The 144,179-nt window shown below is 34.3% G+C and overlaps 1 protein-coding gene across 1 annotated transcript; it reads right to left on the reverse strand.

The window, feature by feature from the left end:
* Window positions 1-19,130: 19,130 nt before the first annotated feature.
* Window positions 19,131-90,798, reverse strand: LOC124368765 (probable malonyl-CoA-acyl carrier protein transacylase, mitochondrial). Its single transcript, XM_046826158.1, has 4 exons — window positions 90,628-90,798; window positions 28,848-29,376; window positions 25,241-25,458; window positions 19,131-19,596 (listed from the first exon to the last, which is right to left on the reverse strand). The coding sequence occupies exons 1-4, from the start codon at window positions 90,796-90,798 to the stop codon at window positions 19,204-19,206; spliced, it is 1,311 nt and encodes a 436-aa protein (XP_046682114.1). The 3' UTR covers window positions 19,131-19,203.
* Window positions 90,799-144,179: the final 53,381 nt, after the last annotated feature.

Raw genomic sequence — 144,179 nt, forward strand, 5'->3', positions numbered from 1 at the left:
CTTTATACAATCAAAATAAACCCTTTACTTTCAAACATAACATTTTTATGTTTAAGCTACGAATAATATTTTAATCTTCAATAGTGCATAATAAAATGAGTTAACAGAAACTAAACAAGGTTTATTAGTTGCTTGTATACTGCGACTAAAGCTAATTTTGCCCATAAGCTCACGCGCTAACTACTAATGGGTGCAATTAGGACTCCAAGATAATTATAACAAGATAACAGGCTTGCAGAGCTGTTGCGTCAGTTTACATCTAATAACGAACAACTTTGATATCATTTTCTTACTTTTATGTTTATAAGTGGCATTTCATCTCTACAATTAAGACGTCAGATCTATCTAATGATGTATTTTTATTAAAAATATTATCTCTTGAATCTTAATTTTTTTTACCTTCACTATTATTATCATACATTTGTTTTTGTTAATTTAAATATATTTCTTATGTCATATATAAAGGTTTAACATATATAATTAAAAGAGGAACAATTATTGTATTACACTACTATTTGTTTCTATCATTGGAATAACAAAAATATAGTTACTAATGTGTTGAAAGTATTTTAAAACCAGAAATGTTTTAATTTATGGTTTTTTCTTTGTAAAAATGTGTTACCATGGGTAGATAAATGAATAGAGACTGCTGTATTAAAAATAGAAAAATTAATTAAGAAGTTGATATTGAATTCATTCATATAATCCAACATTAACATCATTCTATTTATTATTACATTTTCAGGTTATTATTACTACTGTGATCAATCCCAAAAATAATCAGTGGTAAATAATAGGGATGTATTTATACACCCACCACCATTTTGTGTGCGTGTATGTGTGTGTAATTATAAGCACTAGGGGTAATAATTTTAACAACATTTATTTAAGTTTTCATATAACAGTCTAATAGCCTAAAACTTTAACAAAAATATACCATAATGTAAACTAAGATTGGTACCATTAAACACTCGGATTTCTTACTTGCCGGGCAAGAATGCTATCTTGCAATATAAAGATATAAAACTCTTACCTTTTTCTCCATTAATTATTTTGTATTTGGTCGTTTCTGCCACCATGTGATGTTATGGTAGCACTCACGCCCGGCAAGTTAGAGATATAGTCTTGGTGGAGAAGGTATTTTTTGTACATCAATCTTTGTTAATATTAAATTAGCCTGTTGACACGTACACAATAGCCTCACATATTCTGGAGCGTGACGTATGTATAATATTAGTCTTACGAGAAGGCTGTAGTAAACTACCTGGAGTTATAAGAACAATGTTAAACCTCAACCACTTTTACACCCTTTTTTTATTCGTAGCGTTATGAAGATATCTTATTATCTTTTTACAGTTTATACTATTTTTAGTATTTAAATAGTAAGACACAAAAAGTTTGAGATATTTTCCGAAAAATCCAAATAAAATATCGAATAAATTTTAAAGATATTAGGATGCGTATCAATTATCTTTAGTATTCCTATCATAAGTATACGACTAAAAATAAGGTTGTAAAACAGAATGAAGTTTAACATTGTTCGTTCAGGGCTAAAATCAAGATGGCCACCACTACAACTAGCTCTCGGCCTATAGTTTAGCACTCAGTAGAATTAGCATAGATTGCTTTGTATTAACAACCAAACCAGACTGGTATACATTTTTCTAAGATCATTATAAAATATGCCACTGACAAAACGAATTCTTCTTACGGTTGTTAAAGAGATCCAAGAAATTCTAGCTACAATTTAAATCTCAGCAATATAAACCTACCATTACGGACCCTTTAGCTAATGATGTTGTAAAAGGGTTAACTGAACAAATTATTCAATTTTTATCTTGCATTAAAGTTCAGCTGCAAGAAATCTAACCTAGGTATGATCACAAGGAACTCCTGGAGCGGACTATCATTTTCCTAGGAGGAATGCTTAAAAAACAATTGTCATTGAAAGCACCAGCTGGTGTATAAAGAGCTTGTTGGATGGCTATGGTCAATTATGTATTTAACATTTCCCTCTTTGCCAGTCAACTTTAAGTGACTAAAATAGAGCTCACTGGTATTCGAGACATTTCTTTTTATCTGCAGCTATATACATTAAGAACTGAATCCAAGCGCTTTATCCTGCTTACGCTTAATTGGATGATCTGTAACACTTAAAAGATTTGTTAGCTTTCAAAGCTGTTAATAACACTGAAACACTTGTGATACTCATTGCTTGATAATCGAGTCACAAACAAAACTAAAAAAGAAAATCGTGACAGCTCTACAAAATGACGGTTCTGGTCATCCACTAGTAAATGGCTAAGATGTAAAACAACTTTTAAAAACATAAACAAGTTAAAAAATATTGTGATTTATGTATAAATGTTGATACTAAATAAAGATGCGTTCTTTCAAAAATGTGTGTTTGTTTTAAAGTATTATAAGACCTGTAGAGATGGGATTATTTAAAATAGATCGAAACTTTGCTTTTAAACAAATTCTGGGTTTTAAATATTTTATCTGAAAATATTATTATTAAGTCATGCTAGCAATCCCTAAAACTGTGGTTAAAATTATAAAAAAAATACTGGAGGCATATTTTCGGAAGCAAAACAAAATAAAAGGGTGCCCCGTACAAATATACAAAAAAATCATCCTACTTTACGTATGCAGTTTATCAAATAATATGAGCCGGTTTAGAGTAGCTGGAAGTATTCCTGGGGAAAGTTCATTCTGAAAGGTATGAGCTTCAAATCGCGTGGTTGTGGTAAAGACTGGGAGGATACTATTTTCCATTCACGGTCGCTCTGAATTCGTGGTAACGAGTTGCACAAGCCAATGGGGTATTCCTGGGAAAACGTTCATTTTGAAAGCTATAAGCTTCAAACAGTGAGGTTATGGTTACGAATGACAGGATAGTATCTTTTATTAACCATTGCTCTGAGAGTTCATGGTTACAAGTAGTAGAAGGGTTGAAAATTACAAATAATGCATATTTTACAGGTCATGTATATTAACCTAGAAACCATTATAATTAAACTTGAGAAACGTTAAATCAGCCAGTGAAATGTAAACTAAAAGCCAAAATTTTCAACGTGTTATCTTTTTGTCTGACTTTTATAAGTTTATTATGTGGCTTGCTAATGGTCTGTGGTATGCGTGTTATTGAAAATATATTTTTTACACTGGATTTAATTTTTTCCAATGTTACAAAGCATCTCTTTCGTACTCCTTCTATCTTTTTGCCTCTAGAAGTATAAACACAGTCATAAATAAGATAAATACCCCTTTGTTCATTCGTAAAATAGTTTAAATAGACAACACGCAAATAAAATATACTGATAAGCAATAATTATATTGTCTATTACACACCAATCATCGTATACAGATTTTATTATTTTGTTAGGCAGATATTACCTAACCGTTGACTTAGCTCTTAGAACTTGGATTACCAACTGTTCAGAATATTGGTTCCTGATATTGCAAATTAATATCAAAGGCCGAGACATGAACAAACACACGGTGAAGTTGTGTGGCTTCCCGTAACTTTCACAACGCAATCCTGGTTAACAGTTACCTACTTCAAAGTGTCCTTTGCTTTTAGGTGATTTGGAAAGGACGAGAGAACAGTCTGTTATAAGAGTTCTCAACTCCTGTCAGTCAGATACGACCTCAAACAGATCCTTGTTTTTGTAAACATCACATTCGCACTATCTGGCTCTGTTTCCACATTCTCTTAGGAGTTAAGAATTAACCAATACTGATTTATGATTAATATTAGGTAAAAAAATATTCGACAACAATTATAGATTGTGTGCAACATTCAAAATAATTACATAATAGGCTATTACACATTTCAATTACAAAAACAGAATGAATATATTCTCTACATAGACATAAATTAATTTTAAATTAATCAAATTAGTTCGAATGTGGTGTATAATGTTTTATACATTTCTATTTATGGCTTAGAACTTTAATTACACTAATTTTAATAAAATAGTGTTTAAATGTGTTTTTTATCAACAATGGGGTTTTTAAAATGTTATATGGAATTTTATTTTTTATTATTTCCTTTTTATTTAATTTTCTATTGCGATTGATAATTTTTCCTGAAAAAGTGTATTGTTACGTCACTTGCAGAAATATTTATTCTAAGATATAATAAATTGTGTGATTCATCTGTGTTTGTGATTCAAAGTGGTTGAGAAACGTTACATTTTAAATATTTCTTTGACATTCCCATACATAAACTATTCTTTTTTTTTATAATTAATGACTTTTTAAACGTTAGTGTGTTCTATATTTTACTAAATTTGGTTAATACTATAATTTAATTAATAACGTAGGCTCAATATGAATAATTTTCGTATGATTTTGACGTGACAACGTCTTAAATTAGGTTGCGGCTCGGAGTCACTCATGAAAAAGTGTAACGCCCGGTAACGTTACGATGCCCGTCCAGTGGGTCCGCCGCACGGGATCCGTACGGGATAAAGCAGATAACTGTGGGTCCGCCGCACGGGATAAAGCAGATAACTGTGTTTATTCGTGAAAATGTGGAGTGCTTAGATTCGTCATTTACAACAACTACAACAATAAAGGTAAATAATTGTACACTGATATTTCATTATCGTAAACTATGATTGATTGATTACTTGTTAGATTGACACAAAAGTTGAGAAACTGAGTTTATAGGTTATGTCATACTATTGACAAATGTTGATAGTGTTAAGTAAATTATTAGTTTAAATCACTCTGCAATCAATCGTAATTCAGTCGATTGAGAAGAAACAGCGCGTATTGCTAGTCAAACATTTAAAATAACAAATTATAACCTCTAACCTGTCATAACAGTGCGACCAAACAAACGAACTAAACCGACCAATCACCACGCGCGGAGTTAGAATTTAACTGTGTTTAGCAAGAATTTCAAATTCCAAATTTAGTAAATGTTTTATTCAACTTTACCATTTACAATAACAAATTTTAATTAATTTCAAATTATGTATAATGTTTTAGTAAACAAAATATATTTCTATAGTTAAAATTTGTGCAATTCTTATTTTCATTCAATTCCTTGTTCCTATTGTGCAATTTAATAATATTCATATCAATAAATATTCTACCGAGAAAAAGACGTTGTCACGTAAAATCTTCGCCCGTAAAACCGACTTTACAGGCAACCATAATTTTTTTTTTTACAAACATGACAAAATTAAGTAATAAAAACTCACACTATATATTAATACTAAAGATATTTCGTTCTCTATAAAAGTTAAAGGTCTACAGTACAAGATTCAATAAGTACGTAGAAACTACTAATCACACAGATCAATACTCGCATCTTAACAGCGTTCTGAGCGTTAGCGAAGCATACCTCTCGAGGGGCGGGCAACATTTAATTTCTAGTGTTTCTATATGTCTGTTCATACGTACCATACTTGAAAACGGACTAACTTTGAATCACGAAGCTTAATTTCTATAACGTGTACAAAACAGTTCATTAATAGGGAGGGAGATTATTAATTCATTATGAAAATTGTAAAAAAGTGTAAAACCATATACTATTAAAATTCCCATTCATAAATAGCTTTCAAATACTACAAATTTTACATTTAATCTTTTCATAATTTGTACAATATCCCAGTATACATGATACTTTTAATGTTTTGTTTTATTAAAATGCATAAAGTTCGAGTAGGTAAGTATATTTAGAAACAGTGTGCAAAAATATAGCAATGACAACAATCCTTAGACAGTTATTAAAGTTTACAGCATCATTAAAACATTAATCTTATTTGCTTCTACGACTGTTCTAATTTGCTTTCAAATGACACTTGCTTCAGTATACGACAATTTTCTTAGTCGTAATGTTATTGAGATTATATGTCAACATCAGTGGCCCTCTTATAAAGGCTTTGCTTTAGTTTACTCATCACAAAATAAGTTAAACTGTGCCGAATATAACAGTGGAAGAAAGTTTCGAAGCTTTGTAGAAGTTGGTTCAATTTCAATAACTGAGTTTAAAAGACTTTATTGGAAAAGTTTCTGTTTAAGTACATTTAGGCGACTTCATATTTTTTAATAATTTTAACAGAATATTTTATTTCATTTTCAGCTTGGACCTACTACTAATTTATCGAGTTCTCTTACGATTGACTTCTTTGGTATTCAGCAAGCTGTAATCCTGATCAATCAAGCTGATCATTGTATTTATTGGTTGTGCGATTAATCTCTGGCTGGAGTTTTGAAATTTCTATAAAAGCAATAGGTACTCCAAGAGGTTGAAAATTAGAATTCCGAGTGTATTCACAAGATATCCAGGGTATAGCAATAACAGTAAGTTGTGTTATCACTGGTCTTGGGGCGTCTAAAGCTCCTTTGAGTTGGTGGATTACCTAATTACCTCCGTGTTACGTTTCGTGTCTCTTGCATGATTCTGTTACACAACGGTAAACTCTCAGCATCTTGTGCAATACCTTTTAATTGGCTGAGCGTTGGCGAAGCATACCTCTCGAGGGGCTGACAACATTTAATTTCTAGTGTTTCTATCTGTCTGTTCATACGTACCATACTTGAAAACGGATTAACTTTGAAGCATGAAGCTTAATTTCTATATAAGCAACATCGAGTTCGATTGTGGTGCTTATACCTCCATGGGACTCGAGACTTCTCGTAACTGCTCTTATGTATAATAATAACGAGTAAACAAATTGAGAACGTAACACATGTAGCTTAATAAAATGAGCTATGGACTCGACATTTTGCATGTAATTTTAGCGAATCATGTTACGCAACACGCGGTGTAGCGTATTCCTATCTTGCAAAACTTTTTTTAATTAAGTAATTAAAAATGTAATATCAACATTTTGCTTCTTGAATTCTACAAATTTTTAAAATCTTAAATATTTATGTTGATTTGCGGTCTGTTATTACAAATATTAAGAAAATAACCAAAATAAATGTAACTCGTATTCATTTCTGAATAATGTCGAAGCCTTTGAATAACAATATGATTTCAAGATTGCGATAGTTGTCAAATTATAAGACGAAGTTGTCAATAAAATGATCTAAACTCAGATTGGCGTTGTACGAAAAGCAAAAACCAAAAAGTATTAATACTTTAATATAATTTCTACAAAAGCATTTATATTTCATGGAAAGGTAACAAATTGTTAATGAGCAAGAAAAATATTATCTTGGACGTTCAATATAAATGTTCTTCACCAATGAACTAAAACATTTACAATAAAAGACGCTATAAACCGTATAATACAATCGACTCTTTTGAACCCTACTTGCTGGGTAACTCATGTAGATTGGTTGATATAGAGAACGGTTCTGTCTTTTTACACGAGGCCAACACTAATCAATTTATATAATTGCTCCTGTAATTTTAAAATTTTTAGAACAAAATTGTTCATACAAACTTATTTGGAATAAACTTATAATAATCTATACGCGAAATTATATTTGAACTTATTAAATTATGCATTCGCATATATTGTATAATGTTTGAAGTAGAAAATTACTTAAATCTACGTATTCTGGATTATTGGTAGTGTCCGCCGTTCGGAATCGGAATGCAATATGTGTTCAGATTTTAAAACTAAACATTTTGTCAGAGGTTGTGAAAAAATTAATTGTTTCAAAAACTAAACATGACTTTGTGCTACTTCAAGTGACAAGGATGCACGACGTTATTTTTGTGTTACGTCAGTTTTATTTCAGACTAAAAAAGAACTGGCAGAAAATTTTACTGTTCGAATGATGAAAGAATTGTAAACTCAGATCTAAGATTGATCTGTCAAATGATAATAAACATCTTAATGAATATTAAGGTATTGTCAAATCAACGTATAATATATTGAAACCTTAGCCCTTCAATGTACCTTTTCTGGAGGCTAGAAAGCCAGTCTCGCCTCACTGTGCCGGACTTACCCGTAAATAGCGGGTAAGTTTATTGTATCCAAGAGTTAATTATTTTTATATTTGAGTATGTGTTTTTGATATGTCCTTGTATGCTTTCAGTCAGGTCTGGAGGAGATTCCTATCCTGTATGTGGAAAATTCTCATCCACTCAATCGTTTCCATCAATTACATTACGGATCCACTGACTAAGCGTTAGCTAAGCGTATAATTAGGAGCCTGGAAAAATATATCTTCTGCTTAAATGTTTACAGGATATATCGAAAACGAACACTGCGTCATGTCTCATTTATTTATAGGAAACATCGAGTTCTATTGTTTACTATTATTTATGTTCACTACCAAACATCCATGATATGCTTACCACTCTCTGTTTTTAAAATAAGTTTCTTTTTCCCAATTCATTCTTCTAAACGCAGTTATTTTGAAACTACAATAAGGAAATTACTTTATTAAAAAATATATATATATATATATTACTTCTAACACACCATTTTGAATCTACAGTACTTTAATTAGTTTAAAATCTTTTTTTATCATATTCCGAGTACAGTGAAACCCTGTTATACGACAAGAGGCCTGGCATACTCTTGTAATATTTATAGTGGCTAGTTTGCATGTAACTGTATAGCAAAGTGAAACAAAAATCACATTGAAGTAGAAAAGTATTACATTTTGTTTTATCAAGTCTGGATGGTACGTAAATCAAATAAAGTATAAATTAAAACTGCAATAGCGGAAAAGGTCCAGCAGGACTAAAGGATTAGTTACAGGTTGTTTAATTATTCATAATCCCTTAAGCGATTACTGCACAAATGTTGTTTAAAACAGAGTGGTTTATGTTTTCGTGAGAATACTAGCATTATATGAAGTGAAGCGTACACGGTTAATCCCGCACCTTGTAGCACATTGCTTGGTTGTGACCACAACACCTCAGGTACTTTAAACTTTGGTTGTAACATGCAAACTGCATCGCCTATTACATAATTCTCTAACTGAAGCCATTCAACTGTCGGTGGGTTTCATATTAACTGAGGAATGACTTCAATCTCAAAATATCCGGGAAAATGTCATTGAAGATAAGGCTGTACAGTTCATAATTTATAAATGTACCATAGTTTGGAACATAAATTCTACATTTAGGGATGAAAAGTGTTTTTAATTTATTAAATATTTACCCTGTATTTTTAGTATATTTTGTACGACATAAATCCAGAATTATTTGTTGATACCTGTAGTGACACACCCAAATCTAACTCTATAATAAAGAAGAAGAAACATAAATTACACTAACCTGTACACTGTGTAGGAATAAAAGTATAATAACTACAATATAAGGTCGTTTCGCTCTATAAGATGTGGTGTTCATCCTCATAATTTGTATGTAATTATTGATGAGCATGTGTTGATGAGCATTTAACATGACAAAGAAATATTCTGCTTACCGGTAAACCAATTGGCGAAGTGCTCCTTGAACCCATGATCTACTCTCCTCGGGCCCTCACACTTCCTGTCCCGTATATTGCGTAATGTATCAAACATTCTAATATATAACTATGGTTAATATGGCAACTGCCGAATAACTCATATTCTTCTTCTTCTAAGGTGTCTATTACCACGCTCTCAGGCCTCAAGGACCTTTGTACACCTCGGAAATATACCATGAGGCCAGCCAATTTACCATTTCAGCAGTACCCGCCATGGCTACCTTCTTGACTTTCGAAAAGTCAGGCATGAAGTCGGGAGGAAAAGTTTTTCGTATTTTCGGCCCTAAATTGTACAATGACCTCCCCCTTAGCCTTAAGCAATACAGTTTGCAATTCTTTTAAATTAAAGCTTAAGGACTACATATATATGTGTTGATAAATAACGTATTTAAGTTGTTAGTGTATAAGTTTTAGTATTTAGTATAATCCAATGTTGTTCCTTTTAGTTTTAATCACAAGTCTTAGTGTTATTTAGTATTTAAGGCCATTAAATGACTTGAGTTGTTCTGCAAAACAGTGTATGTACTGAGAAACGCTTGTAAATAAAGGCATTTTGATTTGATTTGATTTGATTCTACAAACCCCGGAAAACAACCTATCAGGTCCTGCTGAGGAAATTCACTACCCTTGGCCAGACTACCAAAGATGGCGTAGCTCTCCTTTGCTATTGCGGGATAATAAAAAAAAAACAGGTGTTCAGCAATTTCCGCCTTCCTGTCACACAATCTATAGAGCGGATCCTCCCTGAAAATGCTGACTCTGTAAAAATGCTTCCTCAGGTGACCATATCCCATGACTAAACCCACAACTGGAGAAAAACAAAGATCTACCTAAGAAGAGAATATCATACGTCACCCTGGGAGAAGGCGACTACAGGACTAGTCGACTCATCCTCAGACCCGGATGCAATCTCCACCTTTTCTCATGTTCAGTGTACCCACTTCCAGACAACCCTAAAGGATTCAGACGTATAAATACCACAGAACGGTTGAAGCCCCTTCATATTGGAAGCTAAGCCCAAGTTGGCCGGGGCATCAGGTCTTTTATTTCCAGAAACCCTCTCACGGCCGGGAAGAAAACAGTCACATTGTTGATTCTACCAAGGGAAGAAAACATTTGATATTGTTGTATTCCAGACAAGTTTGGAGTTAAACACACAAGCATCCAATATCTTCAATGCTGTCTGGCAAAGTCTATTAACTATTAATTTTTTTTTTTTTTTTTTTTTTTTTTTTTTTTTTTTTTTTGTCACAAAGATGCTGGACTAGATCTAAATCTAGTATAAATAAATTTTGTCTTCAACAAAACGACTTTACTGCAGAAGAAACGACGCAATATATTCCTTTGACTATCTTACATCCATGGTGGGACTTAGTAACATACATTTTATTCGGTAAAGCGTTTTTATTTGTTGGTACAACGTAAACTTTAAAATACTAGTAATATCTTCATATTTAATAATTCAATGTAAAATGTTAGGTATTTTTATTATTGTCAGACTTTACATAATATAACATCGGATTTCTTTGATATACTTATCTTCACTGCTTCTTTTGCTTGTATCTAGGCGGTGCGCAAACACAATGTTTCAAGTGGCAACACATGTTTGTACTGGGTGCAAAAAATGCCCTATCATAGACTGCTTGGTAACCAAAGATTCAAAACATTAACGGCATATAGTCTACAATTATTGTTTACCAATTTAAATGAATAATAAAGACTCACAGAGGTTTCAACGTTTTAGGGTTTAAAATTTGTTCTCCATTTTAATAGAACTCTTAAAGTAAACATTTGTTACAACTGAAAACAATTTGTAAGAGTAGCAATTTTTATAAATAAAAATTGTCAAATCACCTCCCCTATTAGCCACAAAATCTTATAAGATTCATTCATAAAGGAAAGTGGGGGTACATAGTACATAGTCATGCAATCCCTGAGGGTTACAGCAATATCACTGATTTGACTTACATGAATGATTCACTTCGATTGGTCTGTTTAAGTAACATATATTTTCCTAACATGCAAGACCATCCTAACATATGTGAGTGAATTTTTATTATTAAGGTAAACTGTTCCTTGGCAAGAATGAGAGTTGTCGGACAGTGATGGTTGGTAGTGTTGATTTCCAAATCAGGATTACATGTTTCTAAAACACATAAATGATATACATACTCATACATGAAATACGTACTGGTACATGTCTCATACTCGAATGGAAATAATCATGGTCAACTAGTGCTTCGTAGAAAGATCATTGCATTTCTCTTAACCTGCCTCGTTCTCTGCTATTAACTGGATGTATTTAAAACACGCGCAACCCACCACACGCTCCGAGGTGCGCGGGGGGTGGGTTATATTTGTGTGTGGATTTACATTATCAATTGCCACTTTGTATGTGTCTATACTTGCCGCCAAGATTTTCTCTTCAAAGAGACATAGAAGACAACCAATTTATGGCCAATAAACCATCAAAATACGCAGGTTACCTTCTTCCTCGGTTCGGTTGACGTAGACAATGCTGACGTGACTAGTGACATCCACTGTGACCCTCTCACTCGGCCTTGCATAAACGCTTGAATTTTTATAGCCAACATGTAGTAATAAACACATTCTGTAAAACAATTATTATAATAATAAGTTCAGCTAGGAACTTAAACTTACGTAAGAATGTTGTATACATCATAAAATAGGTAATAATAGTTTAGTGAGAAATTACAAGTTGTCGGGAACCAGGCATTATAGACAAATAATGTTAAATGTTTCAAAGAGTTGTGCCATAAGTTTTATTAAAATGGAAGTTCTAAGTACCTTATAGGTCCGATGTGCAGATGTAAAAGTTTTATTATGGCAAAAAACATTTACATGAACGTTTTTTTAATACAGTGAAAATGTTCCCATTTTAAGAAAAGTCTTAGTCACTTTTTAAAGATTTGAAAACAAAAGCACTAAGTCTTGTGGTCAAAAAACTGATCTTGGAGTTGTGTCAATTAAAGAACTACAGCAAAATAATATTCGGGTTTGGCTGAAATATTGTACACTAGGTCTATATCCAAGCAGAAATAAACGTAGATTAGCATAAATAAACCAAATTAATAATGTTGATCATTTACATCAAATCATTTATTAATGTTGGACCTTTACATCAAGTCTGTGGAAAAAGGGAAGAGAACCAGGGCTGGAAAAAAATGTTCAAAATACAATTAAATAGTTTAATACATTTAATAAAAAGGAAATTAATTTATAAATTAATTGATCTTTTGCTTCGTAATTAAAATTTTAAATATTGTTTTTCGCCAACTAACTAAAATTTGAAATTTATGGAAATTGCTGTCCCTGGTTCAGTTACGGTCGAGTGGTAAACTGACGTTTTCGGTCAACATAATGACATTTGGGATAATAAACAAAATGGCAATGAAAGCAGCTCAGTAAGCGTTTTATACAGTGCTTTAAGATAAATGTAAACTTTTTAGATTTAAATAAATTCTCAAATAACTAAAACCTTTGAAGCATTATAAGTTTACAGTTAACACGCATACTTGTTACACAATCTACTTCACGAAGTAGGTTTACAAGTTGAGATTGCTCCCTTTTAACATTCAGAGAAACTCTTGATTCAGACACTTTGATGTCGAGGATTCAGTATCGAAAGTGGCTGAGCCTGAAACTACCGCAGATGTCCAGTGAACTCTCTCGACTCGTCTAAAGCAATGAACCGACACTAACACGATCTGTGGAGAGTCTGCCATATTACAACCGCTTCTGTAAATGTCACCGAACATTGCTGATTTAGCTCTACAGCAGTCGTTCGTGTGGTAAAATAAATAACGTCTATTTATCATCTTAGGCCACTCGTTGATATTTGACACATTCTCCTTTTTCATAAATAAACTAAGTTTCTTTCAAAATTTGCCTTGTTCTGGAAGTTAATGTAAAAACCGGATAAGGCTTTAATTTTACGTCTTAAATAAATAAAATGATAATAAATAATAAATTTATATATTTGTGCATTGTGAGAGTCTGGTCCAGTACGGATTCTAGTTCATTTTATAGTAACATAATTGAATCTTTAAAGAATAATGTGCAAATTTTATGTAAATTGTTACTATCATAAATGGTAGGAATTTATTCAATACTAAAGTATTTTAAAAAAACTTCGTTGATTTTAGTTAAAACCGTTTTTATTAATATAATGATTTATTACTTTCAATTATATTCAAACATTACAAAATAAATGTAAATGTAAAAAGTATTAAAAACAAAATGGTTATCAGGATATACTGGTAAAATTATGTGTCCATGGACACTGGTAAAATTATGTGTCCATCTAATGAAAATATTAAAATCGTTATAACGATTTAAAAATTTGTATTTTTTATAAAAATATAAAGTAAAAAAAAAAGTAAAAAGTAAAGAATGTCTTATTTTACCAGGCGAAGTTAGGGCTAAGAAGCCCTCTCTAACACTTAACCTGGGGACCAACGGTGACTTCCGAATCACCACCAATGGCCGGGCAGGCGGGCCGCTTGCAAGTACAGCATCCCTCAGCGGTCAACTAACTATCCAAGCAGCGGCCACGCTCGGCGTTGCTTGATCTGGTTATCTTGCGATAACCGCCGTACCCGCTACACTGCGCCATTGGCGAGAGTAAAAACATATTTTACTCAAAATATGTTTTTGAGTAAAACATATTTTTAGTATATACACTAATAAGAGCAGGTTGTATGAAACAATCTGGACTATTCATTTGTTAATGGCTGATTCACGTGCTTTGCCTTGCGCTCTTCATATGCGTATTGACAAAGGTAAAATGCCCAATACTTATGAGAAATATGTATAATTGTTTTATAAAATAATACATTTTTAACAAGTAATTAAAATATCCCTTCCGCCAGAGCAAAAATAAATGTGTATTTCATATCTCTGGAAATAATATTGGAAATATAGTCAAACTGCTGTAATTACTGGTCATTTAACTTTTTTTATTGAATGTTTCCGGGCATTAAAAGATATGTAAAATTCTAAATTTAAGCCTCTAATTTGGCCCTCTGTGTTATGTTTACATACAATTATTCTTGAACTGTTACGTTGATCCAAACAGGGCTTGGAAAGCTAGACAGAGGAAATCTTCAAAAGCTACCGACGTCTCGGTTATGTACCGATATAGGTGGTTCTTATTCACTAAACCACTTGCTGCTAAGTCCTTTCGTGACCGTATATCACCTGGACCTCTTGTTGAAACATATACTTATACATAGAAAAATAAGAAATCTATGAATGCAAACTGTGAAAGCTAAATAAAAATAAAGAAAGTTGTGGATTTTTGATTAGTTTTTCACATAAAAAACCTTGTTATATTGATCACCAAAATATTTATTTAAATAAATTAAACATGAGTTTCTCCACAATTTTTGTTTTTAGGCTCATGCGGCCGGTGTCATGACTAGCATCAAACCGAAACATTGTAAATTATTTTGAAATACGAGTATTTCGGCTACATTGTGTAGAGCCGTCGTTTCGCCATAAACTTGCTATAATCTGAAGGGCCAGCAACGCCCAACATAAATTGGTTTATATGGACCTAGCAGACGAAACTACTGATACAAGCTCGTGGTAGACAGTCCCCTCTGGAGTATTGTTCCGCCAACAGTGTGGCGACGTGCCTCATGGGTTGCGCGACCAATTGGGAAGATAATCCAAGGATTTTAATATTGTTTTAAACTCTTTTACTACCAACTGAATTCAAGTTATATAGAAATTACTCACAATTATTTTTAAATAATTTTCTTGCTGATTGGGGAACATTTACCTTAAAGAAGTTATCAATAACTTTACAAAATGTGATTTGATGGAAGTATACACTACATAAATATTCAGTGATGTTTCACAGCGATGAATGACGATATAAAACAAAATTATAGCAACAGTAACGAAATGTCTACCAGAAAAGGCTTAATATATAAAGTAACTCAAACATTGTGTGTGTGCATGTGTGTTTGAGTTGATTTATATATCCTATTGAGAAGACAAGTACTCGTATTTACTGTCTATTTTAAGTACATCTGTAATTTACATTAAGTTATACTTTATACATACAGACATAAAATAACATAATGAACTACTAGATTTCGCTGTGGAATACATTCATAGAAGCTAAGGTTGGGCCATACTATACCAGCCAATGTGCCGCCGCTCAGCCGTAGTGTTGGAGTGACGTCAGCAGCCGCAGCGTATGATCGCTACCGTGAAGTGAATATCCGTGAGACTACGTACGTTTATAATCGTAATGTTCGATCACGTGACATACTACCTACCTGTCACTGCGTGTGACCTAGCCTACTAATGCTTCGCAATGAATACAATAGATGTTCTAATAATAAAATTATATCCAGAGAAATAGCTAGTAGATCTTTACATGAATGTTAGTTACATTTCAAGTTACACGAAATGAGCAACTGAAACAGTAGACAAGTTTCTAGTTTCTTGAAATTTGTAAGGGTAGAACCACTTTGAAGTTTAGAGAGCCACAAAATCCAGCCACAGTCGATCATCCACTTTTTTGAACCCATATTAAAATCAATAATTCTTCCAACGGGGGACCGTATCTACTGGGTGGATTTGCAATTACTAACTCAATCCCGACTATAAAGCAAAGCCGAACAATGCAATTTACATTTTTATGTTAAGGTCATCGCGGTACTATTTTCGAACCGAAAATACTAAATAAATCTGTATTTTTTCACTTAATATCAACAAACATAAAGTTAACATTTAAAACAATTTCCAATTAGTTTGAGCGGCATTTATTGGTAATTATTGACAACTTTACTTATTAACTATTAACGTTTTCGTAATTTTTCTCACTCAACCAATGGGCAGATCAAGGTTACCATGGCCTTGTCTCTCATCTGCGCATACCTATGAGTTAGATTTCTTGCTATAGTAATTATTATCGAATCATGGAGAACTAATAAGACGACGCTATAAATAAACCACCTAACTACACCTTGCTCATTGATGGTACTTATTCTACAGTGTGACATGTTTATTAAAGTACTAACAAACAGGTAGTGAGGCTCATCCAGGTTGTCTACTCGCACGTAGCCACACCCACATCCACGAACTCAGAGGGTTGGGGTCAACCCAGCACCGGCCATTTTCCGTCCCGACAAGCAATGCCACAGAGAAACAAACATATGCATTGTTTGTCTGTGGCAACGCCTCGTGACAGCATGAGCATTTGAATATTCCAATTGGGTAACCTTTCTATACGAGAAATTAATTAAACTCACTCACAAAGTTGCGTTGATGAAGTTGTAGAAACAAAGTTGTATTGATAAAGTTATATTGTTTCTATAACATAGTTCAAAATATGTTTAGTGTTTGCTGTGGTATTACAGTTTACAAATTCAATTTACTTTGAAAGTACTCTTACCAAATACTGCATAAAAGATTTCACCACATATGCATTATGGTATTGACAATTTGAGAGTCTCACAAACAGATTCACATACACACTAAAGTTTAGCTGGACATGCAAAATAAATTTAGGACTTCTTAATTTTATTAGCTCTGGAAGGATAAAACAATTACGTGTTAATGCATGATAGGTAGATAGAGCCGTAAACAGGAATTTCGTTCGGGAGTCCAAAACCAGGGGATAGAAAAACTCTTTTTCTTTCAAAGAAATCTTTTATAAATTGATGATTTTTAACTTTTTTCATATAGTAATTGTGTTTTATTCAAATAAACATAAATGTAGTCCAGAGGTTTAAACTCTTTCAAATAGATGAGGAAAGGCTATAAAAACAACAATGTAGAGCATTAGTTAAAATATATTTATAACATTTTAATACTATTTAAATGAATAGTTACCAAAACAATGCTCTACGTTACTTTAATAACTAACTTTAATATTTCGCAAAATCAAATAACTAATAGTAAAGTAGAAGAGTAATAGTCAAAATCGATAGAAAAGAATTTAAAATGATTAAACTGTGGATGAATAATGATATCTGAAATCAAATTTTTAAAAAGAAACAATTTAATTAAACTAGTCGAGAAACGTCCTGAAAATGAAACTTTCAAGAATGATTACAGTACATTAACTTTATAAATAAGCTTAGTAATCAAATAAAATTGATGAAGGATAGTTATTATAAGCTAAAGTTTCAGCAGTGTAATAATAATTCAAAATAACATGAAAATTTTGAAATGGACTAACAGGATAACGGAAGAAAAGTAACATTTTAAACAAGTTAGAAATAAACAGAAGCATTGTTAGTGATAGTGAACTTGTGGCAAATAAATTAAACGCATATTTTTTAATGTTGCAAATAATATTAACTGAATACAAAATTGCCTAACAACTTTGATAGTTTGCACTATAAAAATTATTTCTCAAGGAAAAATGAGGCTACATCAATGTCTCTTGATCCAGTTTTATCTTGTAAATTAGAATCAGTTATAAAATTGCTGAAAAACAATATTTTTCCTGGACTTAACACAATTAACAAATGCTTGATAAAAAAGATTTAATGTCAAGTAATGTACGTTTTATTATACACGTATATCATTATATATACTATGTACAAATATATATATACTAAAAATACAATTGCAGTACCTAATTTCAAAGGTGGCTCAGACTGAAAATGTAATAATTATCGTCCGATATCTTTGGCATCATGTTTTTGTAAAATAATTAATAAGCTAATGAAGCACAAATTATTAAATTTCTTAGAAAACTCCTATTTTTTTTAGTAGCAAGCAGTATGGTTTTAGAGCTGGTATGAATACCGAAAGCACCCTGTTGAAATTCATGACAAAACCAATTCATGGACTAAACTCCTATTTTTTTAGTAGCAAGCAGTATGGTTTTAGAGCTGGTATGAATACCGAAAGCACCCTGTCGAAATTCATGACAAAACCAATTCATGGACTAAATTAAAACAATAGTGTTTTTTGTCTTTTTATATATAAAAAAAACTGTCACTCATACACTGTCAATCATAGCACATTTTTTAGAACATTTATATGACTATAGAATAAGAGGAGTGGTGTATAAGTTATTTGTTAGACAGGAAACAATGTGTTATGGTTGGTTCAGTCTTATGAGAAAACAACGAATTATAAATAATACTTAATGTATGTAAAAAAATATTTTTCCAAATTATTTATTTTTGGATGAGGCCTTTCGAAACCAAAGGTTTCATCATCAGACGACTCTACAATTTGGGCATCCAGCATCCAAATGATGGCTTGCCTTGCTATCACTTGTGCCTTTCTGAGTGCACTCTTAAGAAGAAGAACATTCTCTGAATGTGACATATTGTTTAAAGGACCACCTTTTTTTAATAATCTTCCAGCTGAAATAAAACAGTTATAAATTTTTAAAGTTTGAACAGCCGCCATAATGAAACAAAATAGTGTACCAAGCTAGCCAATGAACTTTATTCAAAATATCAATTTTTGTGCCAAGCTTCAGCTTTTTTGGGACAGTTATCATTTCCACAAAGACAGTTATTTAAAATAGACACTTTTGAATAGGGGTTGATTTTGTGCCCTGCAGATCATTTTCAGTGAAGGTGTGCAGAGATTTTTAAAGTGCTACCATGAGGACAATTAATTGCAATAGGCTGAATTTATATTTTAAATCTACCTAAAAGTAAAGTATAGTACAGATAGCAGTACAAGGCAAAACAAAATGGAGATACTCAAGAAAAATATAACTCCTTTAAGAAAGCTATTTATTGTCAATTTGTAACAGAGTAATAATATATACAATGTTTATAGAGAAAAGTACTCAAAAAACAGTTTCACAAACATCATATGCTTTAGAATTGACCATTTTCATTATAGTTTTGAGTGTATTTCCGGGTCCACATTCGAATGTGTAGGGAAAGTGCTGTCCAACTGGCCTCTCATAGAGAACATGCATCAACTGTTCCCATTTGACAGGCTTCATTATCAGTTTAGGGAGCTTGTTCACAACATCTCCCTTATCTTTATAACATTTGCCATCCAGCCCCGAGTGTACAGCTATCACTGGGTCTTGCAGCGTAGACCTTGCCAGGTACTTGCGGAATGTGTATGCAGCCGGCTCCATCAGTTGTGTGTGGGGAGCCCCTTGCAGAGGCAGTCTTCTTACCCTTTCTAGATCAAGGTCCCTCCAGTTCTTCTCGATGAAATCCAAACACTAGAACAATTTATTTTTTGAATCATACTATAGGAAGTAACAATATTTATAAGCAAGTATAAGCATTAGTAGTAGGAGTAGTACAGTTATATTCAAATGCTATAGCAAATATTTTATATCTTTACTACAGTAAAAGTTCATAAAATTTCAAGTATTTTACGAACTATAGGTTACTAATTATAGGTAACACCAAAAACGAAAGACACAAATTGTTTGCAGGAAAAGAATTAATTACTTGCATGGTTCAGCTTTTATTACTATACACCTAGTAATATCAATCTAGTAAAGAACATCTCTTTTTGGTAATTGCATTCCTAGTTATCTGACTAGTAAACATAAACTCACTTATTTGTCATAATGTGAAATATAAAATTATTAATAAGACTGAAGAACCATTAAAAACATTAGTATATAAGGCTATTACAAGGAAAATATTTCTTTTATGTTTACATCCAATGCATCAAAACTTTATGAGATTGACATGAAATATCAGAGTTTTACTTCATCAGCTTGATACTGCATTGATACAAATGTACAAACGATTAAGATTACAGAGAATGTTACACCTGTTACTATCACATGTTTTTCTAGGACAATAAATAACTGTATTTATCCACAGATCTGCTGAGAAATTGTCATTGTGCAATCCACAAACAAATATTATGTTTAAGTGTTATGTTTGTGAGTAAAACTATTCATATTGATAGATATATCACTTAATTCATAAACTACATGCATTCCACTTTCTTAAGTATCCCCTCAAAAACAAACAATATAAAGACATCTCATGGTGCTCACATTTCTTTCCTAACACTTACAAGAATGAAACAAATATATATTTTTATTGTAAAATATTGAAATAAAATTAAAACTTTTTCTTTATGTTAGCAAAACATCACTCGTCGGAGGGGGGTGGAATTTCCTTTACTATCTGTTTGTCTTTCTCTGTCTATTTCTCTGTGTCTTGTGCAGGATATCTGTTCACAAGATTTGACTTGAGACAGTGAAGCCTTACTGTTTGCAGGATATCCTGAGAGATATCCGTCTTAGCACAGAAGTTTTGTGTTAAAAGTCAAAATTTATAATAAAAACTATCTATTTTTAAAGCTTTATTACAACATAAAATGATTACCAAAGCTAAATTTGCTCCCACTTTACATTTTAGATTTTATTATTATTCCTATTTGGCAATGTTTAGGCAAGAAATTTCATAAACTTACATATAGTTTTACATATTGACAGCAGAATATACCTTACTGCACAGAATAGTAGGGAGTAGTTGGTCTCACTCATTATAGAGCAGCAGAGGTGTTAACTACATGTATTACAGCTTGACAGTTATTGTACAGTAGTTTTACTCATTGACTGCAACATATACCTTACTGCACAGAATAATAGGGAGTAGTTGGTCTCACTCATTATAGAGCAGCAGAGGTGTTAACTACATGTATTACAGCTTGACAGTTATTGTACAGTAGTTTTACTCATTGACTGCAACATATACCTTACTGCACAGAATAGTAGGGAGTAGTTGGTCTCACTCATTATAGAGCAGCAGAGGTGTTAACTACATGTATTACAGCTCGGCAGTTATTGTACAGTAGTTTTACATATTGACAGCAGAATATACCTTACTGCACAGAATAGTAGGGAGTAGTTGGTCTTACTCATTATAGAGCAGCAGAGGTGTTAACTACATGTATTATACCTCTGCAGTTATTGTACAGTAGTTTTACATATTGACAGCAGAATATACCTTACTGCACAGAATAGTAGGGAATAGTTGGTCTTACTCATTATAGAGCAGCAGAGGTGTTAACTACATGTATTACAGCTCGGCAGTTATTGTACAGTAGTTTTACATATTGACAGCAGAATATACCTTACTGCACAGAATAGTAGGGAATAGTTGGTCTTACTCATTATAGAGCAGCAGAGGTGTTAACTACATGTATTATAGCTCTGCAGTTATTGTACAGTAGTTTTACATATTGACAGCAGAATATACCTTACTGCACAGAATAGTAGGGAATAGTTGGTCTTACTCATTATAGAGCAGCAGAGGTGTTAACTACATGTATTATAGCTCTGCAGTTATTGTACAGTAGTTTTACATATTGACAGCAGAATATACCTTACTGCACAGAATAGTAGGGAATAGTTGGTCTTACTCATTATAGAGCAGCAGAGGTGTTAACTACATGTATTACAGCTCGGCAGTTATTGTACAGTAGTTTTACTCATTGACTGCAACATATACCTTACTGCACAGAATGGTAGGGAGTAGTTGGTCTCACTCATTATAGAGCAGCAGAGGTGTTAACTACATGTATTACAGCTCGGCAGTTAGTTATTGTACAGTAGTTTCACATATTGACAGCAGAATATACCTTACTGCACAGAATAGTAGGGAGTAGTTGGTCTCACTCATTATAGAGCAGCAGAGGTGTTAACTACATGTATTACAGCTTGACAGTTATTGTACAGTAGTTTTACTCATTGACTGCAACATATACCTTACTGCACAGAATAATAGGGAGTAGTTGGTCTCACTCATTATAGAGCAGCAGAGGTGTTAACCACATGTATTACAGCTCGGCAGTTATTGTACAGTAGTTTTACATGTTGACCAGCTGATGCCTCACTGCACAGAATAGTAGGGAGTAGTTGGTCTTACTCATTATAGAGCAGCAGAGGTGTTAACTACATGTATTATAGCTCTGCAGTTATTGTACAGTAGTTTTACATATTGACAGCAGAATATACCTTACTGCACAGAATAGTAGGGAATAGTTGGTCTTACTCATTATAGAGCAGCAGAGGTGTTAACTACATGTATTATAGCTCTGCAGTTATTGTACAGTAGTTTTACATATTGACAGCAGAATATACCTTACTGAACAGAATAGTAGGGAATAGTTGGTCTTACTCATTATAGAGCAGCAGAGGTGTTAACTACATGTATTATAGCTCTGCAGTTATTGTACAGTAGTTTTACATATTGACAGCAGAATATACCTTACTGCACAGAATAGTAGGGAATAGATGGTCTTACTCATTGTAGAGCAGCAGAGGTGTTATCTACATGTATTACAGCTCGGCAGTTAGTTATTGTACAGTAGTTTTACATATTGACAGCAGAATATACCTTACTGCACAGAATAGTAGGGAGTAGTTGGTCTCACTCATTATAGAGCAGCAGAGGTGTTAACTACATGTATTACAGCTCGGCAGTTAGTTATTGTACAGTAGTTTTACATATTGACAGCAGAATATACCTTACTGCACAGAATAGTAGGGAATAGTTGGTCTTACTCATTGTAGAGCAGCAGAGGTGTTAACTACATGTATTACAGCTCGGCAGTTAGTTATTGTACAGTAGTTTTACATATTGACAGCAGAATATACCTTACTGCACAGAATAGTAGGGAGTAGTTGGTCTCACTCATTATAGAGCAGCAGAGGTGTTAACTACATGTATTACAGCTCGGCAGTTAGTTATTGTACAGTAGTTTTACATATTGACAGCAGAATATACCTTACTGCACAGAATAGTAGGGAGTAGTTGGTCTCACTCATTATAGAGCAGCAGAGGTGTTAACTACATGTATTACAGCTCGGCAGTTAGTTATTGTACAGTAGTTTTACATGTTGACCAGCTGATGCCTTACTGCACAGAATAGTAGGGAGTAGTTGGTCTTACTCATTATAGAGCAGCAGAGGTGTTAACTACATGTATTACAGCTCGGCAGTTAGTTATTGTACAGTAGTTTTACAAATTGACAGCAGAATATACCTTACTGCACAGAATAGTAGGGAGTAGTTGGTCTCACTCATTATAGAGCAGCAGAGGTGTTAACTACATGTATTACAGCTCGGCAGTTAGTTATTGTACAGTAGTTTTACATATTGACAGCAGAATATACCTTACTGCACAGAATAGTAGGGAGTATTTTGGTCTCACTCATTATAGAGCAGCAGAGGTGTTAACTACATGTATTACAGCTCGGCAGTTAGTTATTGTACAGTAGTTTTACATATTGACAGCAGAATATACCTTACTGCACAGAATAGTAGGGAATAGTTGGTCTCACTCATTATAGAGCAGCAGAGGTGTTAACTACATGTATTACAGCTCGGCAGTTAGTTATTGTACAGTAGTTTTACTCATTGACAGCAACATATACCTTACTGCACAGAATAGTAGGGAATAGTTGGTCTCACTCATTATAGAGCAGCAGAGGTGTTAACTACATTTATTACAGCTCGGCAGTTAGTTATTGTACAGTAGTTTTACATGTTGACCAGCTGATGCCTCACTGCACAGAATAGTATGGAGTAGTTGATCTCACTCAGTAAAGAAGTGCAGTGAAGGTGTTAAAATAATAAAAGTATATTGTTTTATAAATGTTAGTTTGTATCCTTTTTACATAATTTTTATGATGTAAAATTAAATATATAATAAATACAAATAATAAAACCTTATTGTAAAAAGCTTGTGAATTTTACATTTAATAATTTAATTTATTTTATTTTCTAATTGTTTTTGTACATTTAAGGTTAGGTAACCTAGTTTCTAATTATTTATTAGGTTAGTTATTTACCTGAAGAGAAGAGATCAGATTGCAGATCTCGAAACGTAGTGTTACTGATTTTTTGTTTCACTGAAAGATGGGGAATGTCTGGAAAAATCCTGTTTCCTTAACAGATGAGATTGAGTTTTATGATGGTTCACATCTCTCTATGGGATATGGCTCTGTATCTTTAAAACCTAACTGTGCACAAGATATCTCGAGAATGGATTGAGAAGGAAATAGATTTTTCCAGACATTTGCTATCACTCAGTGATATAATACAATCTATAACACTACGTTTCGAGATCTGCTATGTGATCTCTTTTTTCAGATAAATTACTAAACTAATGAATGACTACAAACTATGTTAAAGTAATAAAAATATACCAGAGCGTTGTGAAACGCATGAGGTCAGGAACCACAACAACCATGTTCAATGTCTATTCCATGCACACTAACTAAAACATGCACTGAATAAAAACTAAACAATAATTATTAAAACTGAATTACAGAATACAGATCACAATAGGTCTGCTCTCACCGGCTAACCAAATAGAAGAGTTCTATAAGGGCTGTCAACCTTAATGGTTAGAAAACATTTTTATGTTCCAAGAAATAATGTAAAACAGTCCTTAATTTTTTGCACCTTTTTTGCAATCCAAAACACTATTACAATTTTTCTTTCTGTAAAGACATTTGATTTTTTTATTTTGTTCAAAAATAAGATGCACACTCCTAAATGAATTAAATGTCCTAATTAGGTTTTTACATAGTCTAAGTAGTATGTTGTGTTTTAGTTAAGTAAGTTTTTCTTGTACTCTCATAGTGCTCTTTTACTTGTTGATTTTCTATTGTCAATATACTTGTTTGTGAGCGATTGCCTGTAGCTATTGTAAATAATTAAAACATTAATTACAAATAAAACAAGTTACAACATTTTCCGTGACTTAATCAAACACATTGCACATTTATGTGATGTTTGTAGAGCAATTTCTACTTGGACGATCTGAATCTATAAATGTTGTCTGTAATTATGCTACTGACATTGCCAAAGAGAAATCTGAGCTCACCTGAGTATGTCCTGCAAGTACCTTGCAGTGAGGAAACAAAAAGTGAGCAACTTCACAGACAGGTTTATTCACACCTTCACTTGCAGCATACTCCTTAGCCTTGGCCAGTACTTCATGAATTCTGGTGCTGTGTTTGTAGAGCACTGTAATCATGCCAGATTGTTCCATCTCGCTGGCTACCTGCATAGCCTCCCCTCTCAGTTGAGCCAGTCTCACAGCTATAACATTATTCATATCAGATATCAGAACTGTGAGATACCTGAACTGTATTTATGTAGAGAACAGACTGTAATCATGCAGGATTGCTGAAGTGCACAGTAAACCCAATTAATTGAGTCCAAAATGGTTTTGGTTGAAATTCTATTACTTTAGGTTTGATTTTCAGATTTTAAAGAAATTCATTAGTTTAAATATAGCCACTCTAAACCACTGTTTTATAAAAACCATTATAAAATCAGAGTATTGATTTTGTTTGTTTTATTTTTATTACAAATAAACAACTTGTTTAAGACTTTTTTTTCTTTGTAATGATTTTTATTACTAACTTAAAAATGGCAAGTTGGTGTTAATTTATATTAATTTAAAAATAAATATGTCTTTTAGCAAAATTATTTTACTTCTATTTTTGATTTTAACATCAGAAACACCTATAAATAGTTAAAGTGACTGTCTCACTGTCTCATCAGGGGCATAATTTTGTGCAATAAGATTTTTCTGACATAATCTCTACGTAAGAACTGAACAAAAGAGTTTTCTACCCATATTATAGCTATGGTAGGAAGGGTTGAACGATATAAATGCTCGTTTTGAGGTTCTTTGTCACCAACTTTCTTTGGATCTCTTCAGACTAACATGACTCCAGATTCCAGGTGTCAAGCCAGAGACAGTGTCAGATACCAGACGCTGCAATAAAAGGAAGGTGAACTGGGGCTAATTCAACATTCAAATTCCATTATTTGATAGGATACAGAAATGAAGTTAATACTGAATAGTGCTGATATCACGTGAAAAAATGAGGACTATTTGGTGGTCAGATGGTTTTGTCAAAGTATTTTATATTAGCTAGCAACAAAATAATATTATAAAAGTAGACCAATCTGCTAAAAAGATATTATCTATTATCCTAGGAGTGCACAACAAATACATATACAATAGACACTGTTAATGTGATCAATTAAATAAAGTGTGGAAAGTTTCAAAAATAAAATAAAAGCCATAAAAATTAAACTAGTAGTCAAACAGGTTGAGAATAATGCCTCCAGCGGTACTGGGGGAACCACAATATATAATTAGCTTTGATTATTGTTGGGTGTATTCATTGTATGGTAGTGAGGTACTTTTCCCTGCTTAAATCACATTAAATATTTTGGTACAGAAATAAACCAATCATAAATGCCCTTGACCAGAAGTACAGGCTTTGATGACGCCACTCCACACTTCTGGTGAAAAAAGAAAAACATCCCTCAAGTTAAGTACATCAATACAAGCTCAAATTACATATGTTAAATTTTAAATATTCAATTATTGGATCCGTTACAAATTATTAGAATGGAAATGGAAACAGAAATAAATTGCAACAAGTAAAACAAATACAGTGGAAATAGTTGTAATGAAGCTACTACTGGCAATGAGTTATTGACATTATCTGCATGTCTGGTGGCAACCTTAGCTAGTGTTACTTGACTGTACAACAATGCAAACATCCCACAATAATATAAACTTATATTGTATTGTCGTTTCATCAGTTAAAAACCATACATCTGTGTAATTAACAAGTACTCCTCTAGCTATTAAGTCATGGCGACAGATGGAAAACATCAACTGAAATCATATCCATCAGTTACACAGATTAAAATTCTAGAAGGTCTGATCACAAATGCATGAGGGATCTTAAAATATTATATATTCATGCAACAATCACGATCTGAACTGATATGGCCATAATATTATTGGGAACACTGACCATGCTGCCTTATCAGTAATAATGTTCTTTGTGACACATCTAGACTATAGTATTGCTCAAAATCTTATTCTCTCAAAAAAATACATAATAGGTATATGACAAATATTGAGGCTGAGATATAAAGACAGAGTTAACTTTAGTCTAAATATATTATGGAATAAAAGTTGACCATTTAACACATAACTTACAATAAATCAAAAGTTAACTGTTCTCAATAGAACTACAACTGTCAATATATTGAATCATTTAAAAGTTTGCCGCCAAATGGTAAAAATAATAAAAAAATATTTTATGATTTAGAATTATTTATATGTAACTGAAACTTAAAGGTCTACTAATTTTATTCTGTTACATACATCGTATGTAAGCCAAATAGCAATATTCCAAATTACAAAAATATATAGCCTATAGGCTAATTCTAGCATTCAACTGTGTACTTTTTTATAAATTTAACTGCTAAAAACTGAAAACTCCACTCATTGACAAGCCTACTACAATTCATATAGAATAACTGAACATTTATTTGTTATTCATAAATTAATAGCAAATAAATGAGGATAGATAATCAAACTTTATTGCATTCATTATGTATAAAATAAATCATAACAGTTAATAAGAAAATACAAAATGATGGAGAGGCTAATCCAATCTCATTTCTTTGCAGTTTTAGATAATATTATCGAAAGATAGACTTTAATACGCATCTACATTCATTATTCAACTATTTTTATGGAGTAGAATGATTGTTTTTATCCGAATAAATAATTTCATATTACAAGGGGAGATTCCTTTTCTCCATATTACAAAAGCAATTGCTCCCTGCTTTTTTGGCAAGCGGGTAGGGTACGATAAGCGGACCCAGTCTTTTATCTTGAAATTGGCAAACGATATTACTTAATCATAACCATCGATATGACCAATCGATACTGATTAATTATTTTGAACAATTAACTTAATCTAAACCAACAGCTGTAAACACTCAAATAATACACGTAATCGTATTATTATTATATATACAATTACGTGTATACATAACAATAAAAATTATTAATAATAATATATAATTACGTGTGTATAATTATAAACAATTCAATACTTATGATATAAACCATATGATTTGTGGCTCAAAATTATTTATGAGTTTTCCTGTTTGATTGATCTTGATCTGGTTCGTTTATTATTTATGAGTTTTCCTATATTCCTATATACTCATATTTTAATTTAAAACATATGATTGTTATTTAGGACTATAAATACTTTTATATCAGTTGATGGTCTAGGATTCGAGATGCGAATATTAAGTATCGATGATTATATTCTTCGATATAAAAACCGGGTCCACTTATCGTACCCTACCCGGGCAAGCTCTAATTACAACGTTTTTATGATAAATAGGTCTAGGCTTTAATTGGTTTAGTTATTTTGTATTATTGTTAAATTTATGTTATTAAAAATTCTTGTTGTTAATTTATAATTTTTGTTGTACACGATTATATAATACTAAAGTTGTATAATATATAGAATGGTTCGGTAATAACAAATGTACGAGTTTAGGCCATTGTTAAAGTCTCCTTTTATTGGTTCAATAAAAATCAGCCCTTGGCATTCTAAGAAAGTATAATACTGTAGACAAATTCAACTTACCTCTTTCAAAAGACAAAACACCAGCAAAAGTCAATGCTGTTAATTCTCCTATACCAAATCCAGCTGTAGCAATACAATTATTTACACTATGTGGACGCTCTTCTTTTAATCTTTCTAGTGCTGCAAATGAACATATCATAACTGCCACTTGAGCATACTTTGTTTCATTTAATTTTGCTTTTGGACCTTTCATGCAAAGTGATAAAATGTCATATTTTAAGATATCATTTGCTACTCCAAAAATGTCTTTCACACCCGGGAACTTCAAAAGACTTTCACCCATTCCAACATATTGACTACCTTCACCAGGAAAAAGTAAAATAGAAGTTTCTCTGGGATCAACTCTTGGTCTTAGTGCATGTTTTGATTGTAGACGTGGATTAAGATAGGATGATGTTGACCATTCATTATTTTCAATTTCGTTTTCATACACTGTTGCATTATCTAACAACTCCTTTACTTGAGATTCCTGTAAGTTCTTCCTATGTTTAGAGCTAAAAAATCTAATTTGTGTGGTTTTTGTTACTACCTAAAAGCTTCCTAACAATGGGGAAACTTTTACACATTTTAAAGGGACAACTAAAATTCGACACAGATGACCCCCCCCCCCCCCCACCCCCCCCCCCCCCCACCCCCCCCCCCCCCCACCCCCCCCCCCCCCCACCCCCCCCCCCCCCCACCCCCCCCCCCCCCCACCCCAAAAACCCGATAGCGGGCGAACCGTTGGAGCTAGCTTCGATCTGACGAAAAATTCATGGTCAGGAATGAAGTGAACTACAAAAAAGGTCCAGTGACTTTTTGCTATATCTCCATCGGTTTGGCCGCAAAACGAGATTGGATTAAAATATTTAGAAATTTTCGCCCAAAAATTTACCTTTCGGGCTCGATAGCGGCTAAACGGTTGGTCGTAGCTCAAAACAAATTTTCAATGGGATTTAGTAAATTGCGTGATCTACAAAAAAGGTCCATGTAACTTTTTGCCCTACCCTCAATGGTTTTGGCCGCATAACGCGTTTTTAAAGTTTTGATTTGTTAAGTTTTACGTGAGATTTTGTTTTCTGGGTTTTATTACGGTAAAACTCCTAATTGTAGCACAGAATAAAAATTTTATTTTATTACTAATCAATGGGATCTACAAAAAAGGTCCAGTGACATTTTCCTCTATCTCCAATGGTTCTGCTAATAAATGTAAATATTTCCGTAATTTCTTTTTAATAACTTTGTTTCTTGAGTCGATAGCGACCAAACGGTTAGTTGTAGCTTAAATGTAAAAACTTTTATGACTAAAAATTGATGGGATCTACAAAAAAGGTAATGTAACTATTTGTTGTATGTCCTTTAATAAGCCAGGAAAACGCTATAAATAGCTAAATATTTGTCGTAGATTGGCAATTTTTGGAGTTTTTAAATTATTATGTGACTAATATTTGTGTAATTCTTCCTGATTCAGTTTGCACTTGCTTTGTTACGTTAAAGAGTGAATACAACTCCACATTATAAACTGGCTGAGCGTTAGCTAAGCGTCAATAGTAGATAGGGACAGAGGAATTTTTATTATGTTCACAGACACAATCGCCTCTAAAAATAGGCCCAAGTGTGTCATTAACCCCCGGTAATTTTAACCCCCCCGGGGATTTCCTGGTATGACCTGATAACCTCCTCAGTACATTAAAACCCCCTGATGTGTTAACCCCCCTGGTATACTTAAACCACCCCCCAGGGAATTTCTGGTATGACCACAATGTCCGAATTTTACAAATCACTAAATCTCTTAACCCCCCTTGGGAAGTTCCTGGTATGACAAGTCCCCTTGTAACATTAACCCCCCCCGGAATTTGTTCATATGACCAGACAATATCCTGACGAAATTAAACACCCTGATTTCTTAACCCCCTTTAACATTAATCTCCCCCTCCCGGGAATTTCCTGGCATGACAAGATAAATCTCTGAGCAAATTAAACCCCCTAAACAACATTAAAATAATGACTCGGGGTGGGGGTTTTGTTATACTTACACTAAACAATTCACAATAGCCCACCAGTGCAGTCCTTTCTCCACAGCTCCGTACTGGCTAAACCAGGCGTCGTAGCTAAAATCGGACACCAAGAATCGCAACATATAAATTAAATTTCCGACAAGAAAGGTCCAGTCACTTTTTCTCGTATCTCTAACGGTTAAGCCGCAAAACCCCCTCAAAGTCAAAAGTTTGGGTAAATTCCGGAAAATGAACCTATGGTATACATACGTCCTCTGACTTTGGTTAAAACCAAATTCTTCTAGTCTCCAAATTCCGCGAACACATAACTTAACTCTTCTACCACATCAATTGATTAATATTGTACACCACACATCTTTTGGCCGAGCGTTAGCGAAGCTTTAGGACCCGTAAGATTCTCGAGAACGGATACATAAAATTTAGAAACATCACGTCTGAATTTAACCAATCAACGAATTACGCTTATCCCCGAAATTAGCCAACACCCAAATGGGGCCTGGGGGCGTAGCCCCCAGCGAGCCGAAGGCGAGTCCCATATATATACAGCCGCATATGTAACTGACTGACTGACTCAACTGATAGGGTATACAAATTCTAACCCACTTCTAGAAGTGCTGGAAACACCAAATTTCGCACACACGTAGCTGGAATGTTCAAACCACCGGGAAAAGTCTGAAAACCGGAATTTTTTTAATTTTGAACCCCTCAAAAAAATTCGCGAACTGACCCCTTTTTGCCCTTGCAGACTTTTCTTTGAAGCCCGATAGCGGGCGAACCGTTGGAGCTAGCTTCGATCTGACGAAAAATTCATGGTCAGGAATGAAGTGAACTACAAAAAACGTCCAGTGACTTTTTGCTTTAACTCCATCGGTTCGGCCGCAAAACGCGATTACATTAAAATATTTTGAAATTTTCGCCTAAAAATTTACCTTTCGGGCTCGATAGCGGCTAAACGGTTGGTCCGTTAGCTCAAAACTAATTTTCAATGGGATTTAGTAAATCGCGTGATCTACAAAAAAGGTCAAGTAACTTATTGCCCTATCCCTAATTGGTTTTGGCCGCATTACGCGTTTATAAAAGTATCGATTTTTTAAGTTTAACGCAAGATTTTGTTTTCTGGGCTCTATTTCAGACAAAATCTTAGTTCTAGGCCAGATAAAAAATATGAATTTGAATACAAAATAATGCAATCTACACAAAAGGATCAGTTGACTTTTTACTCTATCTTCCATGGTTTAGCCGTAAAACGTGATTATATTTAAAAATTTCACTTAAAAACTTACTTTTCGTGCTCGATAGTGGCCGAACCGTTGGCCCTAGCTTAAATGTAAAATTTTTTGTAACTAGCAATTCATAGGATCTAAAAAAAAGATTCAGCAGCTTTCTATCGTTTATCTTTCCGTAAGCCTGATAAATGCTCTAAATGACAAATTCTTCGTAGTTACTTTTAGGTGTTTTAAATTTTTCTACTATAATTAGTGCGATTCATGCTGGTTCCAGATTGGACTTGTATTACTACGTTTAACGAGTGACTAAAACCCCTTTCCAACGTCGGGAGTTGGCTGAGCGTTAGTGAAGTTTCAATAGTAGATAGGGACAGAGTGTTTTTTATTATGTTCAAAGACACAACACCTTCTAAATAGCCACGTGTTGTCATTAATCCCTTGTAACATTAACCCCCCCCCCGGGAATTTATTCATATGACCAGAAAATATCCTGACTAAATTAAACCCCCTGATGTCTTAACCCCCTTTAACATTAATCTCCCCCCCCCGGGAATTTCCTGGCATGACAAGATAAACCTCTGAGCAAATTAAACCCCCTAAACAACTTAAAAATAATGACTCAGGGTTGGGTTTTTGTTATATTTACACTAAACAATTCACAATAGCCCACCAGTGCAGTCCTTTCTCCACAGCTCCGTACTGGCTAAACTCAGACGTCGTAGCTAAAATCGGACACCAGAATCGCAAGATAAAATTAAATTTCCGACAAGAAAGGTTCAGTCAATTTTTATCGTATCTCCAACGGTTAAGCCACAAAATGCCTTTGAACTCAAAACTTTGAATTAATCTGGAATCACCAAATCTCTTAACCCACCCCCCTGGGAAGTCCCTGGTATGACTAGATAACCCCCTGGAGTCTTTTCCCCCGGTAACGTTAACCCCCCCCCAGGGAATTTCCTGGCATGACCTCATGTCCGAATTTTACCAATCACCAAAAACTCTTAACCCCCCCCTGGGAAGTTCCTGGTATGACCAGATAACCCCCTGACGTCTAATCACCAGGTAACGTTAACCCCCTCCCCTGGGAATTTCCTTGCTTGACATCATGTCCGAATTTTACCTATCACCAAATCAATCTTATCCCCGAATTTAAGGCACTTACTTTGGGGGCCTGGGGGCGTAGCCCCCAGCGAGCCGAAGGCGAGTCCCATATATATACAGCCGCATATGTAACTGACTGACTCACTCACTGATAGGGTATACAAATTCTAACCCACTTCTAGAAGTGCTGGAAACACCGAATTTTGCACACACCTAGCTGGAGTCTTCAAACCACCGGGAAAAGTCTGAAAACCGAAATTTTTTAATTTTGAACCCCTCAAAAAAAATTCGCGAAGTGACCCCTTTTTGCCCTTGCGGGCTTTTCTTTAAAACCCGATAGCGGGCGAACCGTTGGAGCTAGCTTCGATCTGACGAAAAATTCATGGTCAGGAATGAAGTGAACTACAAAAAAGGTCCAGTGACTTTTTGCTATATCTCCATCGGTTTGGCCGCAAAACGAGATTGGATTAAAATATTTAGAAATTTTCGCCCAAAAATTTACCTTTCGGGCTCGATAGCGGCTAAACGGTTGGTCGTAGCTCAAAACAAATTTTCAATGGGATTTAGTAAATTGCGTGATCTACAAAAAAGGTCATGTAACTTTTTGCCCTACCCTCAATGGTTTGGCCGCATAACGCGTTTTTAAAGTTTTGATTTGTTAAGTTTTACGTGAGATTTTGTTTTCTGGGTTTTATTACGGTAAAACTCCTAATTGTAGCACAGAATAAAAATTTTATTTTATTACTAATCAATGGGATCTACAAAAAAAGGTCCAGTGACATTTTCCTCTATCTCCAATGGTTCTGCTAATAAATGTAAATATTTCGTAATTTCTTTTTAATAACTTTGTTTCTTGAGTCGATAGCGAACCAAACGGTTAGTTGTAGCTTAAATGTAAAAACTTTTATGACTAAAAATTGATGGGATCTACAAAAAAGGTAATGTAACTATTTGTTGTATGTCCTTTAAATAAGCCAGGAAAACGCTATAAAATAGCTAAATATTTGTCCGTAGATTGGCAATTTTTGGAGGTTTTTTAAATTATTATGTGACTAATATTTGTGTAATTCTTCCAGATTCAGTTTGCACTTGCACTTGCTTTGTTACGTTAAAGAGTGAATACAACTCCACATTATAAACTGGCTGAGCGTTAGCTAAGCGTCAATAGTAGATAGGGACAGAGGAATTTTTATTATGTTCACAGACACAATCGCCTCTAAAATAGGCCCAAGTGTGTCATTAACCCCCCCGGTAATTTTAAACCCCCCCCGGGGATTTCCTGGTATGACCTGATAAACCTCCTCAGTACATTAAACCCCCTGATGTGTTTAACCCCCCTGGTATACTTAAACCCCCCCCAGGGAATTTTCTGGTATGACCACATGTCCGAATTTTACAAATCACTAAATCTCTTAAAACCCCCCTTGGGAAGTTCCTGGTATGACAAGTCCCCCTTGGTAAACATTAACCCCCCCCCGGAATTTGTTTCATATGACCAGACAAATATCCTGACGAAATTAAACACCCTGATTTCTTAACCCCCTTTAACATTAATCTCCCCCTCCCGGGAATTCCTGGCATGACAAGATAAATCTCTGAGCAAATTAAACCCCCTAAACAACACATTAAAATAATGACTCGGGGTGGGGGTTTTGTTATACTTACACTAAACAATTCACAATAGCCCACCAGTGCAGTCCTTTCTCCACAGCTCCGTACTGGCTAAAACCAGGCGTCGTAGCTAAAATCGGACACCAGAATCGCAACATAAAATTAAATTTCCGACAAGAAAGGTCCAGTCACTTTTTCTCGTATCTCTAACGGTTAAGCCGCAAAACCCCCTCAAAGTCAAAAGTTTGGGTAAATCCGGAAAATGAACCTATGGTATACATACGTCCTCTGACTTTGGTTAAAACCAAATTCTTCTAGTCTCCAAATTCCGCGAACACATAACTTAACTCTTCTACCACATCAATTGATTAATATTGTACACCACACATCTTTTGGGCCGAGCGTTAGCGAAGCTTTAGGACCCGTAAGATTCTCGAGAACGGATACATAAAAATTTAGAAACATCACGTCTGAAATTTAACCAATCAACGAAATTACGCTTATCCCCGAAATTAGCCAACACCCAAATGGGGGCCTGGGGGCGTAGCCCCCAGCGAGCCGAAGGCGAGTCTAATATACTATACAGCCGCATGTGAAACCACTCACTCACTGATAATGTATACAAATTCTAACCTACTTCTAGAAATGCTAGAAACTTGAAATTTGGCACGCAGGTACCTTTTGCCGTATAACCAACAGGAAAATTCTGAAAACCGGGATTTTTTAATTTTAAACACCTAAAAAAAATTCTAGAAAAAAGTGCATTTTACTTACCCTTGCAGGCCTTTTTTGTAAGTCCGATAGCGGGCGAACCGTTTGGAGCTAGCTCAAATCTGACGAAAAATTCATGGTCAGGAATGAAGTGAACTACAAAAAGGGTCCAGTGACTTTTTGCTCTATCTTGCATGGTTAAGCGACAAAACTCTCGAATATTTGACATTCCAGAGATTTTTTCAATAAAAATAATGTTTCGAGCCCGATAGCGGCCGAACGGTAAGTCGTAGCTCAAATCTGATTGACCCATCAAATTAGCAAATCGCGCGATCTACAGAAAAGGTCCAGTAACTTTTTGCCCTATCTCCATTGGTTTGGCCGAAAAACGTGATTATGTGCAATTTTTTTGTAATTTTCACGTGAAAACTTTGTTTTTGGGGTCGATAGCGGCGAAACAATTGGTCGGAGGTCAAAATAAAAGAAAGGTTAACTTTAGTAAATAATATGATCTACAAAAAAGGTTCAGTTACTATTTACTATATCTCCATTATTTTGACCGCAAAACGCGATTAAGTGAAAATATTTGGAAATTTTCGCCTACAAATTTACATTCCAGGCTTGATAGCGGCTAAACGTTTTGGTCGTAAGCTCAAAACACGTCATTTAACAAGTTTTAGTAAACGACGTGTTCTACAAAAAAAGTCCAGTAACTTTTTGCCCTATCCTAAGTGGTCTGGCCGAAAAACCTGTTTAAAAGGAAATATTTTTATAATTTTTAGATGAAAATTTTGTTTCTGGAGGCGGTAGCAGCCGAACCATTGGTCATAACTTAAAATTCTAAATGTTCAATAACTAGACAATCTAGAGATCTAAAAAAAAGGTTGGGTAGCTTTTTGTCGTATATCCTTACGTAAGCCCTAAAATCTCTCTTAATGGCAAAATCTTGGTCGTATTTAGCAATTCAAGATAGCTGACCAGTGCAGACTTTTCTCCCCGAGCTCATTCCTGGCTAAACCAAAGCTCGCAGCTAAAATCTGACGACGGAATCGAAACACAAAATCAAATTTCCGACAAGAAAGGTAGTCACTTTTTGTCGTATCACTAATGGTTATCTAATCTAATATATATACAACCGCATGTGTAACTGACTGACTGACTGACTCACTCACTCACGTATACTAATTCTAACCTACTTCCAGATGAGTTAGAGACTTGAAATTTGGTACACAGATAGCTTTCCACGTGAGAATTTTTTCATTTTCAACCCCTCAAAAAAATTCCCAAAAAATCGCGCATTCTTCACCCCTGCAGGCATTTTTTGTAAGCCCGATAGCGGGCGAACCGTTGGAGCTAGCTCGGATCTGACGGAAAATTCATGGTCAGGAATGAAGTGAAATACAAAAAAGGTCTAATGACTTTTTGCTCTATCTTCCATGGTTAAGCGACAAAACGCTCGAACATTTGAAATTCCAGAGATTTTTTCGATAAAAATAATGTTTCAAGCCCGATAGCGGCCGAAACCGTTGGTCGTAGCTTCAAATCTGATTGACCCATCAAATTAGCAAATTGCGCGATCTACAGAAAAGGTCCAGTAATATTTTGCCCTATCTCGATTGGTTTGGCCGAAAAACGTGATTATGTACAATTTTGTTGTAACTTTTTACGCGAAACTTTTGTTTTTTTGGGGTCGATAGCGGCGAAACCATTGGTCGGAGGTCAAAATAAGACTAACGTTTTTATTTAGGAAATAAGATGACCTACAAAAAAGGTCCAGTGACTTTTTACTATATTTCCCTTAGTTTGACCGCAAAACGCGATTAAGTGAAAATATTGGACATTTTTCGCCTAAAAATTTACATTCCGGGCTTGATAGCGGCTAAACGGTTTGGTCGTAACTCAAAAACAAATTTTAAACGGGATTTAGGAAATCACGTGATCTACAGAAAAGGTTCAGTGACTTCGGGAGTTGGCTGAGCGTTAGCTAAGCGTCAATAGTAGATAGGGACAGAGGAATATTTATTATGTTCACAGACACAATACCCTCTAAAAAAGGCCCAAGTGTGTCATTAACCCCCGGTAATATTAACCCCCCCCCGGGGATTTCCTGGTATGACCTGATAACCTCCTGTACATTCAACCCCCTGATGTGTTAACCCCCCTGGTAACATTAAACCCCCCCAGGGAATTTCCTGCCATGACCTCATGTCCGAATTTTACCAGTCACCAAATCTCTTAACCCCCCCTGGGAAGATCCTGGTATGACCAGATAACCCCCTGGAGACTTATCCCCCGGTAACGTTAACCCCCCCTGGGAATTTGTTCATATGACCAGACAATATCCTGACGAAATTAAACCCCCTCTTGTCTTAACCTCCTTAACATTAATCACCCACCCAGGGAATTTCTCGCCTTGACTAGATAGTCTCCTTGTGATATTAAACCCCCTGTTCGACTTAAAATACTGCCTTGAGGTCGGTTTTTATTATGTTTATACTAAACAATTTCAAGATAGCTGACCCGTGCAGACTTTTCTCCCGAGCTCATTTCTGGCTAAACCATAGGTCGTAGATCAGATCTGAGGGCACAATCGAAAGAGAAAATTAAATTTCCAACAAGAAAGGTCCAGTCACTTTTTGTCGTATCTCTAAACGGTTTAACCGCAAAATGCCCTCAAAGTCAAAAGTTTTTACGAATCCGGAAAAAAATCTATGAAAAAGGTCAATTTTTAAATCCCTTGTCATTTACTTAATGTCCGGACTTAACCAGTCACCGAATTCCGCTTATCCCCGAATTTGCAAGCGTTTACTTTGGGGGCCTGGGGGCGTAGCCCCCAGCGAGCCGAAGGCGAGTCTAATATATATACAACCGCATGTGTAACTGACTGACTGACTGACTCACTCACTCACGTATACTAATTCTAACCTACTTCCAGATGAGTTAGAGACTTGAAATTTGGTACACAGATAGCTTTCCACGTGTAACCACCAGGAAAATCCCGAAAAGTGAGAATTTTTCATTTTCAACCCCTCAAAAAAATTCCCAAAAAATCGCGCATTCTTCACCCCTGCAGGCATTTTTTGTAAGCCCGATAGCGGGCGAACCGTTGGAGCTAGCTCGGATCTGACGGAAAATTCATGGTCAGGAATGAAGTGAACTACAAAAAAGGTTTAATGACTTTTTGCTCTATCTTCCATGGTTAAGCGACAAAACGCTCGAACATTTGAAATTCCAGAGATTTTTTCGATAAAAATAATGTTTCAAGCCCGATAGCGGCCGAAACCGTTGGTCGTAGCTCAAATCTGATTGACCCATTAAATTAGCAAATTGCGCGATCTACAGAAAAGGTCCAGTAATCTTTTGCCCTATCTCGATTGGTTTGGCCGAAAAACGTGATTATGTACAATTTTGTTGTAACTTTTACGCGAAACTTTTGTTTTTTGGGGTCGATAGCGGCGAAACCATTGGTCGGAGGTCAAAATAAGACTAACGTTTTATTTAGGAAATAAGATGACCTACAAAAAAGGTCCAGTGACTTTTTACTATATTTCCCTTAGTTTGACCGCAAAACGCGATTAAGTGAAAATATTGGACATTTTCGCCTAAAAATTTACATTCCGGGCTTGATAGCGGCTAACTCAAAACAAATTTTAAACGGGATTTAGGAAATCACGTGATCTACAGAAAAGGTTCAGTGACTTCGGGAGTTGGCTGAGCGTTAGCTAAGCGTCAATAGTAGATAGGGACAGAGGAATATTTATTATGTTCACAGACACAATACCCCTCTAAAAAAGGCCCAAGTGTGTCATTAACCCCCGGTAATATTAACCCCCCCCCCCCCCGGGATTTCCTGGTATGACCTGATAACCTCCTGTACATTCAACCCCCTGATGTGTTAACCCCCCCTGGTAACATTAAAACCACCCCAGGGAATTTCCTGCCATGACCTCATGTCCGAATTTTTACCAGTCACCAAATCTCTTAAACCCCTCCCCCTGGGAAGATCCTAGTATGACCAGATAACCCCCTGGAGACTTATCCCCCGGTAACGTTAACCCCCCCTGGGAATTTGTTCATATGACCAGACAATATCCTGACGAAATTAAACCCCCTCTTGTCTTAACCTCCCTTAACATTAATCACCCACCCAGGGAATTTCTCGCCTTGACTAGATAGTCTCCACCTGGTGATATTAAAACCCCCTGTTCGACTTAAAATACTGCTTTGAGGTCGGTTTTTTATTATGTTTTTATACTAAACAATTCAAGATAGCTGACCCCGTGCAGACTTTTCTCTCCCGAGCTCATTACTGGCTAAAACCATAGGTCGTAGATCAGATCTGAGGGCACAATCGAAAGACAAAATTAAATTTCCAACAAGAAAGGTCCAGTCACTTTTTGTCGTATCTCTAACGGTTTTAACCGCAAAATGCCCTCAAAGTCAAAAGTTTTTACGAATCACGGAAAAAAATCTATGAAAAAGGTCAATTTTTAAATCCCTTGTCATTTACTTAATGTCCGGACTTAACCAGTCACCGAATTCCGCTTATCCCCGAATTTGCAAGCGTTTACTTTGGTGGCCTGGGGGCGTAGCCCCCAGCGAGCCGAAGGCGAGTCTAATATACTATACAGCCGCATGTGAAACCACTCACTCACTGATAATGTATACAAATTCTAACCTACTTCTAGAAATGCTAGAAACTTGAAATTTGGCACGCAGGTACCTTTTGCCGTATAACCAACAGGAAAATTCTGAAAACCGGGATTTTTTAATTTTAAACACCTAAAAAAATTCGAGAAAAAAGTGCATTTTTTACCCTTGCAGGCCTTTTTTGTAAGTCCGATAGCGGGCGAACCGTTGGAGCTAGCTCAAATCTGACGAAAAATTCATGGTCAGGAATGAAGTGAACTACAAAAAGGGTCCAGTGACTTTTTGCTCTATCTTCCATGGTTAAGCGACAAAACGCTCGAATATTTGACATTCCAGAGATTTTTTCGATAAAAATAAATGTTTCGAGCCCGATAGCGGCCGAACCGTTGGTCGTAGCTCAAATCTGATTGACCCATCAAATTAGCAAATTGCGCGATCTACAGAAAAGGTCCAGTGACTTTTTGCTCTATCTCCATTGGTTTGGCCGAAAAAACGTGATTATGTGTAATTTTTTTTTGTAATTTTTCACGTGAAAACTTTGTTTTTTGGGGTCGATAACGGCGAAAAAAATTGGTCGGAGGTCAAAATAAAACAAAGGTTATATTTAGGAAATAAGATGATCTACAAAAAAGGTTAAGTGACTTTTTACTATATCTCCATTAGTGTTTGACCGCAAAACGTGGTTAAATGGACATATTTGGAAAATTTTCGCCTACAAATTTACATTCCGGGCTTGATAGCGGCTAAACGGTTGGTCGTAGTCAAAACAAGTTTTCAATGGGATTTAGAAAATCACGTGATCTACAAAAAAAAAAGTTCAGTAACATTTTGTCCTATCCTCAACGGTTTTGGCCGCATAACGCGTTTTAAAAAGTTTTGATTTTTTTAATTTTTACGTGAGATTTTGTTTTCTGGGCTCTATTTTCAGAACAAAATCTTAGTTTCTAAGCTCAGATTAAAAATTTCATTTTAATACAAAATAATGCGATCTACACAAAAGGTCAAGTGACCCTTTTACTCTAAGTCTTCCATTTATTTAGCCGTAAAACGTGATTATATTGAAAAATTTTCACTTAAAAAATTTACTGTTCGTGCTCGATAGTGGCCGAAACCGTTGGCCCTACTTAAATGCAAACTTTTTGTAAGTAGCTATTGATAGGATCTACAAAAAAGGCCCAGCATCCAGCTTTCTATCGTTTATCTTTCCGTGAGCCTGATAAATGCTCCTAAATGGCTAATTCTTTGTCGTCACTTTTAGGTGTTTTAATTTAAATTTTGCAGACTATAATTAAGTGCGATTCATGCTGGTTCCATATTGACCTTGTATTACTACGTTAACGAGTGACAAATACCACCCCTCCACATCGGAGTTGGCTGAGCGTTAGTGAAGCTTCAAGAGTAAATAGGGACAGAGTGTTTTTTTTATTTAAATTTTATAAAATATTAGTTCATTGTCAAAAATCTGGCGTGAATGATAATTTTCGAAGTAATTTTAACCCCCTGATCAACGTTTTATTTTGATAAAAATTCCTCGTGCCTAGACACAAATTTACTAGAAAAGTACCACGCGTTCTTTAACCCCCGAGAACATAAACCCCCTCTCCCGGGAATTTCTTGGTTGATGAACTCCTGATTAAATTAAAACCCCCTGATCAACTTAATAATCCTAATAAAAGGTAGTTTTTTTTAATTTATTTACACTAAATCTGTTTACACAACAGCTGACCAGTGCAGACTTTTATCCCAAGCGTTGTACCGACTAAAACCAGAGATCGTAGCTAAAATCCGAGGTCAGAATCGAAAGAAGAAAATTAAATTTCCCGACAAGAAAGGTTCCAGTCACTTTTTTTCTCGTATCTCTAACGGTTAAGCCGCATAATTCCCTTAAAATCAAAACTTTGATTAAAACTGATGTCTTAACCCCTGGTAATATTAAAAACCCCCCCAGGGAATTTCCTGGCAAGACCTCATGTCCGAATTTTTAACAATCACCAAATCTCTCTTATCCCCCGAATTTGCAAGCGTAAATTTAACCGCTTATCCCCGAATTTGGCAAGCGTACATCATGGGGGCCTGGGGGCGATAGCCCCCAGCGAGCCGAAGGCGAGTCCTATAACTATATACAGCCGCATGTGTAACTGACTGACTGACTCACTCAACTGACTGACAGATAATATAACAAATTCTAACATACTTCTAGAAGTGCTGGAAACTTGAAATTTTGGCATGCAAGGTACCTTTCACAATATGACCCGGAGGAAAAGTCTGAAAACCGGACTTTTTTACTTTTAAACCCCTCAAAAAAAATTTCCCAAAAAATCGCGCATTCTTCACCCCTGCAGGCATTTTTCTTGTAAGCCCGATAAGCGGGCGAAACTGTTGGAGCTAGCTCGGATCTGACGAAAAATTCATAATCAGGAATGAAGTGAACTACAAAAAAGGTCCAGTGACTTTTTGCTCTATCTTCCATGGTTTAAGCGACAAAACGCTTGAACATTTGACATTCCAGAGATTTTTTCGCTTAAAAATAAAGTTTCGAGCTCGAGCTCGATAGCGGCCGAACGGTAGGTTGTAGCTCAAATCTGAATTGACCCATCAAATTAGCAAATTGCGCGATCTATAGAAAAGGTCCAGTGACTTTTTTGCCCTATCTCTATTTGGTTTTGGCCGAAAAACGTGAATTATGTACAATTTTTTTTTGTAATATTTACGTGAAAAGTTTGTTTTTGAGGTCGATAGCGGCGAAACCATTGGTCGGAGGGCAAAATAAAACAAAGGTTAGATATAGGAAATGAAGTGATCTACATAAAAGGTTTAAGTGACTTTTTACTGTATCTCCATTAGTTTGGCCGCAAAATGCGATTAAGTGAATAGATTTGGAAATTTTTCGCCTACAAAATTTACATTCCGGGCTTGATAGCGGCTAATACTATTGGTCTTAGCTCAAAACAAATTTTCATTCGGATTTAGCAAATGACGTGATCTACATAAAAGGATCAGTAACATTTTGCCCTATATCCTCAACGGTTTGGCCGCATAACGCGTTTTAAAGTTTTGATTTTTTGAGTTTTACGTGAGATTTTGTTTTTTTGGGCTCCATTGTAGACAAAAACCTTAGTAGTTATAGTCCGGATTAAAAATTTGATTTTAATACAAAATTTTACTTTCATCTACAAAAAAGGTCCAGTAAGCTTTTGCTCTACCTCCATCGGTTTGGTTAATAAATGTCAATATTTTGTAATTTCGATGTGAAAATTTTGTTATTACTGGGAGTCCAACATAGCGGTTGACCCGATTATGCCTAGCATATTTATTTTTTTAAAAAAGTTTATCAAGACATTTATAAACAGCTATTGGTAGGTTCTACCAAAAAAGTATCTTATTGATGTATATCTTACTGTAAGACCTGTTACACGCTCTCAAAGGCAAAATATTTTTTTTGTAATTTGGCAATTATAGGGGTTTTGCTTTTTCTGACTAAAATTTGTGTAATTCGTTATGAGTTTCCAGATTGAGTTTGTATTACTAAGTAAACGAGTGACTAGTAAACGTGTACTAGAGCACATCATTAATTGGCTGAGCGTTTAGCGAAGTTCAAATAGTAATTAGGGACAGAGTGAATTTTATTATTTTTGCTTACAAACACAAAACACACTCTAAGAGGCAAAAGTGTGGTAAAATTAAAACCCCCTGATGTGTTACCCACCCCCCGGTACATTTAAACCCCCCCCAGGGAATTTCCTGGCATGACTTCATGTCCAAATTTTTACCAATAATCAAATCTCTTAACCCCCCTTGGGAAGTTCCCTGGTATGACTAAGATAACCCCCTGATGTCTTAACCCCCGGTAACGTTAACACCCCCCTTGGGAATTTCCTGGCATGACCTCATGTCCAAATTTTACCAATCATCAAATCTCTTAACCCCCCTTGGGAAGTTCCTGGTATGACCAGATAACCCCCTGATGTCTTAAACTCCGGTAACGTTAACCCCCCCCCTGGGAATTTCCTGGCATGACTATATAAACTCCTGAGCAAATAAAACCCCCTAAACAATTTAAAAATGTTGACTTAGGGTAAGGTTTTTTTACTATATTTCCACTCAACTATTTTACAATAGTTGACAGGTGCAGACTTTACTAACCACGCTCTGTACCTCCTAAACCCAGAGCTCGTAGCTCAAATCTGATGGCAATAATCGAAAAGACAAAATTAAATTTCCGACAAGAAAGGTCCAGTCACTTTTTCTCGTATCTCTAACGGTTAAGCCGCAAAACGCCCTCAAAGTCAAAAAAGTTTGGGTAAAATCCGGAAAATTAAACTATGGTATACATACGTCCTCTGACTAATTTGGTTAAAACCAAATTCTTCTTGTCTCTCTCCAAATTTCACGAACACATAACTCAACTCTTCTACCACATCAATTGATTAATATTATACACCACACATCTTTTGGCTGAGCGTTAGCGAAGCATTACGACCCGTAAGATTCTCGAGAACGGATACATAAAATTTTGGAAACTTCACGTCTGAAATTTAACCAATCACCGAACTACGCTTATTCCCCGAATTTAGCCAATAACCCAAATGGGGGCCTGGGGGCGTAGCCCCCAGCGAGCCGAAGGCGAGTTCTAATAATACTATACAGCCGCATGTGAAACTGACTGACTGATATATGTATACAAATTCTAACCTACTTCTAGAAGTGCTAGAACATTGAAATTGTTGCACGCAGGTACCTTTTGCCGTATAACCAACAGGAAAAGTCTGAAAACCCGGGAATTTTTAATTTTAAACCCCTCAAAAAAATTCGCAAAAAAACGCGCATTTTTTAACCCTTGCAAGCCTTTTTTTGTAAGCCCGATAACGGGCGAACTGTTAGAGCTAGCTCGGATCTGACGAAAAAATCGTTAGTCAGGAATGAAGTGAACTACAAAAAAGGTCCAGTGGACTTTTTGCTCTATCTTCCATGGTTAAGCGACAAAACGCTCGAACATTTGACATTCCAGAGATTTTTTTTCGATAAAAATAATGTTTCGAGGCCCGATAGCGGCCCGAACCGTTGGTTGTAGCTCAAATCTGATTTGACCCATCAAATTAGCAAATTGCGCGATCCTACAGAAAAGGTCCAGTGACTTTTTGCCCTAATCTCCATTGGTTTTTCGCCGAAAAACGTGATTATGTGAAATTTTTTTGTAATTTTCACGTGAAAACTTTGTTTTTTTTTGGGGTCGATAGCGGCGAAACAATTGGTCGGAGGTCAAAATAAAACAAAGGTAAGATTTAGGAAATAATATGAATCTACAAAAAAGGTCTAATGACTTTTTACTATATCTCCATTAGTTTGACCGCAAAACGAGATTAAGTGAAAATATTTGGAAATTTTCGCCTACAAATTTAACATTCCGGGTTTGATATCGGCTAAACGGTTTGGTCGTAGCTCCAAATCAGATTTTCATTTGGATTTATAAAATCACGTGATCTACAAAAAACGTTCAGTAACATTTTGCCCTAATCCTCAACGGTTTTGGCCGCATAACGCGTTTTAAAAGTATTTGATTTTTTGAGTTTTTACGTGAGATTTTGTTTTCTGGGCTCTATTTAAGACAAAACCTTAGTTATAGCCCAGAGTAAAAATTTTTATTTTAATACAAAAATAATGCGATCTACACAAAAGGTCCAGTGACCTTTTACTCTATCTTCCATGATTTAGCCGTAAAACGTAATTGTATTGTAAATTTCACTTAAAAACTTACTTTTCGTGCTCGATAGTGGCCGAACTGTTGGTCCTAGCTTAAATGTAAAACTTTTTGTAAGTAGCTATTCATAGGAATCTACAAAAAAGGTCCAGTAGCTTTCTGTCGTTTATCTTTCCCGTAAGCCTGATAAAAGCTACAAATGGCTAATTCTTTGTCCGTCAATTTTAGGGGTTTTAAAATCTTGCAACTATAATTAGTGCGATTCATGCTGGTTCCAGATTGGACTTGTAATTACTCCGTTGAGTGACTATAACCCCCCCCTCCACATCGGGAGTTGGCTGAGCGTTAGTGAAGCTTCAAAAGTAGATAGGGATAGAGTCTTTATTACGTTTCACAGACACAACACCCTCTAAAATAGGCCCACGTGTGTCATTAACCCCTTGTAAACCATTAACCCCCCCTCCCCGGGAATTTGTTCAAATGACCAGACAATATCCTGACTAAATTAAACCCCCCAGATGTCTTAACCCCTGGTAACATTAAACCCCCCCAGAGGAATTTCCTGGCATGACCTCATGTCCGAATTTTAACCAATAAACCAAATCTCTAAACCTCCCCCCCTGAGAAGTTCCTGGTAAGACCAGATAAACCCCCTGGTTGTCTTATCCCCCGGTAACGTTTAACCCCCCCCCCCAAGGGAATTTCCTGGCATGACCTCATGTCCGAATTTTTCCAATCACCAAATTTCATAATCCCCTGAGTAAATTAACACCCCTGATGTCTTAACCCCCGGTAACATTAACCCCACCCCCGGGAATTTCTCGGCATGACCAGATAACCTCCTGAGTAAAATTAAACCCCCTGATGGTCTTAACCCCCGGTAACATTAAACCCCCCCCCCCCCCGGGAAGTATCTGTTATGACCAGATAACATCCTGAGTAAAATTAAACCCCCTGATGTCTTAACCCCCGGTAAACATTAAAAACCCCCTGGAATTTTCTTGTATGACCAGATAACATCCTGAGTAAATTAAACCCACTGATTTCTTAACCCCCGGTAACATTACCCCCACCCTCCCCCGGGATTTCCTGGTATGACCAGATAAGCTCCTGAGTACATTAAACCTCCTGAAATGTTAAACCCCCCGGTAACATTAACCCCCCCCAGGGAATTTCCTGGCAAGGCCTCATGTCCGAATTAAACCAATCACCAAATCGCTCTTTTCCCCACCAGTGCAGACATTTATTCCAAGCGTTGTACCGACTAAACCATAGGTCGTAGATCAAAATCTGAGGGCACAATCGAAAATTTAAATTTCCGACAAGAAAGGTCCAGTCACTTTTTTCTCGTATTCTCTAACGGTTAAGCAGTAAAATGCCATTAAAGTCAAAAAATTTGATTAATAAATAAAATTTCAATAAATTAGGCCTAATTTAAACTCCCAGACCCTAGTATAATTCTCAGATATAACCCGACACTGAATTCCGCTTGTCCCCGAAATTGGCCAACACCCAAATGGGGGCCTGGGGGCGTAGCCCCCAGCGAGCCGAAGGCGAGTCTAAATACTTATTACAGCCGCATGTGTAACTGACTGACTGATATATAGATACAAATTCTAACATAGTTCTAGAAGTGCTGGAAACTTGAAATTTGGCACGCAGGTACCTTTCACAATATGACCCGGAGGAAAAGTCTGAAAACCGGACTTTTTTATCTTTTTTTACTTTTAAAGCCCTCAAAAAAATTCTTAAAAAATCGCGCATTTCTTTACCCCCTGCAGCATTTCTTGTAAGCCTGATAGCGGTTGAAACCGTTGGAGCTAGCTTCGATCTGACGGAAAATCGTTAGTCAGGAATGAAGTGAACTACAAAAAAGGTCCAGTGACTTTTTTTCCTATCTCGTGTGTGGTTAAGCGACAAAAACGCGGGAAATGTTTGACATTCCAGAGATTTTTTTGCTTAAAATAAAGTTTCGAGCCTGATAGTGGCCGAACCGTAGGTCGTAGCTCAAATCTGATTGACCCATCAAATTAGCAAATTGCGCGATCTACAGAAAAGGTCCAGTGACTTTTTGCTCTACATCCAGTGGTTCGGCCGAAAAAACGTGATTATGTTGCAATTTTTTTTGTAATTTTTACGCGAAACTTTTGTTTTCGGGCTTGATAGCGGCGAAACCATTGGTCTGAGGTCGAAATAAGACGAACGTTGGAGTTAGGAAATGAGGTGATCTACAAAAATGCCCCAGTAACTCTTTACTCTATCTCCATTGGTTTGGTTTGGCCGCAAAACGTGATTAAGTGAAAGTATTTGGAAATTTTCGCCTAAAAATTTACCTTTCGGGATCGATAGCGGCTAAACTGTTGGTCGTAGCTCAAAAACAAATTTTGAAAAGGATTTATGAAATTGCGTGTGATCTACAAATAATGTTCAGTAACATTTTGCCCTATCCTCAACGGTTTGGCCGCATAACGCGTTTTTTAAGTGTTGATTTTTTTAAGTTTTACGTGATATTTTTAAACTGCCCAGTGCAGTCTTTTGTCCTAAGCTCTGTACTGCCTAAATTATAGGTCGTAGCTTAAATCTGATGGCATAATCGAAAGAGAAAATTAAATTTTCGACAAGAAAGGTCCAGTCACTTTTTTTCGTATCTTTAACGGTTTTAACCGCAAATTGCCCTCAAAGTCAAAAGTTTTTACGAATCCGGGAAAAATCAATGATAAAGGTCAATTTTTAAATCCCTTGTCATTTACCTAATGTCCGGACTTAACCAGTCACCGAATTCCGCTTTAAGCGTTTACTTTGGGGGCCTGGGGGCGTAGCCCCCAGCGAGCCGAAGGCGAGTCCCATATATATACAGCCGCATATGTAACTGACTGACTCACTCACTGATAGGGTATAACAAATTCTAACCCACTTCTAGAAGTGCTGGAAACACCGAATTTTGCACACACCTAGCTGGAGTCTTCAAACCACCGGGAAAAGTCTGAAAACCGGAATTTTTTAATTTTGAACCCCTCAAAAAAATTCGCGAAGTGACCCCTTTTTGCCCTTGCGGGCTTTTCTTTAAAACCCGATAGCGGGCGAAACCGTTGGAGCTAGCTTCGATCTGACGAAAAATTCATGGTCAGGAATGAAGTGAACTACAAAAAAGGTCCAGTGACTTTTTGCTATATCTCCATCGGTTTGGCCGCAAAACGAGATTGGATTAAAATATTTAGAAATTTTCGCCCAAAAAAATTTACCTTTCGGGCTCGATAGCGGCTAAACGGTTGGTCGTAGCTCAAAACAAATTTTCAATGGGATTTAGTAAATTGCGTGATCTACAAAAAAGGTCATGTAACTTTTTGCCCTACCCTCAATGGTTTGGCCGCATAACGCGTTTTAAAGTTTTGATTTGTTAAGTTTTACGTGAGATTTTTGTTTTCTGGGTTTTATTACGGTAAAACTCCTAATTGTAGCACAGAAAAAAATTTTATTTTATTACTAATCAATGGGATCTACAAAAAAGGTCCCAGTGACATTTTCCTCTATCTCCAATGGTTCTGCTAATAAATGTAAATATTTCGTAATTTCTTTTTAATAACTTTGTTTCTTGAGTCGATAGCGACCAAACGGTTAGTTGTAGCTTAAAATGTAAAAACTTTTATGACTAAAAATTGATGGGATCTACAAAAAAAGGTAATGTAACTATTTGTTGTATGTCCTTTAATAAGCCAGGAAAACGCTATAAATAGCTAAATATTTGTCGTAGATTGGCAATTTTTGGAGTTTTTAAATTATTATGTGACTAATATTTGTGTAATTCTTCCAGATTCAGTTTGCACTTTGCTTTGTTACGTTAAAGAGTGAATACAACTCCACATTATAAACTGGCTGAGCGTTAGCTAAGCGTCAATAGTAGATAGGGACAGAGGAATTTTTATTATGTTCACAGACACACAATCGCCTCTAAAATAGGCCCAAGTGTGTCATTAACCCCCCGGTAATTTTAAACCCCCCGGGATTTCCTGGTATGACCTGATAACCTCCTCAGTACATTAAAACCCCTGATGTGTTAACCCCCCTGGTATACTTAAACCCCCCCCAGGGAATTTTCTGGTATGACCACATGTCCGAATTTTACAAATCACTAAATCTCTTAACCCCCCTTGGGAAGTTCCTGGTATGACAAGTCCCCTTGTAACATTAACCCCCCCCGGAATTTGTTCATATGACCAGAACAATATCCTGACGAAATTAAAACACCCTGATTTCTTAACCCCCTTTAACATTAATCTCCCCCTCCCGGGAATTTCCTGGCATGACAAGATAAATCTCTGAGCAAATTAAACCCCCTAAACAACATTAAAATAATGACTCGGGGTGGGGGTTTTGTGTTATACTTACACTAAAAACAATTCACAATAGCCCACCAGTGCAGTCCTTTCTCCACAGCTCCGTACTGGCTAAACCAGGCGTCGTAGCTAAAATCGGACACCAGAATCGCAACATAAAATTTAAATTTTCCGACAAGAAAGGTCCAGTCACTTTTTCTCGTATCTCTAACGGTTAAGCCGCAAAACCCCCTCAAAGTCAAAAGTTTGGGTAAATCCGGAAAATGAACCTATGGTATAACATACGTCCTCTGACTTTGGTTAAAACCAAATTCTTCTAGTCTCCAAATTCCGCGAACACATAACTTAACTCTTCTACCACATCAATTGATTAATATTGTACACCACACATCTTTTGGCCGAGCGTTAGCGAAGCTTTAGGACCCGTAAGATTCTCGAGAACGGATACATAAAATTTAGAAACATCACGTCTGAATTTAACCAATCAACGAATTACGCTTATCCCCGAAATTAGCCAACACCCAAATGGGGGGCCTGGGGGCGTAGCCCCCAGCGAGCCGAAGGCGAGTCCTATTATATATACAGCCGCATGTGAAACTGACTGACTGATATATGTATACAAATTCCTAACCTACTTCTAGAAGTGCTAGAAACTTGAAAATTTTGCACGCAGGTACCTTTTGCCGTATAACCAACAGGAAAAGTCTGAAAACCGGGAATTTTTACTTTTAAACCCCTCAAAAAAATTCCCGAAAAATCGCGCGCATTCTTTACCCTTGCAAGCCTTTCTTGTAAGCCCGATAGCGGGCGAACCGTTGGAGCTAGCTCGGATCTGACGAAAAATTCATGGTCAGGAATGAAGTGAACTACAAAAAAAGGTCCAGTGACTTTTTTGCTCTATCTTCCATGGTTAAGCGACAAAACGCTCGAACATTTGAAATTCCCAGAGATTTTTTCGATAAAAATAATGTTTCGCGAGCCCGATAGCGGCCGAACGGTAGGACCGTAGCTCAAATCTGATTGACCCATTAAATTAGCAAATTACGTGATCTACAGAAAAGGTCCAGTGATTTTTTGCCCTATCTCTATCGGTATGACCGCAATACGTGATTATGTGCAAAATTTATGTAATTTTTCACGTGAAACATTTTGTTTTTGGTGTCGATAGCGGCAAAAACCGTTGGTCGGAAGTCAAAATAAAACAAAGGTTTGATTTAGCAAATGAAGTGATCTACAAAATGAGGTCCAGTGACTTTTTGACCTATCTACAATGGTTCGACCGCAAAACGCGTTTAAATGCAATTATTATTTTGTGATTGATACGTATAAATCTTGTTTCTGGAGTCGGGTATCAGCCGATCCGTTGATTGGAGTTTAAATCTTTATCATTCAGTAACTAGAAAACTATGAGATCTATAAAAAAGGTCTAGTAGCCTTTTGTCTTATATCCTTTAGTAAGCCTGTAAATCGCTTTCCAATGGTAAAATATTTATCGTGTTTTTTTTTACAAAATGCACATTTTGGTTGTTTTAGATTTTTTGCTACTATGATTTGTTCAATTCATTCTGGTTCCGGATTTAAACAATTATTACTACGTTACCGAGTGATTACAACCCCCCCCCCCCCAGGGAATTGGCTGAGCGTTAGCTAAACGCCAATAGTAGATAGTGACATAGAGAATGTATTTATTTTAACACACACAACAAACCTCTAAAAGAGAAACCACGTGTGTGTTTAACACCCAGTAACAATAAACCCCCCCTCTGGAATTTCCCAGTATGACCAGATAACCTCCTGAGTAAATTAAACCCCCTGGTGTCTTAACCCCCGGTAACATTACCCCCCCCCCCCGGGATTTCCTGGTATGACCAGATAAGCTCCTGAGTACATTAAACCTCCTGAAATGTTAACCCCCCCCCGGTAACATTAAAACCCCCACCAGGGAATTTCCTGGCATGACCTCATGTCCGAATTTTACCAATCACACCAAATCGCTCTTTTCCCCACCAGTGCAGACATTTTATTCCAAGCGTTGTAACCGACTAAACCATAGGTCGTAGATCAAAATTCTGAGGGCACAATCAAAATTAGCAAATTGCGCGATCTACAGAAAAGGTCCAGTAATCTTTTTGCCCTATCTCGATTGGTTTGGCCGAAAAACGTGATTTATGTACAAATTTTGTTGTAACTTTTACGCGAAACTTTTGTTTTTGGGGTCGATAGCGGCCGAAACCATTGGTCGGAGGTCAAAATAAGACTAACGTTATTATTTAGGAAATAAGATGACCTACAAAAAAGGTCCAGTGACTTTTTTTACTATATTTCCCTTAGTTTGACCGCGCAAAACGCGATTAAGTGAAATATATTGGACATTTTCGCCTAAAATAATTTACATTCCGGGCTTGATAGCGGCTAAAACGGTTGGTCGTAACCTCAAAACAAATTTTTAAACGGGATTTAGGAAATCACGTGATCTACAGAAAAGGTTCAGTGACTTCGGGAGTTGGCTGAGCGTTAGCTAAGCGTCAATAGTAGATAGGGACAGAGGAATATTTATTATGTTCACACAGACACAATACCCTCTAAAAAAGGCCCAAGTGTGTCATTAACCCCCGGTAATATTAACCCCCCCCCCCGGGGATTTCCTGGTATGACCTGATAACCTCCTGTACATTCAACCCCCTGATGTGTTAACCCCCCTGGTAACATTAAACCCCCCCAGGGAATTTCCTGCCATGACCTCATGTCCGAATTTTACCAGTCACCAAATCTCTTAAACCCCCCCCCCTGGGAAGATCCTGGTATGACCAGATAACCCCCTGGAGACTTATCCCCCGGTAACGTTAACCCCCCCTGGGAATTTGTTCATATGACCAGACAATATCCTGACGAAATTAAAACCCCCTCTTGTCTTAACCTCCTTAACATTAATCACCCACCCAGGGAATTTCTCGCCTTGACTAGATAGTCTCCTGGTGATATTAAAACCCCCTGTTCGACTTAAAATACTGCCTTGAGGTCGGTTTTTATTATGTTTATACTAAAACAATTCAAGATAGCTGACCCGTGCAGACTTTTCTCTCCCGAGCTCATTTCTGGCTAAACCATAGGTCGTAGATCAGATCTGAGGGCACAATCGAAAGACAAAATTAAATTTCCAACAAGAAAGGTCCAGTCACTTTTTGTCGTATCTCTAACGGTTTTAACCGCAAAATGCCCTCAAAGTCAAAAGTTTTTACGAATCCGGAAAAAATCTATGAAAAAAGGTCAATTTTTAAATCCCTTGTCATTTACTTAATGTCCGGACTTAACCAGTCACCGAATTCCGCTTATCCCCGAATTTGCAAGCGTTTACTTTGGGGGCCTGGGGCGTAGCCCCCAGCGAGCCGAAGGCGAGTCTAATATACTATACAGCCGCATGTGAAACTGACTGACTGATATATGTATATACAAATTCTAACCTACTTCTAGAAGTGCTAGAACATTGAAATTTTTGCACGCAGGTACCTTTTGCCGTATAACCAACAGGAAAAGTCTGAAAACCGGGAATTTTTAATTTTAAACCCCTCAAAAAAAATTCGCAAAAAAACGCGCATTTTTTACCCTTGCAAGCAAGCCTTTTTGTAAGCCCGATAACGGGCGAAACTGTTAGAGCTAGCTCGGATCTGACGAAAAATCGTTAGTCAGGAATGAAGTGAACTACAAAAAAGGTCAGTGACTTTTTGCTCTATCTTCCTCCATGGTTAAGCGACAAAACGCTCGAACATTTGACATTCCAGAGATTTTTTCGATAAAAATAATGTTTCGAGCCCGATAGCGGCCGAACCGTTGGTTGTTAGCTCAAATCTGATTGACCCATCAAATTAGCAAATTGCGCGATCTACAGAAAAGGTCCAGTGACTTTTTGCCCTATCTCCATTGGTTTCGCCGAAAAACGTGATTATGTGAAATTTTTTTTGTAATTTTCACGTGAAAACTTTGTTTTTTGGGGTCGATAGCGGCGAAACAATTGGTCGGAGGTCAAAATAAAACAAAGGTAAGATTTAGGAAATAATATGATCTACAAAAAAGGTCTAATGACTTTTTACTATATCTCCATTAGTTTGACCGCAAAACGAGATTAAGTGAAAATATTTGGAAATTTTCGCCTACAAATTTACATTCCGGGTTTGATATCGGCTAAACGGTTGGTCGTAGCTCAAATCAGATTTTCATTTGGATTTATAAAATCACGTGATCTACAAAAAACGTTCAGTAACATTTTGCCCTATCCTCAACGGTTTGGCCGCATAAACGCGTTTTAAAAGTTTTGATTTTTTGAGTTTTACGTGAGATTTTGTTTTCTGGGCTCTATTTAAGACAAAACCTTAGTTATAGCCCAGAGTAAAAATTTTATTTTAATACAAAATAATGCGATCTACACAAAAGGTCCAGTGACCTTTTACTCTATCTTCCATGATTTAGCCGTAAAACGTAATTGTATTGTAAAATTTCACTTAAAAACTTACTTTTCGTGCTCGATAGTGGCCGAACTGTTGGTCCTAGCTTAAATGTAAAACTTTTTGTAAGTAGCTATTCATAGGATCTACAAAAAAGGTCCAGTAGCTTTCTGTCGTTTATCTTTCCGTAAAGCCTGATAAAAGCTACAAATGGCTAATTCTTTGTCGTCAATTTTAGGGGTTTTAAATCTTGCAACTATAATTAGTGCGATTCATGCTGGTTCCAGATTGGACTTGTATTACTCCGTTGAGTGACTATAACCCCCCCCCTCCACATCGGGAGTTGGGCTGAGCGTTAGTGAAGCTTCAAAAGTAGATAGGGATAGAGTCTTTATTACGTTCACAGACACAACACCCTCTAAAATAGGCCCACGTGTGTCATTAACCCCTTGTAACATTAACCCCCCTCCCCGGGAATTTGTTCAAATGACCAGACAATATCCTGACTAAATTAAACCCCCAGATGTCTTAACCCCTGGTAACATTAAACCCCCCCAGGGAATTTCCTGGCATGACCTCATGTCCGAATTTTACCAATAACCAAATCTCTAAACCTCCCCCCCTGAGAAGTTCCTGGTAAGACCAGATAACCCCCTGGTGTCTTATCCCCCGGTAACGTTAACCCCCCCCCCCCAAGGGAATTTCCTGGCATGACCTCATGTCCGAATTTTTCCAATCACCAAATTTCATAATCCCCTGAGTAAATTAAACCCCTGATGTCTTAACCCCCGGTAACATTAACCCCCCCCCGGGGAATTTCTCGGCATGACCAGATAACCTCCTGAGTAAATTAAACCCCCTGATGTCTTAACCCCCGGTAACATTAACCCCCCCCCCCCGGGAAGTATCTGTTATGACCAGATAACATCCTGAGTAAATTAAACCCCCTGATGTCTTAACCCCCGGTAACATTAAAACCCCCTGGAATTTTCTTGTATGACCAGATTAACATCCTGAGTAAATTAAACCCACTGATTTCTTAACCCCCGGTAACATTACCCCCTCCCCCGGGATTTCCTGGTATGACCAGATAAGCTCCTGAGTACATTAAACCTCCTGAAATGTTAAACCCCCCGGTAACATTAACCCCCCCCAGGGAATTTCCTGGCAAGGCCTCATGTCCGAATTAAACCAATCACCAAATCGCTCTTTTCCCCACCAGTGCAGACATTTATTCCAAGCGTTGTACCGACTAAACCATAGGTCGTAGATCAAATCTGAGGGCACAATCGAAAATTAAATTTCCGACAAGAAAGGTCCAGTCACTTTTTCTCGTATCTCTAACGGTTAAGCAGTAAAATGCCATTAAAGTCAAAAAATTTGATTAATAAATAAAATTTCAATAAATTAGGCCTAATTTAAACTCCCAGACCCTAGTATAATTCTCAGATATAACCCGACACTGAATTCCGCTTGTCCCCGAAATTGGCCAACACCCAAATGGGGGCCTGGGGGCGTAGCCCCCAGCGAGCCGAAGGCGAGTCTAATATACTATACAGCCGCATGTGTAACTCACTCACTGATGGATGTATACAAATTTCTAACCTACTTCTAGAAGTGTTAGAAACTTGAAATTTGGCACGCAGGTACCTTTTGCCGTGTAACCAACAGGAAAAGTCTGAAAACCGGGAATTTTTAGTTTTAAGCCCCTCAAAAAAATTCCCCAAAAAACACGCATTTTTTTACCCTTGCAGGCTTTTTTTGTAAGCCCGATAGCGGGCGAACCGATAACCGTTGAAGCTAGCTCGGATCTCTGACGAAAAATTCATGGTCAGGAATGAAGTGAACTACAAAAAAGGTCCAGTGATTTTTTGCTGTATCTTCCATGGTTAAGCGACAAAACGCTCGAATATTTGACATTCCAGAGATTTTTTCGGTAAAAATAAAGTTTCGAGCTCGATAGCGGCCGAACGGTTGGTTGTAGCTCCAAATCTGATTGACCCATCAAATTAGCAAATTTTGGCGATCTACAGAAAAGGTCCAGTAATTTTTTGCTCTATCTTCATTAGTTTTTTGGTCGAAAAAACGTGATTATGTGCAATTTTTTTTTGTAATTTTCACGTGAAAACTTTGTTTTTTTGGGGTCGATAGCGGCCGAAACAATTGGTCGGAGGTCAAAATAAAACAAAGGTTAGATTTAGAAAATAATTTGATCTACAAAAAAGGTCTAATGACTTTTTAACTATATCTCCATTAGTTTGACCGCAAAACGCGATTAAGTGAAAATATTTGGAAATTTTCGCCTACAAATTTACATTCCGGGCTTGATAACGGCTAAACGGTTTTGGTCGTAGCTCAAATCAGATTTTCCATGTGGATTTAGAAAATCACGTGGTCTACAAAAAACGTTCAGTAACATTTTGCCCTATCCTCAACGGTTTTGGGGCCGCATAACGCGTTTTAAAAGTTTTGATTTTTTGAGTTTTCCGTGAGATTTTGTTTTCTGGGCTAGGTTGCAGACAGAACCTTTGTTTTAGGCCAAATTCAAAATTTTATTTTAATACTAAATAATGCGGTCTACAAAAAAGGTCCAGTGACGTTTTACTCTATCTTCCATGGTGTAGCCGTAAAACGTGATTATGTTAAACATTTCACTTAAGAACTTACCTTTCGGGCTCGATATTGGGCGAACCGTTGGCCCTAGCTTAAATATATAATGTTTTATAATTAGCTATTCATAGGATCTAAAGAAAAGGTTCAGCAGCTTTCTGTCGTTTATCTTTCCGTAAGCCTCATAAATGCTATAAATGGCCAATTCTTTGTCGTCAATTTTAGGTGTTTTAAATTTTGCAACTATAATTAGTGCGATTCATGCTGGGTTCCAGATTGACCTTGTATTACTACGGTAACGAGTGACTATAATCCCCCCCTCCACATCGGAAGTTGGCTGAGCGTTAGTGAAGCTTCAAAAGTAGATAGGGACAGAGTGCTTTTTAATTAATTTAATGAAATAGTGATTCCTTATCAACAATCCGGTATGGAATTATGATTTCCGAAGTAATTTAAACCCCCTGATCAACGTTTTATTTTGATCAAAAATACTGTAACACATATCCTCGTGACCCAGACACACATTTCCAAGAAAAGTACCACGCGTTCTTATAATTCCCGAGAACATTAATCCCTCTCCCGGGAATTTCCTGGTTGATGAACTCCTGATTAAATTAAACCCCCTGTTTAACTTAATAATCTGATAAAGGTAGTTATTAATTTATTTACACTAAATCTGTTTACACCATAGCTGACCAGTGCAGACTTTTATGCCAAGCGTTGTACCGACTAAAACCATAGGTCGTAGATCAAATCTGACGGCACAAAGAAAAATGAAATTAAATTTCCGACAAGAAAGGTTCAGTCACTTTTTGTCGTATCTCTAACGGTTAAGCCACAAAATGGCCTTAGATTCAAAACTTTGATAAAACTGGAAAATTCAAAAAAATAGGTCTAATACTATTTCGAATTCCGCTTATCCCCGAATTTGACCAACACCCCAAAAGGGGGCCTGGGTGTGTGTCATTAACCCCCGCTAACATTAACCCCCCCCCGGGATTTCCTAGTATGACCAGATAACCTCCTGAGTACATTAAACCCCCTGTGTTAACCCCCCCGGGAATTTCCTGGCATGACTTCATGTCCGAAATTTACCAATAACCAAATCTCTTAACCCCCCCCCTGGGAAGTTCCTGGTAAGACCAGACAACCCCCTGGTGTCTTATCCCCCGGTAACGTTAAACCCCCCCTAGGGAATTTCCTGGCATGACCTCATGTCCGAATTTTACCAATAACCAAATCTCTTAACCCCCCCTGGGAAGTTCCTGGTATGACCAGATAACCCCCTGACGTCTTATCCCCAGGCAACGTTAACCCCCCCCCCTCCTGGGAATATCCTGGTATGACATCATGTCCGAATTTTACCAATCACCAAATCAATCTTATCCCCGAATTTAAGGCACTTACTTTGGGGGCCTGGGGGCGTAGCCCCCAGCGAGCCGAAGGCGAGTTTTGTTTTAGATTAGTGTATGCAATATAATGTGGATGTACATTGCACAGTTTATACCTACTTGTCAGTTCGTGCAACGAGTAAAATTTGATTCGTGTTTTACAGTAACTTATGAATAATGTACTGTATTACTGTCTGTGTGTCAATAATTCCTGGAAGCCTCATTTATTGGTTTTTCATCTTGCACACTTGCTTCTCAAACCTTAATCATCGTAGATCGTAGTGAAAGAGATTTCGTGTCTCTTTTTTCATTTAAGGTAATAAGGGACCAGCCAGGTTTGTACTGCAACGTCGCGTAATAGGCCCACGTCAGTGTAATAAGCCCAAGTTAGTGTAATAGGCCCAAGTCAGCGTAACAGGATGTTCGCCCTTACAATAAAATTACAAAATTGTTAGTTTCAAATTAGGTAAGGTACAGCAGCCAACGCAACTTCCATGTTATGATATCAGTGATGTGCTAGATTGAGAAGATTTATTGAGCGCTGTAATATTTGATCTACGATTGATCCAGTTTTCTTGCTGCATTGTACGATTAATGGCTACATGTGTCGTTAAGTTATTGTTAGAAATCTGCGTGTTTCAACCGGTGTTCGGTTTGAGTATTGTTGCATTTTTTATATTTTTAGTAAAAAAAATACAAAAAATCCCTTTTTTACGTTTTTTCCGAGAAATTAAAAGTAGAATAAAATTATTTTGATTTATTTTGACTGGAGGGAGCGACATATTTTTATTTAAGAAACATAGAATTTTACATTTTAAACATATAATTTTAAGGTTATATTTAACTAAACAATGTCATTTGCTCAAGTCGTATTTCGTTAAAACAACACGTCATGTCATTAAGTCATAATGATTATACTTACTGTAAAATATGTCCATGACTTCAAACCTACATTTATTGAATCTTGTTACAAAACAATTCAAAATTACCACTGCAATTGCTCATAATTCTCCAGTGAACCGATCAAACAAATTTTTCTGGTTCAACTCTTATTATGAAATGCAAAAAGGATCTACGAACTTTTAAACATTTTATTTAACTGGAAACATAATACACCCCCTTAGGGTCGTGTTTCATTGATAGGAAGCAACTGCCTTCACTAGTGATATAAAGGTAAAGTAGTGACACAAACATTACTGCATAGTGAGAAAAATATCACAGCCTATTTCTTTGTGTATTTCATAACATAACAGTTGTGTGGACCACTACTGAAAGTATGAGCTGAAACATAAATCATTTTAGTTTAATTTTACAATGTTAACAATAAGTCATTATTTATCTGTTATTAGCATAGTAATGTCGATATCTCTAACAATGTATATAAGTATATCATTATTTTTCATTGTAAATATTAAAACAGAGTGTAAGATATTTATGTATTTTAGTGAACACTGCAAATAAAAAAATGTTTGTTTATTTAAACGTATGTTTCTTGAAGTAAATATTATTTACATTAACTTATCAGTATTAATCTAGCATTTTGGAGAGTAGGAGAGGGAGAAAGCACGAGCAAGAATTGTAGACATGTATTGAAGATTATGATATGAATGATCACTCTTTAAACAGTGACACTAGCAACTTTGAAACATAGTTACCTATACATAACCAATGGCGGTTGGCGTTTTTACAACTCTACGACAGGTAGGATTTCCAGTAATCTACACAAACAAATGAATAAAATTATAAAATGTACAATAGGCTATGGTACATTATCTTATTCATTACTATGTCTTTTTAATACAGGATTTTATTAAACTTAATAAATTTTTAAAACGAGTTAATGGATTTGATAATTATTTTATATTTGAATGCTAAGCTCATATTATAAAGATCTCATGCTTTTATCCAATTCTGCTTCAGAGATTCATAAATGTCATAGTTTTTATATTCGAATTACATTTTCTACAATATTAGACCAATATTTCATGTTTGAAACTACGATTTTATACTAAAAACAAAGGCGTTCAATTATGCAAATAGCATAACTAGTATTGTTTTATGATGCATTTTTCTCTAAGTAAAATGAATCCAGTATACTGTTTGTAAACAGTGTTTTCTACGGAATGTTAGACGGTAAGAATTTTGTAAGAACAGATTATATACAGTTAATAAATATTGTTTAAGAATACAAAATCACTTTTTACTATCCTTTAACCTCTTTAAAAATATTCTTGTGTTTGGAAAGTTGGTAAAATTTTTCCTATTGACATACATATAAGCTAGCATGTATAACATAGCATGTGTTTTTAAAAGCCTCCTAATTTTTATAGAGAAGTAAATGCTTTATTTTAATACAGTTAGACGAATGGATCTGCTATACCAAATTTAAATAGAATGTTCCGTAGGCAATCAATACAGTTGTATTATTATATTATATGTTAGGCACTTACTCAACCTCCACACATGTGCACGTAAACACCACATTCACTTATTTAAGAATTTAACATAAATAAGTATATATACTTACGTTATAATAAGTATAATACACAAAGTAGGGTTCACCCCACGATTACATAGTACTTTTAGTACTAAGACTTCCAAATGTGATCGAGTAAAAAGCCAAAGTAATGAGGAGGTGCTTCAGTCGAGAGTTGAATATTTTTGGATTTGTTTCCTTTTTAAGTGTCTCGTGGAGACTATTTATAAGTCTGGTCCCAGCTTGTGACGGAAGGTGTTCGAAAACTGCTGTTCTACATTGGCTGCATCTTAAACTGTCTTGCTCTTGTTTCATAGTCTTGTATGTCTGCCCAGTGTCAATGTACATTTCCATCAACAGTACAGAGTAGTGTACAATACAAACAAGTCAGTGGCAATATACTCAGCTCTCATAAGGCATTTCGATACGATACTCTGAGTTTTAATATTGCAATAATTCAAATGGACTTTTATATAATTTGAATACACAATTTGACATCGCGTAACTACCCCACAAACTAATAACATAAGACAAATGTAGAAATATTAATCCGTAATAAGCCATCAAAGATGCAAAAATGTGATAGATTTCGGAGAGTAAAAATCCCAGACGCTTATTTCGCGCAAATCTTTTCGATATATACTTTCCAAGTAAACTCCTTGTCGACATATATTCCAAGAAATTTGGTACAATCAGTATCGTCAATTTACCTCCAGTGTGAAGTATATTGAAAATATATACGTATTAATAAAAATGTATTGATATTAGTGACGTATTTAATTCCTTCAAATTATCTGCTAGTAGTATTATAAATGAAAAAGTGCATTTTTTTTTGTTTGCTTTCACGCATGTTCAACTGGTTGTACTGAAATTTTGTATCGATAGTCTTAGGATCCTTGGTATGAATATAGGTCCAATATTCCTATTCTGATTTGGAAAATCCCTCTGGAATGCGCCCCACTAGTCTCTGAAGCAGTTTAAAATCCTATCTTATCTAATAGTGCTAATATTTTTGAGTCCGTAATTATAGCCAGTTGAATCACAAAGCAATACACAAAACATAAAAACCAATTTTATGAAAGATATTCATCTAGAAGACATCGCATCCATTGTTTACTGATGAGGTATACGATACTGACTAGGTATATAAATATTGATATAATTCCTGGATGGAGCGAACATGGATTGGGAAGCAAGAACTTTACTGTATCATGTTTCATCTTTACATATGGATGACAAATGTCATAATGTAAGTGGTGAAATGTGTTAATATTGATGTTGATTTTAGTTTTTATTTTTCAATAACTACGATATATTATATATATATATATATATATATATATATATATATATATATGTATAATAATAATAATAATATGACTAATTTGAAACTTTAAGTGCAAAACCTGAAATGTTAATTAATTTTGCTCAACTTCTGGTCCTCTCAATCAGGAATACAGAAAAAGGAATGCATGATGGCTAATTATTATGATATTTGACTAATTCAATTTTTTAAATATAATAAGACTCCATCGTATTACATAACATAAAAATACACGGAATGTTGCACATAAATTGCGGGCGAAGCCGCGGGTGTGTGCCAGTATTCCACATGTGTATGGCAATAATGATGTATTTAAAATTCAATTAGTCTAAATAAATCATATTTACTGCAGTAAGTCAAGAAACTATTTCTCTTAGACATTAAATCAAGTTGTCAAAGTTAAGTCAAGAATGACTTAGTTTACCATGAGAGTTAGGGCTAAAAAGCCCTTTCTTACACTTTTTCATTCTCTTTTTTTACTTTTAAATCAATTGATCTCATGTACCATTTCACAATTATAGTTTGTTATCCTGTTTGAAACACAGTACCTTGTCAATGTAGAAGGAGACCAAGGGGTTAAATACTTACTAAACCTTATCAACCTTATCAAATTGTGACCGTGTCATGTTCTACAACGTATTTTTAAAAAACTATGTTTAATTAGTTTAAGTTGGTTGTCGGGCTCGTTATCTAAATAAAAATAACGTATTTACTGCCCAACAGTGATCGGCATAGGGTAGGTATAGATATCTGAAAAAAATTTGCACTGTAGAAATTTAACAATCAACTTGTATAATAAAACTTTGCATTTCAAATATCTACTCCAACGCTGGTGTCACAAGTTTTCCGCATTCTCCTTTCACTGTCTACGCCACAAGACTGGCCAAATGAGACAGAAGAGGAAAGAGCACCTAGCCTTATCAACTTTCCTTTTTAAACGGACCAAACATCATTAATATTCTCATCCACCATACATCAAGTTATTCCACCAGTAAAAATCCAACAATAGGAAAATATTATTTGTATTAACTGAACTACAAAAATAGCCGTACTTATTTATATACTTAGTACACATATACACAAATACTAACCGTAGTATACCCAAACCAACTTTAGTTAACGCCCCTCTACAAAAACCCCCTTAAATTGCATCTGAATATTTTAATTCACTCTAAAGAAGAGGATTTATCTTTCAGTCGAGAATTGTTTACAGACGATTTACCATTCGACCAGTGGCTGTTTAACATAACTAATCTTTTTCTTATAACAAACCTTTTCTTGATTACTTCAACTGATAAAGCCCAAGAAAGGTAACGATATAGGCTGTTGTTCGATCCCGAAAACTGTATACTCGGAGGATGAACATGTTATAACAAGTAGTTTTACTATTTTTCGCTCATTTATTATATTATAATCGTGATCAGGAGTGAAATCCTACAACCAATTACATAAAGTAGAATTGTAGTGCCCACAGTAAACTGTGAAGATAACCCTGTTAAACCGTTATTTATGAGACAATAGTTTATAGTAGAGTGGTGCTATCCATGTAACTGTTCTACAACAAGAGTAGTTCATCTGGAATGGTGACAAATCGACCTAGTTAGAGGTGCATGACCCATCTAGCAGGATCAGGCTTGATCTTTAAATCCCGCTCTACTATATTAACTTGAAATAAGTTTTTGTATTTACCTAACCCACATGTTATATCATCATGTTCCATCAGTCGTGTGGACAAAGTGTCTATAATTTACTACTGTTAAAAGTGTCCAACTGTCAATTTCAATTACAATTAAAAAATGTTGAAATAAGAAAAATGTAAGTATGTTTTATATCCTGCTGTGACATAATGATTATTGATCAACACACAAAGTGAATACTTTACAAATGGAGTACAAAATTTCCAATGGGGACATTAAATGTAATCTTTAAATTTGTAATTTTCTACTAACGCTTTTTGTCAAATATTTCATCTTTAAAACACATTATATAAATCCTGTTAAATGGTACTCGGTTTCAGCTCATTACTTATTTGTTCTGATGACACTTATTTTAATTGCCATAAAAACAGTTTTATTTTTATTTTGCAAAAACACCCTATCTCCATTGTTACTCTAAAAAACATTTCTTTTTAAGGAAGTCAAAATGAGAAGTTGCAATAATTAGAATCGCAATGTAGTTTAAAAAAATACAGATCCGATAATAAATATGAACATGACTAAGTTACTACAAACATATTAAAAATGTTTCTGTAAACGTACATTTTTATTTGTTAGTATAAATAAAACAAATACTGTCCTGTAGGATAATATTTTATCATACAGACATCGTTGCGAAAAATCAGGTATTTTCATCACAAAGCTTTAATCCAAATACCAACAAATTTGTGTATAACAATCAATGCCTATGTTAGAAAGGAGAAAACATTTCCAACAAAAACTGTTTATTTACAAAGTCGCCCTCAGTCAAACAAGTGTACTAAAATCCTCTCAAGACTGGATTTTTGGAAATGTCAATAAATTCATAATAGCCTACTATAAGAATAGTCCGATGAAACAGCGTATTAAGCAAAAGTTTGTGCATCCTCAATAGTAATAAAAACCACAATAAATGTTACAGAATTAATGGCTAACCAACGTTGTGGTAAAACAGGAAAATATGCTTTTCTGTTATGTAATATTATTTAGTTATCATTCCATGTACATCTACTGGAATATACTAACATCGCCGTGTAAGCATTATTTTCGGACATTGGGCGGAACGAAATACCTAGAACGCGTTGAGGATAAACACATTTACTCAATCACATTATGATTTATGGATATTGGGCAAAACCATAATACCCATCATCCGAAGTAGGCAATTACTTTACCCACGTCGGGTTGTGGGTATTTTAAGTTAAACAGAGTTCCTCCAGACCAGACGTGTAATTCGAGACATGTAAGTATGCCTCACCATCCATACTCAGGGATGCAAAATGCCCTGTTATTTATGAATCTGGGTAAATATGCATAAATATCCATATATTGCAGAACTCTTTTTCGGAGTGTTACTTACTTTTTAAAAATTCTCCTTTTATGTAAGTAATTTAAATTCTAGTCTTAAGGAATGCACGCATATTCGTTTTCAGAATTGTTTTATTACTAGAAATGTATTAAAACTAACATATATTAGTAGGACATATCTACATATACATATATTTAAAGATATAATATTATAATGAAATGAGTAAAGGTAAAAGTTGAACGCCTTAACGGATAATTTCACAAACATCATTAAGACGGAATGGTCTCCTAATCTTTAAAATAAATCGTGAAGGAAACAAATGTGATAAATGAGGCGGTAAGATTTCTTTTACCTTCTGCAATTTCAACTTCCAGGACAAAAAGGACATTATATTGTTTTTGCTACCGACACGGCGGCAGTGGCATTGCCTTCTAACAAATGTTGTTTTTCTCCGCGATTCGGACTGAGTGTATTAGTTTCCTTTTGACATAACTCGCAACCGTTTGTCCGAGCATTTCAGGTTATGGGCATCTCAATCACGCTGCTAAACTTTAAACATAAGTTATATGTAAGGATGTATCACTACTTGGTTACCTTCAAAACAAAGTTAAATACCGAACTTGTGTTTACTCATTCAGCTAAACTGTCTCAGTTATATTTTTTATTATCAAATTACTTTGCGTAAATGTCAAATTTACGCAATAATATAATAATTGCTTTATATTTTGTGTAAACTTCATTTTCTTACTATAACAAGGGAAGTACGCGCCACCTTGTATCTCGTAACGGGTTAATATAATAAGCATTAATTTTAAACCCCACAATTTTGCAATTTGATGATAAATACAACCAAAGTCCTACATTTAATTTGAGTTTCAAGTCACTTAATATCTGTATTTTAATCATTACAAAAAATACCGCAAAGATCACATCATTATTAATATTACGTCCAGTACTAATAGTGGGAAACATAACAATAATTTATAATGTATAAATAATAATAAAAATCGTAAAAAATAAAACTTTTAATGGTTTTTTTGCTGAACCATTAAATGGTATTCGATGCTGAATGATATAACATAACAATGCTGAATAGAAAATAGTTATAACAATTTCAGTCGTTTGGTTAAATTACATGTTGTATAAATACCACTCATGTAAATACTTTACTAAACAGTTTGTTTCAGCTGAAATGAACAATTGGCATGATTAAAATATTTATAACTGATGCAATTTTGTTAAATAGAATGAATTAATAATGTATTCATAACTACACGACTTATACTAAAATATTACAGTTTTTGGAACAGTACTAATATTATTTGATCGTAGCAGTATGATTCAGTTAGTTTTTGTATCAGTAATTGATGACGGCAAATTGACTAAGTAGGTTATATCACATCTGCAGACAGAATAATGGAGTGCGTGTCCTGGCCTCTCGACCACACCCATGGCAGGGTCAGTTCCACTCTTGCACAGCATAGTATCAATAAATGCGATTCTCACAGACTAAATTATGATTTCATCCAAGGATTTGTGTATCGCTGATATTTATAAGTAATTTACATTTTGGTTTTGGCAATTAAATCTATACCCTCTATATTAAGCATAAAAACGTTATATTAAATTTATATTATCATTATATTTCGTTCCAATTCTCAAGATCAATTCCGTGAAGATCTATTCTTTGGGGCTGTGACTTTATTTATATTTTTGAATGTGAAAAAGTAAGTATAAAAAAGGATTATATAACAGGTTAAGGAATCATTCTTAACGGTTGGTTTGCAAAGTCTCTACATACTTAGCAGAAGTAAACACAGAACAATTGTGTCTATTGTGACTTTTAGAAATAGAGGATAATATAATATTTATTACACTATCAGAATGCATATTCACATTTTACACTTGAGGCAGAGGTTTGCAGACATGTGTACACTAATTACTTGAATCCAATAATGAGCAAGCTTGTGAGATGCTGCTTACACAATATACAGGTATTGACCGTGGATCAGTGTGGGATCATCTCACAATGTGAGGCCCCAGGGGAGTACTTAAATCACTCAGTGTTACAATTAAATATAGATTATTAATAATTTGTTCAATAAAATTGGAACCATCATTAGATCAGCGTTCTAAACCTTTATGATCTAAATGTACTTTCTGTTCTTAACGCTTTGTGCTCTAAATTGAATTCTGTCTAAAACCGTTGTGTTCGAAATTTATTTTGTGTTCTAAAACCTTTTTCAATCTAAATCTATTGTGTTTAATAAAACCAACCTTTTTGTTGTTCTAAAACCTTTTTGTTCTATATTTACTTTTTTATAAATCCTTTTTATTCTAAATTTATTTATGTCCTATACCTTTCGGTCATAAACTTAATTTGTATCTAAAATAGTGGTGATCTAAATTTACTTTGTGTTATAGATTTACGTCGTCTCCTAAACCCTTAGTGTTAAAAAATGTTTTATCTAAATTCGCAATGCCTTCTTCTAAAGCCTTTGAGTTCTAAAGACCTTTATGTTCTACATTAACTTTGTCTTCTAAAACATTTGTTTTCTAAATATTTTTCACTATTCGAGAATATTACTCTGTTCTTTTAATTTAGATTAAAAGTGTTATAAAGTATATTTGCTAAACAATATGTTAGCTATAACAACGTAAACTTCGCGTGTTCCTGTTTCCGTGTAGCTAAACACAATAGTGTAGGTGCTTATTGCGCTGCCAGTGATCTGCAGTCAAGCAGAGGGTGGTAGTGTGATATGTGTAACGTGTTTATGGATGTGTGGGGCTGTTATGGGACGGGGGAGGATGTCCTTGCCACGTCCTTCACTGTGTTCCTGTTTCCGAGTAGCTAAACACAATAGTGTAGGTGCTTATTGCGCTGCCAGTAATCTGCAGTCAAGCAGAGGGTGGTAGTGTGATATGTGTAACGTGTTTATGGATGTGTGGGGCTGTTTCCGAGTAGCTAGTGTAGGTGCTTATTGCGCTGCCAGTAGTCTGCAGTCAAGCAGAGGGTGGTAGTGTGATATGTGTAACGTGTTTATGGACGTGTGTTGCTGTTTCCGAGTAGCTAAACACAATTAGTAGGTGCTTATTGCGCTGCCAGTAATCTGCAGTCAAGCAGAGGGTGGTAGTGTGATATGTGTAACGTGTTTATGGACGTGTGGGGCTGTTTCCGAGTAGCTAGTGTAGGTGCTTATTGCGCTGCCAGTGATCTGCAGTCAAGCAGAGGGTGGTAGTGTGATATGTGTAACGTATACGTGTGTTATGTTTGAGTGTGTGTGTGCTTATTGGCTGATGGGACGGGGGAGGATGTGTCCTTGGGGCTGTTATGGGAACGTCCCTTCACTGTGTTCCTGTTTCCGAGTAGCTAAACACAATAGTGTAGGTGCTTATTGCGCTGCCAGTAATCTGCAGTCAAGCAGAGGGTGGTAGTGTGATATGTGTAACGTGTTTATGGATGTGTGGGGCTGTTGGGACGGGGGAATGTCCTTGGGTCCTTTCCTGTGTTCCTGTTTCCGAGTAGCTAAACACAATAGTGTAGGTGCTTATTGCGCTGCCAGTAATTCTGCAGTCAAGCAGAGGGTGGTAGTGTGATATGTGTAACGTGTTTTATGGACGTGTGGGGCTGTTTCCGAGTAGCTAGTGTAGGTGCTTATTGCGCTGCCAGTAGTCTAGTCTGCAGTCAAGCAGAGGGTGGTATGTGGATATGTGTAACGTGTTTATGGACGTGTGGTGCTGTTATGGGACGGGGGAGGATGTCCTTGCCACGTCCGTCACTGTGTCCGTATTCTTTCTTTCTAATTTGTTTATTAAAAAAGAAAAGCATTTTTGCTTTTTGTCTTCTTAATTTAAATTGACTAATTATTAGTGTTGTTCAAATCGTATTACGATATTTCTGTAGCCTCCAAGTTGTGATTTTTCGTAACATATTTTGTTTATTAATAAATAAAATTAAATAAAGTACTAAATTACTGTTTAATCCAAATTTTTGTGATACGGAGTAAACCTAGTAGGGTTTTGATTTGTTCTCATAAAGTTATTTTGTTAAGGTATAAAAACTTGCACACAGTTATTTATTTTGTAATAATCGATGATTAAATAGAAATAAGCACAGCTGTTCAAAGATGATTAAATACTGTTTAAACATTTTATGTTGAAGAGATTCTTCGAGAGGCTGTTTAGTCACATGTACAAAACATTTTTTTACGGTATTTGGACTTAGCTCATACTCACTATTTATAAAATATACTAACCAAATGTGTAGGTTTAACATTCATGAATGTTAAACTCAGTAGCACGAACCTTAATTTTAGATGTATGTCATAGTCTGAAAATAAAATAATGTTTACTAATTCAACTTTTTTATTTGTTTAATTGTTGTTTTCTTAAACTTTAGTATTAATATTTCAACGTTGGCGGGAGTTCAAATGTACGAAAGCATCACAAAAACTGTTAACACAGATTAAGTCACAAGAATCAGAGACCAAGAAGGTGTGGAAGGTGTTTCACTCAGGACCTCGGTGTCCCAGTTCTAGGTTAATGTCCTGCAGTCATTGATCTGCTGTTGTCTGTGGTGTACCTTCCCACCGTCATGTCACACCATTATTTAATCATTTCAATTGTTGTTCCAGAACTGTGCATGTTCTCAACCAGGCTGCTTGAATAATCGCCAATTAAAATAAATTGTAAAGCGTCTGAAAATAAATATATGCCAGTCAGTAAGTTTTTAAGGTCTTTAATAAAAAATACTAGTAAAACGTATTATTTTTTTTAAATACTAGTTTGCTTAATTGTGGTTTTAATTAGGTAATGCCTAGAACTATTTTATATAAACTCTAAATTACATTGATCTAAAGTTACATTTTATCTAAGTATACTAAAGTTTCAAAATTATGGGAACTCTGTATTTTAAGCTCAAGTTAGGTTAAAATAGAAATACATGTTTGCAGACAAAATATATTTATAACAGATACTTTATGTACATTTAAAAGTCAGGTACTTTGATCGCAAATATATGTTTTTACAGTATTTTGCTTTTAAAATATCCAGTACACATTTGGATTTACACAGGCTATAACAGTTCAAGCTCGATGATAAAGAATACACTTATAGTTGAAAGTACTTTGTCTACGTACTCTAAATTAAAACAAATACAATTTCATTTATTTTAAAGGTCACAATTGAAGACTCGCGATAGTTTTTTGTTGACTGTGAGATGATTTCAACTTTTTCAACTGACGTTTTTGATAGACTAATAAAAGACGCCTTTTAATAAAGATTCCCCAAAACTGCAATCCGTCTGGCTAAAATGTTTTAAGCCTCCTTATTCCCATTTTAACTAGTTAAATAGTTAGTTTATATATATGCATGAGTTAGTGCTACCCGATTTAAATATATAAATTTAAAACACATATTAGTGTTATTTTTAACTTAAGTAAACCAAACTGTAATTGCCTTGAAGAATATTATTTATTATTCTTGTAAATACGAAATGACCGATAGTTGAATCTATGATTTCTGTCTTCTTTTGTTCCTGTTTTGAACCGCAAATTCATTTGTCAAATTTCCTTAGAACTGCCTTATAATATAATACTCTGTATATATAGCGAGTGTATCAGACCATGGCCTACATGGGGCAAATAGTCTTTTTACTGACTGTAATGACCCATTTGTGTCTCCACATCACTGAAAATATTATTTTCAAATCTTTTACATGTCCTAAAATGACACTTTTGGAGGTACCTATATCCATTCTGAATTAGGAATTGAGGTCATATTATAGGACTATGTCATTTTAAGGTATCCAAACCTCCATTACTTTAACTATGACTTAAAAAATATATTACATGACTTTAATGACATACCCTTTTTGAAAATTATATCATGCGGATGTATCTTTGTGCATTACTGTCCAGTGCCCACCATTCTACCAACATATATTATTTTGATTGTTTCGTAATTTATTTGTTCATTTCTAAATTTTAAATGTACCTTTTTGTGGCAGTAAATTATGTAAGTATTTGGCATTTAAATTTGTTTGTCTGAATACTTTATTAGGTACAGAATACATTCTGATGACAACAAAAGTGTTATACGACACATTTACGATAACATACGCCATTTAGCAACAAAACACGTAAACAAAGTGTCCTCGCAATTTCTAGAGGAATATTACGTGCATGTGTTTGACACGAATATACCAGGTGAAGGAGAGAGAAACAGTTTGAGGCAACAATGACGCGAAATACGCTCAGCTGGGGTCCCGACGTTTATTATACGCCCTCACCTCTTCTCTTTGTTGTTTCATCCACTTTTCGTGTTTTATTTTTTACATCTCTGGCATTCAATTCGATTTAAAAATATAAAACTTCATTCTCTATTTTAATATTACATTTATATTTTTCCTGTATTGTTGCATATGTGCATAAATTTAGTACAAAAATAAAACTCACTTTCGATCCTAATACACAGAAACATGTAGTCATAATATGATTGAATTTAACCATTTCAGAGATATGGATTGCTTTATGATACATATTATATAAAGTTGGTCCTGATATAATTTTTAGTCTACCTGCCTCTTTGTTTGAAGTATTTCGCACATTCGCCATCGTTCAGGGAAACAAAAATATATTTAACAACGTTTTGAGATCTACAGTCTGATCTCTTCCCCATGTGAATAACTAAGTTAACACATAAGTACAATCTAGGTGAACCATATCAGAGCGTGTTGACACGCATAATACAGGAATCACAAAAACCAAATTTTGAGTCAATTCCATGCACAATAACTCTAAAAAATGCACTTAATATTATTATAGGTCACAATAGCTCTGCATTTACTTATATTCTTTATTCTTCTGTAAGAAAGCTATCAAAGTGTGGATCTAGAACCGTAGTGTTACTGATTTTTTTTATTACTGAACGATGGCATATGTACGGAAAATCCCGTTTCCTTCATTGATATATTAATATATATACTTTTTATATTACTCCAATGGTATACTATAATCATGATTATTGCAGAAATCGCCTAATCTCTTCTCTTGTCCCTTATTGGTCGCTGTTCGCGCTATGTTGTTAGGGGCCAATGTAGCGACTATCGGTTTGTATTGTCGTGGATAGCTTTCCCTGAGCTTCCCACTCAGCTGACCGGGATTATCGCTTAGGCTTCTCTTTCGTGTGGATCTTTGTAATGTATAGTCCGATCTTTTTGTCAAGGTCTTATTCAAGACCAAGCTGAGGGAGTTTCGTGGACCAAACCTGTGCTGTGCCAAGTGAGGGCGAAGACGTAATTACAAGTTACAAACATCGGGTTATTGTGAATAGGCCGATTTTAAAATAGTAAATATTATAAAATAAACATATTAATAATTCGTTGCTAAATATTCCATTTTGTTTAATGATAGGTACCTAGAAACTATGTTGTTGTTTTATGTATGTGCATTGTGTTTTGTGTAGGAACATTGTGTATATAACGCTATTCTGACATATACTACGTACATTAAGTTTCGTGTCCTACATTTACCTTTCATCATAACACCCTCCCACATCCGTGTTCCTTGCTCCTTCCCCTTCACCTACAGAAGTGCAAAAAGGAGTCGCCATTTACTATTTAATCTAGGTGACCATTATCTTAAGTTAGTGTGGTCAGCAAACATGGTCTCACAGTAACATGCGCCATGTTGAAAGTGTTAAAAGCATTATTATTACGACTACCAAGGGATTTTATAACTTCTGTAACACAAAATCAACTTTGTTCACGAACAACGATCATGTCTTGCTTTCAGAACTGTTAAGCTAATTTAAAGTCAGAGATTCAGGAAGACTATCTGTAACATTATGCATTTGATAGAAATATGTTTACGTGTGTGTGTGTGTGTGTTTTTTTGATCGACGACCGTTTTTTTTTTTACAAACTCTCACTATTGACCACCAAAGGTCATACCTACACTTTTTGCATGAGTATATTTTGGGACATTTCATCCATGTTACTTTGGTGTAGAGACATTTTCCGTTTGCTTTTTGCGTTTTCACTGACGAATTTGACTTAGTTAGTGAACAATTTCATTCGTGTTTTATGTTTTTTATTATGTTTTTGTTATGTTTTTTATTGATGTAGCTTGACTTTTAATACAAAATATCATAACAAAAACGATAAACTGAACATCGTAAAATAAATTTGTAGGACACTGCGATACATTAGATTTAATTATTCTGTTTATTAATACACATATTGCAAAATAACTATTAACACTAGCTGTGTGACAAGACAAATGCACAGCTGCAGTGATGTATTAGCTAACTGATACAACTATTACAATAAATTATATTATTTTTATATATTTATCTAATATTACAAAATATATTGATGTAACGATTTGTTAACCAAATATGTAAATTATTTTTGCTAATTATAACATGCATTGTTTAAAAACAGAAGTAGTAGAGATGTACTCAAAGTTTTATTTGTTGTTGAAAATTCATGACAGTTTTTGCAAATTACCATAAAACTTTACGTTAGCTATAAGTTCTTACGTATGACTTTAGGGAAATATCAAAATAAGTTAAAAAATATAATATGCATGCAAATGTTTTTGCATATAAATATCCTATGTATATCCCTTTCATATTTCATTGTTAAAACCATAAAATTTACAAACCATACAAAATTAACTTATTAGATTAATTACTTACATTGTGTACAATTATATACCACAAACTACCAATCAATAAAAATTAAAAATTTGAAAAAAGTTAAACTTATAAAAGTTGCACGAAAACTAAGTACACTTTCGCTTAATACTTGAAAATTTTGAAAATGTATTAATAAAAATAATACTTTCCCCAACAATTCCGCACCTTACTCACAGCTTCTCGAAGCGAGCCTGTTCTGATTAACTTCTATATACGTATTTGTACATAAATCCTTCAGCGTGAGATGGCTGTCTAATGAAAGTGATTGCGCGTGGGAGGGCTTTACGTAACAGACAGGCCATTATATGCTAAAATTTATTAAACAAATCAGTCTTGTGCTGAGGTGTATCATCCTGCAATAACCTGACTTCAAAACTATCAAATATACGAACTGTTTGCCAACCCCGGACAAAGTCAAAGATACGACAGGACCGATGTGTATCAAGATTATTTTCAGTCATATGCTTATGTCATATATAAAGTCCGTCAAATTTGTAACTGTAATTGAGTGAGAGTGGGTAAAAACGACGAAGTTTTTGTAGAGTAGATTCGCCTTGTAGCAGAGAATAGCTTAAAATATTCTGGTTATTAATTCATTTGTCCTACTTCCAATGTTTGAAAAAAGTTCTAGACCAACTAACTCCTAATACAAAACAAAAATTAAAATTAGAGGTTTTTGATACTGTGGACATTCTGATAGCTAAATTAACTCAAATTAACTATGGTGATCATTGACTTTAAAGCAAAATCAAGTTAAAACCACTCAGCATTGAATTTTAATTAAATGTTCATGTTCTATGTTAAATGTTCTACACTTTAGCTGTAACTACATTCTGCATGCGGTAGCATAACATAAACTACATCAAATACAGTATGTAGTTTGTGATCAATCTAAAGAGTTCTGGCCTTGAACAAGTTTCAAGTTTAGGCTATCTTTTGGTTCCGATTTATCGATGATATTTTAATCATGACTGATATGCTGATTACATAAATAAGACAAGTGTTCATAATATGATTTCTATCCCCGGAATGATATCTATTTTTTATTTCTATAGAAATTAAGCAGATTCAAAAGACATCCATATTAAATTTAAGTTATACTTACACCTCCTATGGGTTAACTTTTTGCTGGCTTATACCTTCCAGGTGAAACTACACTGAGTATAACCAAAACATATATTCCATTTTTATCTGGGTACCTTGTAGATGTCCAATAGGGGCACACCACTAATCGCAAATGTCAAGATATTGGGGTAAAAATGTGAATCGGTTGAAGCACATCTGATGAAAAGCTGCTGACATTTTTGAAGTGATTTGTTTGCCCAAATAAAGTGAAGTGGCTCAGTTGAGGCGTCTAATGAGCGGTGGTGCTGCTCACTTATCTCGCAAATGAGTACGTTTTCTCCCAATGGGACAAGTATTTAACAATTAGATTGCTCTCTGTTATCTGACAGAGAACTTTATTCCATATGCATATGTAGAGAGTCTATTTTATATTTAGTTGTTGGATAATGAAGTGTTATTTGTCTGATACTATATATGAATGTTAAAAACACCTGAGGTTGAGCCAATACACTTTTTGAGGGGGCTCTTTCTATGTCGGTATATTTTTAATTAAACAAACCTTATTGCGGCAAATAGGACTACACCTACTTTCACTTCCACCCCCACCCCCTTGCATTGACCCTCTCAGGAATGTAACCCGTGACCTTTATATTATAGAGCTGAGCCCTTACTCATACACTACGATAAAGGCTTAGGTCACATTTTGCTTCTGTATCCCAACAATTATTACATTACAATAAATGGTCCCTAATAATCAATTTACTCTTCCCATACTGGAGATATAGTGTGAGACACTGTCAGAATATCAGATTCTTCTTCAATCCGTCTGAAGACATGTTTCGACAATATGTACATAAAGTGTAGGCCTTTTCCAAATATGTTTATGTTATAATTGTTGTAGGGTAAGTGGTCAATTTGCTTTTCATATCCACTTTAAATTATCGATAAATAAATCAATGGACCCTGTGATATCCAAATTAATCTGTAAGCATTTATTTCTATGATGGACTGTAATTACTTCTGTGAATTTTATTAACTTTAAATTTACGACATAGTTTCACCATCACGGTTTACAGTATTACATCCTAATAATATTATAAACGCGAAAGTTTGTTTTGTTTTCACACGTAAACTACTCAACCGATTGTACTGAAATATTACTTGGATATTCTTATGGTTTCTGGGATGAATATTTAAGAAATCCCATTGGGTTACGCCCCACTGGCCTTTAAAGTGGAGGAAAATCCCATCTTGGTCTCTGAAGTTGTGTAATATAATTGAATTATCCTGTCAAATATAATAAACTGTTCTGTGTGAACGTTGTTTATTATTTTCAATTCATTTACATTTATATTCTGTAAATTGTCAAAACTAACTGTCAAAGGTAAGTCCAATCTATCTTAGTAAATATTCTAAATCATAAGAAGGTCAGAATTTGACACCGACTGGACTGTTCTTTAGAACTAATGTACCACCTCCACCTCTAAATGTTGTAAAATTAAAATATATATATAATATATATATAAAACTGTTACTATACATTTAAAGACTGATATAAAACCCATCTTAGTTCTATTTTGACAGAAGTAGGATTAGCTTAATTATAAACTTTTGGGCGTTTATTCTTGATCGTGGCAAGGCAAACTCAGCCTAGGCATGTAGGAGACAATGTAATCTAACTTTTACTTTACATTTAAACACTGTTATAAAACCTAAATTAGTTGTGTTTTACAAAAGTACACTTCTCACGGCTGCGTATGTATATATTTTTTTACTCGAGAAAGAGTCAAAATCAGCTATGGAACAAAACATTCAAAGTTCGAAGTAAACTACGGAGTCGCTTGTGAAGCTGGGGGTAGCTGCTAGTTACTAATATAACCTCTTATTTGTGTTAAGTAAGTAAGAGAGTCTTATTTGCACTCACTAAAGCTTGTTTTAATAAACGGATGTTGCAAATGGAAGATATTAAGTGAATGCAAGCTATTACATACACAAATATAACAATTTAAATGCACAAAGAATACATTTGTTATATTTATTAGGTATTAATCGCATATGCAGATCTTCTTGTATGTACCACATGTTTTATTTATATGTACAGAGTGATCACAAAAGATTGCATCTCCTGTGGCTGATAGTACTCATAATTAGAAATAAAAGTCAAAATAAACAATAAACATAAGACGGAGAAATGTCTCGTTTAGCTACAAGTATATATATAATAATAATAATATATATATATATATATAATAATAATATATATATAATAATATATATAAGTATATATATATATATATATATATATATATATATATATTACTTTTTTCCTTCAAATGACTCTTCATATCGAAGACGAAATATCTTGAGAGTCAATTATTGTTTTGTAATATCATGAACTAGAAAACAGATGGTAAGTCATTACATCAATGACGTAAACCTAGAAGAAAGATTACTAAATATTTAATAACATATAACAAAAAATTAGTTGAAAATATTTAACATTGATGTTGGAAATAATTATATTTTTTAATTGGCAATTAATATAAAAACGCAATAAAATTATAAGCTAACTAACAAGACTGATAAATGTAACGCACAATTACGATCATCAAGAATCCACCATTCGTAGTTCTAATAATTCAAATATACCAAACTTTTTCTCCAGAAAGCATGTTGAAATTCGAAGGAATAGTCTGAATATATTACTGATTATGATTTAATAGAAAATTATTGCAATTTTGTCATCAATAATGAGAGAATATGAATCAAGATTAGTACGGATCACAATAAATCAACAAAGAAATATGCCAAGATTACAAATAATACATAATTCGAAACGTAACCATTATTCTCCTTTGGAAACACAAAACAGTCTTCTTGAGTATGAGAACTCATCTCAGTATTGTATGCAAGAGACTGTCACAGACGTTTAAAGTGTACGAGAACTGTTAAAAATAATACGAATCCTAATACATTGCCAGGAAACTCAAAATTGATTTGAGAAAGCATCAATTTACGATGCAATAAATTTTTCATTGGATTTTGAATGATAGTTAGTTTTGGCAAAAGAGAAAAGTTCGGTTACATAGTAGTATTGATTCTGAGAAATGAAGAAACAAACTTCTACAGTGCAAATTTTGTTATATGAATAAATCCAACTTAATAATAGGAACAACGATCATGTCTTGTGTTCAGTAATGCTAATATTTACTGAACTATTTAGAACATTTAAAGTCAGAGATTCAGTACGACTATGTAGAAAGGTGTCAAAAGGTATTCACAACCTAAACTAAATCAGTAATGCTGGTACATCATATTTACATTGCACGAACCTATTGCTTTTTAATAAAAAAGGCATTTTAATGCTTAAAAGCATTAAAAATATATTTTGTATTACAATCTTTTCACTCCCACTAAAGGTACAAAGCAGAAAATTAAAAACTATTGCTTTTTGAGAATAACATTAATAATTAACAATTCATCATAATGATGTTAGTATACAATATTTATGATGTGGAACATCGTCTTGATGAATTCAGTAGGAAGGATTCACAAATTGTGATGAAACCTTTTAATTTATAAAACATTAAAACAATTTCCAATCTCACAAACAGTAGTAAACCTACAATTGCAAAGACGCGATGAGTTGTTTAGCATCGTGACGTGAGGTGATTAAATTACCGTAATTAAATTAGTTTATTGGACAGCCAGAATAATTTAATTTAACATTTCAGAGGAAAATAATCTGAAATTTAATTTAATTACTCTCTCGGCTTCTTTTATTTAAATATTTACCTCTATTTTTATATCAAACTAGCTGTTACCTGCGGCTTCGCACGCAATCTTTAGAACCGAATTCCTTATATTACTTAGTAAAAACACTTATAATGTAAAATGATGGATTTCTATGGAAATTTTGAAACGTAAGTAGGCATACATCAAGTAGATATTATTTAAGTTCATGGTAAGTATTATCAGAGTTTAATTGAATTAATATCAGGTTTAATCATGTTTTGCATGTGAAGAGCATTTCTGGTTTAAATTAATTAATTATATCTGCAATGTCACAGCTGAGCCTGCATTATTATTCTGATCAATAAAATACAAATACACAGTGTCTATTCCTAGTCTTTATCACATATTTCAGGTCTAAGATATTTCCAGTACCATAGTAGAGTTTGCCTTGTCCTGACGAAGAAAAGATATATACTTACGTAGAACCGAGAAGCCTACTTCAGTTAAAAAGTGCCTACTTTAAATCGTTTACATTCACTTACTATGTCAGATTTAAGCTTGCAATATTTCCTCGATCAAATTCTGGATACGTTCGATTATACAGTTCTCGGAAATCTACTTTGGTCAAAATCGTCTACAATCGGCCTCTGTAATCTATTTTCGGTTTAAAATATTTCCAGGGGCATGGGTGTTTGTTTTGTTGTCCTGATGAAGAAAATATACACATACGTAGGACCTGTTACGGCCAAGGGGAAGTAATACCTACTTCCTATGTACTTTCGGTATAAGGGGAAATCCTTATTAAGGTTAAGCAACATTCCAAAATAATCGTTAATAAAGTTTTGCGTTACATTTGTTTTTTGGACTGCAGCCAGGGAAAGAATGAATCGTAGAGGCATATTAGTGTTCATTTCTCTGTTTTTCCAAAAGCCACTGTTAAAAAACACAATGTCAAGGAAGCCCACCAGCTTAAAGTAACTTATGTGAAAACATTCATAACTTTGTTCATTAAGGTTAGTTACATATCAGTGTTAAAATAATATTTAAAATGCATTAGATGATTTAAATTCGTCACTGGCGCGATCTGTAGTAAAATGTTGATATTAACTTTTTATTTACTATCTGCATTGCACTACTGATCAAGCACTGTTTACTTAATATTTGATCAAATTTAAATGTAAACAGATGTTTCAGCCAATTTGTCGATATAAAAATGAAGGTGTGAACAGCTGTTTAGTACCAGTTTAATTTGGATTATGAAACGTAAAAACTACATTTTTCTAAATTTCAAAATGTTCCAGATAACTTTTCTTATATTTTGTTTCATAAAAACCTTCCATGGATTTCAATGAACATTTTACAAAAGGAATTAACCGAAGTGGTACAGGCGTTTTTGAGTTATGCGCTTATTACCACATTTTGCAACTTATTTTTATTTTAAGATATTTGTTCTTAATTAAAACTTATTCTGAATTGATGTTTATGAAAATATTTAATATGAAAGAGTGTAATAAAAATTCTAAGCGGAGTGAGTCTTGTTGAGAAAATGTACTATAACCCCATTAATCATATTATGTGTTATACAGCCATCGAAGTATATGGGTGAATATAAATTTCGTTTATAAACAATACGAAACATTAAGTTATTGAATATAAATAAGTAAGCAAAGTTTGTTAGGCCGATTTATCGACTAAAGACGTCCCCATATCTATAACAGTCGAGTGAACTGAGCTTTAAGCTTGAACTTTTGCAATAATACCTTCGCAGAAAGAAAATATCAAATGAGGTTTTCTTTTAGTGAAAGCTGTTGATTAAGAAGGGTGACTAAAGCTTTTTGGGAAGAGCAAAACGGTGCTACTTGATTAATCAATGGGAAGTATTAAAACTTTGGAATATAAATATAAACATATGTACATATATAAATACATTTTCACTTTCCGTCACGTGTTTTAATAGAACTGCATGTAATACTTCATAGTATATTAATCAAAAACCGTTTCATTGAGCTAACGAAAGTAAGAGAGCTACTTACTTGTTTGAACAAATGAATATAGTGAGTTTAATTAGCCATAAGTGGATACAACCTATAAAACAATAATTACTCTAAATACATAAATAATAAAATATTTGAATTTATTCGGTTTTTAATCAGATAATATCCAAATACATTGTACTACATTAATGACTGTAGCCTACATATAACAATACTTTCCATGATATTTTCTTTATCAGATCGCCGCGGATCACACTTCGGGAAGCACCGATCTACACAATTATGTATAGAACACCGCGGCAATGTAAGGAGTTTCCTACACTGCTGAACGAAGTTACTTATAGAGCGGAAACTCAATTAACTCATAAATATCCAAGCAGTAACAACACTTAGCAGCATAGTGCGGGAAGCATTATTCACGTTAAGCTCTCATCTGTTACTTGAGGTGGCAGATTATCCATGCAATTCTCTCCTAATCACAAGCCAATTTCCAACTACCAATTATCGACCAAATCAATCATTGGTAGGATTATGGTCTAGTAAGAAAGGGATAAATCAAACTTGGCGGGTAAGGTAGGAGGACGTCACACCACGTGTTGCGTAGTAGGCTTAGCTAAGGTTGCATGTCAATTTTCAGTATATGGCTCACTTCACTCTCGAGGTGTTCTGAAGACGGATCAAAGGGCGGGTAAGGTAGGAGGACGTCACACCACGTGTTGCGTAGTAGGCTTAGCTAAGGTTGCATGTCAATTTTCAGTATATGGCTCACTTCACTCTCGAGGTGTTCTGAAGACGGATCAAAGGGCGGGTAAGGTAGGAGGACGTCACACCACGTGTTGCGTAGTAGGCTTAGCTAAGGTTGCATGTCAATTTTCAGTATATGGCTCACTTCACTCTCGAGGTGTTCTGAAGACGGATCAAAGGGCGGGTAATCATAAACAAATGAAATATCTGAAGCCTACGGCAGTCAAATGGATTTTCAGTATATGGCTCACTTCACTCTCGAGGTGTTCTGAAGACGGATCAAAGGGCGGGTAATCATAAACAAATGAAATATCTGAAGCCTACGGCAGTCAAATGGATTTTCAGTATATGACTCACTTCACTCTCGAGGTGTTCTGAAGACGGATCAAAGGGCGGGTAATCATAAACAAATGGAATATCTGAAGCCTACGGCAGTCAAATGGATTTTCAGTATATAGCTCACTTCACTCTCGAGGTGTTCTGAAGACGGATCAAAGGGCGGGTAATCATAAACAAATGCAATATCTGAAGCCTACGGCAGTCAAATGGATTTTCAGTATATGGCTCACTTCACTCTCGAGGTGTTCTGAAGACGGATCAAAGGGCGGGTAATCATAAACAAATGCAATATCTGAAGCCTACGGCAGTCAAATGGATTTTCAGTATATGGCTCACTTCACTCTCGAGGTGTTCTGAAGACGGATCAAAGGGCGGGTAATCATAAACAAATGAAATATCTGAAGCCTACGGCAGTCAAATGGATTTTCAGTATATGGCTCACTTCACTCTCGAGGTGTTCTGAAGACGGATCAAAGGGCGGGTAATCATAAACAAATGCAATATCTGAAGCCTACGGCAGTCAAATGGATTTTCAGTATATGGCTCACTTCACTCTCGAGGTGTTCTGAAGACGGATCAAAGGGCGGGTAATCATAAACAAATGCAATATCTGAAGCCTACGGCAGTCAAATGGATTTTCAGTATATGGCTCACTTCACTCTCGAGGTGTTCTGAAGACGGATCAAAGGGCGGGTAATCATAAACAAATGAAATATCTGAAGCCTACGGCAGTCAAATGGATTTTCAGTATATGGCTCACTTCACTCTCGAGGTGTTCTGAAGACGGATCAAAGGGCGGGTAATCATAAACAAATGCAATATCTGAAGCCTACGGCAGTCAAATGGATTTTCAGTATATGGCTCACTTCACTCTCGAGGTGTTCTGAAGACGGATCAAAGAGCGGGTAATCATAAACAAATGAAATATCTGAAGCCTACGGCAGTCAAATGGATTTTCAGTATATGGCTCACTTCACTCTCGAGGTGTTCTGAAGACGGATCAAAGGGCGGGTAATCATAAACAAATGAAATATCTGAAGTCTACGGCAGTCAAATGGATTTTTTCAGCTTGCTGAGTGATTTCCTATGGTTGGACCTAATTCCATGGTTGGACATACATAATTATATGTAGAAATGAAATTTCATGCAATATAAAAAGTCTACAAATGAAATTATTCCCGAGATATCTTGTCATATGATACCTTCACAATTTTATTTCATACAGTTGTGTTTGTTTCATAAAAGCTTTGATTATGTATCGGTCTATAAGAAGATATTGCTCCAAATACTAAAATATTCTAATTGAAACGTTGTGGTTTTGCGCTATCTAGAGGCAAGCAAAGTAACAGCTATTAAAAGTTATTACAGGTACCTAAAACACAGTTATGTTGAGTAAACTACAGTTACGATATTTTTAATTGGATTCATTAAAATAAGGTAATTTCTATAGCTTGGATTAGTTTAAGTTAAAGAACAGATGTTTGACGAATATAAATAGTACACTCGATATAGTCTGCAAGACATAATAATGCATTAATAACTGCAATCTACAAACTCACTCCCACAACGTTACCCATATCAATCTTACCGACGGCGTTTTTAGCAATGGCTTGAGCTTCACCGAAAGTAAGCAACGAGCGTGGAGCGATAAGAAATCAACTTAAGATGGAGTGTGTACTACATACGACATTGGATACCCCATTAAACTATTGAATTGTTTCTATAAAAACATGAAATATTTCATAATAGCTTAAACAACAGTTTTTGAGTAAAATTATTAGTTTCTTATATTTTTCGTAAAACTGAAAGGAATTTCAGTTCCTAATTATCAGATATGACCAATAAGTCTATTCGAACACAATAATAATCAAACGTTTTATTGTTGTCACGATTCCTATAATTAATTAACAATATTCTCAATTTTAACATTGTAATAAAATTGAAATGGTCTCGTTTTTTTACTTGTGGCCAATAAAATTATTAGAGTCATTACTTTGTTATTGGTAAGCTAATTACTTTCATTGATTTTAAACATTAATTCAAGTATTGGGTTATCAAGTATGTATTTTTAACCTAATGTTTATTTACTGTCAGAAAAAGAGTTATGGTTAATAACTAATATCATGGACAGGAAAACATATTTTATGAAATTCAACTCTTGTAGCAGTGTTACATGAATATATTACAACACTTATAACAAAGCGGTGTTAATATGAAATAAAAAGGATTCACAAGTTACACGATGATATTTAGACACAGTGTAATAGAGATAATATGGAGAGGTTGCTGACTCGTTATTAAAGCCTTGGACGATAATTGATCAAGGGTTTACTCGCAGGTTACCCGATCTGATCAATCCTTCCGGCTGTTTGCTTTCTTAAGCACCAGTCTTTGATCACCCAACCGCGGTAATACTGGATCGCTAATGACATTTGAGAAGTTCCATTGAAAACTCGTGTTTTACTCAAAATTCAAACGCTAGCAGAACCGCTCTCCATACTCTGTAAATACGACAGAATCATCACTTTTAAAAATGAGTTTAGTCAAATTTTACTATGGCAATGCTGGATTAAATTAACTCTTATACAAGGACTTTCATAAAGAAGAAACCGATTCTTGATATTATATTCTACTAATAAGAAATGTACGTAATTCTGCCCAATCAGTGATTAATTTTACACGGTTTGAAATTCTTTAATCTTACAAATAATGTCCCATTGAAAACTCGTGTTTTACTCAAAATTCAAACGCTGGCAGAAACCTTTTCCATATTCTATACATACGACGGAATCATAACATTTTGAAATGAGTTTAGTACAAATCTTTGATTACGGCAATGCTGGATTAAATTAACCTCTTATAGAAGGACTTTCATAAAGAAGAAACCGATTCCTGAAACTATATTTTACTAACAACAAATTTATGTATGTAATTCCATCAAAACGGTAATTAATTTTACGGAATATGAAGATTTTGTGTATTTCTTGCATATGTTAAATATGACCAACTCCCACAGTACACGTTGGTGATAGGAAAATTATGTTCATGCTTGTTCTAACAAATTTCAGGTCAGTAACTTGACCGAATAACTTATAAAGTTTATTGAATATCCTACATAGTGTATCAATCGAGTATGTTACTCGACCATTAATGTGGTACAGTTACCGGTTGGCATTAATATTTTAGAATTTTTAAAGTAAATGTTGGTCACAGCCCTTTAAGATATAATTGCTTAGATAAATAGAATAATATCTTTAATTATTCCACAAAGAGTGGTAGGAATTTGAAACAATTTTGGACATCTTATTATCATTAGACCCAAAAAATGTTTAAGATCAAGATGAAGTTATGAACATTTCACAGTAAGTATATGAAAGAAACTTGAGGGAGACACATGTTTTTTTATACAAAATGTACTTTTTTAAGAAATATTATTGAAGTCTGTTATTTTTATAACGTATGCTTAGTTATAATTTCCATAAATTATAAATGAGTCAAAGCATGTCACGCTATGAATATATAACGCAAAGGTAATACTGTAAAAATGTTTACGTTTGTATCTTTTATTCCGGCTTCATTACTAAAATGTTTCAAAATAATCAACTTAAATATTGATTATGTATACTTACACAATAGGTTTTATATTCTTCCCAATTGAATTGTTATGTTATGAAATTTAATAATTGTAATTTTATGGTTCATAGAATAAAATCAACAAAATGAACTTTCGTTGGAACGCTAAAACTGTATTTTTATAAAAAAAAGGTGTAGACCAAGGTCAATGGTCTTGCCTTATATTCTAATGACACTTCACAAATCATAATATTGTCTATCAGGGTTTAACAATAATATAAATGAAGACTTTAATTTGTATTACTAATTTAGGTTACTAATGCAAACCATAAGTAAGAAGTATATAGTTTTAAAATATTACTCTTATTAAATAAATTTGAAATAATAATATAAATACTTTTCTATTATCTGTGGAAATCAATTATTGAATTATTATTTTTAGTTAACAAACAACATTAAATACATGGTAAAAGTGGTAAAATAGATGGATCCAGTGACCTGCGAATGGATACTTTATACTTAGCGTCAGTTAAATACACTGTCCCTTTAGAATTACAATGACCTACTACCAAGTTTTAAAGGTATTAAGAGTTTCCAGACTTTATGTTCGGATTCCCGTGGTAATATATCAGTCCGTGTTAACCTACTGTCAAGAGATGTAACCTGACGTCCGGAGACTCAATTACCAAATGGAGTCCCGACAGTACTCGTTACAACAGATGTTACGTGTGAAACAAGTCCCAAGTCTGGCGTTGCTCCGTTTATTGTCAAATCTGCTCTTGTCTCTCGATCTCGAGTCATATCGGTAAACACGTCCTGAAGCAATAAATATCCTATCAAATTAATTGTTAGTAAATCAAATTAATATGTAATATACTCATTCTTCTCGTTTCAGGCTGAACTGTATAATATGGTATGTGGTTGCATGATTATCATTCTCCAAACTCCAAGATTTGGAAATTTTAATAGCATGGTGAAGTGTCTCGAAACGATCCTGAACTCAGCTATGAACAATAATAAAAAGACTTCTTTTGTTTAAGGTCCCTCAAAGGAGGATTGATGAAATTCTGTTTTCAATGTTTTCTAAAGCAATAGAGCTGTAAGTAATTGTTATTCATAAAATTCACTATCTGAGAATCTCATGTATTATAACAACCGTACCTTTGTGGTCACTACAATACTTTTCTAATATACATGGTTTGATAACCCTATCTTTGTAAGCCAACCTATGAAAGCGGTACAGTTAAAATGCTAAACTGCATTACACGGCTGTTCTGAATGTACGCTTTAGCGCAATATTGTTTGCAATTTATTTGTCTTGGTAATACTATATTTCTTTTTTTCGCTGGTTTATTTCCGAAAGTGTACAGGGTATTCCTACAATGTGCTATTACAGAGAAACGTGGGAAATAATGTTAAAATGTCAGTGGCTGCCAACAAAAGAAATATAAACCTCAAATAGAGCTAAATTGACAATGCAATGCTCACTATGTATAGTATTTTATCTTTCTCACATTATATTTTGAAATTAAAATATTTTTTATGTTTACAGTGTTGTATTACAAAGTTGTATTTTAAACTATGTTATGAAAAAAACATATTGTCCTAACTTGTTTTCAAGTATTATTTGTTTTTCATTAACATTAATATCTGAATATGTACTTAATTAAAAAAATATTATGTATGAAATACATTGAACAATATAAAACAATAAAACATATACAACGATATTAATGTATAAAATCTAAAATAAAACTATAGGTTTTGCCACTTTTGTCATTTATTGGACGATATTATATTTTAATCTTATGTGAATGTAAACATTAAACTGATCTGTAAACAACAAACACTTATAATCGTTTCATTATTAACTTGCCGCTTACACTAAGTGCTGAAATATGTCAAATGTTATTTCAATTAGGTATAAACATTAAGGAAAGTATTTGCTTGTTTCAATCATTGGTTGAAGTTGGCTTGGTAGTTTAACTGCATTGGTAAAAACAGCCGATAAATATACCAGAGAACAATGTGTTTCGAGTTGTAAGGTAAGATAAAATAGGAAAAGACACTTTTATGAATATTTTAGAAATTGTTTTGTAAAATACTTGAATCTGTAATCTTGAGAAACGTTCCACTTGTTTAAATATTTACATCAGTTTCTCAGAGAATAGAATCCTTTGAGACAATTCAGATGAGGCACAGCCAATTTCAAAGACAGGACTTTAGTTGTCCCTGATACATTCCAGAAATACTTGGAAATCTTAACAGTTTTCTTCAATAGTTTACTGTTTTCTAGTTATATTGATACCTGTTTTAGGCATGCAACTGTTACAAATATGATTATTTGATATCTATTTATAACGTACTTCACACTGCACATCGTGAATTTTTATTGGTATACTTTGTATACTAAATTTATGCTATATTTTGTACTTTTAAAACTTTATCTCACGATTATGCCAATTATAAAGCAATTTTCAATGTAAGCTGATTAGGCTATGTGTATTTGACATAACTGTAGTTTGTAATACTATACTTGGATGTATGTGGAGGCAGTTTAGTAAATAAACCTGTGTCATAATAGCGCTTCCTGTTTATAATTGTGATGAAACTTTGTAAGAAACAGTGATTTTACGAGATTAAAACTAAAAGAGTTATAGAATTTATATTTGTGATTATTTACTTATAACTTCCGAACATCACGAGGTCAAAGGTTGGGGTTCATCCCAATACAAAAGAACGTAAACCCAAGCTTATATTATTTACTAAGTTAAAAAGAACTTTAACTTTAAAAATCCACCATCCTGTTTGAATTATTGCAGGAAGTTTCTAACCCACAACGAACAGTTTGCTTTCCCCTTAAATATTTTATAAGTCTGGTAGAAGCAATCTAAATTTGTAAACATAGTTCCAGATATAGACTTCGTTAAGCTGGAACTATATTTCAATATTTATTCAATTTGCTGTTGTATTTTGGCTTTGTTCCATAAGCCACTCTAATATTGGTTTAATACCAATACCTGTATATTGTTGCAACGTTTAAGAGATCCTACTTTCAGCTTTTAGTATTAATTATCAATCTTAAGTAACATAATAATGATCAATCCATCTGGATCTTTCTCTATTGCAATTTAGAAGTGGTAAGAGAGGCTTTCGGAAATGTTAAAGAGTGAGAGGTATAATGGAGCGTTGAGATGATATCGCTCCCAATAGCTGTCGATGCCTGTGACCGACCGACCGGCTTTGTGTCATATTCAATAGACGTCACCGTCAGAGCGTCAGATGAAGACTTTTTCAGACTCGGTTATTACAACAGAGTTATTGATTGATGTAGTACGATTACTGTATGTTGCTTATAGGTAATCCATTACATAATTAATACCATTAATTAAAGTAAAATGATGGTTGGAATAAGAATTTATCAAATTATTGATCAATTTGTTAAAATTAATTTAAATAGTTTAATTTGTATAATTTATTTTACATTGTATTTACATTATATTAGGTGCTTTCCTGATTATTTATCATAATATCGTTTTCTGCTTTTTTATGAAGTTATTTTGTTTTGGATGTAATTGTTACATTACTCTACTACTACGTTATTGTAATTGTTTTTATTACAACTTAAACTTATTGTGATAAGCTTACATGAATAACAGTAATATATTTAACACTTCTCAGTTATTTCACAGTTGTTCATGTAATTATATCACAACTAGTTTGTTCATAGTAATCTTCGTTACTGATTCGATAGTAAATTGGTAGTAAACTATCGATTTGTAATCCAACAAAACATTTTCGCCTTTATAAATAAACTTTTGCAATCGGTGTATCCAAAAATTAAATAAAATAAAAGTAAAAATATTTTTTAGAAAAATACGTATTGCTACTAAATTGGTAATGCCTTGTTTATTTGGTGTAGTAGAACATATTTTTTAGGCTTTCCTTCTTTGTCTCTACCAAATTCAAAGACCGTAGGATAGGTAGCGAACAATATATTAACAGGCCATGTTCTTTAGGCTTGTAAACCCACAACGGTTCAATACTGTTGCTGTCAACAAACAAAAAAGTTCAACAAGGATCGTTGGACTCCGGGCGGATATTACATCCGCCAGTCGAGTTACACTATATCAGTTACTTCCTTCTGAATGTACAGTCGGCTCTATTAGTACGATAATGAGTTTATAAGTACCAATTAATGATGTAACACGCATATAATCTAAAATTCATAAAATCATAAATGTTCGGGTGAACATAATGTTTAAGTAGAACCAACCAAAATACAACATTTAAGAGAATTAAAACTCTTCTTATGTGTACTCGTACATAACAGGTTTCAATGCATTTAAAAGCTCTTCTAATTAAGAAATACTTGTAAAATGATGTGAAACTCAAATGTATATAATTCAGTTTCAGACGTTATGTTAAAGTTTTATTTTCTAAAATATGACTCATAAAACAGAATAGGTCTGTATTAGCTTTTTATGAGATTAAAAAAATCATTATTCTCATTACTTTGAATTACCAGTAACTTAAGGAAATGTTTATAAATCAAGAGAAAATCTTATATTTTTCTCAACAAATTCCATCTTTCAGACAAGTTATAACCGACTCTTAGATTAGAAATACGTTTCACAAAACGTGATAAGGATAAAAAGATGCGATAAACGTGGAAATTAGGTCTATGTTTTCTACTAAACTAAATAGTTAGTATTTTCTTATTTGTACGGTGTTTATATATAAATTTTTTAGGTAAATAGGCTAGTAACTTTAATGTAAAAATTATTAAATAGAGAGAATCTTCGAATAAAAAACATTAATTAGAATTATAAAAAAATATTTTTAAAACGGATCTCGCAGTCGACTCAATCGATTCCTTGCTTGAATTTATTTTATACAATACTTAATTGAAATGTATACTGGCCGTTCCCAGAGACCATGCTCCATTAGGTGCATTATGACCAGTCTCTGCTCCCGCCTAGTATTGACTCATACTTCTAACGTCAGTTCCCTGATGGCTGCCTTGACCTCCTCGGTCTCGGATTTATAAAGCCACAACCATTGGCTCTAGCCTTTGGGCGGTCCCCATTTCCCTGATCTCTTCCTTCAGTACAGCACTGAAGAGGTCACAGTTTGTGGTGTCCCAGCCATGTTCCAACAAGACACCTCCAGTTCTTGTCTGATTGATGGCCCGAACCTCAGTGCCAAGGTCATCAGGTTTTACTTTCATACATACCTTCTTTTAGCAGGTTGTATTCTTAAGAGGACCGTCTCCGGGCAGGCCTTCTTTGTATTTTGTGTTTTAGTGTTGTCATATTGGGCGATCTGCCTGACATCAGCTCTCTCCAGTTTAGCTTCCCACTTCTCCTTTCTTTAGCTCTTCTCCGATTTGCTGAAATAAGCTGCCAGGAACTCTCCTTGCTGAGCTGCCTGACTGCCTCCGGCAGTTTAGGGCCTCGGAGCTCCTACAGAGTGGCAGGCGCTCCCACCGTCCCTTGTTCGTGTTGAGGGAGAGCATGGACAAACCCGCGTCGTGGGTATAAATGTCTAGTATATCTAGCATTATACTCAGTACAGGAATTGTTTTAAATGGGATATATAATAATATAATATTTGTGATATCACTACCGCTAAGACTGTACGACTTTATTTAATATACAATTTACATCATATCTTTTCTATCATATATCCACACTGTGGATAAAGCATTATTGTCTATTGTATATGCAAATCGAAACTACATAATTGACACAATTTATCCTAGTGACCATTTTGTTTTATTTTTTCCAATTCTTCTAGATCAATTGTTTTGTACAGAAAACTGTTTTAATACAAAATATTTAAACAACCGTAATGCTAAACTATTGGAATATTTATTTAAAAACATGTAAACGTAAATTCTTGATTTTTTATCAGTATTATACATTCGTAACTCATAATAATTGGCCATAAACAAAAGTGTAATCTTGCTGTGCTGTAACTTGTATATTATTAACTCAAACTAACAGTTGTACCTACTCACCACTAGTCACTTTTAGAAACAAATTATCTGAAGTTGTGGACTCCGGACAAACTCTGCTCAGATACCATAGTTAGTAAACTTTACTTTAATTAGAGTTTTAACAAGCGATCTTGAAGCGATTGTCATTACGAAGTCGACTGTTCTGAGATCATTAAATCTGTGAAAACTTGGCTACGACTCGTTCTTTATTATTAAATCCCTGACATTTTTTATTTTAACGACGTATTTTTTATTTTTCTAAATACTATGCTAGAAAAGACTGTCCTATCACTAATGGATGCAGTTGCACGAATTTGAGCTAAAGTTTTTATATCAAGTTCAAAAGCATTTTTAATATTAAGATTATATTTCAGTTCAAAAAATCAAGTAACAAATAGTCGTATAAACAACTACTTAATTAAAAGATGTGTATTTATTTAAACACACTGTTTATTAATTTACAACAAATGTTTGAATGTATTTTGTGCTAAACAAAGTTATAAGTGTTATAAGTGTTATAAGTTATAACAACTCATCAGTTTCAAACCTAGTTCTTTTAAACTCTGTGCCCTATGTTCTATCGCCCATTTATTTGAGAATATAGTAAAAAGAATTAACATAGTTGTTTAATTCTCAATCAGTTATAATGAACATTTTTTAGTCTCATGATATTTTGAAGATCTCGTATACGTGACATTTTTTGAATTTAGATATTGCTCACTTTTCCTGCTTCTGGTTTGAGAACGTCCGCATGATCAGTTATTAGCTATTAAAGTATTTTGTTAAAAGAAATGACACAGCTTAAATTAATTAATCATAAAAAATATGTTGCGTGACTTGAACATTCTGTAACATATAAATGACAATTAAAATTGTAACCCTTTGAGAAGAGAGAGTATATGAAGGTAGACTCGGCTTTACAGCTAGAATGTGTTATGCAAGAGACCAGAAATATATATAAACCGCCAATGACGTTTACGGTCCTTCGTAGAATATGTTTTAGGTTTGGTAAAAGGGGTTTATAAGAGAAATATGTACAGAATAACACTTTTCTTTACATAAAAAAAGAATGATAAACTTTTAATTTAAATGTCTTGCAATAGGGTTTCATTAACGAACGTAGTGACCCATGCCACGTCCAAACGAGAGTTTAATTAAAAACAATTAAAACAAATTGTTGCAATAAAAACTACTAACTCCACTACTACTTAACATCTCCAGATAAAGACTTTAACTATCTATTGAACTGAGGTTCAAACTGTCTATTTCACTGAAAATGAATTGTATTTAGTACAATTCAAATAGGTAAAATTCAAAATAATATCGTATTAGTTTTTAAATCACAAGGCTGATACGAACGAATTTATCAATATAGTTGTTATTTATTGGTAGCTTTTGCTATAGCTGATTTATTTTTTTTATTTTTAGTGAGTTGTTTTATTTATTTATATCAAAAATTTCTAACAGAACTGAATAAAAAGACAAATTATAATGATTTTTTAGCAAAGTGCAAAAAAGTCAATTCATTAACGGAGAAGTGATTTATTATCACTGTAACATTATTTACATATACAAAATTGAAGTATTAATAATTAAATTGAACACATATTATCCTGTATGTACAATGCAGGATACATGAGTCTGCTTTGTTAACCGTCTGTTCAGTAGTCCTAACACTCTTAATACGTACTACATGGGCAGATATGAGTTAATACTCTCATTAGACAACACACCCTTGTAGTTGATTGGTTGGACAGTTAATCGCTTGTATTGAGCTTCACGTAATATTATTACATTTTAGAATCATTCTTTATTAGATAAACATTAATATCAGGAAATCGAGCTTTGCTCGGTATTTTTTCTATTGAATCGTGTTTTGGGATTCATTTTATGATATACTTGTCCGCAGACGATAAAACTACAAATACCATAGCTATTTGTTGTTCTGTTATCTTCTGCATTAAATTATGCTAGAGCAAAAGATGCGTTTATGTTACTAATTTTTTTATGAAACACTTCCAAATATAGTTGAGTTTCAAAAAAGACGTAATAATTCATTAGAAAATTTTTGTTGCTTCATTGAGATTCGCTCATGCAAACAACAGTCACAAAAAGAAATTTTATTTATGCGATTAGAAACCCGTTCCTCAAGGAAAGGCAATGCACCGCAATGGTTAAACAACAATGCAAATGGTCCTAAGGCGTGATATTGCACAGCTGCAGTAACGGCACATTTATATGTCGGTAAATAATTATTAAGTTCTAAAGCCATACGACGTCTTCCGTCTCGATATGTTGGTTCTTCTAAACGGTATTCTCGTTGTTTGTTATTTTCAGTAGTTATACGTTATGACGCACGCTGCCGCAAATTTTGTAGACGTCGAAACATCTAAATCATGAGACCTTTCTCCTCGCATAATGTTAGTTAAGGTTTGCAGGCATTTGACTTTAGCAGTACGTGTGGAACGAAGTATATGAAATGGATAAATTGATTTAATTTTAAAAGGGGTGAAATTATTCATCAAATTATATTACAATCAGAATATCCTTTCGGTTTATACAAAAAGATTGTATTTAGTCTTTGGATTTTCTGATGAAACATCTGTTGTGAAGATTGGCATCACTATTCTTGTTATTATATTTCAAATATCATTTAGTATAGAATGTAAACAAAGAACTAACAAATAAATAAATATTGACTTTGTAGCAGTTTTTCATTGCTTCAAAACACGGATAAAACAACGTTTTCTAAAAATGAAACCTAGCTATATCAATTTATCGCCCCAAAATCCCTTGGAAACTAAATTTCATAAAAATCGTTGGAGCCATTTTCAAAATTCAGATTATATATAAATAAATAAAACTAATGTTTATTTTTGTTAAACATCGATTGAGGTTACTGTTAAACATTTTCTTTTGTAGAATAATCACATTATTTTCATATTAAAAGTAGACACACACAGAATCTATTTAATTTCATTACATCCTGGTCCTGTAACCTTTTGGATTTATTTGATATAAAGAAAATAACAAAATGCAAGAGTTTATTTTAATATATTAGTAAAAATGACTAATCCCGAATATCTTTAACCGAATCTTTGTTGTTTATTTTAAAATTTAACTATTGTTAGTTTTGTAATATATCTGTATACTGCATTCCATACAGACAGATTCTATGTAACTTTGGAATATATACGAGATTTATGAAACAGAGTCGTGCGACCCGCATTTAGCAAGATCGGTGACAATGGCGACTCTGTACCATTCCTCTCATAACTGCACCGAGACCGGAAGCAAATGGCTTTCAATATTGACATCATCTTGCACCCTTGTATTTTGAAATAAATGTCTCTAAGCATCTCCGATTTAGTAATGGCCAGTAATTATTGAGAACACCGTCCATGGATGTAACAACTACTGGATAGTTTCGTCAGCGCAACAGAACGGTTTATTTCTACTTACCAATCGAATAGCATAGCCAATTAATAGGCCTAACTATCAACTAGGTCTGCGCAGGAAGTTATACCACATTGAGATTGAGAACCTCAAATCGTTTCTGATAGCTTTATGAATTTTGTCTTAACAATCTTTTAGTTATCTTGTACTTATCTCATCTCACAGCGATAGACTGGAAGAAATTTGGTGTTCCAACAAGCGTAATTAACGATCCTTACCAGCACGGTGAAAAGGTCTCTGCGATAGGTCCTAAAACACCACCAGTAACATCATCAGTATCCCTAGGACAACGTTCTTAATGAAGATTTGGGGTCTCGGAGACAAACGGGCAAACTTCAATATTGCTGTTGGCATAAGGTAGAAGTTCGAAAGTTTAATCCAAGTGGAGCGTAGACCTGTGGTCACTGAGAAATCCCGTTCCGTCTTCCCGTTGTACTAAAATGTTTAGATTGAATACATAAATTGTATTAATTTATAAACATTGAATATGAGCTTGAATTCTGTATTTAAAAATAAAATCAAATATTTAAAAGAATAGTAAGATTTGTATTTCGGACATTTGCCACCGTTATGTGTTACAAAAAGAATAACATCTTGAATGGAAGTCATCTGGAAAGTGTTAAAAGCATTATTATTGCGACTACCAAGAGATTATATAACTTATATAACACAAAATTATTTTTTTCTAATCTAATTATCTACAAGATCGTTATTCAAGCGCAATTCTATAATAATAGTTAATTTAAACACATCTATGTTACAATAGTAAAAAATCCGGAATTATACCTTATATTTAATACCATTATATTAAATCATTTATTTTTTTATACAAACCTAAAATATTTAAAAGAATAGTATGTTTAGTATTTCGGACATTTGTCATTTTGGGAGTTATGATTAAAGTGATAAAAGCATTATTATTGCAACTCACAAGGAATTACATAACTTATAATCCGTAAATGTTAATTAGATTAACTTTGTTCTTATCTAATTAACAACAATATCATCTTTCAAGTCCAATTATATAATCCAGATTCTATAATAGTTACTTTTAAAATATCTGTGTTACAAAAAGCAAAAAACTCGGAATTATAACTGAATTTTAATAACCTTATTTGGAGAAAGCAGATATTTAATATTTTTGTAATTTGGAGCATTTCCATAGGCGAAGTACCCAATATTACTAAATGTTGAAATCTAAGTGTGTGTTTGTGTGTAAAATGGACCTGTTAAAAATATCAAGTGACAATCACTAAACGTTGGTTTTTAATTACATTTCATGTGTTTTCTGCAGCATTGATATAACTACTTCCATTATACTGTAGAAATCAGATACAATATTGTAGTTTATGGGTATTCTAAACAGTTCTGAAGTTCCACAAGTTTAGGCTCCCTATTTGTCATGATTAATCGATGACTGTTAGAGTGGATTAGTTCCCTTAGTGTTAAAAGCTGTTTCCGCCCTAAACATGAGGGAATATCGTAGATTAGAAAACGCTGAACCAAACTGTCCATCCCTTTAATCAAGGTAACATGAGTGAAATATAGAGTCTGTTATTACTCCTCATTGAATCTCATAAGGTCTTTTTAGTACTGTGTGAATGAGGGGTTTCCTCAGCTTCTTGCCTAAATGAAAAAGAAAATTCGGTTCTAATAAATAATCCACCAAGGAACAGAAGTTGCTTGACAATATTGAAGCTGATTGTCTGCCCAAACGAAGTAAAGTGGCTAAGTTGGAGTGTCTAATGAGCTGTGGTGGGCTCCACAATCTCGCATCGCTCTTAGAAGTTCTCACAAATGATTAATTTTTCTCCCAATGAGACGAAAACTGAACAATTGGGTTACTTTCTGTAGTCTGACCTGTCATAAAAATCTTTATTCCGGGTGGAATGATCTCAGGCGTTCTCTACATTACATTTAGTTATTGGATAGTAATATAAACTGATGAATCTTACTAACATTTTTTATTATTCCAACGATTCTATTAAATTATAGTAATTTAAATATTCCTAAGAGACGTAATAGTTTATTTAATTCACGTAGCTCCATATGCCCTGAGTGATGTGAGTTCTTCCCTGCAGGCCGCTGCAGGGGTTTTAGGGAAGTTTTCATTACTTTTTTAACCATTCTTTGTGCCCTTAATAAAAAATAACGTTCCCAGATCTTTCTCGTTATTCATTTTCCATAAGGATGTGGTTTCAGAAACGTTTAGCCTAAGTGATTTATATCCATTACAATTTAAAAGGGGAATCCGTATTAGAAGGAAGCTAGAAACGAGTAATTAATTTAAGTATCAGGGAGTAACTGACGCTCTACGAATTTTGAGTAAGAAAATAAATTGAATTGGTTGATGATTAAGGTGGATTAATGAGTCGCTAGCCGGAATCGTTGGTGTTTAAAAGGCATAGGATATTCATGAAAAGCATTTATTGAATAGCAGAGTACTGAAATGTCTGGCAGAATAAACCTGATTACTTTTCTCAAACCTTTTTCTAGCGATTAAAACACACGATAGTATTTTATTGTTCAATGACGTATTATAATGATTCGAAAATAGCCATAATGTTTAACAATATTATTCTTAAAGTACCATCAACGTACTTCTAAAGACTGTATTAATAGCAATTCAAAATTATGATTAGTATAGAGTTCATCACGCACAGGAAAGTTTCCTTATATGGATTTAAAGGGACGAGGGTTAGGGCAGTTCTTGGTGGAATCAAGTTAGGGTTTAATTTAAGACTGTAAGATCTTAGTATTATATGGAATAATTAATGGTTTCTTATCGGGCTGCTGTAGTTTCCAGAGAGAGATTCAGGCGGCGCGGTAACAGCTTATATTTTTAATTACATGTAGGGAGTAAAGAAATCCTTGTTAAAACAAACAATTTCATTTCAAATGTATACCCTGTGGCATTTTAATAAACGCAATGGTTTAATAACTTGGAGAGGAAGAATCTGTCGAAGCCCCTTTGCAAAAATATCCTTCCAAATTGTTTTCCGTAATAGCATGAATGTAATAAAATGATACAATTTTATTGAGATTAATTTGAGCTTCTTTTCAGAACGCTAATCATTCTTTCTCTTATTTAAAAACTGATTGACAAGATTAGTAGTAAGTAATAAGTAACAATACCAATTTCATATAGATTACGTGTTTGTCTCCAGTTCAGATACAGATAAAAATCTGTTCGAGGTGGCCAACTGTGAATTGTGGGGTCTCATCATACACAGTGCTACATGGCCGAGATGACCGACTATGTGGTCTCAACATTCAAAGTACCAGATGGACGAGTTGAGGTGGCCAAAAGTTTGGTCTCAACATTCATAGTCCCATAAGGGCGAGTCGAAGTGGCCAACTACTACATGATCCCCACATTCAAAGAGCCTGAGGCATGCAGAACTGTCTTTTAACTGGAGGTTTATCAAATATATATATATATATATATATATATATATATATATATATATATATATATTTGTATCATCCTTACTGGTGGTGTCTTAAACAGTGGCCGGAGCTTCACCGCAAGTTAGCTGATTACCTTTGATATCTGCAACGAGCGTGGAGTGATAACAAGTTTCCTTTATAATGTCTTGAACAACAAGTTTGGAAGTAATATTATTACTTTTTAAAAAATGGGAGGAATTTCAGTTCCTAATCATCGGAAATGACTTTTCATTCAAATTTTGCTTTTGTCCCGACTCCTATAAATACTATTCTCAATTCAAACATGTTTATTAAATCGAAATGGTCTGCGTTTGTATGTTTGGGTCCGATAAAATTTTTAGGAATACAGTGTTTACTTTTTTATTGGTAACTTAATTACGTTATTCATTTAAAACACTAACTAAAATATTGGGTTTGAAATATGTGTATTTTTAAACCTTATGTTTTTTTTTTTCAGGAAAATAATTGTAGCTATGGAGTAACTGTTTTTTTAACTGATTTGCTAATATTATGGTCAGTTATACATATTTTAATAAATTCAGGTCTTGTAGCAATGTTACTTGAATTATTATATTAGTCTTGTTGACAAGAAATAAAGAGGATTCACAAGTTACAAGGTGATATTTAGACGCAGTGTAATAGAGATAATACGGAGAGGTTGCTGACTCGTTATTAAAGCCTTGGACGATCATTGATCAAGGGTTTACTCGCAGGTTACCCGATCTGATCAATCCTTCCGGCTGTTTGCTTTCGTAAGCACCAGTCTTTGATCACTCAACCGCGGTAATACTGGATCGCTAATGACATTTGAGAAGTCCCATTGAAAACTCGTGTTTTACTCAAAATTCAAGCGCAATCAGAAACGTTTTCTATATTCTATAAACACGATGGAATCATCACTTTTTATAATGAGTTTAGTCAAAATGTGTTTTTTATTATGGAAATTGTGGATTAAATTAACTCATAAGAGTTAATTTTAATCCAGCTGTATAAACAAGGACTTTCATAAGAAGAAACCGATTCATTCTTAAAACTATATTTTACGAACAACATATTTACGTATGTATTTTTATCAGACTGTAATTACCTTTACGGAATGTGAAGATTTTCAGAAGTAGTAGCAGCAGTAGCAGTAGCAGTAGCAGTAGTAGTAGTAGTAGTAGTAGTAGTAGTAGTAGTAGTAGTAGTAGTAGTAGTAGTAGTAGTAGTAGAAACCCTAGCTCTTCGACTAGCCTTTTTAACAATTCTAACAGCGTCTACGTTATTACTGACAATAAAGTAAAGTATATTGAAATGTTCTGTTTAAGCAAACGAGAAGTACTTATTTAACTATTACCAAACTTCCCCCTTTATTCCATCAAGCAGGCATGTTCCAAAGCTATAACAGGTTTATTTCTTAGTATCTGTAACCTTTGTAATGACGTTGATTAAAATATGAGCTCCTCTTTGACTAAAACCTCCCTTTATCCCCACCGCCTTTGTTAAAGCTGATTTGTAATCACGGATGACTCATCAACCACCACCACGAAAGATCCCATCTGTAATCAATGTTCTCATGCTAAGCTTCTATTCTATCCTCAGTCACGGTCCCTCAATCATTTCTTATACAATTACTGTAAAAATCACATATTCCATAGCAGATTACTAAAACAGTCTACAAAAGTAGGAAAGATTAGATTATATTATATTTTGTAGAGTGGAAGTAAACATATTAGTCGGAGATATGTTTTCGATAGATTAAATCAGTTTAACTTTTACCGATATTTTGATTTTTATATCTCAGACAGACTAATTCATAAGGAAACAATAATACAGTTCTAAACAGTTTACAAAATTAAAAGCTAAAAGAACTTTGATGCTCTTAAAAGTGTAACTATGCAAAATTTAAAACTATAGATTTTTGAAATTTTGAAAGTTAAAAATTTTTCTTGGTGGCTTTACAATCTTATAATGTTATAATAAAAATGGTTGCATAAATCGAAAGATTTTCCATTTATCCATGTTTTATAGTTTTTAGACTATCTGTATTTAAACCGGCTTGAAATAACTAAAGGATGATAAAGGTGGGTGTAAATATATCTATCTATGTTGACCTTACACAGAACATGGCTGTATCTACACTGTAACAGTTCTGGCAACTAGATAGAAACAATATAACACGGCCACAAGATGAGTACAGAACAACAAAGGTCTGAGTGTAGCGTGACCGAGCGTTGCGTGGCCCGTCGCGTCGACCTTATCTGTAGTCCGTATTTTTACATCTTCATGCGCTATCTCTGTGCGAAATTGTTTCACCTCCATTACTGATGTCTGCTGTTCTAAGTATAATTAGAGAGGGCACGATATTACACACGGAAGGTGGCTGAATAATTATCCATGTTATTGAAAGAATTTCTTTACTTTGTACTGAGATTTCAGGTACTTATCTAAAACTATTTATTAATTTATAAACATATTTTGTACCATCGAAATCTCTTACACTCTATATTTTGCTTCAGTAACCATCTAGAGCAGAAGTATCAATATCTTGGTTGGTCTTAAAAGCAAGTACTCGCCATGTAAATTCAAAGAGAAACATCTATAGAAACCATTTAGTTACCCAAATCCAACATTTGGCGATCAAACAAGAACATTATGTTGAGAACGTGCACATTAAAACGGCCATTGGTTGAATAAACAGGGAAAATGTTTAATTTGAGTTTTCTAATGAGAGCATGAAATGTATTTATGCGAGGCAAATAAATATAGAGATGATAAATTGAATGATTACGTAACGTTTTATGAAAATATAAACTCCGCCAGAAGCTGCATGGTTGTTTCTAACTTCTCTGTAAACACAAAACTGCTTCACTTAAAGGCTCAGTTGGAATTAAATGAATGACAGTAATGTACGATGTATCAATATTATGTCCAGCTACGAACGCAAGAATTTATTTTTTTAGATTACCGGTATGTAAGGTTAATTAATAATGGTTTAGCGTGTTATATGTTAAGACAACATTTAATTTATTCTGTTTCAGATTACTGCATTTAGTATAGTGGTAACCCTAGAGGAAACTAACATGGACCATATTGAAAGTTTTTCATGTGAAGCGGCTGTTGAGTACAATTGGTAGTTTATAAATTTTCAAAAATCAAATTTTTTGGTTTTGGAAATGTTATTTACTCTCTTCATGATTTAAGTTTTAATATACATAGAAAAGACAAGTTACGTCTTTACAGCACTTTTTACAAGCTTTATTTTGAGGTAAAATACAAACAATTAAATTTGGTTTTTTTTTCTGAAATACTCAACTTTTTTAAACTTAAATTTTATTAAAAGGGGTTAATAGCATTGTTTTAAATAATCTATTTTAAAGGTTCTTCCATTGAAGGAAACATAATTAATTTTGCATGCAAGTATATCGTAGTTTTGAACGTTATAGCTCACGTTGTCATGATATCACATTTATTGAATAGTAGTGTTTCATTGTATTAGTCAGTTGTAAAGTTTTTGCCATAAACTTCGAATTTATATTAAAATTATGTTTGCACAAACTGTAAATGTTCTTTTAGTTTAAACAGATACTTTTAGAATTCTGCTTAATATATGAAGGGTTGAGGTATTGGCTATAAATTGAAATTGAACAAGATTCACCGTTACTAAGATTAAAAATAAACAGGTACTCCCAGTCTGAAATAAAAAACCTTTAGTTTTTAACAAAAACACTTATCTTTATCGTTTGAAATACGACTAATCTATTGAAACCAACGTTTCCTACAAAACCACTTTCCACATGAACATATTGAGATCTCATAGGGAATCTTTTAGTATTTATAGCCAGTAGAATGACCTTATGCACCGGAACTGAATTAATATTTTTACGCAAATGAAAATGTATTTACTTATTAACGTTGCACATCTAAAAAGAAACAGATTGGTTACTAGGGAAAACGAGAAACATTGGTACAATGTACATCAGCTAATTCTTTGGCCAATGTTTTCTGAGCAAACAGAACAATTATTTAAATTGTCCATAAACATTATTTGATAAATGGTCAATTTCTTAAATGGGGCACAGTAAAACCTTCATTTATGTGATTTAATATTTCGTATTTAGTTCTATTTCGTTTCAATTGGGGCAAAGTAAAGGTTTATATTCCAAAGCATGGAATTGCACGTTACTGTGTGGAATAAAGAGATAAATAAACGTTATACTAATAAAATATTGCGTAGTCCAAGAATGATATAATAAACCATTTAGTTTCATTTTAAGAATACAACAGTCAAGAGAAACTTGGTATGCCATTGCATTGGTATACAATTTTCATTAATTTCCTTCGTTGTATAGAGAGAATTTCTCGTACATGACATTGAATATACATTGCTGTATACTTTCATTTCATGGGTAACCTGATGAAGGTTTTAGTTGCATTTGAAAATATAAAACTATCCCCATTTTGAGAAAAGGGGCGAAACCAAAATGAATGTCCACTGCAAATTTTAATGTAAAACTTAAGCTTTAATGTGGCACAAGTGGCGTAGTGTCCTGTCTTGAGGAGAGCAAGGTACTCAGCTTGTGTAAGCTTTGACAGTGAATGTATTAATTCCTGTTATTAAAAGTTATGTTATAAAGAATGTGGTAAGATACATTATAACCATTCGGAATACTTGTTCTGCAACAAGCTGACAAGAATAACCTTCCTCTTCAGAATACTTAGAAACATGCTATCTGAGGCACATTTGGTCTCGATCTACCATGCCTTGTTTCATAGTCACATTAGATATGGACTGATGCTCTGGAGTCACGCGGCGGGCTGTGGAGCTGTGCTTCTCCTTCAGAAGAAAGTACTCCGTATAATCTCATCAGCTGGTTATCGAGATCACTGTGCTCCAATTTTTCAGAGACTTGGGATCCAGACTGTTTTCGGCCAATATGAATCACGGATTTTGGAGAACACAGGTATCATATACTTCCACTATAAACTAATCGGGACCAGAGCTGTGGTAGAAGATATTTATTATGCAGTTTATATGATACAATTAACAAGTGTATTTTATTGCTGTTTGTTTTGAACTTAGTCAGTAAACAGTCAGCGGAGCTTCGAAATTGAAGAGCAAAATATTTACCTGTAAGAAACCATATGATAGCGTAAAGTATCTATTTGCAATGCATCTCAATTTCCTATATCTTTAACCAATATCGCCGACAGGAAAATTATCCACTTTTTACATATCTACGTATACCGAATTGAAATACGACACAAAATAGGTAGTACAAATAACCATTGTAAAAAGAATGGTTCTTCATATTATCATACGTAGCTTGAATACAGAGCTACAAATAAAAATAGGTCTGCTTTAGAGTATAAAAAAAATGTGTGTGTGTGTGTGTGTGTGTGTGTGTGTGTGTGTGTGTTTTCATACATCCATATATTTTAATCCAGTATTATAGTGGGATTCATTGTTATACAAAAATTTTATATAATAATTATGTTTTGTTAATAAGTTTTTTTAATTATTATATACGTTCTTCTTAATACATATGATAAATGTTCTTTAAGCTTCGAACCAAAAAAAAATATCACAGACAAGAAATTTGAATTTGTTGTGCGTTGAACATAAATATTACATCGTCTCTAATCAAATTGTTATTACATAAACCCATAGTTAATCACCGTCAAAGAATCTGTAACAAATATAAAAGAACTAACAAGTTTCTCTATTTATAATGTTATTTTATCTGTAAGAACCCGATAAAACTTGAATCACAATAGCATTTGGATCACCTTAAGAGCTCTGTAAACATATAAATCTAACTCCAGGATTATTGTGTTTACATAACTCTTGGGATAATTCAAATGTCATTCCACTGTATTTGGTGGGAAACATTTTAACACAGGGTAGGTTTTGTTGTAATATATAATCGTTCCAAAATCCCCTAAACTTTATCAAACAAATCATCGCAAAGAGTATTAATGAAAACTGCCTAAACTATTAATCGGATTGCATTCTGGAATACGTTAGAGTAAACGTTTTTATGTCAATTACCAATGATTTAAAATAACTATTTTTCGTTTAGCGAAATTCTATAAAGGACAAATAACACGCAATTGATTATTTAATGATCTGCGTTACTAATATTGTCTTACGAGTACAGGTGTAATAGGTAGTGAAAGAATGATATAAATAAAGATTTGAAAGATACGAGCAATAATCTGTTCTTCTAGAATACAATTATAAGAACACCCAAATGTTTTAAATTCCTATAACATGTTTTCTTAGCCAATTAAAGTCCAGATATTTCTGTCTTTTTAGGTCACCTTCAAGAGTTGTAAAGCCAAAACGGATATGTTGACTGTAACAGTTGACTTTGACAGTCTTATGTTTACAACCAGATGAAAAACGGGAAACTTGTTATTGTAACATAAAGTCAGAATTATCAGGTCTATATGCTAGCTATCACTTAAAGCCGAGTTTATTCATAGCTGACTTATTACTAAAAAAAAGTCGCTGACGAGTTTATTATAATTAACAGTACTTATTTCACTGTTTGCCACTAGGTGGCTTGCTGATTGGCTTACATCGATGTGTTTTTATATATAAGCATATATAAACAATATATAAGCATAACGGCGGCAAGAATTGCGTTACCTCACATTTTATTGCGATGTAGTTTTGTGCGCTGCTACTTGTATTAAAGTTTCCATTGATGAAAAACTACCAAAACCGGCGCGTGCGCGTTCGTGAGCGTTTGTGTAATGTGTACAACTTGTAAAAAAGTGTATTACAATCATTCTTGTAATCGATGTTCATTCTACTAAAAGACGAATGTTTAGCAAATTAAACAAAATTAGTCAAACAGGATTTATTCCACAAATTTTTAGCTTAAAAATCATTATTTTGTATTTTAAATGGCATACAAACGAAATTTATGTAATTAACACTTGTTGTGAACATTTTTTTATTTTTAATAAGCCATTAAGGAGTCCCATAACTTTCTCGCTAAGTATTGGTTAGGTAACTGTTAGCCAACAACAGTACTAATATTTCAGAGATTAGATTCAATCCTTAGAAATTTCTTTAGAACATCTTCCCTGATTGTGTAATGTAACCGTCAATGTATTGAAGTTCTGAGCTTTTAGGCCAAAATAAATAGAAAAATACTTTGGAAACCCATATTGTAATAATGAATGAAATAGTTTTAAAATTTAGATTACTCTGGTTGTACCAGTATCGAAGTGATTCACTAACATACATACGGTTAGTACGACGCGATGTGCTGATCTCGGTGTACAAACGTAACTTTAATCAGTCCTTTGCATCGTATATTCGCAAAACCTTATAAATACTTATAACTTACAACAAATATCACACCGTTTTGAATATTGCGTGTGAGTGATGCCAAAATGAAACTTCACACTCACGAAATAAAGGTCTAAAATAGAAAAAAGTATGTTAGCAATGTTAAACATTTTGTAACGTATAACTACGTCAAATGTCTGATATACATATCTGTAATATTCCCTACAATTGAACATACAGTATATAAAGTCCATCAAGACAGTGACTGTAACTGAGTGAGAGTAAGTTAAAAGGTATTAAAGCTTTGATAGAGTAAATCCGCCCTTTAATGAAACAGAGCATAAAGTACTTGTTTTTTTCTTTTTTTACTTATATCCTAAACCGAATATTAAAAAAAATGTATATGCAATATTCTAATTTAAAATAAAATTAATATAGGTTGCTCGTAATTTTTCTACTTTCAACTGACTTAAATCAACCACGTTGATCTTATTTTTTGACACTATTAAAGAATGTCAAGAAAACCACAAAATATTGCACTTAATTATATTTTATGAGCTTTCTACAGCAATGCTGTAACTACTTACTTATGCCGTAGCAATCAGATAAAATATGTTAAATATTCCTTAACGTTACAAGCTGTTTCTACCCTAAACATGAGTGAGTACCTTCCACTACTCGTTTCGATTGGAGGAGTCAGGAACCAAACTTTCAATCTCTGTTAGCAAGATAACATGAGTGAAACATAGAGTCCGTTATCACTCCTCATGAAATCTCGACAGGAGGCACCAACTTTACCTTTCCTGAAAATACTATCACTCCGCAAGCAAGCTAAAAGGTCTTTTAGTACTGAGGTCTACAGTGAATGAGGGGTTTCCTCAGCTTCTTGCCTAAATTAAAAAAGAATTCGGTTCTAGTAACTTATCCACCAAGGAACAATGGTAAATATAAAGCAATTAAACATCTGTATTATATTTGTCTGTGGTTTTGGCAATACATTCTGAATAAATATTATGTTTACTAAATCAATTTTGTAGAAAGTGTTCAAAAGAATCATTGGTTTTTTCATTTTTTTTTTATAACATTTGCTAGTATACACAATTAGTAGATATCTTATAAGAAGCTACTGACAATATTGAAGTAGATTGTCTGCCCAAACGAACTAAAGTGCCTAAGTTGAGGCGTCTAATGAGCTGTGGTGGTGCTCACATATATACCATCGCTCCTAGAAGTTCTCTCAAATGATACGTGTTTGTCCAATGGGACGAAAAATGGAAAATTGGGTTACTCTCTGTAGTCTGACCTGTCATAAAAACCTGATGGAATGTCTTCAGACGTTATCAACTCTACATTTAGTTATTGAATAACCAAGAGTAATATAAACTTATAAATCTTACTAACATTTTATAAGGTAGAGTTTATACACTTTGTTGAGGAGGTTCTTTCTGTACCGGTGGCAAATTAATTAATTACAGTAAAGTTTATTGCGGTAAAATGGTCTAAACCTACTTGAACATCCCCCTTGCACAGATCCTCTAGAGAATTGAAACCGTGATCTCTCGGTTAGATCGCCGAGGATTTACTCTTATACTACGGAAGGGGTTTAGGTCACATTATCAAATTTTGCTTCTGGATCCTAAAAATTTAGACCATTTCGATAAATAATCCCTAGACTGTGATTATGTCCTAGTGTCTTGCTTTTAGTAATCTAAGCTCATCTTTTCTCATCTCATTTAATCACAATCCTCATTTAAAGTCAGAGATTTAGTATGACTACGTAGAAAGTTCTGAAAAAGTATTCAGAATCAAAACTGAATAAGTTATGTTTTTTCATATTGTTATAGTGTCAGTGATCTCGATCTGGGGGACGCATCGTATTTCCATCACAACGAACCTATTGCATGTTTAAAATAACATTAATAATTAACACTTAAACACTCGATATAATGTTCGTAAAACATTCGTTACGTTATTAAAACCTTGTGACTTCCATTAAAGGTACAACGCAGATAATAAAAAACTATTGCTTTTTGAAAATAACATTAATGACTAACAGTTATTATAATGATATGATGTCATTATACAATATTCGTAATGTGGAATAGCGTTCATGATGATTTCGGTAGTAAAGATTCACAAATTGTTATGAAATCTTTAATTTATAAAACATAAAACATCTGCCAATCTCACAAACATTAGAAAGCTACAATTTCAAAGATGCGATGAGTTGTTTAGCACCGTGACGTGGGATGATTAAATTTCCTTGATTAAATTAGTTTATTGGACAGACAGAATAATTTAATTTTACATTCTCGGAAGAAAATAATCTGAAATTTAATTTAATTATTCTCTCGGCTTCTTTAATTATTTGATGAGCATGTTAAAGCAATGCCGTATGATTACCAAAGATAATATCTTTTCTACTTTTACCAATTAAGTGTCAATAGTAAAACTGTCCATGTAAAATAATGATTTAATCTTAAACCCTGGATAATGCTGAGCTAATTAATACGTGCATACAAATATAAAAATAATAAATACTACCCACAGATTTAATGTAAATTTTACACAAACCCCTCATAAAAGTAAAGACAACTTAGAAAAAATACTACGCATCGAATTAAGAAATAAATGTTGCCCTACAGGTATATTACCATATTGCTTGAAGTTTTAGCACTGAATTAAGTGAGTTGTGTGATATTACCAAACTATATAATGTGTGAAATATAGTTTAGACTTTTGATTCTTATAAATTTGAAATTATAAGAACTGAATTAGAGACATATAAATAATATGTAATATGTATATGTAAATAACGTACTAGACATTTTGTATACTACAAAATATGGTTGTCATGCCCAAGAAATTAACACATTTACACACTGTCCATAAATACACATATATAATAGGAAACAGCAATCCATAAACCGGGATGTGTACCTATACGAATACCAGATCCTGACTGGGGTATTGTCATTATATATTAGACTACTGGGCGTAATTAAACCTCAAATTAATCACACCTCTAGAGATCACATGTCTTGAGGTAAACTGAATACCCATCACACAGCGCACGGCATATCTGGTGTGGGTATTGTCATTAGATATCAGACTACTGGGCGTAATTAAACCTCAAATTAATCACACCTCTAGAGATCACATGTCTTGAGGTAAACTGAATACCCATCACACAGCGCACGGCATATCTGGTGTGGGTATTGTCATTAGATATCAGACTACTGGGCGTAATTAAACCTCAAATTAATCACACCTCTAGAGATCACATGTCTTGAGGTAAACTGAATACCCATCACACAGCGCACGGCATATCTGGTGTGGGTATTGTCAATAGATATCAGACTACTGGGCGTAATTAAACCCCAAATTAATCACACCTCTAGAGATCACATGTCTTGAGGTAAACTGAATAACCATCACACACCGCACAACATATCTGGTGTGGGTATTGTCAATAGATATCAGACTACTGGGCGTAATTAAACACCAAAATTAATCACACCTCTAGAGATCACATGTCTTGAGGTAAACTGAATACCCATCACACACCGCACAACATATCTGGTGTGGGTATTGTCAATAGATATCAGACTACTGGGCGTAATTAAACCCCAAATTAATCACACCTCTAGAGATCACGTCTTGAGGTAAACTGAATAACCATCACACAGCGCACAACATATCTGGTGTGGGTATTGTTCTCACATCAACACATACCGGCTTTCTACGCCTTAAGGCAATGAAGTTCTGTACTTAAAATAAAAATATTAAAGGAACTGTTTCAGTTCATGTAATGTCGTGCAGTTTAGAAAAATTAACGAGATGATAGTTAATACTGTCGCAAAGGCGATTTATTATTAAACTACGAATTACAAGTATCTACACATTTTTATATACATACATATATTATATATATATATATATATATATATATATATATATATATATATATATATAATGCCACGATAAACTAAGGACTTTCCTCCACTACTGTACGGTTTCTTATAGAACGGGATCTCACCTAACCCATAAATATCCAAGCAGTGACGACACTTAGCAACAAAGTGTGGGAAGCATTATTAACGTTAAACCCTCATTTGTTACTTGAGGCGACAGATTATCCATATAATTTACTCTTAATCACAAGTCAATTTCCAATTACCAACTCTCAACCAAATAATAATTACTTGCATTATTGTCGAGTAAGGAAATGATAAATAAATTTTAGTGGATAAGGTAGATGTACACCAAAGCACGTGTCGACTAACAGGCTTAGCTGAGGTTGGGTGGAAAATTTTAGGTTTGTAGCTCACCTCATTCTCGAGGTCCTGCGGGGAGCGAGAAGGGAAATCAAAAGAAATTACATTTTTACATCCTCTGGTAGTGAGAAGGAAATTGCCTCAGCCTGCTGTGTGATAGGCTTCCCATACATCCCAGCCTAATTCCATGGTTAGACATGTATCATAAAACGCATTATTGTCTATGTAGAAATAAAACTTTATTCAATATTTTATTCCTACAGATGAAATTATTCTAGAGATATCTTGCCACATGATACATTCACAGTTTTAAGTAGGATTTGATATTATAAAGTACCTGTTACACACTATTTTAAAAATCGACGTATTTATATTACTTATTAATGGATGATGATAATACGATGGAATCATATAAAATGTTTCAAACGTAAGTAATCATAAGGTATATAAGGTAACTATGATTAGAAGGATTGATTCAAAATGAATCTTGAGCTTAGTTCAAGCTCCAATGAAAATCCACCGTTCTTAGATATATGTCCATAATAAACATTAATAGTAAACTAATTTATGCAATAATAGTTCTCTTCATAAAGGAATAGATATATATTTATTTTCTCTTCGACATTTTCCCTTTTTGTGTTGTTGATATTTTTGGTTCTGTGTTTGCTGTGTGTTGCCTAATGGACGGGTTGAGGTGATACACTGTGTGGTCTCCAAATTCAAAAAGCCACGTAGATGGCTCTAGAAGGCCAACTGTGTAGTCTCTACATTCACAGTGCCACATGAACGAGTCGAGATAGCCAACTGCGTGGGCCTCACATTCCTGGTCCCACATGAACGGGTCGAGATGACCGATTGTGTGGTTTCTACATTCACAGTGCCACATGGATGTGCCGAGGGCTGTGTGGTCTCAACATTCACATTCCCATAAAGGCGAGTCGAGTTGGTCAACTACATGATCCCCACATATATTATATGTGTGTATGTGTATATGTATTTATATAAATTATATATATATATATATATATATATATATATATATATATATATATAATTATGTAAGGACTATACTTAATAATATGTTTATTTTTCTTCACTATTTCTGTTTTTTCAACACTCAAAAAGGATTTTTAAAGTGTAATAACAACCTTTCTACAAATAAATTATACAAAGAAGTCTACTTTCTGTTTTTTTACGTTAGCATGTGCATACACATGCACACGTAAAAAAACAATTATTATAGCAATTATTAATCAATTATAACAATTAAAAAACAATTATTATAGCTTGTTTAATAATTGCATAATCATACAACCTAAGTGAAAACATATATCATTGTATTATCTTTACTGGCGGTGTTTTTAGCAGTGGCCAGAGCTTCAACGCAAGTAAACATGGATACCCCTGATATTTGCAACGAGCTTGGAGTGATAACAAATCAACTTCATATGGATTTTTTGATACATACACATTGGAAATCCCATTTAGCTATTAAATTATTATTAAAAACATGACACATTTCTTTTTATAATGGCTTAAACACCTAGTTTAAAGTAATATCATTATTTTTGGACATTTTTCGTAAAACTGAGAGGAATTTCCCAAATTATCGGATATGGCCAATAATTCAATTCCAAAGTATTGCTGTTGTCCTGATTCCTATAGTTACTATACTCAATTCTAACATTTTAATATAATTGAAATGGTCTGATTTTGTTATTGTTTTTTAATTTTTGGGTATTACTTAAATTGCTTAATTCATTTCAAACATTTATTAAATTATTGGGTTTTCAAACATATATTTTTAACCTTATTTTTCACGAAAATAATTATAGCTAGTAAGTTACTGTTTTTAACATATTTGCTAATATTATGATCGGTTATACATATTTTAATAAATTCAAGTCTTGTTGCAGTGTTACATGAATTATTAGTCATATATTACAACACTTATAACAAGATATTAAACAAGCACAGAGTGGAGTTAACAAGAAATAAAAAGGATTCACAAGTTACACGATGATATTTAGACGCAGTGTAATAGAGATAATACGGAGAGGTTGCTGACTCGTTATTAAAGCCTTGGACGATCATTGATCAAGGGTTTACTCGCAGGTTACCCGATCTGATCAATCCTTCCGGCTGTTTGCTTTCGTAAGCACCAGTCTTTGATCACTCAACCGCGGTAATACTGGATCGCTAATGACATTTGAGAAGTCCCATTGAAAACTCGTGTTTTACTCAAAATTCAAACTCTAGCAGAACCGCTCTCCATATTCTGTAAATACGACAGATTCATCACTTTTTAAAATGAGTTTAGTCAAAATTTACTATGGCAATGCTGGATTAAATTAACTCTTATACAAGGACTTTCATAAAGAAGAAACCGATTCTTGATATTATATTCTACTAATAAGAAATGTACGTAATTCTGCCCAATCAGTGATTAATTTTACACGGTTTGAAGTTCTTTAATCTTACAAATTTTAATTTACACGACTCCTACAGTCGGGACCACCACACACACAGGTGATAGGATAGGAAAATGTTGTTCATGCTCGTTGTAACATATTACAGTTCACTAACTCGGTCGATTAATCGGTACAGTTTATCGAATAGCTGCCATAGTTTATCAGTCAAGTGTGTTAATCGACTATTAAGGTGGTTCAATTGGTGGGACTAATGTTGCAATTAATGTTTGTTAAGTTTTAAAGAAACTTTTGGTGACAGCCCTTAAAGATATCATTACAAAAATACTGTTTATGATAAGTATATGAAAATCTTATTTAGTACGTACAAGAGAGAATACTGTAGGTAGTCATATGTTTTTATTTATAAAAATAAAAATATGTGTAAGTTTTATTGTAAATGTGTCATTTTCATGGATAACGATAGTTAAATTACACTATTTCCTTACAACATAAGTGAGTAAAAAACATGTCGCTCTCTGAATTTAAAGCTCAAGTAAATGCTCAAGTAAGTACTGTACAAATTGTACATTTTTATTTTCAGATGTTTTTATTTCCGTGTCATTACAAAACGTTCTACACTGGTTTTAATTACTCGTGTAGTCATCATAAATGTTTCAATATTTTCCCTTTTTGATTTTATCTCCAAGATATATTAAAGGGATATAAATTTAAAATTAATAAATATTCTTTGACCAAAAACTTATTTCAAAACCTTAAATAGTACTAGATTTATTGTCACCTCTAAATTTTCCAAAAGTAGCTTTATCTTCTCAACTTAAATGTTAATTAAGTATATTAAACAATCAATTTCATATTATAACCAATTCAATTGTTATGAGAAGAAATTTACATCTTTGTAGTTTTACGACTCTTCAAATACAATCAACAAAATAACCTTTTATTAAACGATAAAAACAATATTGTCTAAATAATGTGTAGCCAAAAATATAAGGTGTATCTTTTCGCCTTATATTTTTATGAGTTTTTAGTTAGTAAATATATAGATAAAAACTCACAATGGTCGTGGTAGTTTAATTTAGTATTGCAAAATTTAAGTAACGAGTATACAGTTATATACAATATTATGTATTTACTTTAAGTAATTGTAAAATAATAATGTAAATTCCATTCTAGTATATGTGGAAATCAATGATTAATGTTATTACTGGTTTAACAATTCAACATTAAATGTGCTAACGAGTACAGTGACTTGTGAAAGGATTAGAATTGTTCCTTTGTATGTATTGTCAGTTACACTGTCTGTTTAGAATTACAATGACCTACTACCAAGTTTTAAAGTTATTAGAGTTTCCAGACTTTATGTCCGGAATCCCGTGGTCATATATCAGTCCGTGTTAACCTACTGTCAAGAGATGTAACCTGACGTCCGGAGATTCAATTACCAAATGGAGTCCCGACAGTACTCGTTACAACAGATGTTACGTGTGAAACAAGTCCCAAGTCTGGCGTTGCTCCGTTTATTGTCAAATCTGCTCTTGTCTCTCGATCACGTTTCACGGCGGTAAATATATCCTGAAGTAAATGCTCATATATATCCTCTCATATTAACTCTTAGCATATCAACTAGATTTAGCTACCAGAAATATCCTCACTCTTCCCTTGTTAGGCTGAGCTGAACAGTATGTTTTTTGGTTATGTGACTGGCATTCTCCTTACTCCATACTAATTTTGTGATAGATCCGGAAGCTTTAGAAACTCAAATATAGAATATTTGGCAATTCAATTGGATGGTGAAGTGTCTTGAAACGACCCTGAATTGAGTTATGGACATTGTTAGAAAACTCCTCTGCTTGTGAAACCTTAAAGGTGGGATGATGCAATATTCCAGTTTCTATACTTCCTTAGACATTCCTGCTGTGAGTAATGATTATTCAGAAAGGTCACTGAGAACTTCGTGGATTACGTTCAATAGTCAACAGAGACCCTCGCCCGCTCAATAGTTGCACCATTGTTTTGGGTGTCAGAGGTAAACAATAGAGGTAAACCGTGTGAAGTTGAGTCATCTTCAAGTTGCCCAGTAATTATAACGTGTACTCGTAGTCTAGAATAGTTGAAACAATTACTAAGTACATTACATTTACAAGACTTTAAATAAACAACTGTTTTGGCCTTTTTGTTCGTCTTGAATGTCCAAATGTAATTTCCTGTTACAGGTATCCTCAATTTCATTAAAGTTTTCAAATGGTACATTCTTTTTGTTTTTGTTTTATGACTGAATGTTCCCAATTCATGATATCTTTCAGTTGATTGCCGTAACTCCTTCCTTTGGCCTTGACCCAACACTCAAACCTCCTCAGACGCCACTAAACCGCATAGCAAATATGTGAGAGAAAATATGGCCATTGTTCCATGATTCTGCCTTGTAGTTAATTTTATTTCAGCTGTAGTCACAGACTTACAAACCCATAGAATTAAATATTTATATTAACAGGTAAAAACTTCTATCTTAACTCATATGTGTCCATAGTTCCAACATTGGAGCAGCAGAGAATTACAAGGAATGAGAGTTCAGAAAGTCAGCTTGCACTCCTAGGTCTTGGGTTTACACGGTGAGAGAAACAATTAAATGTTTAAAATGTGAATAATTATGTAGTACTCGGATGGAAGCATTGATTTTATTCACTAGGACAAGAAGCTTTATGAAACCTGTTCTACTGTACATTTAGAATCAATAAGGTCTTCATCATGGCACCCAGAGTGGCAGGATTTTTATTCTAGATGACTATGGGTGTAGGATTGCTTCAATTCTTGATATCCCCCGGTACACCATGAAGTGATAGTGGGAAGTCACTCCATCACCTTGGAAGAAGAACAGATCATTTTCAGCAGTCAAAGTAGAAACAGGAGAATTCTCTCTTACGTTTAGGCTTGCTAATACGTTTAACACCAAGGAAGCCATATCCACTATAATAAAATTTAGTTTTAAACAGTGATGAGGCTTTAGTTCTTAGTCTTTTTAAGCAATTTTAACAGCGTCTATGTTGTTACTAACATTAAATTCCAAAGATCATTTTTTAAAACAAAACATTAAACTAAAATATATTGAAATGTTCTATTTAAGCAAACGAGAAGTACTTATTTAATTATTACAAAACTTTCCCTTTTATTCCATCAAACAGGCATGTTAGAAAGCAATAAAGATTGCGGCGAGCGCCACTATAGATTTAAATTTGGCGCGTTAGCTATCGGTAACCGCGAACACGTTAGGCAGCTAGGCCGATCAATTAGTCTTAGTTTTCTTGATGGGAGCCTCCTACTATCTGGAAAACCTCCAGGACAGGTTCTGGCAGGCGGAGAGCTGAGGCTGTGTCGGGGTCGCTGTGCGACTATCGTGTGTAGTAGGCCAGGTAGGAGTGTATGTAGATCGTCTAGGCCAAACTTTTATAGTTAGGGAACTAGACTTATCTAAATAAATATAGTTCAGAAACTTATCTAAATTAATAGTTTATGATATTCTCATCAAAGCTGGTAAGGTTTGGATAGAGAAAATCTACTAGTGAATCCACGGTAGATAATTAATTAGTCCTCTGGAAAGGTTCCCTCTTCCGGTCAAGACGACATGAGCTCGCAAATATTAGTAGAGCGATCCGTCCGTCTCAGATTTCCAACACCATTCCTAACCGGCATTTAATTCAAAATCACGCCTACCCGTCCATCTTTCGTATTCGGATAATATACCCGTAATGAATATTCAAGCAATGGGGTAAATCACCCCAACGTCCGACGCCACGAGGGCAGCAGCGACCTTCATCAACATGATCAGATAACTAAATTAGCTCTAGTCATTAAATAACCTTAAATTACAAACTGTTATTAGATAAATTAAAGTATACATTTATTTAATTGTTCGCAATTTTAAAATTATCGTCTATATTAATAATTGAACCTTAATATTTTTTTTATTTGTTGCCTTTTCTATTAACGTACATTTCTAATGACTAGACATTTATTATTTGAATGACATATTAATTAATGAGTAACAATCTCCTTTAAATATTTAACTAAGGAATGTTTCTATACAAGTTGCAAATTATATAACCAAGATAAATAGTTTTCAAAGATAATTACTAGTAACCTGAAGTACGCTCTCCAGTATTCAACAGCACTGTATTTAGTTAATTAATTATAAATACACTGCAATAATATTATGATTTTAATTTTTTCTGGGATAATTATTATCCACTTAATTATACAGCTATAAATCATTATTACGATTTGCATAAATATACATTCATTGCAAGATTAATATCTCGGAGTTTGTAATTTCTGTCTGCCTGTGTGTCACAAACGAGAATCTGTTCTGTTCCACTTCAATATTGTATTTTACGATCTGAAACTGAAATTTTTTCTTTGTAGATGTACATATACGAGTAGTTTGATAAGCTAGTAATTGGTATTGTTAAAGTGCTCCAAGTATAATCCGAATTAGATTCTCTTTTTTATTCTTTAACAATACAAGTTTTCTATACTGAAGATATGTCAGTTTTGCCATGCAAGCACGTAATTGAGTACGCAGTGTCCCTTAGATCCAGTTTTTATATCATTTCATATATAATGAAGTCTAAATCTGTTACTCCAGGTTGTGTTGGATGACTGAGCAAATTATACAAATTTGGTTTTAACATTTCATACAAATATTTTAAGTTCCTAAGTATATAACCGGATGGAGGCCTATTTAGATTAACTTGTTTTCGTTTTCACTTAAATAACTTGTTATGGAAATTATTTAATTAAATTAATGTATCAACATAGCTTTTAATAATAATTGTAGTTTGTTGTACTTTTTAATGTTCAACACATAATAATGATTAGTCCTCTTCTTTGTATTAATGTCAATTGCAGCTTATGGCGATCATTTGTAACTAACCTTGAGTACCAACACAGGTAAGATAATAAACTAGTAACATCGTTTTCTTATTGCCAACATTCTCTTTTAAGTAAATCCTTAATGTTTATTGTGTAGTTATCTCATGACTTGGAAATATGTTTGATGTGGTTTACATCATTTTTATAAACGCAAATATGAACTTTAACTTTAAATACGCTTAGGAAGAAGCTACACTATTTTAGCCTATATTTTGAAAAAACAGTTTTTGTCAATCTGTGAACCAGCCACTGCCTTTGCTTTAACGTGATAGATTACTAATACACGTAATAATCAAAGTTTAACTTTTTCTCAGTATCTTAGTAAATGCCTCAGTTATATTTAATGGGTTCATTTCATGCTGTTAGACTAGAGACATTTCTAACAGTCAGCAGAATAGGCAAGCTTATTATTCCGGTCTGTCCAATTCTAGGCCAAAACATTTAAACTTCTCAGGGAGGCATTCGTAGACAGGGACATTGCCTCCCCTAGATGAATTGCCCTGTTCGATCTATGGCACATTCTTTACTTAAATTATACCCCCTTACTATTTGGTTATCAATAAAAGAAATCAAACTCTAAGCACTTGACACAGGCTCCACATACTCAATAATATCCGAGTTGGTCTTTAAGGATCTTCAGAGAGATAAAGGGTTTTACGTGAACTCATTTGACACCAGAAACCAAGCCATAACAGCAAATGGTTCTTACATAAATTTAAAAAAACGGGTAAAATTATATTTTAAAATTTTACTCATATCCTGAGCATTTCAACATAATATAGAACCAACCCCTACAACACCAACGTTTGGAGAAAGCTTGAACCCAAAACAAAAATATATTTTAAAAAACTATTGTAACAGGACCCGGATACTATAACATCCTGTCTCGGCAAACCTAACTTAATGTATTGTTAATTGAGGTTACAATCACTGAGAGGTGTCCTCATCCGGTCGTGGCGACACGAGGTCGCATGATTTAATTTTAGTATCCATAACCTTTGTAATGACGATGATTAAAATATGAGCTCCTCTTTGTCTAAAACCTCCCTTTATCCCCACCGCCTTTGTTAAAGCTGATTTGTAATCACGGACGACTCATCAACCACCACCACGGATCCCATCTCTAATCAATGTTCTCACGCTAGGCTTCTATCCTATCTTCGGTCACGGTCCCTCATTCATTTCTTATACCAATGCTGCAAAACTCTCATATCCCAAACCAGATTACTAAAACAGTCTACAAAAAAAAGGAAAGATTAGATTATATTATTATTTTTTAGAGTGGAAGTAAACATATTAGTCGGAGATATGTTTTCGGTAGATTAAATCAGTTTAACTTTTACCGATATTTTGATTTTTATATCTCAGACAGACTAATTCATAAGGAAACAATAATACAGTTGTAAACAGTTTACAACATTAAAAGCTAAAAGAACTTTGATGCTCTTAAAAGTGTAACTATGCAAAATTTAAAAATATAGATTTTTGAAATCTTGAAAGTTAAAAATTTTTCTTGGTTCCTTTACAATCTTATAATGTTATAATAAAAATGGTTGCATAAATCGAAAAATTTTCCATTTATCCATGTTTTATAGTTTTTAGACTATCTGTATTTAAACCGGCTTGAAATAACTAAAGGATGATAAAGGTGGGTGTAAATATATCTATCTATGTTGACCTTAGACAAAACATGGCTGAATCTACACTGCGACAGTGCAGCCAACTAGATAGAAACAAAATAACACGGCCACAAGATGAGTACAGAACAACAAAGGTCTGAGTGTAGCGTGACCGAGCGTTGCGTGGCCCGTCGCGTCGACCTTATCTGTAGTCCGTATTTTTACATCTTCATGCGCTATCCCTGTGCGAAATTGTTTCACCTCCATTACTGATGTCTGCTGTTCTAAGTATAATTAGAGAGGGCACGATATTACACACGGAAGGCGGCTAAATAACTATCCTTATTATGAAAAGAATGACATCATGAATCGAAAGAGAGCTTACACACTAGATTTGTCTTTCGTAGATTTGAAATATATCCAACTAAAGGGGACTGCCCCACTGGTTTTAAAAACTTGTATATCTTATGAGATTATGATTCTAATCATACTATTAGCTTGTAATTATCTCTCTACCTCTTCCCATATTAAATCAAATTTAAAATATTTTCACATTCGATTTCTTTAACGTGAAGTAGACTACGAAGAGCACTTTTATAATTTTTACATACTTTTCCACTGGAGTATTAGCATTGAAGATTTAAATTACTACCACTATTGTGTCTGATTTTCGAAACTAAAATATTATAAGCCACTCAGGTATGGTTTTTCCAAGTAATTTTACATTTTTGAACATGAAATTAATTGTTCTGAGTGTGTATTGAAACTACTCTCCGAACTTTAGTATTCCAAGTCCAACCTTTGGTAGTAGAGTCTCAGTACACCAGTATAGTAGGTTCTCCCACAAAGTACCCACTACAACATTTACCACGAAGTAATTTCACTATAGCATGTCACCCATTAAAAGATTGTTAGACCATTTCAGGACTTTGTAAGTTTCTAATAATCTACTTGTTATGGATATTGAAGTTGTGATATATTTTTCAGGAACAAAGTTATGAGTTTGTTTTCAGAAGAAGGATGGGGCATTATGCCAGGTTCGCTTCTAGCAATGACCCTCAATATTTGCATATTTGGCGAGTTTAATGGGGGAAGTCATTAATTCCAGAAATGCTAATTTTATTGTGATTTCGAAAGAAACGACTCGTTCTTAAATCCGTCTCAATTTACCTAATGATTTTAAACGTGGAATGCAGTACCCAAAGTCATGTCTGAGTTGGTGACAGTTTTTGCTGTGTGCAAGGTAGGTGTAAATTTACAACCATTAATACGGCTATGATAAAACTGTTATAGGTGACTGGTTTAGTTATTGTCAATATAAATACTTATTAAGTATAAATTGTCAGGTTTTATATGAAATATTTATTTTAGAACATATGTGATAAGATACATTTTAACCCTATATATGAACATAACGTCCAGATATTTTATTAGATTCCAAGAATATTATAACACATGCATTTGTAAATAATGCTCTCTAAGGGAATAAAATCGATGCGTTGTTGCGTGGCGTATTGTATTACGTGAGCGTGAAGATAAATATTTAGTCGCATGATACATCACATCGCAACAGTCCACCACGGCACCGCGTTTTGAGTTATTATTTAAATTATATCTCCAACAAAAACATTTTCATTTCCATCAAGCTTATACACCACACTGTAAGCATTATTTTACAGCTCCATCCGCTAAGCTTTTAACGGGGGCATCGTCATCGGATATCTTTACTCTTACCCATATGTAGATGTCAGTAGTATACTTTGGCCGTTCCTGGGACAACGCACCCGAGACCGGTTCTGGGACAAACCGTGTGAGACCGAATCTGGGACAGAAAATTGTTAGAGAGCGACTAAGAGTGTGAGTACGGGTAGTCAGAACCGCGCCGCGCGAATCACCACGCATGTCATCGCTGTCCCGCCACCGCGCAGACACCACGCGTTTTTATTTACCACAATTTTGAGTATGTATGTGTTTGTGATTTACTGATCAGATCTAAATAGACGATGTTGTTTACATGGTTGTTCTGGAGCAGTTGGTTGTTTTGGTCTACCAATGTGATTGTGATCTGTTGAATCTTTCGTAAACCGCTCCGAAGAGGTATGTAGTGTTTTTCTTGAGGTGATTGAGATATTTTGTAGCCGTGTGGTACATTATGGGAAAAGGAGTAGAGGATTGCTGTCTCCAAATGTTTGTGAGAGTGAACATCATGATTGACAAGACTGTTGTTGACAATATTGCAGTGTATCTCGATGACATCAACGGCTCTGAGATTCGGTGGATTCGATGCAATTACATTTTCATTTGAGTTGAAGTAAGACGATTCTTTTTGTAAGTTTGTTGCATCAGATTTTTCAAAACCTAAGAGATCACTAACGGTTTTATCCAAGTAGAATTTAATTGGAGAATTAATTGATATTTTGTCACCGTCTTTAAAGATCTTGAAATCATCAGAATTTATACTAAGATTCAACGATTTTATGCAATCTCTGAAACTCTTTTCAAGTTTTTCAATGGTCCAGTAACCGCATTGAAGTATCAGTGGTTTCGGAATGAAATGTATTCCCAAGTCCCAAAAATAGACTTTTGCATGTTGCAACAAGTTGTATATGTTGTTCTCAGAGTAAAATCCAACAAGAGCCATATAATACTCTGCGTTTGGATCCAAGTGGATGGGGTGTTCTAGATGGAGAGTCAGTACAGACTCAGTTCCAGTTAGTTTGAGTAATGGCATGGTTGCAGTTTTTTATATACTTATAATTCTATACAAGTTTTAGATGAAGTTGCTACCATCATGGAAGTCTTCAAAACCTCTTTCCATATATTTTTTATTTCGTTGTTGAATTTTTTCTGCATGATGTATATCTTGCCTTCTAATTCACTCAATTGAACTTTGACAACCACATCATATGGCTCCACTGCTTTGCTCACTTGACCAATTCTCTGGTGGTTTTTCAGTAGGAAGCTGCCCCATATCTTTTCACCATTTACGGTACTAGTGGGGACAATCTCGATCGCATTTATTATTTTTTCCGATTTTACCAAATGCGATTTCAATAATTTCTTGACTTCGGATAAATCTTTGAGACTTTTGATACACCACTTGCAAGCTCAATTATCTCGTCAGGAGAAGGGTCTGAATTGGGTTGAGTTGGTATTGATCCAATTTCAATTTCTTCTTCAAATCTGTTGAAAATAAAACCACGGTTTCCATGCATTTTTATTGTTTCTTATATTACGAAGAATATGTTCCCAGTCCTCACCAGCTGAATCTCGTCGTAGAACCTCCAGGCACAGATGTCCACAGATAGGAGGATCGTCAAACCCCTAAATACGCTCTGAGTTATAACCCAACCCTTTTGGCCCCAAAAACCTGACTACTTCTATTGGAGGATTGACATCACCATATGAATCAAAATAGAATTTCTTTTCGCCACGTTTCACATAACACGTCCAGTGAGTACCACCAGATGAAAGGTCACCAAGATTTACAATACCACGTTCGATATTTGTAGGTTTGTCTGGAAGTAACTGTCGCATGAAAACACCTCTAAACTCATTAATGTTTCATATACCTGCTAATTTTTCTATTTCACCAAGAGACAACGGGAAGATCTCTTTTTTTTATTCACAGACAACAATGCATCAAGCTTCCGACCAATACGTCGTTTTAACCCCCTACCCGTAGGGTCTTTTTCAATAATGGTGTCCAACTCCTCATCGACTAAACTCTTTAACCAAGGTATAAATTTTTCTCTCAGTAAAGGAGCCACCTTTCTTCTTATTAATGGAGAGATGAAACGTTTACCTCCAGGAACTGACGAATCCACCATTTCCATAATTTCCTTCAAAAACCCTCCTTGTTTATTAGATACGAGTTGGTTGTAACTTAGAAGCAATTGTAAACCTTTTTTGTTCTTAACAGCTCTAGAAACGGCTTTGTGTTGCTCTCCAGAAAGAAGTATACCATCACTTCCGTGAGACAGCTGTTCATTAGATAATCTGATTACTGTAGGTTTCCGTCTTTTGTACGCTGTACGAAGCTTACGTTTTTGAGCTTCGGATAGCCGAACTGTATAATTATGCTGACTTTCCATTCTATACGCTTTCTTATATACAAAACACTGACATGAAAACAATAATTGCCGCCTACTAATGAAAAAAAAAACATTTTTTATTTTACTTTTTTTGTTTTTTGTTGTTTTTTTTATTTGTTTTTACAGGAATTTGATTATGTTTCGAGTAATGTCATATGAGAAATGTGCCTCAGATACAACGACAACATATGCTGTGGTGCCGCTGCTCCCCTGTGGAGATGCAATAGCTTTTACAAAATCTAATTCAATCTGAATGTCACTTCGAGATCTGTCTGTTGTTGGTTGATGTAGATGTGTGTCAATTACAACCAAAGGTGAGTTATCAATAAATTCTTTCAGGTTTACTAACACGTTATTGTCTCCGAAGTTTATTTTTCGGAACCCTAGGTACTGATCGTACATGATCCTGTATATACCTGTATATACATATACCTGTATATACATCATTAGTAATATCAAAATTCTGCAATTCCTGAGGGTACCTTTCTCCATTAATTTTCACAGACACATTTTTGATGTTGCAGCTGTCAAATCTACTAGGATCTTTTGCCTGGGTGTTTGTTCTGTTTGTCTGAAGTGCGATTATAACAAATCTAGGATTGTACACATTTCTGTAAACACTTGTAATATCGAAGCTGAACGATGAACCGAACACCCCTCTTTTGTCGATGCATTGCCATTGAAAGAAGTTGTAGACTAAAGCATCCTTGTCACTCAGATGTTTCAAACCATCAATTAACTGGATTTTGGAAGTGCTGGTATAATCGACTATGGGGACTCGTAACACAAACGACTCTATCACAATTTTTCCATCACCAGGATCCGTTGCTGTGGACCCTGCCCCTTTCCAGTGAAACAACGCATCATTATCTTCATTCCTAGTAAATGTGATTTCAAAACCTCCCTTGTACATCGGGTAACGTAGGTGGTCAAAGAACCCTAATCCTAAATGCCCAAGTGTGCCGAGTGCTTCAAACTTCCCACCTCCTGTAAACGATGATGAGAAACCACTACTTGAGAGTGTTTGTTTTTCAGTGTTACTGTAACTAACAACCCCCTTTATAGTGCTGGTGATGCCGGGGAGTTCTACTGTGTCGATCAATGTATTGTGTTTCCTCAGCTCTATTCTTGAAAACAAGAAGGCCGCGAAGTTGTCTACCAGTTTGACAGTAGAGTTAGTTTGATAATCAGATCCATCAGATTTTTGCACATACTTTCCTTGAATGTGGTACATTATGCGTGAATCATAAAATGCGTCTCCATGATCCAGTTTGAATGTTGTATTGTTGTTGGGTGCATTGAAGTTGAGCTCTGAAACTGGCATTGCAGTTCTATACTCACTTCTTGCTATACCGCTCGAAAATTCAATATACAGTTTCTCCATCACTGGTTTTACCACTGATCACTGTTCTATTATATCCTCTCTTATATATAGGGTAAAAAATATTTGCTCTCATTGCTTTATATATCTGATGGGTAGATACATCCTGAAGTTCCTAACCCCATACCGAGTTTACGTTTCAACCACATTCCTCCTGTTGTTGCTAGGCCGACCATACGCTCATTCAAGTCAGCATCATCTGAGGTAAACCTCTCCCAAGCTTTCTTTTGTAATATTTTGTCCGCCTCCCACCTGTCTTCTGTGTTTTTATGATCCCTATACCATATATCATGCTTCTTACAAGCTTCATCGAGGGGATTAATTCCCTTATCTCCCCTAGCAAGTCTCTTGTCAAGCTGGGTGCCGGGTCCACAGTAGTTGTACGTATCAAGATTCCAGTTCTTGGGCACATGTAACTCGAATGGTAACTTGTTAATGATGTCGTTCAAAAGCCCTTTACCTTCTATAACATGTTCAGGCAAAACAAACAAACATCTGACTAGGTACTTCAACCCTTTAGGTGTAGCAATTAGGTCTTCCATTTCATCGTGAAGGAAATCAACCACAGACAGTTTTTCATTATGAAAGTTGTTGTTCCCAGCTTCTTCCTGAGCTTGAATGTAGTGTAACCTGTCAATGAGGTCTTTGAAGTTCTTTATGTACTTATATTCGACCGGACTTTCATTGTAAACCTTTAATCCTGAACCAATTGTTGCCACTTTTCCATTCACCAACTCATCCCAAATAGGTTTTATCATATGTTTCCACTTTAGTCCTTGACTTGATTTGGGACGATTACTTTTGGGATTGTTTCTTTGGAAAAGCGAGTTTGTCCTCACCAACATGTCCTTGTAAGAGTCCCAGTCTTCATTGGTGTACAGATCCTTCTCTACTATATTGTTTTTCGTCAACAATCTCCAAAGACCCTCAGTCCCTTTGTATTTCTTAGAGCTGACTAATATAATGTCATCATAATCAAATGTAATCGGTTCGGAACCGATCATCGGCTGCTCTAGATTTTCATCGTACCAAATACCAAACTGTTTGTCGTTGGATTTTGGAAGGTATCGGGCTCCTAGAGAACCAAGTGTTACTACTTTAGAATCCATCAACTGTTTCATCGATTGCTCTTGAGGTTGTACTTCTGGCTCATCATCGTAATCTACATCCTCAAACGTTCGACGATCTGATGCTTGAGGTTGAAATCTTACCAACTGTTTCATACGGTTTTGACTACGTATCTTTTGTGTTTCCAATTCTCTATGTTGTTGTTCCCTAATGGCTCTGGTGATTGGTTCGTACTTTTTCTCATTTTCACGAACATCTTCTAACTCTTTGAAATGGGTCTGAGCAAACTGACTTTGTAATTTCCGGTTTAACTCATCCAACTTTCTAGCTTTAGAAACAGTGAGCGGTCGATCATGTGTTATTGATATGTTACGATTGGCAGACGTCTCATTAGCATTTGATGATATAGTATTTTTGTTTGAGAAGTTTTTTAATTCATCCTGTTCAGCACGTTTGAACTTTGCAGCCAAGACAGTCTGAATTTTTTCAAGTCGCCTTGCTTCTTTTGCATCTAGTTTATTCGCCATGTTGTATACTTATAGTAATAGATACAGCGTTATTCTTCAAATCTTTCAAGTCACGTTTACACTGGAACGTCAAATTACGTTTATGAACGTCAAATTACGTTTATACTTAAACGTCAAATTACGTTTATGAACGTCAAATTACGTTTATACTTAAACGTCAAATTACGTTTATGAACGTTAAATTACGTTTATACTTAAACGTCAAATTACGTTTATGAACGTTAAATTACGTTTATACTTAAACGTCAAATTACGTTTATGAACGTTAAATTACGTTTATACTTAAACGTCAAATTACGTTTATGAACGTTAAATTACGTTTATGAACGTTAAATTACGTTTATACTTAAACGTCAAATTACGTTTATGAACGTTAAATTACGTTTATACTTAAACGTCAAATTACGTTTATGAACGTTAAATTACGTTTATGAACGTCAAATTACGTTTATGAACGTCAAATTACGTTTATGAACGTCAAATTACGTTTATACTGGTACGTTTTACAACGAAGTATTATTCAACACTTAGTTTCCTTTTTAAATTGCACATGTATTTCCTTTTTTGTGCTTTAGCTGTTGTATTAATAGATATGAACCCATGAGGTGTTTTCCAGCACTCAAAACAGAGAGCCTCAAATTGGTTGAAAGTCATGTCAGAACCTACAAAGTCCTGGAACACTCTCTTTGTATAGTACTTGTTCATTGTAAACAGACACAACAGATTAACATTGTTTCGTATGACCTGCATATCAACTCGACCATAGCTCTGACTCAGGTAGACACAAGAAATCCCTTTATGACGTCCTCTAATGAAATAGTCTTTGATTTTAGTTTGCTCTTCTAGGAGGCAGTCATCAAATACCACAAGTGAGTTTGGTTTGCAGTCATCGATAGACATGAGATCTTGACAGGACGAATAGAAAAACGCTATTTGTCTTCTAAGGTTTTTTTCTAATCTACTGTATTGTTCACGCAGATCTACATATGCAGGTTGTTCTATTGAACGACTGAACACGTATAGATTCTTGAACGGAACTCCATCTTTGTTGTAAATGAAATTCAATAACAAGTTCGTTTTACCACTCCCAGACGGTCCTACAATAAGACACCGTAACGGTCTAGGTAAAAATTGGTCTTCGAATTTATCTTTGCAATACACTTGAATTTCCATAGTATGTTCTCTTACATACATTTACAATTTAACAGTTTTCGCATATTCTATAATGACCCCATGCTAGGGTTCGGATATTGTCTTCGAGTACGAAACGCTTGTCGTCCTTTGATGAAAGTACCACTTTATGGTGTTCTACGCTGTAGAGATTGTGTGCTTGACTCCGAATTGTATTCATCGTTTTGTAGTGCTCGATGTTACTAAACAAACAGTCTTTATAGTTGCTAAAGGTAATTTCATTTTCAACTACAGCTTTTTTCACGCCCTTAGACCTCTTTATGAAATGGTTGTCTTCTATATTGCTCGCATACATCTTGGATCGTAGTCCTACAAACTCTCGCATGATTCGACCATTAAGTTCATCTTTCATTTTACCCAGAACTTTTTTGTTTACGTGGGGAAGCCCATATTGGTTGGGGTTGGGGTAGTCACTTGTATCAAATAATCCAATTAAATGTTTCATGTCTTCATAGAAGTTTTTCGTTTTGATGTCATATATCAGGGAATCGGTATCGGTGTACACCATTTTTATATTAGATCCATACTTCTCTTTCATTACATTGTAGTGGAAATCATACATCAGTGTCTTTGATATGTCTAGAATACTCATACCTACGTAAATAGGTTTATTTAACAAAAGTTTTTTCTTACTAAAATGTACAGCAACTAGGTTTTCTGTAAAGATGGTTCGACTCTTAAAGTTCGGTTTGCTAACCCATCTTTCCACTAATTTGGACTTAGTACCCAAACGAATGTCCACACGATTTCTCATATTTTCCATAGTTTTTCCAAAAACTGAGTTGTTCATAAGTTTGAAAAAGTCTTTCTCAAAATCATTTTTCGCCTTTGTACGCTCCATGGTATTCAGATTAATGTACGGTTGCAACCAATTGCTTTGACTGAAACTAAGAACTCTATGAACATGTTTTAGTTTCATACCCAGACTCAAATAAAGCTTTAAATTTTTGTAGTGTACGACATACTTTTCTTTGCTGTAGAGAGTTGTCAGAAGCTTTGCCATTTTCGATCCTGGTGGGACTCTACGTTCTGGAGCGAGAGGTAGATCAGAGTGTACGTCGTGTAGTTCTTCAGGATATTCCAAATCAACTTCTAATATGTAGCCTGTGGGTGAATCGTCACTAACTTTCATTACATCGATGTCTGTACTGCTCCACTGAAAGTTTGCATATGGTAGTTTTACAGACATTGCCCACCCATACAGGTTGTTTGCATCCAAGTACATGAGGTAGTTGTTTGGTTTCGATTTGTCGTAGTCTTTCATGTAGGGATTGTTTGCCTTCGCATATCGATGAGAACACTGTGAAATACCACCACGAATACCTTTTTCAACCATGAGTACCATATCGATGTCAGTCAATAGGGACAGTTCAACTTTTGTAATTTTTAGCATTGCGTTCCAAGCCAACCCAGGTGCTGTGAAATACCATGCAGGATCTAATTTGTATGTATTGAGACATACATCCCTGAAGTTTTCCATAACATCTGCAAGCAGCAAGACATCGGTTTCGTTATATAGCATTGTATATTCTTTCATGTTCTGAATGTTAAAGGCGGTCCATACATCGCACGCATGTTTGTAATCTTCATTTGTTATGTGTTGTTTATTCAGTCTATTGTAAAATTCTTCTTGACTAGGTAGTGATGTTTCACTATATTTTTCTATACTGTCCATGTAGTCGTAAGGGTACACTCCTTTTCGTAGCAATAAATTGAGGTCCTTACCATTGTAATATGTTGAGATGTGTTTGAATTGAGATCTAGTCAGATTCTTTGCCAACCTATCGAGACTTTGTGACATGAACTTGAATGAATCAATGAATCGTAGTTCAATTCCACCTTCCACACTGACCGTAAAGGAAATGTACCGCTCCTCGTTGTTGGGTATCAATGATATGCGATTTTGGAACTTACCAAACTCTTTAATGAAAAGGTGAGTATCGTAACCTGCTAAATTATGAATGAAAACAGGAATGAACCTAGGTTTTTTGAAATTGATGTTACACTTGTTGTGAGCTGCTCCTCTAAACAAACCCGTCAAATGGTTATGGTCTCTAACACGATCATCACCAAGAAAATTTCCACAGATATGACACGTAGTAGTAGATTCAAACATTTCCTGTTGCTCTTTTGTCATCAACTGCATGGGGACTATTGCTTCACTCTTGTAAAGTTCATTAATCCTTATCGACTCCTCAATCAATGATTTTACAAATACATGTGCAGCATCATCTCCAAAGTATTTAATCGGTGGTTTGGAAAAGCCGTCCTCTGACACCCCATACATATAGAAGGAAATGGCATTATGTTTCTGATATTTAATAGTGAACGACTGGTGATTACCATTACAATCCACTTTACACGGTTGACATGTTGAAATAGGTGCTAGACAGCATTCAAAGTCTGCGTAATACACAAAGGGCACTCTCATTGAGCAATTGAAATCTTTAAATCTAATTACAGTTCCTGGCTCTGGTAGTTCCAATTTCACAGCATCGTGTGTGTTACAGTCTTCTCTATGCTTGATGAGTAAATCCTCTCTCGTAAAGTGTTGCAAACACCTATTGCATATCCACATCTTATGTCCATTTCGTGAGATCTGTGAACTAACCAAACGGGACATATCTTTGATCCAGCAGTAGTGAGTGTTTGTTTTTTCTCTGATAAACAGTAGATTAACATGTTTTTCCATCTCGTTATCAGTTATTCTCAGCGGGAATATATCGAACTTGTCATCATAAGCATAGACATTAACAGAAATTCCACTACGTCTTTCAAACTTTGCTATATCATCAAGTTTCATGGGGCATTCGCAAGTTGCTAGTGCATGAAGCAGCTCTCGTTTGAAAGGTTCGTAATTGCTGATTCTTTCTGGGTGAACCTTAACTGGATGTAAAGCTGCCAGAATAGACCACATAAAACATTTCTGATCTTCGTTTTTTACATTAATAACAGCCTTTTTGGATTGAATCCGTTTTGGTAGAACCACATAGCTGGATCCGTGAAAAGGAACGTATCGGTTGACTCTGATCTCCAAGTCTTTCACACTTTTTAGTGACCATTGAGAACCGTTTGCCTCAAACTCCTCCATCTCAACCAACATTTTAAGTTTTGCTGAGTTATAATAGTCAGACAGAGACGTTGTCGAGTAAAGAATTTCATTTTTCGTTTTAAAGTTCATGACTTGAGTCACCTCCACATCGTTTATTATTTTCTTGAATTCAGCATGATAAACCATGTTTACCTTAAGATTTTTTTCTTTTACAGCTTCCTGAAGTTTTTCAACAACGAGTGGTTTGCATATCTCAAGAAACATTTTTGGATCTTTGATCCCACGTTTGTTCATAATCATATACGTTTTCAACCTTCCCGTGAATGCCGACTGGACTTCTGATATTTCATCAAGTATTGTCTGCGACTCCTCTGGAGTACGTACCGGAACCAGATGAGGTGTTGAAGGTGATTCTGTTTCAGACAGAAGCTGTCTCTCTTCCATGGTAGGGCTAATCGAATTCTCACTATTAATTGTACTAGTCGGTGTCTCACTAATAATCTTTTTCACACCTGTAGGAATCTTTTGTGGTCTAGTCGGTTTTCGGATCATCGCTTCAAGAGCTATATCGTTTGTATTGACCTTCGGTACTTGTTTGACTTCCCTTGGCCGTTTTGGGTATTTCTTTACCAGCGTGTTGATGTCTGGAGTGGGTGCCGGCAGTCTTGGTGTCAGTCTCGTAATGGGTAATATTTCACTCCTGTATCGAGGACCTTCATGAAGTGCTGACAAACGGATATGACGTTTCGATTGTTTGTGACGGTTCCAGTTGGATGACTCTATTGGTGTTTCACAAATCCAACACATTTTACTTTTAGGAGCTGGTTTGATTTCCATCTTTTTCAGACGTTCGTTATATGTCATACCATGCTGGTTTTTGGCACATTTCTGAGATTTTTGGTGCCGAGCCATGTTGGAAACCGTTATTTCCTTACTGCATTTTGGACATGGTTTCTTCTGGGGTTTTATTTGAGCACGTACATCGGTCGGACTAAGCACGTTGTATGTTGGACTCTCTGGGATATGTAGTGGTGAATGGTATACAGGACTATATGGTATATGCAGTGAATAGTCTGACTTATCCGGAACTTCAAATGGTGGTGGACCAAGTATTGATATAATTTTCGATGAATCGGGGTGTATCCTTTTTACTGGTGGTTCAAACTTTGGAGCGTCAGCTGTAGATGGACCAATTATAGCTCTAATTTTGGAATAGAAATCTGGAGTGTCTAACATAGACAAATCAAAATCAGCAATCGCGTCTTGTTCTTCAGGTCTGAGATTTGAATAGGACTCTGGCAATATAGACATATCAAAATCAGCAATCACGTCTTGTTCTTCAGGTCTGAGATTTGAATAGGACTCTGGCAACATAGACATATCAAAATCAGCAATCACGTTCTGGAATTGATTGTCACTCACAGCATCAGCGTAGTTTTCCAACATAGACATATCAAAATCCGGAGTTTGTCTATCTAACGTGGACATGCATTTCTTTGTTTTTTTATGGCGGGACATGGAGGAGTTCCTGACTTCAACACCACACCTTGAACATACTTGTTTCATCGAAGGAGGTTTTTCATTGAATCCGTTGGAAGAAGCATAAGCTGGTGGATTTGACGCTGACATACACTTCTTTGTTTTTTGGTGGCGGGATAGGTTAGATGCAGTAACCTCAGCTCCACAATTCGGACATTTCTTGACTGATGATCTTCGAAGACCGTCCGTAGCATTGAGAAATGCTGTTTGCTTGCTAGCAGGAGAAAACGCCATTATTACAGAGCTGGCTACTCTCTTACTGTATGGGCGATTGACGATGGAAAAGGATGAGGTATGGATGCACTTCTTTGTTTTTTGGTGGCGGGATAGGTTAGATGCAGTAACCTCTTCTCCACAATTCGAACATTTCTTGACTGATGATCTTCGAAGACCATCCGTAGCATTGAGAAATGCTGTTTGCTTGCTAGCAGGAGAAAACACCATTATTATAGAGCTGGCTACTCTCTTATTGTATGGGCGATTGACGATGGAAAAGGATGAGGTATGGATGGATGAGAATAGGAAGAGGAGTAGGAAGAGGGTGGGTGTGTGGGATGAGTGGAAGGAAGGATGAGAGTATTATTAATACATTTGACTCTGAACTAGAACATAGTTTTTTGTAACTCTTTTTCATAAAACGATCCTATTATTTCCTCACCAGACTGGTCTGCTATTTTGTAGGTAACAGGGCAAGTTTTGTTGACGGCCACAATCCGAAAAATTTCTCTTGTCCAATTTCTGCGGTATTTATTTCCAAATACATCTTTCTTTATAGTAATTCTTACACGGTCTCCAACCGAAAGTCTGGGTCTGAATACTAGACATCGTCCAGTGTTTGCGTACATGTTTCTTAAAGTTTGTTCATTGCTTGAATTCACTTTTGATGGGCTCATCTTTATAGTGCTATGAAATTTACTGTTATATTGACGTAGAAGCTTCTGTAAATGTGACACCCATCTAAAAGAGTTTTGAATTTCAAAGTGCACTTTCATTTTTTCATTGAGAGTTCTATGGAAACGCTCTATAATGGCACCTTTTTCCTCATTTTCAGTATGGTATAACTTTATTTGATTTTTGTGTAAAAACTCTCTATGCGGGAAAATGAGGGGAAATGCGAGGGAATTGCGGGAAAATGAGGGGAAAACGGGATTTTTACTGTCAGTCGCCGGACGGCTCTCGAACGGGGCGGTCACGGAGGTCGAAAGTGAGGTTATGACGACGTACTCTCACGTCTACGTCGAACCTCTGGTAAAAGTCGGTATGCGTTGACAACAGAAATTGACCGAGAGTGGCGTTGGATGTACGGTTTTCATTTTAATACAAGACATATGAATTTAGGCAGAATGAAACCCAGTGTGCATGAAAGACTCTTGAACTGTTTATTTGAGAAAAATACAGCACACGGTGTGAGTTCGCGCCGCGCGAATCACCACGCATGTCATCGCTGTCCCGCCACCGCGCAGACACCACGCGTTGTTACTGTAAGTATACAAGCAATCGGCACGCGCCTCGTCAGCACCGCGCCGCGCGACTGCTGAACCGTCACCGCCAAGCAATTGGCACGCGCCTCGTCATCACCGCGCCGCGCGACTGCTGAACCGTCACCACCACCGCGCCGAGTGAGACACCGCGTGTTGTTTCTATAAGTATACAAACAATCTGTACGCGGGTGGTGACGGTTCAGCAGTCGCGCGGCGCGGTGATGACGAGGCGCGTGCCAATTGCTTGGCGGTGACGGTTCAGCAGTCGCGCGGCGCGGTGCTGACGAGGCGCGTGCCGATTGCTTGTATACTTACAGTAACAACGCGTGGTGTCTGCGCGGTGGCGGGACAGCGATGACATGCGTGGTGATTCGCGCGGCGCGGTTCTGACTACCCGTACTCACACTCTTAGTCGCTCTCTAACAATTTTCTGTCCCAGATTCGGTCTCACACGGTTTGTCCCAGAACCGGTCTCGGGTGCGTTGTCCCAGGAACGGCCAAAGTATACTACTGATGTCTACTAACATATATATGAGGTCATTGTTGAACATTAGACAACATCGCTATCCTACCCCTACTCTGTCGCAATACATGACTCCTGGAATAAGTGATCACGTCACAAACCCCATAATAGGGCACTCCTACGGGTACTACTGATGGCGAGAGAAAAGAAGAGACCTGGATTCTGGCCTATCTGAAATTTGCAGGCGCTACTACTAGTATGTTGCCGCGCCTTGTTTCGTAATTCCATTATTGTTTCACTGTTCCATTGCTAGGATAAACAATTCGCAGGGTTGGCTGTGGGGCGAAGCGCCTGAAATTACCGCGCGGCAACACACAAGTACACAGCTGTGCGCCGGCACGGGCCAGGTCTCTTCTTTTCTCTCGCCACCAGTATCTTGTCTCAGGGACAACCATACTTGGACAGTATTCGTAATATGAGTCACGGATCTTGGAGAACACAGGTACCATATATTTCCACTATAAACTAATCGGGACCAGAGCTGTGGTAGAAGATAACAGAAACGTTTATTATACAGTTTTTATGATTACATTAAAAAGTGTATTTTATTGCTGTTCGTTTTATACTTAGCCAGTTAACAGTTCAGCGGAGCTTCGAAATTGAAGAGCAGAATTGTTTAACTATAATAAACCCTATGATAGCGTAGTATATCTATCTGCAATGCATCTCAATTTCCTATATCTCTAACCAATATCGCCAACAGAAAAAGTGTCTTTTTACATACCTTCGTATACCGAATGGAAATACGACACAAAATAGGTAGTATAAAGAACCATTGTATAAAAAAAATGGTTCTTTAGATTATCATACGTTGCTTGAATACAGAGCTACAAGTAAAAACAGACTTAGGCTTTAGAGTATAGAACAATTTGTTAAACGATTGTAATAGTAATATTAATGGGTATTTTCAAGGTATGTGATATAATAATTATGTTTTGATAATAAGTGTTGTTAATTATTATATATGTTCTTTGTAATGCATACGATAAATGTTCTTTAAGATTTGTATCGATTTAACGGGTTTGCAGAAACTACTTAAAATATTTACAATATTTTATAACGTCTCTTATGAGTTATAAATATTAAAAGTTATCAAAATATTTTTTATTTGATATATTTATTTTGTATGTAGATTTATTTTATATATATATATATCTTGACTGAAATTAAAGATACCCAAGCATATACTGTACGAGTCAAATAATAATTTACAACCCTATCTGATTCGATATTACGAGAGAAATCATGAATAAGTTACCGAAATATTAATATTTAAGTACTTCAAAACCTACATTAAACCGTTGATTCAGTTTATTCTTAAGCGAATAAAGAATAAAATTCAAGAAAACCAAAATGTACCAGCTTTATTTTCTTTCAAAAAATTTTTATCTATTTTAGAAAAGATTGTAGAAAATCTTTAGATTTCATTGATTACAGCTACTTAATGTTATAACTTATCCGTTGTAACTTTCGTCAATGTGTCCAAATAAGTACTTTCAGAATGTTAATCTGAATGATTCAAAAATATCACAGACAAGAAATTTGCATTTGTTGTGCGTTGAACATAAATATTCCATCGTCTCTAATCAAATTGTTATTACAGAAACCCATAGTTAATCACCGTCAAAGAAATTGTAACTAATATAAAAGAACTAACAAGTTTCTCTATTTATAATGTTATTTTATCTGTAAGAACCCGATAAAACTTGAATCACAATAGCATTTGGATCACCTTAAGAGCTCTGTAAACATATAAATCTAACTCCAGGATTATTGTGTTTACATAACTCTTGGGATAATTCAAATGTCATTCCACTGTATTTGGTGGGAAACATTTTAACACAGGCTAGGTTTTGTTGTGATATATAATCAGCCCAAAATCCCCTAAACTTTATCAAACAAACCATCCCAAAGAGTATTAATGAATCCTGCCTGAACTATTAAACTGATTGCATTCTGTAATACGTTAGAGTAAATGTAACGTCTTTTATTTCAATAACCAATTATTTAAAATAATTATTGACGTAATTGATTAATGCGATTCTCTTCGTTACTAATCTTGTCTGAACAGTACAGGTGTAATAGTAGTAAAAGTATTATAAAAATAAAGATTTGAAAGATACGAACTCTTTCTCCTGTTCAATCACCTGTTCTTCTGTAATGCGACAATTAAGACAAAAACTGTTTTAAATTCTGATAACACGTTTTCTTAAAGTTGCTAACCCAATTAAAGTTGAGATATTTTAGTCTCATTATCTAGTCCACCTACAATCAACATTTTTAAAGCTGTTGATTGTACAACATATCTGCAACATATATACGTGCAACATATCTGCACTTAACAGATATGTTGACTGCAAACAGTTGACCTTGACAGTTGACCAATATTTACAAATCGGTAACAATCGAAAAACTTGTTATTTTAATATAAGGTCAAATTTCAAATATTAAAGTCATCAGGTTTTAATATGAAAGACATTTGTATTTTTACCAGTTTTAATTTATTTTAAAATTGTGTATTAAAATTGTAAATATAAATAAATTGTGTGAGTGTGTGTGTGTTTAAATATGTATCAATAATTTGTATAATTTGTGAAAAGTGTATTGCCTGGATGTTCACGCTTTTAAAAGACATATTTATAACAAATTCGACAAAAATAGACAAAAAGGATTTCCTTTTACACATTAGAAATTAGAACATTACACATTTTAGATTAGAAAATTATTATTTCGTATTTAAAATTGCCCAATAAATTAAATTTATGTAATGAAATATTAATAATTTTCGTACACTTTGTTTGTTTGAAATAAGCGATTAAGGAGTTCCACAACTTCCACGCTTTTTTCTCAGTATTTTGTCTAGGCAACTCTTTACTAACAAACAGTACTAACATTCTTGAGATTAGATTCAGTCATTAGAAGATATTTCCGTCTTTAGAAAGTCTTCCTTTATTGGCCAATCTAACGGGCAGTGTAAGTTATTAGTTATTACTTACAATGTTAATAGTTCTGAGCTCTTAGGGCAAAATGTATCTTAAGTAATATGAGGTCACATCCAGAATATTATGTAAGTCGAGTAAGATCTTGAAATTGCACATAATGCTATTGAGATGTTTAACGTAAAAGGGCCGAAAGATGAAGCTGGACATAGTTAATAGGTTTATTTTAAAGGGCTCGTGTACGAATGCCTGGAATCGTTGTGTATAATTTATTTGACTGTGAGATCTATAAATGGTAACAAGAATTATTTCAAATGTACATGGTTCTGTTATTTCTAAAAAATTTTGTTGTTCCTATTGAAAATTGTGTTCACAGGAGAAGAAAAACTAAAGCAATCAACTTTAAAGAAAATGTACTATCCATGAAAAATGTCGAGTACGGTATTTCGTTAGAGTTCCTGAAAGGTAATGATTAATTCAATTATATTTGTTCAATAATTTACTGTGATACTGTGTATCTATGCGTTTATTTGTCATGGTAATAAATTTAGTAGCTTGTGCGCTGTTTTAGTGTCATATTATAGTAACATATAACTCTGCCGCAAATAACTCTCGCAAATTACCACAATAGTACCTGTAAATGAATATGTAGATCATTACATTACATGTATGATGAAGTAATAATGATTATAATGTAAAACACGCCAATTTGGCGGAATTGTTTATGAAATTTAATTAACTTATTTCTCTGCAACGCTCAATAGTTCAGCTTTGTAATGTTTAAAGCTGCTTCTTACAGTGGCTCAGTTGGATCCTACGTTTCGTATTCTTCGTCTAAGTGCCGAATATTACAGATCATTTAGTGATAAAAATGAGGATAATTTACAATTTTCCGAAAATTCACGTAATTAGTTAATAAAACGTCCCTAAAACCTAATATTAGTGTGCCAGTTAAATGTTTTTATAATATCAATGCTATGATTTGTATTTAAGGAGTTCTTATTTCGTATAGACTGTTCTGATGATAGTTTTGAATTAATTTCATAAGTAATTTCGTATTTTCGTGATTGGGTTACATTTAAAAATTAAAACCGTGTTGTGAACTTGTGACATCAAAGCTAAACTTTGTTCCATATGTCTAGCCTCAACAGGCAATATGTACAGAATTTATGAGTCAAATCCAGAAGTGAGGGATAAAGCAAATCCGTACATTCTCGTGAATTGGATAACCTAAAAATCCGATAGATTGTAAAGATACCAAATCTTAACTTTATCGAACCCCTGGCTTTCTACAATAATAAAAAATAACTATGGATCTATTATTACACACTTTTTGTACATAAAAGATTCAACAAACGTAGCTTTGAAGCCACTACTATACTTTTCTAATATACAAAGGGTTAATACCCATAGCTTTGTAACTACTACATAATTTTCTATATACATAAGGTTTTTGATAACCATACCTTTGCAGCTTTTCCAAACTATAAAAGAGATACAGTTAAAACGCTACATTACATTACACGTAGCTTTGAGCGTACGGTTTAACACAATATTGTGTGCAGTTTATCATTCTTGGTAATTCTATGTTCATTTTGTTATCGCTTGTTTATTTTCGAATGTGTACAGGGTACTCTTACCGTGTGTTAATAAAGAGAATCGTGGGTAATAATGTTGAAATGTCAGTGCCTGCCAACAAAAGAAACAGAACCTTCAAAGAAGGCGGAATTGGCAATTTAATGCTGACTATTTTGGATAACTTTTGATCTTTCTCACATTTTATTTTTAAATTAAAATCATTTTGACAGTGTTGTATTTGATTTGTATAGTAAACCATTTTAAAATATGTTATATTGTTTTAACTTATTTTCAGTTATCTCCATTTATGTTTCATTAGTATTGTTGAATTTTCATTAGTATAGATATTGACATAATTAAAATCAAAGAATTATAATGTAAGAAGTGGTAAAACAGTATCAATATACAAAATGTCAATTAAAAATTACAAGTTTATAAATGTTGCCTCCATTTATTAGACAATAATATATTTTAGTCATGTCATTGTGCTACTCTTCTATTTCTCTTATTTAATAAAATCTCAACAGCTGCTTAACATTTCAAACATTAAACTGATCTATAAACAACAAACACTTATAATCGTTTCATTATTAACTTGGCTTGGTAGTTTAACTGTATTGGCTAAAACAACAGATAGATATAACAGAAAACGTTTTGTTTTGACTGGTAAGAGAAGAAAAAGTACGAAAAGATATTTTTATCAATATTTAAGAAATTGTTTTATGTGTAATCTTATGCAACGTTGCACTTGTTTAAATATTTACATCAGTTTCATTAAAAAAAATGTAATCCTTTGAGACAATCCAGGTGAGACACACCCAATGTTAAAGATAGAACATTAGTTGTCCCTGATACATTCCAGAAATGTGTCGAAAGTTTATCAGTTTTCTTCAATAGTTTACTTCTATTAACTATTATAAATATGATTAATTTATTTCTATGTATAACGGACTTCATAGTACACATCATGGATCTAACTAGATTTATATGATATATTTTGAATTTTTAAAACTTTATTTGATGATTGGGGCAGTTAAAAAGTAATTTTCAATGTACGGATTAGGCTATGTGTATTTGACATAGCTGTAGTTTTTAATACTATTCTTTTATGTATGTCTAGGCTGTTTATTAAGTAAAAAAATTATTAAAATATTTATTCAATTTACTGTTATATTTAAGCTTGGTTCCATAACCCACTGAAACGTTGGTTTAATACTCATCCTGCCGCAACGTACAAGACATTCTACTTTTAGACTTCAGTATTAATCATCATACATCAGTATTATAATGGTATCATTTGCATCTTTCTCTATTGCAATCTAGAATTGGTAACATAGGGTTTTCATAAATTTTAAAGAGTGAGAGGTATAATGGAACGTTGAGATGATATCGCTCCCAATAGCTGTCGATGTCTGTGACCGACCGACCGGCTTTGTGTCATATTCAATAGTAACGTCACCGTCAGATGGAGACTTACTATGGAGACTCGGTTATTACAACAGAGTTATTGATTGATATAATACGATTACTGTATGTTACCTACAGGTAATGCTTTATATAACTAATACAATCAATTAAAGTAAAACGTTGTTTAGAACAATAATCTATCAAATGATTGGGGTTAGATGTTAAACTTAATTAAAATATTGTAATTTGCATTATTTTTTTATTTAAATCCTTTTCTGTTCGTTCTTAATTAAATACGAATTTAATTAAATATAAACATATATTGTGCGTTATAATATATATATATATTGTGACAAATTTTATTGTATTATATTTTATTTATTTAAAACACTAAGTTATCACTGGATTTTTGATCATTTTATATGAAAAATTAGCAAAGTTGCAATGTCCCATATTAAACCTTTTAAAATTAAGTTTAAATTTTCGACTCCCATACATAAGTTAAATAATATTGATACCAAAATACAAAGTTACTGTATAAAACATACATTACGCTTGACTTGTAAACGGCCATCAAAAAGTTATAAAATGTACTACTGTGTAAAAAAATTATAACTAAACATTATATTAAACATTGATTAAATCAGTCAAAGGAAAGATAGAATTCACATGCGGAAATTTATTTCACATTTTATTTGCTTTACATTAGGTGCTTTCCAGATTTTGTGCCATAATATATTTTTTTTTCCGCTGTCTTTATGAATATATTGTTGTAAATGAAATTTTATGTCAGTTTTAACGCTCTCACCAATGTTATTTTTACATGATTATACTACTACGTCATTATTTAGTATTATATTATTATTGTTGTTGGTGTTGTTGCTGTTATTTTTGTTATTGTTGTCATCATCATCATCATCATTAAAAATTACTATAAAAAAAGTCCTGCATGTTCTGGCAACCAAGCTAAAAAAAGTAACTACTGATGTACCGGTAACCCTTTATAAAAAGACAACTTAAAATGCGCATTTTCATGTGCAATTGTGTCACTGAAATGTAAATTGGTATGGCTGAAGAGTATTTTAATACAGGAGTAAGAGATAGAAATCTGGCGTTGTCACAGACTTATATCTGACGTCTAAGCGATGCAAAGGGTGGACTCCAGATTTCACGTCAAAAATCAGAAAATTTCCACGTCTGTCTGAGTCGGTGACGAAGAAACTTTAAAGGAATTCTTTTTATCGTTTCGAAATCAGACACACATAGATTACAAACATGTGTAATCTAGATTTAAAAGAGTTCGCATTGTCTCAGGGGCACAATTTAGTTTCATTACATTGTTGGTTTTTTTTTTTTTTTTTTTACTTTTCCAACCGTGACAGATTATTTTAGTAATTAATGGGAGATTCAATTTATAACGAAAATGTACTTCATACCCACACTTGATATTATAATTCAATATATTTCAAATATTAGTGTAATGTGGAATCTTGTGCGAAAAGTGTAACTTTTGAGTAGGTATTCAAAACCTTTGAATTTTTTAACTGTGAAATACTACTGAGAAGAATGATTTTTTATAACTATGCTTTTCTCAGTATTATAAAAACACACAAAAATGCGTGATTTTGCAAAATAATTTGTACAAAAATTTACTAAAGCTACGAAACGTTTTAATGATGAAAATATTGGTGTCTATGCATGTCAGGCAATTATATTTTTCTTAAAGTCTGCTTAGAGTTGTTTCCAGGAAACAATGTAACAAATTTAATAGTTGTAAGAAAACATTAAATAAATTGTTTTTTAATCTAAGATATCAAAACGTCCGTAAGGCCTTTTGCAAATAGCTGTACACAGCAAGCTTCATTAAGACATTATTTACGTAATATAGTTATCTATATATATAAAAATGAAACTGTTCGTGTGTGTAACAGCATCACTCACAAACGGCTGGACGGATTCGCCTAATTTTTTTTTTAATTTGTTCGTCTTGATCTGTAGAAGGTTATAGGATACTTTTTATCCCTTTCCCGATTCAGGATTCCGCCCCACTGGTTACAGAAATACCCGTAAGAAATGCATTGCAGCAAACATATGTTATTAAGTGAAAGAGTCTTTTCAAATTTTTAATCAGCTGTTCTTTGTAAACATATATTACACTTATAGTTTTAAAGCATAGAGTAAGCTTAAGAGAAACGACAAATTTTTGTTTAAACTGTTTCTGCAATCACTGTTAAACATAGACTTTACTATCCAGATAATACAATTCAAATTTGACGTAAAAATTCACCTTTAACTGCAATATTTATTTAATATAAACCATGCTCATGCTTGATAAGAAGAGCAATGCAGATATCATAATTACTATCTTACGTTGGCTACAAATATAAAGAATGTTATAAAATCAACCTTAGTTGTTTTTTTTTTGACAGAAGTATGGTTCTCAAAACTCCGTGTGTACATATTCTCTCGATCGAGACAACAAAGCAAGCTCAATCGTGGCATCGGAGATATAACTAATTTAATCTAAAATTTATTATAGTAAAAAAAAAATTTACTAAGTAATATAAGGACTTCGGTTCTTAAGATTTGCGTGCGAAGCCGTGGGTAACTTATTGAAATGCGCAGCGAAGCGCGCCGGGTCCGCTAGTAATTCATAAAGTGAAAAACAAGAGTTGGCTATTTTTAATTACTAGAAAATTTGTTACTTTAATCTAAACAACCATGTGAATAGTAAAAGTACCTTTATTTCATTAGCTGAACGTACTAAAAATACACACTCAATAAGCAGAAAACTGTCAAACTTTGTCCATCTGTCTAATAAAGATAACAGAGGTCACATTTTTTCTGCTTTTTTCATAATTTGGTACATACGAGTCTTGAGGTCGTTATCAAACCAATTAACAAGGAGGATTCAAGGAGTTAGAGCCCTACAATTCAAACCATTTTTAGCTATTCGTTTTATATAATAATACTTGATATTAACGAAACATTACATGATAATTTATCCATCCGTAGATTCCAAAATCGAAGCAAAGCACAAATTCAACCATCTATGATTACAGGCAGTAAAACTTTACGTGGAAGTAGGAAACAGTCTATCCTATGACTTATACTATATCTTAACCTTTCTTATGTCCCATTCTTATACTATATTTTGTGATTCCAATGATATCTTGAATAGTATCACTGAGTACGAATAGTTACTATAAAATAACTATGTGTAGAAAGTATGAAATCTGTAAAAAATCATATAGAGGAAACATTCACTTTTACTTCTATACCTTCTGATAGTTGGCGGACGGTACTCCTAAAAATTTACCCTCAAACTCATCTATCCATTAATAGATAATTGGATACTTCTTGAAATGCATACGTGCTTCTTTTTTGCAAGCCCATTAGGATTGAAAATCTCTCATCGGCATTTACATCCATTTAAATCCATCGGAATTTTTCAGCCACATCAAGGTTTATGTTATTCAAAATTCTCTATTTAGCCTCACTGATATTTGCTATTTGGCAATGTTTATAGTTCGTTTTTAATGATATACAGTTTGTAAATGAAACAAAATTTGTGTCGGACATTGTCTATAATTAAATTTAATTTTTTTAAATGTGGTAATCTTATCCCTTCCTCACTTGGGTAAAAAACAACAAAGACAAAAACTAGATTAAAGTGAGCAAATCATTATCTTGCGTCAGAAAAAAACCCGCACAGAAGTATACAAATCACAACAAACAAGCTCAGGCTTAAGATAACAGGCCACAACAACAAAACTCAAACACCGACAACTAACCTGTAGTCAATAGTAAATGTTGATAATCTTGACAAGAACAATATGTAAATAAGAATCCAAGGGCTGCCGCTTATCTACTATGTAATTATATAACAAGTTTGATAACATTTTACTTAATAAAATAAATTTTTAATTGATATATACTTGTAATATCGAATAGTCTGATATATATATATAGATATCGAATAGTCTGATATCTATGCGAATTCTATGGACCAAGGATAGATAAAAAAAACCAAATTTAAACATTTAAAACTCGATAATTACTTAAACAGTCGCTATTTTTTTACTACTTGTTTTAATAGCTGAAATTTGTCATATAGCTATTTGACCCTAACATTTAATTACAGAAAATTATCAATTTTTTAAAGTTTGTATTGTTAAAATGGCGAATTAAAAAATTGTTGAACGTAAATCATTAAAAGCGATAGTTTATTCATTCATCTCGACGTGCCTTCCTTTTTGTAAAGACGAAAAATTAATACTATTTTACTGATATCTTACAACAGTAAAGACATGTATGCTTATAAATCTTGAACATATTATATCGTGGAATAGACGTATAAACATACAATAAGTTTCCAACACCCC

Source organism: Homalodisca vitripennis, chromosome 1, assembly GCF_021130785.1.
Source record: "Homalodisca vitripennis isolate AUS2020 chromosome 1, UT_GWSS_2.1, whole genome shotgun sequence".
Lineage (NCBI taxonomy): Eukaryota > Metazoa > Arthropoda > Insecta > Hemiptera > Cicadellidae > Homalodisca > Homalodisca vitripennis.

Coding starts and splice junctions, on each gene's coding strand:
- LOC124368765 (XM_046826158.1), bottom strand. CDS start 90,798: ATGAAAGTAAAACCTGATGACCTTGGCACTGAGGTTCGGGCCATCAAT. Junction 29,377..90,627: donor CCCAAAGGCTAGAGCCAATG/GTTGTGGCTTTA, acceptor GGAAGCTTTTAG/GTAGTAACAAAAACCACACA. Junction 25,459..28,847: donor TGTTTTGTCTTTTGAAAGAG/GTAAGTTGAATT, acceptor ATAATGTTATAG/CTGTGAGACTGGCTCAACTG.